General features: G+C 44.3%; 1 long non-coding RNA gene across 1 annotated transcript; it reads right to left on the reverse strand.

Annotated features, from left to right (window-relative positions):
• Positions 1-11,038: 11,038 nt before the first annotated feature.
• LOC144111524 (uncharacterized) lies at positions 11,039-85,126 on the reverse strand. The gene is made up of 3 exons (XR_013310074.1): positions 85,046-85,126; positions 17,024-17,114; positions 11,039-11,221 (listed from the first exon to the last, which is right to left on the reverse strand). It is a non-coding gene; the product is annotated as an uncharacterized LOC144111524 (long non-coding RNA).
• Positions 85,127-116,321: the final 31,195 nt, after the last annotated feature.

The raw sequence follows: 116,321 nt of genomic DNA on the forward strand, positions 1-116,321 counted from the left end.
GAGGTGTTCGTGCACACCCAGAAAATTGGATTCACGGGATCCAATGACGGAATAAATAGCTCAATAAATGAAAAAAGAAAAAACGATAGAAAATTAGACCAACTATCTATGACGTACTTAGCTTTGGCTGAAATGTACGGCTAGTCTCACTGTAGCACAGCGCAATACAACACGCAACTGACAACGAAGCCATGATGAGAAAGAACATCGACGAACAAAGTAGAATACTGATACGACTGGTGTTACCTGCTTCTATCATTGTTTAGAGCTATTGACATTATATAAAAGGAGACCCATGTTTAGCGTTCCCTTATGTGTTCAGTGTACGGCGTCCTGCTCTGTGCACTAGGGAGAGCTTTAGAATAGGACGACGTAGCCATGTGGATTGCGTATACTGCCCTCAGCTCCATTTCGGCGAACATGAATACGCTTAATTAAAATCCTGGCAAGTAACATTTCGTTTACACTTTTTTTACATCAGGCTAAAGAAACCAGCATGAAGATTATAAAGAGAAAGTATGCAGTGATATGTTCGAAGCTTTTAACTCTTTTTGTAACATAGCACCACCAACATGCTTTCTGTTTCGCGATTCCTGGCACTATATCTTTTTGGAAACCAAACAAATCCTACAAGCTGTCTAAATCCTGTGGAAATCAATATTTCAGGTGATTTATGGATGGAATTTGTTGTACGGGAAATCTTGAGAAAAAGCAAAGCTTGGTTCGACGTGAAACATATTGACTAGCGAATACACAGACAGGTACAAAGGTAAGAGTAAGAGACAGGACACATGCTTGACTTGCAACTGGATATTTTACTTGGAATACGGTACTTATACAATTTCCTCCTGCGCCACCAGTGCCACCTATCAGTTGCTGTCGCGTCAAGTGACGAGGAGGAAATTGAAGCTTGATGGAACAAAATGAACAAGGCACATGCACTCGGGAGCACCCCGAAGACATTTAGCAATATAAGATAACTCAGATCTAACTTGATAGGGTGCTTTAACTTTTGTTTAGCGGAGCTCGTGATAGAGTGATAAGGAAGCAAATATTTGGTGGTGAGGTGGGTAGCCTGCGCTTGAAGGGAGGACTCTTGTGCCCCAAAGACTATCTGGAGTTAGGGAGCCACGCTATTTCGCTGGGTATGGGTTAACGGCTGACGCTAACCCAACCACCCTAGGGATGTTTGCGTTCCGCGCATGCGCAGTGCTGCCCTGTTTATCGTCTGGTCGCAAAGACAAAGTAAACCCCTTCTAGAAGCCTTTTTTCGTAGTCGTCTCTATTCGTCTCTGTTCCTGTGAGCTACCGCTTAATAAATAGCTCCTTAAACGCACGGGCTAAGAACGGTGTATTACTTATCCGACTCAGATACTGTTTGAAATCACATAGTGAGTATTAATTTTTAGTGGTTTTGCAAAACGCCGTTCTCGACAGCCGCGTCCGCAGGGCACGGCTATCGAGCACATCAAGCATATCTATATAAAGCACAACTTCGATGTGCTCGAAATCTGACCACATTGCCCTTCAGCTTATTCATATATTGTAGGATTTGCTTTCTGAGCTTTCCTCCAAGGCGCTGCTGTTGAAAATTTTGGCATAATACGATAGAAGTTCCTGCATATCACAATGTGGTTGCCAAGTATGCACCTGAGAGTGGACAGGTTCTGTCACCTCTCGCGTATCTCTTTTTCTTGTGAGCTACAGCTTACCACTGAGTCCTTGGTCATTCGCTTTCAGGATCAACATACCAATGAAAAACAAAAGCCTTCTCTCGTGTCTTCCGATGCAGATTACGCTCAGCATTGCACAAAGACCTGAAGAAATGTGTACATTGGGTTGAAGGATGGTCATCCAAAAATACTCAAAACATCTGTATTTTGTTGATGGTACTTGCATCAATATAATTGAAGTTAGGGCCGAAAACTTTCAAAAATAAAGCATATTGACAGAGGATGTGCGTGCCTCACAACATTTTGACTGGAATTTTGGCCTAAAAACAAAAAAGCACTTTGGCGGGTAATTTACTAAGTCATCACTAATAGCGCAAAAGATGAAGCATTTGCTGCTCTGCGAGAGTTCCTACAAGAAAACAGGAACCCGTCACTGTACAGTTCAGGACATTGTCTACCCGATTGGAAACCAGACATGCAGAAGGGATTCTGCACGCCTTCTTTTAACATTTCTGCAGGACACGGATCTTGTTTCTAAATGCTGACAGCAGGAACGGACTATGGTCTACTGTGATTGAATGTATTCGTAGATGGTGTCTTCTGGAGTGGACTACGTTATACTGTGAGTGAATGTGTGTATGGAATGTGGCACTGCAATGGACTATGTTCTACTGTGACTGAATATGTGCATAGTGACTTCTGGAGAAGACTGTGATGTGGACTGTGTGGAGTGATTGTGTGCATAAATGGTGACTGCGGGAGAGAATGTTTGCTATTATAAGAGACTGTGCGCATAGCGGGTTAGATGCGGCAGGTTTTAGGACATTGTTAACATGGAAGGGACGCTACGGCGGAGCGATTTCCGGCAGGATCAGCAAGGCTAACCCCACCTCTAGCATTCATCACCTCAACTTCTCTCAACTAGAGCCATGATCTCGCTGCAGTAGAGCGTTAGAAAAGTGCACTATCGGACAAAGGCAGTCAATTGCCAATAATGATTATAATTACCATCATCAGCTGATTACGCCCACTGCTGGAACAAGGCTATCTCCCATATCTTTTGAATTAACTGGGTATTGTCTCAGCCCCGGTTTAATTATCCTCGCGGAATTGTTTAACTCATGCACCCATCTAAAATTTTACAGCCTCCTGCTTCACGTGCAGTCTCTTAGAATTCATTCCTCTACCATTATGGACCATCGGTGATCTTGCCTTCTCATTACATGCTCTGTACGAGGCGTTTTCTTCCTGTTGATTTCGACTAGGATGTCATTAACACGCGTTTATTGTCTCACAAGCTCTGCCATCTACCGGTCTCTTATCGTTACACCTATCGTTTTCTTTCAGCAGCTCGCTGCTTTAGCTTCAATTAAACCGCAATACCTAACAACCTTGTATCCCATGCACTAAAGCAGGTACTTAATTTTATAGTCAATGCTAGCGTTGGAGTGGATGCGGTTGCTATAAAATTGCCTTCGAAATTCCCCTCTACCCTTTACAGAGCAGCTGTGCCGAAGTTACATTTCTTTATTCAGCTACACACGACTCAAGCAGTCTAGACAAGTGTGTTCACAACAAAGCGTCCAAATTTCGAGAAGTTTTGAACTGATTTCAACAAAAGGAGATTCTCGGTTAAGTTTTATTGGCATATAGACGGGAAGATGGCCGATAGGATGCGCTATAAACAAAATGGTCTTTCCTGCTGGAATATGATTTGAATGGGCGAGATACCCGCTTGAGTCAATAACCACTGACCCTGACGGGTAAGGGAAAGCCGGGCAAGTTGTGAGTCACGATGGAGACTGATAAGAGAACGAAGAGGATGGAAGAGGCCTGTGGCAAAGAGCTTAGTGGTAGAGGTAGTGATCTCCCCGTTTACCTCTCCTATTCCCACCCCCGCTCCCAATCTTCGTATCCTTCCCCTCCCGGCCAACATGTCCCCCGTCCTGCACGCCGGACGTCGTCATGCGGCCGCACAGCACCATTCCCCTCTCTTTGATACCCAGGGTGTAGCTTACACGGATGCCTCCTTCGTGGCTCCTCGAGGTTCCTGCGGCTACGCCCTGTACCATCCACACCTCCCTTCTCCTGAAACCCACACCAGCGGGCCGTATCTACACCCTCCAGACGCATTGTCCCTCGAGGTCCTCGCCATTGCGCATGCCCTCCAGTCATTTGCCCTCCTTCCCTCTCTCCAAGAGTACACAGTCTATTCAGACTCACAAGCCGCTATACACCACATACAGAAACGCACCCTGACCCCTTCTCTCCAACAGGAGGTCGAGCGAGCGGTCTCCGCACTGCAGCCTTCCATCGTTTTCCTCCGCTGGGTCCCTGGGCATTCAGGGATTGATGGCAATGAGCTGGCCCATCAGCTCGCCCGCGACACACTTTTCCGGGCACCGTTGATCCCCTGGCCCAAGCCCTCGGAGGACGGTGGGAGGCTCACCCTTCGCCGCACCATAAAAGAGGTCTACCTTGAGCTCCGCCTCGACAAACGCCTTTACCCTCCTCCTCATCCATCACTCACGGTGCCGGAGTCTCGCCTTCTTCGGCACATTCAGATGAATGCAGTTATCACCCCGTCCCGCCTCTTCCTCTATCGCTATCGATCGGACCCTTCCTGTCCCAACTGCCCCTGCATCTATGCGGACCTGGCCCATTGCCTCTTCTATTGCCCGGCTGCTCAGCAGTCGGGTTCCTTCCCCCCAACCTTTCTATCCATCACCACCTGGCTCGACTGGCTTGGCGCTGAAGGGGAAGAAGAACAGCGGCTTCTGGTCGCCCAGGCGGTCGACATGCTCGGCCTATAAATTATGGTCGAATAAAAGTCTTTGCTACTACTACTACTATGATTTGATTGCGTATTACTATTTTGACTACAACTTCCAATCTGCACTCACTACACAAATTCTTTAAACGCCAGCACTGATTCTTGACCTTTGGTAAAAATCCGTCAGTCGGCAGTGTTTACTTTGAGCCATTTAGTTGGGCGGTTACCGCGCGCGAAATGTTTCAAAACTACGGAAGGGGACAAAACTGTTGTCCTTTTGTCTCTACTGTGGTCTAAATCAATCACCGGGCTTGTAGTACTGGCTGGAAGAGTAGTCTGAAGAATCTAATGAATGGTAAATCCACTGACCTGAAGACGTCTCACCAAGAGTGTATATATGACCCATTTGACACTATAAAACCGCTCCCTTTGATCCTGGAGTAAGATCTGGAGAAATATACAGGACTGTTATTTGCAAAGACCACGCCGCCTTGAACGTTTACGCTACCTGAATGTTACTGAGCTCTAAAAAGTGGCACTGAAAGTGTATTTCTATGCACAATGAGTTCTGTACATATTCTACTATGACAGTGACGCTTTAAACTGAGTTATGCTGGTTAATCAGAGAAGAGAGGGTTGTATATCAGATGTCATGGCCTGTTTTCTTTGTGGGATCTATAATTTAAGATGCTATTTGTATTTGCATATCAGATCAGTTATTTCATTAAATTTTTTCTGGGCAACACCTTGGACCAAGTACTTGATTTAAACTTTTCCTTTGTAAAGAAGAAGCACCTTCATGTCAAAGCCGAAAATGAACAAATGATTCTGCTGAATTGCTAACAACGTGTGCGTCCATGTTCGACCTGGCTGGCCTCTGATGGTTTTCACAGCTGCTCATATCAAAACAGCTTCATTCAAAAAACACCCGGTCATGCACGTTCTACTGCAATCATGGTATTTTTTTAGCTCATTCACAAGTACCTTATCTTGCTTCCTCCTTGCGTAAGCACTTGCTTCTGTATTTCGTTTGGTCTGCGTTGCTATCGATAGTATTCATGAAAATGTCTGTCATCCTTATGCTCTAAAAGGCAGTTATAAATTTACTGGTGAAGTGAAGGGCTATTTACAACATTATATTGCCATTATTGCACCGCAGGGAACCAGCTTATCATACTCTGTGCGAGTAGATGTCAAACTTTTCTTGTGCGCTACTTTATTAACCTGTTTTTGCTACAATTTTCTGTCAGCTCTCTAGGCAGTTTTCAAATAACAAACTATAATTTTAATGAATATTTTCGTATTTTCTTCTTTTCATTTGAGGAAAATTGAACCACTGAAATTCCACCACAGCTCACTGCAGGCAAACAGGGGCCTTCAAATCGTTTAAAAACAGTAAGTCAGCCTGCCATTAATGTAGCGCTCGGGCATTTAAGACAAACAGCTGGAGTTGTTGGCACGATCACTTCTTGAAATTCAATTTGCCACACGATATGAGGACGATAAAAGAAGATACAAGTGTCGACGGTCTAAAAATTTTGTTAGCAGTCATCACTCACGGGGTCCACTTCCTTCGTCCTTGTCTTGCGTGTCAAGCTGAACTTGATGCTTCCAAACATTTGTTTTCCCGTCAAACGACGCGCGTACTATAGATCACGTTTTTTTGTTTTCTTGAAAATTTAATCTGATTGCTTAGTTTTCCACTCAACAAGAAGGTGGCGCTAGTGCCCCACAGCGGGTTTTTACGTTGTGTAGTGCCGAAGGTTCTTGTGTAGGAATTTTGGCGGGCTTTTACGTTGCGTAGTCGGCCGGACGATGGGTCGGCAAGCTAGGAAAGTCAAGGTGGACGGGGACGGGGAGTTAGTGCAGTGCCAGGAGTGCGACCATTGGTTCTATTTAGACGAGACAAAGTTCAGGAGCTAAGCCGAGGCAGATGAGGCTAGCTTCGCGTGCAAGATATGTATGCGTTTTGAGGAGGCCGTTCAGATGTTGAAAGGGGAATGGGCAGCTACGATTAAGGAACCCAAAGGGGACCTGAAGGTGGAACGAGGGGAACGGATTAAGCTAGAAACTCAGGTCGCCGAGTCGCTTAAGAGGGAGGAGGCTAATGCCGACCTGCTGGAGCTAACTGTGGGCGAGCTGAAGGAGTAGCGGGAAAAGTGGGCCCAGCTAGAACAGGTATAAGCGCTCAGGTCGCGGCCGGCAGGGCAGCCCGGTTCGGAGCAGTGTCAGGTGGGGGACGAGGTTCGTCGATCCTACAGTGCTGTAGCACATCAGGATTTCAGTGGGTAAGAGAGAGAGGTAAAAACTCGCGAAAGTAGCGTATGGCAGCAGGAGAGACAGGTAGTGCGATCCGGAGGACAACAGTCGCAGTCAGGAAGCGAACGGTTAGAGCGGAGGAGGGTTCTGGCAGTCGGTGACTCGAACGTAGCAAGGGTTGAGGGAGGCGTTTTGACGACAGTGAAGGCGGACAGGCGGGTGCAGGTGGAGGCCCAGTCAGGGAAGTGCATGGTAGATGCAATGGCTAAAGCCCAGGAGGTGGTGGGGGGCAGCATGGATGGCGAACACCTTTTCGTTATCTATGCTGGTCTCAACGATGTGCTGATGGGGAGGAGCCAGAATCTCGAGAAGCGTAGGCTTAGAGAGGCCTCCAGAGTGTGCATGTGACCATATGCCCAATCCCAGAGGTCCAGAGCCAGGCTAGCGAAACGGATCGAAGGATCGTTGAGGCTAACCGTGTAATTAGGTTAATGAGTCGACGACTAAGATACGGGTTAATGGAAGTTAAAAGGGAAGTGTACGAGGTCAGGACCCACCCTTTTGCACAGGATAGCATTAACTACGGTGGTGCCACTGGCAAGAGGGTGGGTAGTAAGATAGATCGCGAGGCAAAAGCTTTTTTGGGGGGACCCAGAGCTCTGAGAGAATCAGTGTAGAGAAGGAAGAACCAAATTAAACGGACGATGGAACCATTGGAGAATAAATAGACACAAGCGTCAGGGGCAAGCTAATTCAGATATATGTTTCATTAACATGCAAGGTGGCAGGAATAGACTGAAATGGGAGGAAATAGAAGAACAGTTAAGCCAGGAGGAATTAATGGTATATGGTTTAGTGGAAACGCATCTTAGAGACATGGAGCAGCCACCCTGTATCGCAGAATACGCATGAGAATATTGCAATAAAACAGAGGGCAGTAGAAAGGGGGTGGAATTGGGGCATTCGTTCATAAAAGTAAGAATGTTCAAAAGATTAAACTGGGACGCAAGGAACATTTATGGCTAAAAGGAAAAGTGGCAGGGGAGCAAACACTCCTTGGCTTTGTATACCTATGGACAGGAGCTAATGGCAAAGAGGAAAACAGGAAAATGTTAGAATGTATTGCAAGCGACATTGATGAGCTAGGAGGATAGGTAAATATATTAGGCGACATGAACGCACATATAGAAGACCTGGATGGGTACACAGATTCGACAGAAAGCATGCTGCAGGACATGTGTGACAGGCATGATTTAATTTATGCAACAGTACCCAGAGGTGTGAAGGGATAACATGGCAGGCAGGGAGTCTGCATTCGACGATAGATTTTGCACTAATGTCACAGATGATGTATAATAGATTAGGGGAAAATGAGCATAGATGAACATGGTTCCAGAAGTCTAGGTAGTGACCACAAGCGTATCAAGTTGAGTTTCAGAAGGAAAACCAATGTTTGACTGAAGCGAGATGAACAATCAGAGGGGAATTTTTACTCAGAAAAGCAATTGGAAGCAGCAGCCAAACAAATTGAGAAAGTTTTTTTGAGGATAGTGAAACCGAATGGACTTATACCAAATTAACTCGATTACTGGAGCTAGAGCTAGCTAATGTGCGTGTAAAGCTAAAAGGGAAAAGACGCAAACCCATGAGTTGGTGGGATCAGGAAGTCAAGAGGGCGATAGAGAAACGTCAGGAAGCGCCCAGGAAACACAGATATTCTAAAAAGAGGGGGTAACTGCAAGCTGAAGCAGACAGGAAATGGGATACCTTCATAAAGTGTAGAAGGGAAGCATGATATTTTATTAATGAGAAAATTAGAAAAAAAAGGCGCCAATGGATGTCAAAAGTAAATAAAAAGGGTAGAAAAGCAGCTCAAAAATTCTGGAAGCATCTAAATGCAATCAGTAATGAAACTAGGCTAGAACAAAGGTTTATTGTTACAGATCAGGGTATACGACTAAAAGGGGATGAGGCGATAAAACACGTAGGAACAATGATGACAGAAAAATTTAAAGAAATGTTGGACATAGTTTATCGAAGGAGGATAGACCGGTTACTGCAACAGCTTCACTTGAGCAAAGAGAGTGGCAAAGGGCAGAGAAGAAGGTTCTTAGTGTCACATCAACAGGACCAGATTGTATTCCGATTATGTTAATAAAGAAGCTAGGACCAAAATCCAAGCAAACATTAATACAGGTAGTGAATTAAATGACAGTGGTTGAAAAAGACCCCGATGAATGGCGATTAAGTAGAATGAACATGATATATAAGGGAAAGGGGGACAAAGTTGACGTAAGTAACTACCGTCCCATAACGGTGACATCTCTGGTTTACAGGGTGGTGATGCAGATTATAAAAGACAGATTGCAGGCTTGGGTGGAGAACGAGAGGGTGGTAGCGGAGCTACAAAATGGGTTCCTGAAACAAAGGAGGTTGGAGGACAATCTGTTTTCATTTACGCAGTGTATCGAGATTGCTGAAAAGAAACAAGGGTCCTTTGGCTAGCATTTCTAGGTATTAAGGGATCCTACGACAACGTTATTCAAGAGTACCTGTGGGACATACTGGGCACATTGGATGTGGAACATGGAGTAATTAATCTTTTAATATATATATATATATATATATATATATATATATATATATAAAGGTACCAGATTGCTTATAAAATAGAAAAATATATCAGAGCCTCTAGAGATACACCGAGGGCTTAGGCAAGGATGTCCTCTGTCTCCTTTGTTGTTCATGTTGTACCTGCAAGGGTTGGAGACCAAGCTAGAGAGAAGCGGACTAGGCTTCACTTTTCTTTTTTCAAGCGCGGAGAATGGATTAAACAGTCATTACCGGGACTAATACACGCCGATGATATAGTGCTAATGGCTGACAACAAGGAAGATTTACAGAAGTTGACAGACATTTTGGTACAGAGGGATATAGATTAGGTTTCAATTTAGTAAGGAAAAATGTGCAGTCATGATATTTAATGTTGAGGTCGGCGAGCATAGAATACAGGGGTTCATGCTAGAAGTAGTGGATGAGTACAAGTATCTTGGAGTCTGGATAAATAACGGTGCTGATTATCTGACAGAGCATGAAAATAAGTAATGAATAAAGCTAGTAGGAATGCAGCTGTCAGGAAAATTAGGGCACTGGAATTACAACAGGTATGAAGTGGTAAGAGAGATCAGGAAAGGGGGGATGGTTCCTAGCCTGACTTTCGGTAATGCGGTCCTGTGCATGAGACCAGGTGTTCAAGCAAGATTAGAAATTAATCAAGGTGGCGTAAGGGGGTTAGATTTGGGAGCACATGGCAATACACCAAATCAGGGGGTGCAAGGTGATATGGGATGGGCGTCGTTCGAGAGCAGAGAAGCTAGCAGTAAGATAGCATTTGAGGAGCGATTGAGAAAAATGGGGGAAAATCAGTGGGCTAGGAAAGTTTTCAGATGCCTGTATATAAGAAATGTTGATAAGAAATGGAGAAAGCGAACTAGGAAATTGACAAGCAAATATTTCTACAGCAGTAAGGGGCAAGTCAGCAATTATTGGTTAAGAAAATGGTTAAAGAAACAGAGAGAGCTCTGTGGAAAACAGGGATGCTGACGAAATCAATCAATCAATCAATCAATCAATCAATCAATCAATCAATCAATCAATCAATCAATCAATCAATCAATCAATCCAGCCAGCCAGCCAGCCAGCCAGCCTTCTACCGGCAGGCCTTCTACGGCCCAGGTTACTCTTTCCGAGCGACCAATCATTAATTTAGCTGCCATTTGCCACGCTGGCCAGTTTGTTCAGTATGCGGTGCGCAGTTTGTGATGATGCTGCAAGGTCACGAGACATAGGTGGCCCACCTGCCTCCTAGGTAGCTCTCTGGCGACGACCTGCGGGCTCCATACACTAATTCTTTGCTCACAGCGCCGACACCGGATTTTCTGTTGAACGGAGCCTTTACCGCTGTCGCGTTAATATGATGGAGAGTACCGCCTACTGCGCCAGGTCATATCTAATGTGTGATGTATGCTCTGCTTCTTTGGCCTACCCGCGCCCCACCCTTGGGGTGTACGTGCTTTCAAGCCGGCCTAGTGACATCAAAGCTAGGTGCGCTTGCAAAGGAGATGAGTGACTGGCTCAGGCCTACCAGAGATCTTGTGCCGAACAGGATAAGAAAATGTGCTCCGCCATGTGTAGAGAATGACCGTATGCATATTAGGGAATTAACCCTTTGCGTTATCGCTCCTTACCCTCAAGGCAAAGCTAAGTGTCACTTCCAATTTTTTCTCCGGATGTGTACAAGCAATGTTCCAGCTTCAAGACAGTAAACAAGGTGTCTGTAGTCATCACTCCAAGTTTATTGACCTCCTTTAAATGGTCAAGGCCTGTGTCTTTTTGGCCATTACCCGTGCTGAACGGCAACGCAAGCAAGCCGTCCTTGTGGTGCTCCTGGTGGCCCCCTCGAAAAACACTCACAGCCCGGAGCACACGTCATTCCTTGTGTCGCTCCAGGATGGCACTGAATTGCAGGAAACACACAGAAGTTATAATACAGCTGAACTGTTATATGGTTATAAAAGAAGGGAAAGCTTACACCTAACACTTGGGTTGATCGATTAGGAGCCATGCAAAATGAAAAGTGTTTAAGACTTTCATTTTAACTATTAATACGGTGTTGTCGGGCATCTTTTGTTAAGACGAATGAGCGCGTTCCACTCATGAAGGCCATTTAAAGGGGCCATAAATTTGACCATTTCGTTCCAAGTGCGAACCGCGATAAAGTTAGTGATACGGCTACACGGAATTCTTAATTTTTTAGGCAATGCTGTAAACGACCCTGCCGAGACGGGTGCTGCCCAAAGAAGTTGCAGCAATGCATTCTTCGAGAACAATTCGAATATATGGTATCAGGAAAGCAACACGATCCACAACAAAGGACAGGAAAGAAAAATAGGGATTTAGGAACAGCGCAAAAAATTGAGCAAAATCTCCTGCCCTAAGTCCACCTAAGAGAACATTATCATGCAGTCGGGAGAAAATATTACACCGTAAAAAAAAACTTACTAATAAAGTGCCAAATAGACAATTTTTGACAAGCGGATCGCAGGAAAGTCGCAGAAATAACGCCATTAGTGTTCCAACGCGGCTGAGAAGCGAAGCAGTTGACCTTTTAGAGGTACCAAAATGATGGGGAAGAGAGGGGGGACGTTATTTATGTTCCGGCCATAAACTAAAAGGCTCCTTACTTGGCTCAGTTGCGGTCAAAAGAGCGCTTGAATAAGGAAATAGAGAATGCAGAGATAAAGAAATAAAACAAGCAATAAAAGAAAAACGGTAAGGTAATGTTTTTCCATTCATTTAATCTCTACTACATCATTCATCACACCTTCACCCATCATTGATGCCCTGGGACAATAAACTCCGCTTTAAAAAATGATAAGCACAACAATGAATCCGCGAAGTAAATTGTATGAATTTTCGAGGAGCCAGTGCAATACTAAGGTTCGTTTGACTCAAAAAAAGATTAGGTTGTAGTTTACTTGAGTAAAAGCATTTCCGTGAGCGCGACCTAAGCATATGACAGAGGCGCCTATCTATCATATTCCTCGGTAAAAGTAAACGGGAGCTTTTAAAAAGAAGCGTTTGACTGTTGTCTGAGAAACTTGTTTTCAAGAGCAAGGGCGTTACGATAATGTATGAGCAAACTAAAGTATCGCGCGTATAATGAAATTATTCCCTGTAGTACATCTGACAGAGCATAAAAAAAAAGCGATTGGTTCTTTAACATTCAGTATCAAAGAATTACGCTCCAAAGAGTCTCATGATATTGTAGTACATGAACCTTCCCCAAGAGAATATTCATGTTGCAGGACAGCAGAGGCAGAAAATAAAGGCATACTGAAAAGATTAAGTAAAAACTCTGACGTGTAGTATATAGCATAACAATCGCGAACATGATTTTCATTCACAAAAGATCGCCGGGTATTATTTTAATGTCTGTGTAGAGGCTTTTTTATTGTTTTGGGGATATTTTGTATGATATGAGGTAGAGGCCCCGTTATGATTATGTAATCATAAATTTGTTCATCAAAAAAGAAGAAAAGGCACAACTGAAAAGTTCTGACACAATGAGGAACTTTATCATAGTGCTGACAGAAGTAAATATGTGCACAGAAAGCCAATCTTCAAATCTTGCCCAGTAAAGAAGTACATGTCACGACTGATCACTAGGCATCTTCAGAGAGCAAAATATATTTTAGCTATAAAGAGCAGTTGAATTCGGAAAGTAAATGCTTGATAAAAACACGGCATCAACGCCAAACAGCTTCTAGAAAGCCTGAAAGATAGACAAATTGCAGTCTTAATGAAAACAAAAACAACATGAAAAACCTCAAGATACGTTGACAGAATTGAATGATTGATTCAGTTTATGAGGGTTTTACGTCTGAAAGCCACTCAGGTTATGAGGGACGCCGTTGTGAAGGGTTCCGGAAATATCGACCACCTGCGGGATTCTTTAACATGCACTGACATCGCACAATACACGAGCCTTTAGAATTTCTCCTCCATCGAGATCTTTCCGCCACGGCCGGGATCGAACCCGCGTCTTTAGCGTCAGAAGCCGGACGCCATGCCCCCAAGTCACTACGGCGCCTCGAAAATACTGGTTGGCGAAATGATTTGTGTTGTATTTGACCGATGCAGTCAGAGGCTGTATTGAAAAAAGGCAGATTTTCAATATTAGCGGGTTGATCAGAATAGGAAGACTGCTAAGGCATATGAAAGCAAGAAGATGTTTCTCTCCCGCTCGCGCGCTCGGACCACTTAGTGACCGCCACAGTTTTACGTCTCGTCTTCGAGGTTCTCCTTCGAATGGCTCGTAACATTTGGTAGATCAGTGCTGGGTAACGGTTCCTGACTACCGCACTCCGGACAGCTTCACAACGGACCTCCCACCTGTCCACCAGCTACCCAGCCGCCGTATCCGCGGAGAGTCGCCTGAATTTGGGCCCCTTCCCCCGCCTAAACGAACGACACAGCCTCGGCCACCAAGTCTAACTGACATGGCAACTGACACCGGGTCCCCGGCGCCGACCCAGCCTAGCCCGGTGAGCCCAACTGCCATGGCCACTGACCCCCGGCTCCTGGCGCCGATCCTTTGCCACCCACTTTTCACGGTGACGTTTTCGAAGACGCTGAGAATTGGCTGGAGACCTTCGAGCGGGTCACCCGCTACAACGGCTGGAGCCATGAGCGCAAGCTCCACAACGTATATTTACTCTGGAAGAATCTGCCCGGACGTGGTTTTAAAACCACGAGACTACCATTTCCACCTGGGAGACGTTTTGCCAGAAACTCCTGGCTACATTCCCCAACGCTGACCGCCGGTAGAAGGCTGAAGCTGCTCTGCACTCCCGAAACCAGCGCAGATTGAAAGCGTCCGCATGTACACCGAGGGCATGGCCCGTCTATTCAAGCGTGCCGATCCCAACATGACTGAGGAGAAGAAGCTTCGCCATCTGATGTGAGGGGTTAAGCAGGAGCTCCTCGCAGGCCTCGTACGCAGCCCACCCCGCACTGTAGCGGAATTTCTCACCGAGGCGACCGCCATGGAGACGACGCTCCAACAGGCCCGCCAGTACAATCGGGATATCAACAGCATTGTGCCCGAAACCTTTTTGTCATGCCTAGGCGGCAGTACAGACACATTGCGCGAACTGATTCGGTCAGGTAGCGCCTGGGCCCCTGGCAGCGCTGACAAGTCGTCAGGGACGAAGTGCGGCAGGTTGCGCAGGCGCCTCTTGTTCCCGAAGCGCCGCCTCAGTTCGATGCCCGACCCACATATGCATCCGTTGTAGGTCGCTCGGCTGGCTATGGTCCGGCTACTGCGACACCTGCCATGAGCAGCATTGGCACATGTCACGCAACCGCACCTGGCTCCGCTGTTCCCTCGACGTCTGCTGTCAGTAGCACCACCCCATATTATGCAACTGCCCCTGCTACAGCTCAGCCACGTCCTCGGAAGTCAGATCTGTGGCGTACACCGGACCGTAGGCCTCTTTGCTACCACTGTGGGGAGCCTGGTCTTTTCTACTGAGCCTGTCCGTACCGCCAAGTGGGTCTTCGCGGTTTCCGTCCTGACGCACCTTGTCCTCAGAACGGTGAAGGACCACCTGAGATTGCGGAGCATCTATGTGCGCGCCAGTACAGTGTTTACTCTGGAAGGCGTGAGTCTCGTTCGCCTTCGCCTTTCCGCTATCGTGCGTCCAGCCCCGGCCGCCAGAGTAGTTCCGCTGGCCGACGCTCGCCCAGTTCTCGTCGGGAAAACTAACACCTGCGACCTCTGCAGGCAAGGCCGCTGACATCGAGATGTGTCAAGATCCTGCATCGCGGAACGATCGAGCCGATGATACCTGGACGGAGAGAGGCAGCGACAGTACCCGATAATCTGCATCCAATTTGCGGGTGACAATTGATGGCATTCAGGTTACCGCGCTGCTCGATACCGGTGCTGATTATTCCGTTATGAGTCGTGCCTTTGCTGGAGACCTTAAAAAATTTCTGACACCGTGGACGACGACACCCATGTGCACCGCTGGTGGCCACTTAATTTTCCCTGTTGGCAAGTGCACGGCTAGGGTTGGAATTTGTGGTTTTACGTACGTTGGTGAATTTGTCGTGCTCTCTGAGTGTTCCAGAGACTTGATTCTGGGGATCGACTTTCTGCAGGCGAATGGTGCTGTGATTTACTTTACGGACGCACGCGTCACGTTCTCGACCAAACAGGCCGTGGACCGCTTTGACTCCCGACATCCTTGCAGCAACGCTCTGCGCATTGTCCAGAATGACGTCATGGTGCCGCCGCGGTGCAGTATCCTGGTGCTCGTGCGGAACGACCTATTCCACGACTACGAGGGCCTGGCAGATGGTCATACTGCACTGCTGCTTGAGCGGGGCCTTGTTGTTGCCCGAGGGCTCGTCCAACTACGTGACAGCCATACCAACGTCCTCCTGACCAACTTTTCCAACGAATATCAGCACCTCGTCAGAGGTACGGCTATTGCCTTCCTTCACGACGTTACTGAGGTCCCAAGTTTGTGCACCGTGAGAGGACCCACTCCAGAGAATGCTGGCCCACACCACGCTCTTCCGACGGTCAAAATAAATCCGGCCTTGCCATCTGTTCAGAAGGATCTTCTGTTGGACCTATTGGCAGACTTTGCGGACTGTTTCGCTACGTGTTCGAAGGTCGGCCGCACTCCACTCGCCAAGCACCGTATCATCACAGATGCGACTACGCGACCAGTCTGCCAGCGCCTCTACCGTGTTTCGCCGATAGAGCGAGAAGCCATTAAATATCATGTTGCCGAAATGCTTGCGGAAGATGTCATTCAGCCGTCCACCAGCCCATGGGCATCGCCTGTGGTTCTTGTAAAAAAAAAGGAAAACACTCTGCGTTTCTGCATTGACTATCTAAAACTTAATAACGTGACCAAAAAGGACGTTTATTTACTGCCCTGGATAGACGACGCGCTCGACCGATTGCGGGACGCCCGATACTTTTCTTCCTTATATCTTAAATGTGGGTACTGGCAGGTTGAATTGGACGAAAGAGACCGGGAGAAGACAGCTTTCGTGACGCCCGACGGCCTCTATGAGTTTAAGGTGCTCCCTTTTGGTCTTCACCCAGCACCTCCACCAAATGTTACGAGCAATTCGTAGGAGATACTCCGGAGAAGAGACGTAAAACTGTGGCGGTCCCTAAGTGGTCCGAGCGCGCGAGCGATGGAGAAACATCTTCTTTCTCCACGGATGCACGCGCTTTTTCTTCTTCTTCCACAGTGGCACGTATCAATATGCAATGCAGCTTGAGTACTCGCGAGAAATTGATGTCATGAAATTATTTTGAGGACAATTCCGACAATCTGTCAGAGAGCGTCAGGACACTAGGGCAACGCGTTGCAGTACTCCTACAGACCTACTGGGATATAAATGGGTTGTCTTTGTGTGCATGCAGCTGCCATAAAGTTGAGGCGTGGAATACGTCAGTAATTGGCTTTATATGTTACTTAAGAGATCAGAGAGAGACAGTGGTAAACAATAAGAATTGAAAGAGAGCAGGGATTAAACAGAAATGTTGAGCTAAAAAAACATAGGCACAATGTTCGAGGGACTCGGAAAGTAATACCTAAAGAAAGTATTGGCCACGCGGGGCCTGGAAGCGCACAAGAGTTGGGTATATGCGGCAACGCGATCATTTGTAAGGATTTAGCTGAGCCCACGAAAGCGTCGAACACTGGAAACTAAGAATTACACTTACTCGCTCTGGGCAGTGATTTTCTCGGTGATTCACAGGTAGACGGAAAGGGGGGCTACCGGGACGACCGGGAACACGAACAGGTCGTTGGCATCTGAAATTGGAAGTTTGTATTAAGGGCTTTGATGCAGCTAAATTTTCTTAAAATACGTTCAAGATACTATTTCAGTTTACTCCGAATTTTTGTCTCATTCAAAACGTTTCCGCCATTAACGGAACAGACTGCTTACTGCCCTTAAATTAGGAGATTTTAACCAGGTTACAATCTTTTCGCTTCCTTACACTGCAACTTACTTTAGACGGTAGCTTATAGAGCTTTTCGGCTCGCCAAGTTGCTGAACGCCTTAACACTTGTTCTGACAACACGTGCACCTGCGCCAGAGTACCGCGGCTAACTTTAGCAGGCACGGTGGCACACTCTGTTGATAGCTTACAGAACTTGTAGGCTCGCCAATTTTAAGCTTGCCGTAACTCTTACAATGGTGTGCCGGAGCCTAACGTAGGCCTCATGGAATCTCCGCGAACAAGTGGTGCAGACCAAATTGAAAGGACGAGTTGTGAAAGATCTCGATTAATTAATATACATTTCTTCGTGGAGCGCTTGTGACCGTATTAGGTCGTGTTCACCGAGCCTGATGACATCCTGGTGCTATCGACAAACCAGGTTGAGCGTTGCTGAGATATAGAATAGATTTATTTTTAAATCCATGGGAACGCTCTGATTACGTAAAATTGATATTGCTCTTAAATCGCTGCTTTCATAGGTTACATCAGTTGAAACAACAAAAACTAATAAATTGAACCCAAGGACAATGCAAGCAAGCATTTCCTTGATAACGCGTTTTTTTTCATACACATGTTTCGACGGATATGTGTATAGGAGTTTACTTTAGGAACTTGTGGTAGACTCGCTAGCAAGCGGCACCTTTTAGTCGTGCTACGGTTAACTTGCAACAGAAATTTCTTAATATTACACGGGGTCTGGGCATTGACATATAAGAACTGTGTAAAAAAAGCATATATTAACCCATCGTGTCATAGAAATACAAAAGTGAACAAAGGGAGACGAAAAAGATCGCGACAAAAGAACTCACCACAAAAAAAAAATAAGAAACAAACTTTTTATACTGTTGGGACCGCCACCCTGCCCGTAGTGGTGAGAACGTAAGATACAGGCAGCTCTAGTTGTTATATTTTATGGATCGATCTTTCCAGAAACTTGAGCATGCTTGCTGTTCTCCGAAATTTCTGACTGAAACACTGAGTCGACATCTTAATTTACATCATGGGTATCAACATTTTTCTACATCAAATTGAAACTATTTGTCTAGAGGGCACATGCAATGATAAATGCTACAGAGCTGCATGAAGCCATATTACAGTTCGAGCATGTTTCATTGCTTTTGCGAAGCGACATGATGTGCTCAGATTTACGTAAAATACTTTTAGCTTGGATTATAATTTAGAGCATCAATATGACTGCAGCGTTGGTGGCATGCATGCCATACACTGCATTTGAAATATCCAACTATGCTTTTATGCTGATAATCTCATAAACTCTAACAAATGAACTCTAAAAATTACTGGACGAGGTACCATCTTTCCTACAGCATCCTTCCAGAAAATTTGATCACGTATTGAGTCTTCGTGCGACCATTGCATCAATGATGGATATTTTAGAACCGTTTTAGTATTTATACTTCGATCCTAAAATTGTTTAGCAAACACATTTACGGTGGGAGTATGCGTTCTATATGAAATGATAAAGGTTGTTCTTACTCTGAAGCCACAATCAAAGCCATTAGAACAAAAACGAAGAGCAGTATAGACTTCATTTCGAGAGCTAAATTCTTCCACGAGGAATGAATTTGGACTCCGAGCTGGAACGTCTGCTCAGGGCGTTTACAACACTGAATTTATACCTGAAGAAGCTCGATTCATTAGACGTGGTGCGTTTCCGGTTATATTTGTTTATATTCTTGCGGCGCAACGGAATTATTACAGATTATAATTTCTTCCGGACAAACGTCACCAAGTGAACACACCAAGTAAATCTTACATATTCACTTTCATTCCTAATTATACGTCGTGCTTAGTTAATTTTCTTTTTCTGTTGGCTCTGTTCAAGTCGCGAACATCGATCAAGAATATCTAAGCAACCGGTCAGGAAAAAAACATTAACATAATTATTCACATCCCCAATTTACGTTTCAACTTTTTTTTTGTGAAAGCATACATTACTGTTTCGGATTTTGTACCTAGCCAACTCGACCTCTTGGGGGAGCTGACCTTTTGCATGAGTCTTTAGCAGTTTTTAACCAACTTAACCTGATTACGCTTCCTGCAGGTGTTCAGGAATGTGGATATACAAAAAGAGTTTGTATTAACAAATACCAATTTTTGAGGAACCAAATAAGACCCGATGAAGGCGGCAGAGACGAATGGTATGCTAGCATTCAAAACATTCCGGCGCGTGCTCTGGTCTTCGTTTAAGGCATGGGTCTAAACGTTTGTCTTCTCAACTCCGACGTTTCCTTATTTCATGCTGCTTCACGATCGGCGACGGTTGTACTGTTGGCAATTGCAAAGCGCGCTTGTTTATTTACCAAACAAAAATTACGTATAAAATGCATATCAGCATGTCGCAACCGATATGGCGACACTGCGCAAAGCTCTGGGGCTCAACGTTAGGATATAGTATTGAATAAAAACACGAGAATCTCAATCGACTGCTCAGCTATCTTGCCAAAACGTTGTGAAACATTTATCCCGGAGAGTGGACTTATGGTTCAGTGGGACGCTTCGCAATAAAGTCACTCAAGTGGTGTTCTCTTGCGCATTGACGTTTAAAAGCTGGTGAATTGGTTTTTGAGAAAATGAAATGGAGCAGTAAGTGTCTCCCATCTCGGTCGACACCAGAATCGCGGCGTCAAAGAAGGGAGGAAAGTGCGAGTAGAATTAAAAAGAAAAAAAGAGGTGTTTTATTGAAGGACGCTGTAAAATTGACGTGCAGTGACATTGCACAACGGACGGGCGCCTTTTTGCGTTTCGCCTCAAACGTTACGCTGCCGCAACGGCTGGATTCCAACCCTAGAAATCCGGATTAGTATACGAACGGCTAACCACAGAGCTATGGTGGTGAGTCACAAATTTGAGGCCAATTCATCCCTTCGTACCGCTTGAAATGCTAAATAACACCACGGTTGGGAATGAAATCTTCAAGGCACTTAAAGGTGCACTAAAGAGGAATCTGAACTTGTCTTTTTACCGCGGGAACTCTATCTACACGTTCCGGCCATTCTTTGAAACTGCGAATTATTGCCCTGTGCGGCCGATGGCCCTAATTAAATCTGATTTAACATCCCGGTTCCAGCCGTTTTTTAAAACTGGATTCGGTAGATAGGCGGAGTCAACCAACGCGTCAGCCATTCCCGTGGCGGCTTGCCCCTCCGCCATCGGGGGAGTGACACCGAAATCAAAGAGTCCGCTTGTTTTTATTTCCGTGGGCCTAATTTGCGGCTACATTGCCTGTTTATTCACTGAAACCTAAAAATCGAATAAAAGCGAAAGCGAGGCCGCCACTGGACTGGCTGAAAGACGCTCCACGCGTTGGTTGACTCCACCTACCTACTGCGTTGAGTTCAAAAAAAGGCGAGAGCCGGGGAGTTTATTTCGATTTAATTAGGGCAATGGGCCGCACAGTATCATAATTTGATGTTTCGAAGAATGCCTGGAACGTGTAGATAGAGTTCCCGCGCTAAAATGACGAGTTCAGATTCCTCTAGATTGCTCCTTCAAGTCTGTCTGTTGCAATGCCTCGTTGTTCACACACAGTGTGCCTTAAGTTCTATTAAAAGCGTTAAGCTCCTAAATATAGTGGCCTACCGGCAAATTTGTCTTAAGAATGCCATAATTTCATATTTCAGTGCTACCATTCTACTTTATATTGTGAGCTCTAAGCAAAACAGATAGAGTGAGGGCTGTGATTGCGAGCCTAGAACGCAGCACCATGGTCGTTAAGGAGAGAATCTCTGATATGCGACAGCGAAGTAACCGATGCTTTCCGATTGAAACACTTCGTCTGAAGGACAAGAGAGCATCTGCACTGTAAAAAGCGGTATGAATCATTTTTATTTTGTGAATATACTACACTAAAATATCCAGCCGACGAGGTCCTTTCAGCATCGTCCTCATCATCATCAAACTGTCTATGAAAACTACAGGGAAACGGGCTCTCCATATCTCTCAATTAACCCTTTCCCGTGTAAGCCGCGGCCACCTTATCCACACACACTTCTTAGCCTCATCCGCCCATCTAACTTACTGCCGCCCCCTGCTGTTCTTGCTTTCTCTTAGAACCCAGCCCGATACCCTTAGCGATCATCCGTTCTCGTGCCTTCGCATATATTCCTTCCCGAAGTCTAATTCTTTAACATTTCGTATAGGGTATCATTAACCCGTGTTTGTGCCCTCACCCACTCTGCTCTCTCTCTCTTTCTGAAATTTACATGTATCATTTTTGTTTCTCTAAAGCTGCCTTGCTTGTTCTCAATATAAGTAGAACCTTTTTGGTTAGCCTCCATGTTTCTGCCCCTTACGTGAGTACCGGTAAGATGCGGCTGTTGTACACATTTGTCTTGAGGTATATTGGTAAACAGCCCTTCATGATTTGAGAGAACCTGCCAAATGCGCTCCACCCCATTCTGATACTTCTAGTTACTTCACTCTAGTGATGCCGATATGTGGTCCCTACCTGCCCTAAGTTGTCGTATTCCCTTGCCACTTGCAGCTTCTGGCAAGCAGTTGTAAACGGCTGTTCCCATCCGAGGCCGTTGAGCATTTCTTTCGTTTTCTAGCAAATAATTTGTAGATCCCCCCGTTCGGCGCTACCTTTCTAAGTCACCGATTATGATTTTTAATTCACCTTGGGCAACTTAACTAGCAGGGTCAGGAGCGAATGGAATACTGCTAATGTGTTATCTATTAACTATTGTTTCTAACGATTACCAGACAAGGTAGTAAGATGAGCACCGGTAGTAACATGAACACTTTATCAATAGTGTAGGGTTCTCGTCTTGTAGTACGTCGTGTGGCGGCGCCAGAAACATTAGTCTAAGCTCACTCCACTCGAAGATAGACAGTTTTAATTATTAATAAGCGGTGAAGTGCGTACGTATTATTCGGCATCTATAGCATCTCTATACTGCTTCTCACAAGCTCATACCACTATAGTGCAAGCAAGAGCACCAGTTAACGGTTTCCAGTCTTGCTAAGTTGGCTCGGGATTTCGCGAGGAGAGTACGATTGTTTAATCCGGCGCTTCGCGGACGCTAGTTGCACGTAATGCTGAAAAGCCTGTGAGATAAAGCATAACGCCCAGCTCGTGGGCAGCTACGGTGCTGTTATGATGATGACAGTGCCCTTTAAGAAGTTATCTTTATTGCTCGGAGCTACCTCTGCATTTTGGCAAAGAGTAGTCCTACTTGATCTCATATTGGGCCGCCCTCAATTCAACACCCCCTATAATTTGCTAACAGCGTGTACTATTTTTTTAGCTTGTATTCGCTTTGCTACTCCAGCGAACGACTGCTTATATGTTCTTCATATATGCATTATTTCGATCAAATAACCAACCGTTTCCTGGAGTAGCAAAGTGAACGGGAGTAGTCACCTCGGAGTTCATTTTGAAACATTTACTGCTTGTTTAGGATATAAAAAATTTAAGACGTTTATTGTGTTCGAAAGCGAGGGTTGAAAAATGGGTTTCCTTACAAGGCAAAACAAAGGGGAAAATGATTATGGGAGTGCCTCAGACCGCAAGAAAACCAGTACTCTTGTCGAAACGTTAACTGGCTTACTGAGGCGGTCCCAGAACCTTTGTTCACTTATTTAGTGTTGGTAATAACAGCACTTAGAATTCTGATTGATGCTGCCTTCTTTATGGCTAATACCAATTTTCTTGCTGAGCGTGATGCTCGATCAGTATTGTATTTATTTTTTTTACTCTACCTGTCTTCTATGCCGTAGGCTAGTAGTACCAGACAAAACCTTAATCTAGTAAACAGCTTGGCGCTATTGGTAGGCAGCTGGGAATATGTTTAGAAGGCCGGTCAGACGCAGTGCGACCTATTCTTGCTCCTTTAAAAAAAATTCCTTCTCATGTTCTCAGAAAACTAAAACGCCCTCTTTTATTTTATGGTACCTTAGTAACAGAGATTAGTTTGGCCAGAAAATATAATGAAAGTGCCAGTAAGACAGATTTTGTTTTTCTTTTAGCGCTTCACAAGCAATCCTATATTCGTAGCCCATATATTAAAGAGCGGATTAATGCAGTCAACCTAAACAACTAAAAGCCGGGAAATATAATAAGTTATCTATTATCGAAAAATAATACGTTTGGAATATACTTCGGGATGTTTATAATGTATTTTAAACATTTTGTATTCATGAATACACTAAAAATATGCCGGAAATACGTTCCCAAAATTTTATGGTTAGTAAAAGAAATATATTCTTAAAATTTGCCAATGAGACGTCCCTCAAAACATGCTTCGAGCGCATTTGAAATACGTGAAAAATATCAATGCGCTTTTGGCATCTTGTCAATATAATAAAATTGTACTGTCGTAAATATGAAATTAATGCTTTCGAAGTATACCTCACTAAACGCATGTTTCAAGCACGCTTCAAATAAGTGAATAAATATGAATGCGGTTTTAGCATCTTGTCAATATACTAAATGTTATTTCCGTACATATGAAATTGAAGCATTCCAAGTACACGTCACTTAAAGCATGCTTCGAGCACGTTTCAAATATGGTAAAAAGTATGAATGGCGTTTTAGCATCTTGTCAATATAATAAAAGTGTATTTCCGTAAATATGAAATAATGCATTAGAAGTAGACGTCATTTGAAGCATGTTTCGAGCACATTTCAAATACGTGAAAAAAATATGAATGCGGTTTTAGCATCTTGTCAGTATATTAAAAGTGTACTTTCGTAAATATGAAATTAATGCATTCGAAGTGTACGTCAGTTAAAGCGTGTTTCGAGCACGTTTCAAACACATGAAAAAATATGTATGCGGTTTTAACATCTATACAATATATTAAAAGTAAACTCCCGTAAATATTAAATTAATTCGTCTAAAGTATACTTCAATTTTAACAAGCGGGTAGTCCTTTTAAACATATTTTAAGCACACGTTTAGCTGCCGTAGAACAGTCTAGTGCTCCTAATCGCTTTGCGGGAAATGGCTTTTGCAAGTTAGAAATGTATTGAAAGTGTACTTTCGCAAATACGCATTAATTCCTCGAAAATACACTTCAATTCTAACGAATTAGCTGTCCTCGTAAACGTATTTGCAGCGCACTTCAAGCTGCCGATGAATGGCTAGCGCTCGAAATCGCATTTCTAGGAATGACATGTTGGCAATGCATTTAAAGTGTACTTTCGAAAATGCGAAATTAATTCGTGCGTAGTATACTTAAACTCTAACAAATGGGTAGTCTGCGTCAGCATATTTGCATCACACTTCAAGCTGCCTTGGAACAACCTAATGCTCGAAATCACGCTTCCGGGAACAGTGAAAACTTTCCTTTTTCGGTCGCCCATTCGTTTAACTTCTAGCAGAAACGCAATCGCCACTTATTTAAATTAAGCGTGCACTGCGTGATAGCATTGTACCGGGAAGGGCGCCATGCGGGCCTCCGGGCCCGAGCATGCCAACGAAAAGGACCCCTATTGGCAGGGCCGACCGGCTCCCATAGAGGCTCATGTATTTGTTGGTTGACAGTTCGACTCCTGACCGATGCCTGACGCAAGTTACGACTAACAATTAGGTTCTAGATAGACCGCAGATTCGAACACGACCACCCCTACGCTTGTGCAACAATTTGGGCGCCCACAGTCTTTGCACGAAAAGCGCCTCACCGGGCAATATAATGTCTCCCCTCACAAGGGGTATATATAAGCCATGCCAAGGATTAGGCTTGTCGAAGGAGTTCGTGTTTGTTGGCGTCAATTTCCGTCGGCATTTCCTGCGTGGCGACATTTTTTCACGTTCAGGTCCCGTCACGTGACCTTCTATTGACACAAACTTCTGGTAGACAACGCGTTTTATCTGGGATTATCTCATGCTTATAAGCAGTTCAGTCATTACTTCTGCTGTTGACTCTTAACATTCACCCTCTCGGGGAATGTGTGGCGACAGGTTGATAGCAGGTGCATGTCATGTGTTAAGATTCCTGGTTTGCTTTGTTAAAATGAGGCGATTAACCTCCTGCTGCGTGCACGTACGGTTTTACGGACTATCGCGATTTTATGATCTGGGTTTTTGTGTTTTTTCGATTGTTACTTTTGGGGTCCATATAACTAAATCTTCTAAAAATAAAAGTTTGGTTCTTAGCGCTCGTGTCGTCTCGTGTTTCTTCCACTACGTCCTGTGTTTCGTGCTGCTTAAATGAATCCATTCCAACTCGCCCAGTTTTCTGTTCTTGTAAAATGAGGGTTGTGGAAGCAAGAGCTGCTGCTGCTTCTTCTTCTTCATCTTCTTCATCTTCTTGTTCTTCATCTTCTTCATCTTTTTCTTCATCTTCTTCATCTTCTTCATCTTCATCTTCATCGTCTTCTTGTTGTTGTTGTTGTTGTTCTTCTTCTTCTTCTTCTTCTTCATCTTCTTCATCATCTCCTTCAGTGAATGATAGGATGGAAAAGGAGAAGACACGGGCCTGTCTACTGGAGGGCTAGCCACGTCTACGGCCAGCGTGTCATACAAGAGGTGGGGGAGGGGAAAAGATTTATAGGAGTGGGTAGGTGCGCAGCCGCAGTGTAAATGCCAGTCGGCATATGCTGCCCTCTCAGGCAGCTCTCAGGCCCGGGGAACAAAAGCAAGAGCGAGTGTGAGGCTGGGCGAGACAGAAAATATACGGCAGCACGCTGAAAGTGAATGCAAATCAATGGCACACGACCTCTTGAAGTCGATTATCGTCGCAATGTTTCAGACATTCGGGAGCGCTTTTTGTTTCCCGTGCAGACTGCTAAATGAGTAAACACAAGGCATCTGAGCTTCAGCAGAATTCGCTACATTTCATCACATACAAATAATTGCTTTTTTAGCGCAGGCTACCAGAAATAGCTCTTCAATCAGCTGGAATTTGATGCCTGACCATTTTTTTTCTCAACGCGCTATAAATAACATGCCATGGTAAATAGGCTTATGGATATGGAGTCATATAGTATATCATTGCTAGGAGCCACTCAAGCAGCACGGGTTGTCTGCCTAATATTGCATATGTATTGGAAAAGACCGGACCTGCGAAAGACCAGAGTGAAACCAATAATTTACAATATTAGGCTGAGTACATGTACTTCCTGGGCAAAAAAATTGAGCAGTTAATGCGATCTATACGTGAGTCTCCACGCTACAGACCGGAATATGAGCGATGCCGGAGCGGTTTGTTGTTTAATTATATTATTGCTTTTTCCACAATAAAGCAGAGCTTTGAAAGCCACCTTTGCCAGCTTTGCACAAGAACGGGTTTTCGAAATGAACGGAAACAGCTAGTGATTTTGCAAAGGGTTCTAATCGAAGTGCCGTGTCACACGAACAATGAGTCACACGAACTACAATAGGCAGAGCAAAAAGCAGTTTTTTAAGAGTACAAAGAGTCAAAGAGCATGTTGGGGTGAAAAAACAATTAAAAATAAAAATTACCCTCTACATGACAACAGGTGTACCGAGCTTATGCCTAAGATAAGAAGACCAAAAAAAAACAATTGTTTCTGGCAGTGTTGTAAGCTCTTTGGCGTCATGCTTACTCATGGGCCTTGGGAAATAAATGCACGAGGAATACCACAAAATCAACATATTTTTTACTGCCACCTCATCGTTGCGAACGATGAGGACGAACAACCAGAACTTTTTTTCTTGCTCCGAACACATCAAACTCCAAACCAGCCTTACACACTTCGGTAAAATGATAGTTGCTTTCTCTTTAACCAGAGCCATCCTGCCTTATTCACGGACACCGCTATTAGTTCTGGTTTCTAGATAGGCGCCTTCACGCTTCAAGTAATTCCTTCGAGAATTGCAGAAATCATATTTTCTTGTCTCGGGGTTCCGGCCAAGTGGAATGAAGACGATTGGGTACTAACTATGTCAGGAACTCTAACCTGCACTAAGTGAGGATTCATTTAACCCACAGAAAGCCCAGCAAATAAAAAAATTGTCTAGGCTAGTTTTCAGTTTTTAACGTATTTTTGAAACCAACTGTGGAACTTCTAGCAATACTCATGCACCATCACTTCCAAAGGCTCTCCGGGGTTCACATACCTTCCACAATTTAAACGGGTTATGTAATGGTGGTCAAAGGCGCGCGTGTGTGGCCCGAACAATCTGACAAAGATTGAATGAGGTAAGTATTGTTGATTCATACACTTTGGGAGCTGCTGTTCAGTGGCGGCGTAATAGCGAGAGTCTATATGGGTTATTATGCGTCAAACAAGCCAGATATTGCATTCGACCATCTGCGACCTGTTTAAAAAAAATTAGAGGGACTCGTAAGCTCTGCCTTAAAGGTGTGAGGTGACAGCGTTAATTTTTATTTGTTACTCTCTTTGTAACTAACACCCCTTACATGTTACACTTATTCATTAGCAAACATCAGTAGGAATATTAGACCATGTGATAAACTAGAAGACACCCAAGACACCCCTTTTAACCAAGCATCACTAACTTGCCTATAGGCCTAGTGGTAGCGTGTTTGACTGGGATCCCAAGGGTCGTTGTTCGATTCCAGACTAATTCAGCTTATTTTCTGTTCAGACAAGCTCGTTTACTTTACATCCTGATTTGTCCTAAACAGCAGCAATAACCCAGCGGTTGGAGCATCCGCGTCGCATGCGGGAGGTGCGGAATTCTATCTCCAGTACCGCCGGATGCCCACTGTGGATACAATGGTTACAAACATTCCCCTGCCTGGTCTTCGATTTGTTTAGGGTGAACTGCTTGAGAAACGGGTCTTGGACCCCACCTTCAGTAGAAGCGAAACCTTGTCAAAATTCATGATCACAATAATTTTTCATAATTATATTTCAGTCCTGTATGGCCCTATAGTCGCATTAACTCGAGTGCAACCATTGTCATTCCAAAGCTCCACGTGTGACATCGTAACCATCTCGACCAATTCTGAATTAATTTGACAGCGCTAGCGGCTCTTGCTCCGATTGTCCGCTATAACACTGTCGCGTTAAAAATCATTATCTATCATGTGAATGTGGCAAACTCTCTTTAGGTGGCTCTCGGCGCAAAACATTTTCCGCTCTACAAGCCTTGCAAAGCCGAAGTGAGACCTATTCAACTTCGTATACCGACGGTCCATCTTCTTGACCTCATGCAACGTTGACTGGATTTCCACAGTCGGCTTCTCATTCTCGCAGCGCCACAACTAGTCGCAAATTACGCCAGTCTCATCCTTTCATTTGTTGATCATATAAAAAAACTGCCCCGAAATATGCTCGCTATATGTTGTCCCAACACGCTAAGTGAGGAGGTCATTTACATCGTGCAGCGCCAATGTGTATATTGTATGTCTGCATGTGTTGTGGGCGTGGGAGTTTTTTCTTTACTAAATAGGCAGTACCTCATAAGGCGAGCACTGCGGCAGCGCCACGCCCATCTTAGTCCCAAGAGTCTGACGTTTTGAGCCCATGGTAACTCCACTGGGATTCAAGGAGAATCCTACTTCCCTTGGTATGTGGAAGTTCCCGCTACTTCCAATACATATAAACGACACCATGTAGAAAAGTAAAGCCCTCTGCTCTATAGTGGAAAATATCCAAACATAGTTAATAATAACTGGCTCTTCAGAAAAATCATAAATAAATATTCCACATCTTGTGCTCTTATCAGCGCAGTGCGCAGTTTCTTGAAACATGTTACATTCTAGTGGGCATTCTCTCGGATGCCTGCAATTTGCTCCTATTGATCTCAATACGTCTCGTAGTCGCCTGCTTTCTTAATCGAAACGCATTCTTTCCAATGGCATGGTGCGCCAAATTTGCCAAGTAAGCTCAATTCGGCTTGTCGGCGGTGTTGGCCATAAAGAGTATTTACGGCCTCACTATGGGTAAAAAATTTCAAAAATTAATTTTGGCATTTGGCTCCTTTGCAATGCGTGAACTTGATCAGACACAAGGTTCGAGCTTATTGCACACATCAGGATTGTGAAAAAAAAACAGATGCTCAAAGAAATGAAGCTGCACGACTTGATGGCGACTCCAGGAAAAAACAGGTTCACTGACCCAGTGTGTCGGTGGATGGAATGCGAGAAAGTTGCGCTCCCTAGAATGCTATCTATGTGCATTGAGCATTCAATAATTAATTTCTTTATTTGTAACGTGCCTGTGCTTTGAAGACGAAGCAAAATTGCCAATTTTTCTGCTCGTTCCTCCTTCATGCGTAAAATCAAGATGTTAATATGTATTGTTTTTTAATTACAACCACATTGATAGCGTCGCATTCGTTAAATTTGGGTTCAAAGTTGGCACAGTAAAAATAAATGGCAGGGCGTCTTTAGCCACTCTTACCTCGAGTTCAGGGTCCTTTTAAATTGCGCCCAAAGTCAACCCTGAGCAGCTCATACGTCATAGCAACCTGATGCGCATGTAAGTAGGCAGCTCAACGGCCAAGTGCACTGCACCTAAAACCTCCCAACCCGAGGTGGCACCTGCTAATACGATGTGTATCCCTCCAACCTCATGGCCGCGAATCTTGTTTTAGACACTGCTATAATTGCATATAAAAAACAAATAACTCTTGTGTGTGATGGTAAAGGCGGTCTGAGCATAGTTTTGGCGGCAATTTTTTTTTCTGTGGCCGCAATCTTAGTCTCGCCGTTGAGAGGAAAACGAAGTGCAGCAATAGAATTTTTAAATAATTGAAGTATTTGCATGTTACGATGAAAATGCCAACAGAATTGAATAAAATTCTCCCTGAACATATAAGGAAGCGATAAATTTTGTTCGTTTTTGCTTGAAGAAATAATTTACAGCTCAATAAAAGAGTGACAAATTCAAAATATTTAGCGCAGTTCTTCCCACACCGATTACTAGAGCTGGAAGGTGGCGTTTTAGGCTCATAGCCATCCTCAGGGATCTTCAAGTGGCAGCCATGCACCTTCTGTCTGTCGATTCCTCTACTTTCGCCTGGCGAGTGGTGTTTCGGTCTGCTACAACGTGCTAACACGCCACCTGTCACACGCCACATGCTAACCTGCTAACATTCCACACGCCACCTGTCACCTCACTTGCTAACACGCCACCTGTCAGGCAGCGTGTTATGCCGACAACGACGCGGAACGGGCATCAAAGAGCTGCGCTCCTAAATTCCAGAAAGAGCATATCTGCATGATTTCAAACCTTTTTCAGAAAAATATATATTCAGACACTAATCCACACGGCATTTTCATTACATTAGTTAATAAATTACAAAGAGAAGAAAAATATTGCAGGCCTAACTCACGTAATCGCTACCCGAAATATAAATATAAGCGTTGATGAAACTGGTTTTTGGCGCGTATTTAGCCCTACATAGCTTACTGAGGCTTTCCTTGTGAAAGTGTACAATACGATGCGCCGTATATAGCTATAGTATAAATTTATTTAAATAAGTTTGGGGAAAACAGGTTTTTCTAAAGCAACAGAATTTGTGTGTGCGTGTGTGCGTGTGTGCGTGTGCGTGTGCGTGTGTGTGTGTGTGTGTGTGTGTGTGTGTGTGTGTGTGTGTGTGTGTGTGTGTGTGTGTGTGTGTGTGTGTGTGTGTGTGTGTGTGTGTGTGTGTGTGTGTGTGTGTGTGTGTGTGTGTGTGTGTGTGTGTGCGTGTGTGCGCGCGCGCGCGCGCGTACCGCGCCACCCATTTTTACCGCCCTCTCTCTTCCACCCACCAGAAGCTCAGACAGAAGCGAAATAATCTAGGAACCGCGAAATCAGATGCAATAAGGCAAGCAATGTAAGAGAGATCTGCGGCGAATACTAGAGCTTGTACATAACGCATACCATCGAATCGTGGATTGTACATTTTCCCTGATTAATTTGTGTCGATGCCCGAAGGCTGCGACATTTTTCATATAGTTTTCCTTCCTTATATAGACAGGAAGGGATGGCTTCCGTCGTAGATTTTCTTAAAGTGGTTCGGAATATCGCATCAAGAATTGTAAAGATAGTCGAAAGTTTGCACGAACCGCCGCGGTGGCTCAGTGGTTATGGCGCTGGGCCGCGCGGCTGCTGACCAGAAAGACGCGGGTTCGATCCCGGCCACGACGGTCGAATTTCGATGGAGGCTAAATTCTAGAGGCCCGTGTACTGTGCAGTGCCAGTGCACGTTAAAGAACTCCGGGTGGTCGAAATTTCCAGAGCCCTCCACTACGGCGTCCCTCATAGCCTGAGTCGATTTGGGACGTTAAACCCCGAAAACCGAAACCGAAAGATTACACTGAGCTTCATGTGTCGGAGCCACCAACAATTAAAGAAAAATATACTTTTGCTACATTATTTATTGCAGTCTCCGCAAGCACGTTATTTTCGCTCATAGATTTTCGTTTCCTTCCTTCCGAGCCTGAAAAATGTATTCGAGTGCATTATGCAGCGACCTTTGTGCGCAATGTCAAAAAGGCTGTGTTTATATTTTTGAGCAATTTCTTTTTTTCCGCATCCACTTTAGCAAGCCATATGGCAGCCAAGGACCATGTAAGGCGCGGAATTGTGTTTTTACGTTTGAGCTCATTAGTCAATTCTTGAGCGATTTTTCAATAGGATCTAAGTGTCAGTGTGGAGATTCACAATGTATCGTGAACTTTCAGAACTTGGGAATAGAAATTTCTGGTGTTCAGCAGATTCTTCGTGAAGATAGCAAGCTTTCGTTCATTAGTACACACACAACAGGAAACAGCAAAGTGTACTGTAACAGTCTCTTCAAAAGTAGCCATTTGCGAAGTTTAAGATAAGTTAAAAAATAAATAACCAATAAGAGCACCTGTGATCTAAAAAGATCATACAATTCGGAGTGTCGTCAGTACCTCTCCTCCAAAACAGAATAAGCTGTTAACAGAATAAGCTTGCATACTTAAGACAGTCGACGTCATCGTTATCTAAAATGTTATTTTAATCTCAGAATGTGATGCCTCATTCTTTAACCTGGATACTGCGCCACACATTGTGCTCAGTTGATTGCAAATGGATGGAAAAACTTTATTTTCGTCAGAGAGCATGTGTGGACGATTCCGTGTCAGATGGCCATCAACCCATGGCTGACGGCGACCTGGGTGGCCCACTCCACTGCCCTGGTCTGGACGACCGGGTCTGAGCTGGCCAACACGGCCTCCCACTGCTCGAGGGAAGGATCACGCATAATGTCCGCCGGTGGCGGTGCTAAGCTACAGCTCCATAATATGTGGTCATAGGTTGCCAATTCGTGACACCATTTGCACTCCGGCTGAAGGTCCGGGTAGATTTTGCTCAATACGTATGGGTTGAAGAAACATCTAGTCTGCGATCGTCGCCAGACGCATTCCTGCGCCTTCACCAATTGCTTGTCCGGGGGTGGGTAAATCCTCCGCTCAAGTCTGAAATGATTAGTAATGTCATGAAAGGATACCAGCCCATCTCTTGTGGACCTTCCCGGGACGTCCAGCTCACCTACTCGGCTGACGAAACCTCGAGCATTCATGTGAGCCGTCTCGTTCCCAGGGTTCCCAGAGTGTGCAGGTACCCAGACAATTTCCGTCTCCGTAATCCCTCGCTCCGTGGCCCGATTCAGCAACCGCGCCGCTGTGACAGATATTCTGCCCCTCGCCAAATTTCGGATGGCTGTTTTTGAATCGCTGAAGATCAGGTCAGCATTACTACTAGTCATAGCTAGTGCTATCGCCGCTTCCTCAGCAGTTTCTGGGGAGCGGGTTTTGACTGATCCAGAGGCGATCAAGCGTCCTCGCCCGTCCACCACCGCAATTGCAAATGCATCCTTGTCCTTATACTCGGCGACATCTACATAGACTGCCCCGTTGTACTTCCCGTACTTAGCATGTAAAGCTTTGGCTCTTGCCTTCCTGCGGTCCTCATGATGTATTGGATGCATGTTCTTGGGCAAAGGTTTTATGTACAAGCCCTTGTGCATTTCCCGCCTCATCTGAATTTTTGTGTCACCGGCTGGAACGTCAACTCCAATGCCGATCCTTTCCAATATGTCCCTTTCTGCTTTTGTTTTTGAAAGCCTACCGAGCTGCATCACCAAGTGCGCCTCCCGTAGTTCTTCTAGGGTGTTGTGCACCCCTAATCCCAGCAGCCTTTCGGTAGACGCATTTTGACGCAAACCAAGGGCCGCTTTATACGCCTGCCTAATCATAGCCTCCACCTTTCCTTTTTCCGCCGCGTCCAACTTCAAATAAGGCGTCGCATACACTATTCTACTGAGCACAAATGCCTGCACTAGCTTACACAAGTCTTTTTCCTTAACACCTCTCTTACGATTGGCGATTCTCCTGATTAGCCGCACGGTAGCATTGACCGTATTTTTAAGCCTTTGCAAGGACTCGCTATTCTTCCTGTTAGTCTGCAGATACATACCCAGGATCCTGATCGTTTGGACCTCAGCGACCGGTACTCCCCCCACTTTAACCTCTAAAGGTGGTGGCGGCGTATAGTGCCTCGCATGTATCCCTCTTGGTTTATCCCTCAGAACAAAAAGCTCGGACTTGGGCTGAGAGCACGAGAGTCCTGCTTCCCCTGCTAGCTCCTCCACAATATCCACCGCCTGTTGTAGAGTTTCTTCCAACTGTGCGTCACTGCCTCTTGTTACCCATAGAGTAATGTCATCCGCATAAAATGTATGTTTAAGTCCCGATATTCCTTGCAGCCTGGGTGGTATCTTGATCAAGGCGAGATTAAATAGGAAGGGCGATAATACCGACCCTTGCGGTGTACCCCTGTCCCCCAATGTGAAGGGATCCGAGTTCATTTCTCCGACTACAATCTCCGCAGTCCTACCCTCCAGAAACGATCTGATGTACCGGAAGGTTCTACCCCCCGGTCCTATGTCTGATAGGTTCCTCAATATTGCCTCATGGGTAACATTGTCAAAGGCCTTAGTGAGGTCGAGCCCCAAGATAGCCTTGGTGCCCGTGCCGTACCCAGGATCAACCACGTCTTTTTGAGCTGTAACATGACGTCCTGCGTCGATAAATTAGCCCTGAAGCCAATCATTGTTTCAGGTATCAACTCATTGTCCTCTACAAAACCCTGAAGCCTGTTCAAGACCACATGCTCCATCAATTTGGCCAAGCACGACGTTAGCGAGATGGGACGCAGATTCTCAATGCAGAGCTTCTTCCCTGGTTGAGGAATAAATGTAATCCTAGCATGTTTCCACTCTGGCGGAATCTCCCCGGCCGCCCAATATTTATTCATCAAATTCGTGAGTGCCCCACTGACTTGAAATCCAGGTTCCGCAGCATTTTATTAGTAACCCCGTCCGGACCCGCTGCTGACGTGGTACGAAGCTGGCCCATTGAAAACTCCACTTCCGCCACCGTAAAGTCTGCATCCAATTCAAGGTTTTCCTCTCCCGAGTAATCCGGCAAGCAACCGCACGCCTCTCTGTTTATGTAACGACTTCGGAGTTCATGTATGAATTCCCCAATCGTGCCTTGATACCGACGCACTAGCCTAGCCATTTGCCCCTTTTGCGCAGATTTGGTTGCGGCCGGGTCTAAAAGGTGCCTCAACAACTGCCATGTTTTTTTGCATCCGAATTGCCCATTCATCCGGTCACAAATCTGCCCCCACTGTTGACACTGCAACTCCAATGTGTAGGCTTCGATTTGTCGTTCTAGCTTGGCCATTTTCCTACGGAGGACACCATTATGCCTTTGTTTCCTCCACCTCCGCAGGAGACTCGCATGTGCTTCCCACATGTGTAACAATCTAGAGTCAGCCGTAAAGCCCTCCCCCTCCGTCGGAACCTCTTCTGTGGTACTCTTCACGGCCTGCTTGAGCGTGTCAATCCAGGCTCCTAAGTCCTCGATTTCCCCGTTCACTATGTCATTCCTGTATTGCCGAAACCGGTCCCAGTCCGTCACTCGAGTTCCTTTCACCGTGTCTTTGTGCTTAGCAGCACTAAATATCGTGGAAAGGATATAGTGATCACTTCCCAGTGGCTGTCCCGTGTTTACCCACTGTGCATCCCTGATACCATTCACAAATGTGAGGTCTGGAGAGGTGTCTATGCTTACGCTGTTGCCTATCCTGGTATGATCTAGCGGGTTGTTTAAGATCGTCCATCGCAGGTCCTGGGCAACCTGCCAAAGCTTATTTCCCTTCGGGCTGGCTCGGATGTAGCCCCACTTCGGATGAGGCGCATTGAAATCTCCCACCACGACGAGTTGAGACCTAGCCGCTAGCCGTTGCGTCTTTATCAGAAGGTCTGGCAGGCCCACCCCCTTATCTTTTGGAGAAGAGTATACATTAAGAACAAATAGACTCTTATCGTCCTTTCTTTTGGGCAAAATCTCCAGCAGGACGTAGTCCTCCCTGCTGCTATCTATGGTATGCTGAATCACTGTGGAGTTGCGATGGACTAACACGGCCGTGAAGACGCTCAATACGCCCCCTCGATCAATCTCTGGTGGTGTAAATGTCTTAAATCCAGGTAATTTCACCGAGCCGCTAGCCTCCTGCAAAGCTATAATGTCCGGCTTACTATCCAGATTTTGTATGTGCAACTGCAGGTTCCCCCGCTTGCGACGGAAGCCCCTGCAGTTTCACTGCCAAACCTCAATTTGCTGGCGAGGGGCCATGGTGAAGCCCAAGGTTCACTAACATCGGTTCTTGGCCGACTACGGGAGGCAATCTAACCTCTAGCATAGCATTTAGCTGTTTAAACACGTCCATTACCTGGGTCTGGAAACCCCGCATGTCATTGGTGTAGGCGTCAAGACGCTCCTCAATGTTGCCTAGTCTAGCTTCTATCCTGTCGACCCGGCGATCCAGCCTGTCCTGTCTTTCTTCCAGTTTTCCTACTCTCTCCGCAAGGGTAAGCATGTCTCTCTTAAGACAAGTGACTGTAAATACTGGCTGCGGCGTGTCCGCCGCCGAAGTTTCTGCTACTCTCTTTGCACGAGCTCCCTCATCTGCCGGAGGTGGCCTTTTGACCGTCCCCCGATTCTCCACTTCCTCCACTTCCATAGCTGTGTTATCGTCCACGCGAGAAGCGTTCGCCTGCGCCGCTTGCTGTGGGGCTTGGGCCAACGGCGTCTGTACCCTGTCTACTCTGCCGGTTTTAAGCGCGCGTTCCATCTCTGCTATCCTAGCTTCCATCTTTTTGATAGTTTCGGCTTGCTGCAGCACCTGCCTTTGTAGCTCCTTCTCTCAAGCAGTCTCATTTTGGGAGCCCGCGTTGGGCCAGCTCACCTTTTTCCTCGTGGCACTTGGGCTTCTTCTATGACCGGAACCTTGCCCTCCTCCTTTGCCAGGCTCGGGTCCGGGCAGTGGCGGGAAGGAAGCTGACCGGTCCCTGCTCTTGCTGTCGCCTCTCGCACCGCTAGATGACCGCTTCCTGGGCCTCGAACGCCGCTCCTCCTTGCCCGTTTGGCTCTTGTCCTCGTTGCTCTGCTGCAGACCCGTCGGCTGCTGACGGGCTAGGCGAAACTTGCAGTTCCGACTTCCCGTGCTGTGCGCCCCATAACACACGATGCAGTCCGGCGTGCAGGTCAGCGACTCTCCCTCCGGTTGTGCAGGATGTTCTTTCCCGCAGCGGCGACACAAATTAGTCTTCGGACGATAGCAAACGTCCGCCCGATGTCCCACTCGTCTGCAGTTATAGCAGGTCTCGACTAACTCTCTATATGGGATCACAACGTACAGACAGTTCCAATAGATGACTTGCCGGGGAACGCGCTTCCCCCCGAACGTGATCTGAATCGCCTTTGACTTGCCCAAAGGTCTGGCATCCAAAATTTCCATGTCTTCATTCCTCTTCAAGAATCCTGCGCGAATTTCTGCCAGTGGGCATCCGTTGTACGCATAGTTGATTGCAAAAATATGAGACCGAAAACAATATTATTTTTTCCTATGTGAATAAACGTATTGGTCTCTGCTCAGTGCTGAGTGTACTCGCATCGTCTCACCCACTTGGTGAGTAATTGGGGTGTTCGTTTTTCTGACACTCCTAGCAGACTCTCTAGATAATTACTTACCTGCGATCCTGATGGCCTGGGCACAGTGTTGCTCGCTTTCAGCTTGAAAGCTAATGGCGCAGAAAGTGCTCACTTACGTTGTTTTTCAACGGGATGGGCGAAAAGGTTGAGGACATTTAAAGCAGCGCAATGCTCAAATTTAATTTTCACTCATATCAGGAGCGGACAGCAGTCTTTCATAGAAGGTGCAAATAGTAGATATGGCTTGGAATATTCTTAATTCCCTGTGAAAAGAACCAACACATCAACAATGTTTAGTAGGGCTGCAAAAGGACAACCACTTCTTCGTTCTTGAACTTAGTATTAAGAATGGAGTCGCTAGCGTGAAACAAGAAAGTGGTTCATTATGTTAAAACATTTTGAAAACCGCAATGCCCTTTGTTAATGAGGGTACAGGTGCGTTACAGCAGAATAACTGGAGTCATGTAAAGGAGGCGGTCGTTTTAAAGCAATAGTCGTCCACATATCTTGAACGTCATACTTAGTGTGCTTAGAACTATATAGCATGCGATCAAACTGGAAATATAAACGTAACGATGCGCCGAAAACTAATTAATTTGAACACACAAGACGATCCAAAGTACAAGCGGAAAGTACACTCCAGGAGCACTAAGCTAGTTATGATGGCGCGCACTAGAAAACTTTCTTCCCGGCTGCATACACATAGCTTAAAGGCTTCACCGTTTTCAAGTCACTCTGTTTTCTTTTTTTTGTACAAAAATTCTTTCTGTTCAGTTTTAACTAATCTCCTAGCGAAAATAATACTTTTGGAATATACTGAGGGATAATTATAATGTATTTTAAACACATTTTGTATTTATGAATGCACTAAAATTATGCCGGAAATAGGCCCTTAAATTTTATGTTTGGTATTCCAAATATATTCTTAAAATTTTACAGAAACACGTCGCTTAAAGCATGCTTCGAGCATATTTCAAATACACGAATAAATATGAATGCGGTATCAGCATCTTGTTAATGTATTAAATGTGTACTTTCGTAAATATCAAATTAAATCATTCGAAGTATACGTCACTTAAACCATGCTTCGAGCACGTTTCCACCTTGTGCAAAAAATATGAATGCGGTTCTATCAACTTTTCAATACACTAAAACTGTACTTTCGTAAATTTGAAGTTAATTCGTCTGACGTATTCGTCACTTGATGCATCTTTCGAGCACGTTTCAAACACGTGAAAAAAATATGTATGCGGTTTTAGCATGTTTTAAATGTTCTAAAAGTGTGCTTTTGTAATTATGAAACGAATTCGTCTGAAGTATACTCCGATTTTAATGAACAGGCAGTTCTCTTAATCATATTTGAAGCACACTTCTAGCTGCCGTATAACAATGTAGTACTCGAAATCACGATTCGGGAAATGACCTTTGCATGTTGGCTATGTATTGAAAGTGTACTTTCGCAAATACGACATTCATTCGTCCAAAGTATACTTCAATTCTAACGAATGAGCTGTCTGCGTAAACGTATTTTCAGCACACTTCAAGCTTCCGTTGAGCAGTTAGTGCTCGAAATCGCGTTTCGGGAAATGACATGTTGGCAGTGCATTTAAACTATACTTTCGTAAATACGAAATTAATTCGCGCATAGTCTACTTCAATTCTAACAAATGGGTAGCCCACGTCAGAATATTTGCAGCGCACTTCAAGCAATTATGGAACTATTTAGTTCTCGAAATCACCTTTCCGGAAAAAGTGAAAACGTCCCATTTCTGTCACCCATTGCTTTATGTTAACTTCTAGCATAAAGGCAGTCACCACCTATTTAAATTACGTTTGGACAGCGTGATAGCATTACACCGGCAATGATGTCATGCGCGCCTCCGGGACCAAACACACCAGCGAAAAAGACCCCGACTGGCTAGGCCGACTGGCTCCCATAGACGCCCATGTATTTGTTGGTTGGTAGTTCGACTCCTGACCGATTCTTGACGCAAGTTATGACTAACAATTCGGTTCTATAGACCGAAAATTCGAACGTGACCACTCCGACGCTTGTGTGACAATTTGGGGCCCCACAGTCTTCGCGCAAAAAGCGCCTCACCGGGCAAGATAATATATCTCCTCTCGTGGGGTATATATAAGCCAAGCATCACACTTGTCGGAGCAGTCCCTGTTTGCTGATGTCACTTTCTGTCGGCATTTCCTTGTGCTGCGACATCATTCCCGTTAGGGCCCCGTAACGTGACCTTCCATTGTCATAGACTTCTTGATGACAACGCATTTGATCTGGGATTGTCTGTCTCCTGATGCTTATAGTCAGTTCAGTCATGAGTTTTGATGTTGACAACATTGATCAGTATTATCCGGTGAATCCGACTAGCAAACCTTTTTTTAAGCCGAGCCGAAGTTAATATTTCTAATGTGTTAATTGTATATCTTTAGAGTATTTTTAATGTAATGTACTGTTAATAATGTATATTTTTAGTATATTTGATTGTATAATAAATATTCTAAGCAGACAGAAAATGTATTTTTGATACATTTCTAAGAATGTTTTTAATATTACTCCTAGCATATTTAGAAAGCATTCGTATTGCAATTTGAGCATAGGGACATAAAATTGCGAAATCATGAAGAAATTAAGAAATGTGTTCGGCATGCATTTTTTTCAGATCCCTTTTTCGCTAAGGAATATCAGTGCAAAATGAACAATGAACAAGTTTAAGTTGAAGACAGGGTGAGCGCTGACCCTTTGCTAAGATTTTACTCTTCATCAGTTCTGTAGCTTTCTAGTCATTTTTTCGCTTCTGGATTTCTGGAAGAGAAAGCGCAGATAACGGTTCTAAACTTCTACTTTCAGTATACATGCGGTTCAGTATTACGTTGTTTATGCCCAGTGTGACACCAGATGAGTTATCTTGTAGAAAACAAACTCTTTCCTGGCGATGCTTTTCGCTTATCTCCGTTGTGGTTTTTCGTCTGCAGTTGACCTTCAACGAAAAAGAACTCTAGGAAACCATGCCATAGCGGTTGCGCTCAGATTACACCATTGCTGTTAATCGGGCTCGTGTAGGCATGACAGAACATCGGACAACTAGGCCAGAAAGTTCAGCTGCTAGCGTCACGACCTTACAAACATCGCACCTTACCATCTTCACCGAATGTATTTCCCAACAAGTACCCTTGCGCTGGTGAAGATCTTAAAATATGCTCTTTTCTGAGTATCCGAACACTTCGAATAGTATGTTCCTACAAGGCGGAAGTAGTTGAAGCAAGGCAAATTCTTATATGTCGATGGATTTCAACCACTCCACGAGTCTTAAGATCGAAGAAAACGCTTCACAAATTTGGCTGAGCATTGCTCGGAGGAGAGCGTATAAAAGCGAAAAGAATAAGAGAAGTAGGAGAATGTACAGAGTTAAGTTGCTAGGCAAAATGTACCTGTGCCTTTGTCGTAGTTAATGTTGCTGGGATTTCATAAGACAATTAATTAAGCCAAAATCTTTGATGTCAGTATAATGCACTGGCGATTCTATTCGGTCACTGTAGCTTCTATATTATGCTCTAGCAGGTACTAATACCCCTCAGATAAAGTTAATAATTCACGTCGAGAATCCTTCTCTTGTATTGCGGGAACTAGGTGCCATACACGCAAACCTATTTTTTGTATGCCCTACAGGTGATGTATAAAGCGCAAACCTGCTCGTTAGTCGCAAGGAAGTCGCTGTTAAAATTTTACTCGTGCTAAACATTAGCGTGGAGCTTGGCGGAAAAACCACTACTCATGGCTAAAGAAGATAATTTTGCTGTGGAGAAGGGCAAAAACAGGATTGTGTGAGTGCAAACTACGTGATCACCGGCTATATAAAGAATGCAGAAAGACGTTTCTTTATTTTGAAGACAAAGATCCGGTAGCACAATACAGCGATGTTTGTGCCGCTGTGCGGCGCGCTTCGAAACTACACCTGCGCACAAGCATTGTCTGCTACTCATAGCTTGCAATGATTAATGTCCTCTTTCTGACTTCGACACGCAGTTTGTGTTTCAAGTGTTGCACATGTTCTGCGTTCGTTGCAATGGCTGCATTTTGTAATCTTTGAAATACAACGAATGCGTTTTGCTGTCTTTCCAAGGATGAAAGCAAAGATAGCAAACCATATATTTTTTTTAAATTGTGTACTTTATTACTAAAAAAATATTCTTCGCCTGGTACGCCCAGGTAGTTTAATCCAAGGTAAAGTATGTTTTTGTTTATGGAGGTTGAAGAATTCTGTGAAAAAACTGTCTAATCAACCCACCAGTATTTTGGCCCGCACACAGCGGAATTAATGTTTAAAGATCTTCAATGTTTTCTCTATTTTCATGTTGTGATTTAAATACGCTATCAACATCCTCAGCTTCTGTGTTCCGGTTTGTTCTAAACTGAAGTGTCAGCTAGAATATACTACGCTGTCTCAAAATCCGTGGCGCTGTCATCTAAATTCTGAAGAAAGGCTCTTGTCGAGAAAATACACCTATGATGACGTACACAGCATTCTTGGAGCTCTTTATTCACCCCAATCAAATTCGCATTTGTGAAGAAACTTCACCCTCTCGTACTATGCGTAGGCAGTGTTCAATGTCATGGCAAGGTGGCATCATATATGCCGCTAAATAAAATTCTCCAATGAATAAAAAGTTGCCACATGTCTCTCCTCGTCCAATGATGGCATTCATTGCTTAAGGCTCCTATCATGCGCCAACGCTGCCAGATCCTGCCTCTGGTCATCTCGCTAGCAGACTCCCCTTTTTAGTTTTGTTTTGTTTTCCGAATAGAGGAATGCTCTTACTCGTTGCTTCGTTCCAAATTGGCACTAGGACTCAGTGTACATAAGTTTACTGGTTATGCATCTATGAATGCACCATTTTCTCATGTGTGCCACCATACCACAGAGGGAGAGCAGTTTAGTGTTTCCACCGGTCATGACAGCCCTGCTGGTTTGTTCGGCCGGTTGCAGCTGGGATTGGCCGAGCAGGACCAGTTGCTAGTTACGTTTTGTAATTTTTTTGTGAGAGCGGCGACATCAGTATTGTATTCCTTTCAGACTGCCTTTTCAAAGCTGATAGAAGGTGAAGGTCAGAGCCATTGAAATTTTAATTTTAAAATCGGTAGCATAGTCATCTGGAAGGACACCTGAAAGATTATTTGAATAGCATGTGCATCTAAAAGAAATGCTGCAAAGCCAAATCGTCTTCTTGCAGACATAGATACTTCGTAGTCGAAGGTAGCCCCCTTCAATTAAATACAGAAAGTGCTAATCTCTCACCAGATTTTTTCAACTCTCAAGATATATTTCACTTTCAAATATGCTCTCAAGATATCTTTCAGATATCGTCCAGATAGTTTGAGATTATATTTATCTTTGCAGATACTTGGGAAATATACAGACCTCGTAACTGAACACTTAATTCGTCCATTTATAATTTACAACGATGACAACCATATCTTTTCGAGGATAAGTCCAAAAAATAAGAATACATTCAAAACGTTGTTAAGTGGCTACGTCCTGGAGTGATCGAATAAAATAAGAACGTAGCATTCACCCCGACTACCCGCAATAAATTTGTGCATACAGCCTTGAAAAGTAACGGAAAAATCTTTGCTGCTGCTGAACGCGGTCAAGATTTTCGAAATTTTGGAGTCAACATACACAGCGAGATATCACAAAAAAAAATTATCTTGCTGTTTACCACTGCTAAGGCAGAAATTTACAAAAGAAGAGTTTTTTGCAGATGGACACCACCACCGCGTACATGAAAGCGCGATTGAGGTGTCCACTGACAAAGGGAGTCACTTTTGCGCGTCTTGAACTTTCTGATCATTATTGTCAATTTCCCCAATGTACGCCAGCGCCTAGTACTCCAGTTCCGCGTTTCTGCAGCAATGTTGTCAACGCCGACGCGTATTGCTCTAGTGCAGCGTTTCTCGCACAGTGTTATCCACGCCGACGCATGGAGCGCACACCTCCACGTCACAACCACCACATAGCTCAAAGCGCAAATATTAGGTTTATTGTAGCATTACTTTATAGAGAAGACCATCTGGAGTGCACGACGCGAGGCAGTGTTGCAGTTTAACACGTGGCGTGATCGGCTGCGGCGATAACACAGTGCTCTCGTTCAGTGGCTAGAGAAGCGGATCTGTTCGTACCGTTGCGGGTTTCACTCCCAGTCAAGGCAATATTCATTTTACTTATTTATGGTTTGCCTTATGTCGACATCAAGGCAATGCTTCGCAGAAACCGGCGAGCAGGTTCGTCCTCGTGAAGTAGTGCTTTCGAACTATAAACCGCCGCTAGAACATGGCGGCTGCTTCTCCCAGTAAGAGTAGCCTAACATAAACAAAAACTGCCTATTAATGACGCAGCAAGTACCTTTTTCATTCAAGGGGTACTAAATATTTCCTTGAAGTTTAAAGAAGCGGTACTGAACCGCAGTATACTTCAAAACAGCACTCTTATATCGAAATTCGACACTATGGGACAATGGAAAACATCACCCAATGTGACACTGCCTCTCCTGCGAAAGGTTTATATGCACTCTACAAACAGCGGCTCAGTGGTCGAACGTTAGCGTTGTGTGAGGATGATGGTAGCTTCAATTGTTATTATGGCACCATGCAAACGAGGAGGCGACACGGAGATATACGGATGTGTTTCGTTCTGAGGCCAAGTTGCAGCTGGGCTGTTAAGGGTTCTGAGTATTTAAATCTTGTATTTCCTGCTTTAAAAGGATACCGTCCAGCCTGAACCACAGCTGTCACATGTTTTGGTCTCTGGTGCTGCTATTGATAGTAGATAATTGGGAAAAAAATGATGACGCAAGTAGCTAGCCGCAGCACTCTTTCAATATCCTGCACTGTGTTCTTCACGAATTGAACTCATGAGTATCCGATATCAAAATAGATATCACGAGAGATATCGAAATGCCGCTTTCAAAAGCAGGTGTGAAATGCGTTCTGTTCTCCGTGCTATTGCGATCGACACGGTGTTATTTGACGTGATGCGTCTCTTGTGACCAGTATAGTGTTAAGTCTGATTTAACCTAATGCCAGGGGCCCAAAGGCTGAACACAGCAAAATATCGTCGTTGCTGTTGAAGTTTTTGGGTGTAACTACTAAAGCAATTGTGCCGGCCCGCTTGGCCAGGCGCTTGTGCTATTTCGTGAAGAATATGTCCGTTGCACAGATGTTGACTTCAGCCGAGGAGCTCAAGCGCGGGAATATCGTAATATCAGCGATAGCCGTAAAGCCTCGGTGGCTTCGATTCTGTATGCTGCACGCCAGGCTGCTGAAGCTTAAGCAAAATTATTACAAAAATTTTGCCGTGCAGCTCCCCTCTTTAGGAACCTGTTATCGCAGATCCGCTTTTGGAAAGTGTATCAGAACTGGCTTACTCTGATGTGACGGTGTCATTAATATAGCATCGTGACCTAGTACATCACCCTTGTTTTCAAATACAGCGTGTTAAATGTAAGATATTTTGCAATTTAAAAAAAAAAATTTCAGTTAGAAGAGTGCCTTTTCACAGCGTAGCATTGTCAGTGGTGTAGCGCATCTGAATACAGCTAAGACGTGCTAACTAGCAGGCTGCACCGTTAATTATTATTGAGTAATTAACTTTTTAAATGTAACTTTTAGTCTATTTATTTATTAGGAGCCGTGCAGCCCACCGTGGGTGACTTCGATATCTGTTTTTAGCAGCTCAAAACACAGTAACCCTCGCAGCTGTGGCTCCACAATTTTCGACTGTTTTCATCAGTTACGTGCGCTGGAGCAGTTTCTTTGCCTGCAGGCTTTTTGAAAGCGCATGTTATTTTGGCGACATATAGCCAACATTTGTTAAGCAGTAGCGCCAAGGGTAGCTGCGTTGTCAAAGTTCTGAAAACATATGGTATTAGGATAGGCTATACACCTCTCAACAAATAAACTGACTAACGGCAATAGTTAGAAAGTTAACTTGTCGATTTGGTTAACCAGCCCACTCGCTAGCACGTCTTAGCTGTACTGTTTTGCTTTACACTGCCGACAGTGCTGCGAAAAGTGCTCTTCTCACCCAGAAAGCCCATTTTCAAATATTGCAGAATATCTGAGGAGAAACACACGGTAGACTTCCTAGTGAAAAAAATTCAGGGGGCACTTTGTCGACCTAAAGTGCGGTGAGGCGAAAGCATTTAGCGCGGTGTTGCTGCTTGTGCCCCTGATGTGCCATTGAGCTGGTAATTAAGTACACAATGTTTTGTGAATCTTAAATTCTGTAGATACTGGAGGGCATTTGGGAGGCAACTATCTGATTCGACCCTTTTCTGCGAAAATTCGCTAGTGTCCTAGACAAGAAGAATTACGGAAAAATGCTTGTTAGAATCCCATCGTGCACAAACATTTTTTTCTTATCTAGTTGAAGAGTGTCACGGACGAACGGAGGGACATCGCGAGTATGAGTCATTAAAGGCTATCGCCATAATAAACGATGTTCGTCACAAGCAACCGGCCTGCTTGCAGTGTTTTGGGCACTCTGTCGAGGAAATTGTATGGTCAAGTCCGGCAAGTTCATCGACACTTTCTAGACAAAGTGGGTGCGGAGGAGCAGGTTGATAAATTACTTGGACCAATCATATCGTTCACACTTGAAAGAGATCTCTCTGCGGGTTCTCGCAACGTTTTCCAACTTTCTATCAATGCGTCATCCACTCCACTACTTGTACGCGGAAGCGTTGTGGAAATTTGACGTCCACTGTTTATTTTTTATTCTTGGCTTCGTAGAGCAGCAGTTTTAGCTGAAAATAATGCAACACTTGGACATAAATGCAAAGGACGGCGTTCGCAATTTCAAGGTCGAGGCATTGAGGGCCTCAGTGAGAGCGGCGCATGATGATTGCGTTTTTCTTCGTACGTGAGAATAACGAATATGTACTGCTGTTGATAGTAGTATGCACTAAACAATGTAAGCAAAGTTTGTTTCTAGCGAACCATAAAAATGGCTCTGTTGGCTGAAGCACATACCATCATAATATTATGACGCTTTGACGTGTTAACCATATTGAGAGCAGAGCGAGGAGTTAAATCACGAGATAAATATCAGTGCCATTTTGTCGGTTTCGTTTGGTTTATGGGGCTTTAACGTCCCAAAGCGACTCAGGCTATGAGAGACATCGTAGCGAAGGGCTCCAGGAATTTTGACAACCTGCTGGTATATCTGTGAATAGGTAATTCTGAATCGTTGTTTTCAAATAAAAAGTCCATGAATTTTTGTCAGTACTTTAACGTATATTATTATTTGCACACCGGGCTTGCTTTGAAGGGTTCGTAATTTTTAAACTGCTGATAATATACAGTTTCACTGGAATCAGTGGACGCCTTCTTCAGTCAGGACTGTGGGTTCCTTTCTTCAGTGTCCCCAGAAAGCTCCTCAGTAAAAATATTCCTGATAAATTGTCGCCATTGTGCCTTTTCGCGCTGACTTCCTGTTTGTCCTCTTATCCAACTCACAGCCTCATAGCAAATTAAATACATTTTTTCAACGTGTGTAAGTTTTTGATAAGTCGCTTTGTACACCTCAGCGGAAAAATATCGGGAAAGCCTTCTGCACGGAACAAAACCTTTAGCGTCCACGAGTTTATTGCCTTACAAATTACAGCAGATCTAATGCTCCTCTAAACGTCTCTGCCCAGAGATGAATAGCGTAGGTTCTAGAAACTAAGGCTCTATATATCTCTTTTATGTCAAAATTTCTATATTGTGAAATACGCTCTGTTGGATTCGAAAGTTTTTTTTCTTTTGTTCCTTTCTTCTCAAAATCTGTGCTACTTCCTGTCTAAGGTCACAATTTTGGTGCATTTAGCTAAGCGTTCAGGGTCTTCAATTCTGAAGCAACAGCTGTCATTTCACTGCGGAAAACTACATGCCATACTGCACCGAGAGTGAGCACCGAGAGTCTCTAGGTCCGGTTAGAAACAGTTCCCCCAATTTGTTCGTATTGAGGTTTCACTCAGAGACTGTTAAATATATTGGCGCTCTTGAGTTCAGGCGCACGGTGGAAGTACTGGTCTGGTTCCGATTTTCTGTTGAGCTCTATTTTTTAGGTTAGTTGCAGTTTCGATTCGAGCCCCAGCGAATGTGCCTGCTGGGTATAGAAACAGCTGCTATATGTTTTCTATTCCTTTGAAGCTTACACAAACACATAGGTCTCTTAAAGCAATATGTGGACTGGTTATTAACGACATTGAAGATTTTAGTCCAGTTTCGAAAATTCGTACCAAGTAAATCTATAGTCGATTTTTCTCTGAGAATAGCTTAGGCAACTATTTCATTTTGAGCACCCCTCTCAACTTTATTCTTTGTCCGCTCACAATTTACATGAAATGTTTAGGTGCCAAGTGTGCAAGCGTAATAAACTTGTAAGCACCTATTAAGAATTTGTGAAAGATAGGGTTAGCGAAAACTGAAATATACAAATCGAAAAATAAATAATGCTAACCTACGATGTGAAATCTCTATGCACCATTACGAAATATGTACAATTAGCCAAGTAATTCAAGACGCTCTGACGAGTACGAGAAGCATAAGCCTTAAACAGTTTTCCAGCACGCCATGCTGCTGACATGAATGCTCGAATATTGTGTTCGACAAAGCGCAGCTTCAGGAAGCGCCATAGCTACCTTCAGGGTGCAGTAACTCTTTTTTTGCACAGTGCCCTTGCCTCAGCTTTTGCAAACAAACTCAACGCTTGCATGATTTAACGAGTACGTGACTGCTTTAAATAATATCCTCACATACTTTCCATGAGTACTACGCATTTTTGTACGAAACGGTTAAGTGTTGCGTGCTTCGAGGCTACTGAACACAGCCCATAAACATATACCTTATTCTAGGCTATAGAATATTATCCATAATTCTAAGTAACCATGAGCCTTTTCGAAAGCTGCTGCAAGGTCACGTAGAAACAATGTATTTGGTATCATCTTCCGTTATAGTAATCAATTCAGGGGTGTTTTTAACCTGAAGCACCAGAGGAACCAAGAAAGCTGCTAGACTGTCAATAATCTTTACATCTGCATGGCCTTTTCATCTGCTATATTAATCCAAATAAATTCATGAGGTCAACATATGGACTACTGTGACAACCGCATTAGCCTTTTATTTAAGGCTCAATGCTGCAGTTTTAACACTTTTTCAATGCCAGTTTTGCTTTCAAAAACCTATCATACCAATGCTGTGTTGGCAACATGTCTGGAAACATAATATATGTTCTTTCATTCAGTGCAGTAAAATTTGAACCGAGACTTACAACGATCATCTGCAGGCAAACTCAATGCATAGACTTCTCCCGCAATGAAGAGCAAAAGGTTGGGCGTCTGCATCATTCTTGCAGTTTAAGACCATTGCAATATCAACCGAATTCGAAGTTGTTAGTATTTATAAGTGCCACATAAATTGCGTGAGCAATCAATGAATTTCTTGAAAATTTGGTACCACCGCTTCATTTGTGTCTTCACTAGCGTTTAACCGGCATGATGGGAAAGAGCCATTGGTGTCAGTAGAATTAACGAGCTCTTGATGATTTTATAAGCCATCCTGTCCGTTTCATGAATACGCCTTCTCATTGCGCATATGTGGTGTCCAAAATGCGGTGAAGAGCACAATTCTTGGTAACCGCTGCTTTCCGAAAGAGAGTGAAAAGCGCGTTTAGAACCTGAGAAGCGACGAAGCACCAGTCTTTCGAAATGTAAAAAGACATATGGTGCAGAAACTGCTGTCAGTCAATATATTTCGAGGTTTAAAAAAATAATCTCCAAGCATGATAAAATCACCAGTTGCAGGAGCAGCTGTCCAAAAACACCTAAATTATGAAGCGGCAAAAAAATCTATTTTAGTTTTGTAGTAAGTGGGGCCAAATTTGACAAAATTATATAGCTTTTAAGGCAGGATATAACACTGCAATTTAATTTAGGGTAGCTGTTGCAGTTTCTGTAATTTTAATATACATCCTCGTAAAGTCATCACCTCAGCGTAAAACAATTGACAACAAAGTACGCGATTGTTTCATCTGAGCACGTTAGAGAAACGCTTTTCTGTGCAGTTAATCTTTTAGTTCTTTCTTTAGGCGCCCTGTAGTCATAAAGATAAACGTTAAAATCCAGCATGTGTGTAAAACATTAAAGAATCTCCTACAAAAATATCCTTACTAAACGATATTTTGCTTTAGTACCTTTCTGATTGGCAGAACACTACAAACGTTAGCGCAGAGCTCACGTGGACCCACTTCATTATGCAGGGGAGGGCTTGAAAGAGTATGTCAATACGGGATTTAAAATACGTACCAAAAGAACTCAGAGCAACAACCCAGGCGAGATAATACAGCAGTGCATACCACTGAACTGGAGGAAAGCGCATATCAGTGAAGAGAGAGGTGAATGACCAATGAAGGCAATCGCTATGCAGTTCAAAGAAATATCGTTCGATGCAGCCAAATTTCGTTCTTCATGACTTCTGCAGTAAATAGAATGTTTCTTCCTTTGCTGTAGTTCAAGTTTTGACGAAGTTGGCACCCGTCTGCTGTGGTTTCTTGTGTCGTCATGGTCGTTGCATTCGCCGGTCACAAATGACGCATCCAAATCCACTTCGTCTGAGCAGGATATTTCATACACCCAAGTTTTTAGAAGCCTATCTTATTTTTCAAAGCCCAACAGCCAAAGAAATATGGCAGTTTCATTCACTCACGTGTAGAAGAAAATTTAAATTTAGGAACACATTATATAAGAGCTGTGCAAATACAACAAAAACACAATAGCATAAGTGCATTCGTGGTCGCTGTCACTTAGTTTTCTGCTCAAAAACAAGCGTCTATACAGCTGAAGCAAAAACTTGCTGACGTCATTGCCCCCATATATTCTGAGAATCACAAATTTTCTACTTACAGAATACGAAGCACAAGAAACGGGGTACTGTATAAGTGAGCGATTTCGATGGGAGCTCATGTTATCGCCTTATTTCATGGTCAAGAGTGATAGCGCCCCATTGTTCCATTCGCAGAGAGACGACTGGGGCGCAGGAATCAAGAGACTGGAATGCGGCAGTGTGCATTGTTTTTGCCCCCACGTCAAAACTCGTCGCGTCTGTTTGCGTTTTTTGCGCTTAATAATATCTGAGAGTTGACGAAAATTGAAGCACAAGTTCATTTTCAAACATTCTCCGGGTAGCTGTAAACCTTTTGCGGCATTCTATCATGGACAGTATTATTGTGCTGAGGTTCGCTGTTTGCCTCTCATCCAATTTATTCGAATATCAGGATAAATAGAAGAAGTTCTATTTGGCATGGCTGATTAAGAACGCTCTGTACAGAAGGGCAAGGCTACGTTTTTGAAACAGTCATCTTTATCTGTGGTTCCCTGTAAAAGTGAGTGGGACTGGCTTGCACCATTTATCTATTACTTTTTTTAATATCAGATTGCTTGGAACCAGCGGTCACGCTTTCCACTTCTTTTCTTTCATGTTTTTGCTCTTATGCTGGCACCGGCGCAATGAATGTTTTCGATTGACAAGGGCAGGGATTCGGCCCTTCAGGATCGACAACGGGCAGAAGACGCTGTAGGTTATTTCACTCGACTGAAAATAGAGAAAATATACTCGGAGACATAATTATAAAATATACAAGACGCGCGTTCAACGTAATAGCTGCGTCCTGCGAAGCAATAGTTCGTTATCTATATTAGTTGAACACGAACAATTGTATATGTTTATGGTATGGGTATAAACAACGACATTTGCATGGAAGCATAAGACAATGCAGTGTTACTAGCTTTCAATGTGCCCGCGTCGAAGTATTGTCAATTAAGCGTGAGATGCTGGAGAGCTGTCTTTGTGTGTGAAGTGGCCAAATGTTTGGGCTACCTCTTTCACCCGCCTCCTTCAAATCATTCAATCATGTCTTATATTATCCACTGCATGCTTTGCCTTACGAGCCTTATATACTTTTGCCACTTTATATCTGACTTTACTCTAACTGCGCACAATGGTCAGTTCCAGCGACATAGGTCCACACTTAATGAAAATGAAATTAGTATCTAGTATGTTTAATAAAACTGCAGATGTGTAAAGCTCGCTCCTATGCGCCCATTTGAAAATTTTGTGCAACAAAAGACAATTTACATGGGTTATTAAAAAGATAATAAACGCCGCTTTGCCGCGCCACACGCATTACTTTTCTTATACCGTGGATGTGAGCTGCATAATTATCGACCAGGCTATTTTCTGCGCACGGAATTTTATCACCAGCTACGTTCACAAGACGGCTTATGGTTGAAATCGGTGATAGAGGGCGCGTCAGGGTTCGACCGAGCTATTTGGTGGAATGACATGTTTACGGACATCCGTGTCTGCAGCCTTCCTTGAACGCCAAGAAAAGCTTCATTTCAATGCCAACACCTGGAGCATAAGAAGCAGAAAATGGCCTTATTCTGCACAAAAATACATCTGGCGTTAGTAATTGTATCATATCCAGACTTCTTTAAATATGATGTATAGTATTAAAACTACTGGACTATGGCGAACTTTAAAAGGATTGTGAGCCCTGCAACGTGAGACGAGATAACGGCTTCGTTTATGGTTTGAGTGCGCTTGTTATATATATATATATATATATATATATATATATATATATATATATATATATATATATATATATATATATATATATATATATATATATATATATATCTGCACGTTTCCACATGCACCATATCAAACAATAGAAAGTCCAGTCCCGGTTCTATATACTGCCGCAGGTAATAAGTGATTGCAGATCTGACATCCATCACGAACAGTTTTATTTTTCACCCAAAAAGGCTTCAAATATGCGACTTTTCTTCGACTTTCGACTTATTAAAAAAGCCAAATTTTCTCTAGCCACAGCGCCAAGGGTGGCCGCTTTTTCTAAATTGTAGAAATTGTTATGGCTATTACTAACGACCGACTTCAAATCTCTAATTAGAACTAGGCGCCTAACTCTAGTAATTAAACAACTAATTATTAAAAATTATTTAACCAGCTTGCGGCTTTAGATGAATGACCGCTTTTCTGGTGTTCTTCAACAGCGGTAATATGCTGGAAAAGTCACATTTTTACCTCAAAAAACGCAGTTTTGAGAATTAAACTCTTCCCTGGAACACCTGACATATTGTGTTGTGTTGTGTTGTGTTGTGTTTTATGGCACATAGGCAACTGAGGCCATCATGCGCCAAGAACAAGGTATAGGAAAAGTCTTTTGTTGAATATTATAGAAATGCAAGAATCATCCTAGCTCTAGCAGCCCTCAAACATTAATATTACCCAGTGAACACATACACAAATTTTATAAATGTCTACAAGTAAAAGCTTTAAAGAGGGCCGGGTAACCTCAGTAGCCTTCCTTGGCTGCGGAAGGACTTCGAGGCTCCCAACCAATCAAAATAAAAGCCTCAGCTTTCTTCTCAGGCATGAGAAATTGGCTGAGGTGTACTAAAATTCAAACAAACCAGTGGGTAAAAAATTTAGTCTTTTGAGATATCCCGTTTCGTTAAGAAAGGTAAAAACACATGATATATTAACAATTGCATCATCCCCTAAAAGCAGTCCGGGATGAAAAGGAATGCATTTATTATAAAATTCAGTAAAATACGTTTTCTTAGTTCTTCTAGTTCCACACAAGAGAATAAAATGTGGTTAACCGTGAGTTCATCTCCACATTCTTGGAAAACAGGTTTGTCTTGTTTTGTTAGTAGGAAGTTGTGTGTAAGGTGCGTGTGGCCTATTCGGAGACGGCATAAGATCACTTCCTTGAAACGTTCTTGGTGCACACACGACTTAAATTCACCTAAAATTGGTTTTACCAAGTGTAGTTTATTTTTGACCTCATTGTTCTAAGCCGACTGCCATTTTTTTCTTAGTTTACTTGCTAGTAATTTCATGCAATCATTAAACAGCATATTTACTTTAATTATTTCCTTGCCACGAGCTTTACCAGCACACACATCTGCTCTCTCATTGCCTTTTATTCCCACATGACTCGGGACACAGCACAGTTTTATATTTTGTCCTTGAGCTGTGGCAGTTACTATGTTGTGTATGATGTCACCAAGCAGAGGGGAACTTGCATTTTTAGAATGGAGAGCTCTAAGTACACTTAAGGAGTCTGTGCAAATAATAGCATTTTTGAGGTTCTCGTTTAGTATTTTTTCTATGGTCATCCATACTGCGTAGCACTCCGCGGTGAAGATGGAGGAACACTGTGGTAGTCTGACTATTTGCTCCGAATTTTCTCGCACCACTGCGCTTCCTACGCAACAATCTGTTTTTGATCCATCAGTATAAAATTATGTAAAACTACTGTATTTTTCTTCAAGGGCACGGAATTCTTGTAATATATGTTGCTGTGGAGTTCGCCTTTTACGGAAATGTGCAAGAGTGAGGTCACAGATTACAGGAAAATTCAACCATGGAGGCAGTGGACCACGTCTTTGAGCAACGCCAGGTAATGCATCCATTACGCCGAGGTTTTTGCACATATCTTCAAAACGCAGGAGAAGTGGCCATATAGCTAATGGTTTGTTCTTAAACAGTGTTCTAGATGGGCACTTTGTGACTATTTGGTGACAGATATGTTTAGGTAGTGAACGGATTTTTAAAACATACGAGCAAGTGAGCATGGTTCTTTTCTCTGTAAGCGATGGCTCGTTGGCTTCCACATAAAGACTGTTTATCGGTGACGTCCTGTATGCCCCGCGGAAAGACGCAAGCCTAAATTGTGTACTTGGTCTAGCCGTTTAAGGTACGATTGCCTCGCTGATCCACAAACTATGCATCCGTAATCTAATGTAGAACGTACTACAGAGCGATGAGTCCGTAAAAGACAAGTCCTATCGGAACCCCAATGTTTTCGTGAAAGTACTTTTAGTATATTCAGAGTTTTAGAAGCTTTATTTTTGAGTATGTTTATGTGTGGTAGGAATGTGAGCTTTTTGTCATAAGTCATTCCTAGAAATTTGTGCTCATTTTTAATTGATAGTGCGACTTCATTTAATTACAGGGAGGGATCAGTGTGCAGTCCTCCTCTAAGCGAAAAAAGAACAGCTACTGACTTTTGCGTAGAAAACTTGAAACCGTTTTTGTCTGCCCATTTTGTTAGTTTATTTACTGTCATCTGTACTTGCCTCTCACACGATGTAACGCTAGAGGATGGGCAAGCAATCTGGAGATGTCGACGTAGACAGAATACATGATAGACTTTGGGATTATTTTGCTAGGGAATTCATTTTTACTATAAAAAAGCGTGGTGCTTAAAATGCACCCTTGAGGCACGCCGTTCTTTTGAATGAAATTCTTAGAAAGAGTGGCACCCAGGCGTACTTGAAATGAACGGTTGGTCAAGAAGTCATTCAAGCATTTTAGCATTCTGCCGCGGATTCCGAGGTCTCCAAGGTCCCGGAGTATACCAAACCTCCATGTGGTGTCATAGGCTTTCACTAAATCGAAAAGGCCGCAAGGCAGTGTTGCTTGTGTATAAATGCTTCTCGGACTGTGTTCTCTAGGCGGACTAGATGGTCGGTTGTAGAGCACGCATTTTTAAACCCACACTGATGGATGTCAAGAAGATCACGGGATTTAATATAAACATTAATCTAATGTTAAGGATGCTTTCGAAAGATTTGGCAAGTACGCCTGTTAGGGCTATAGGTCTGTAATTACCAGGGGAGGTAGGTACTTTTCCCGGCTTCAACAACGGTAGAATAATGGCTTTTTTTCATGCCTCTGGAATCTCTCCTGATAACCATATCTTGTCAAAAAAATTCAGAACCGAGTCTACAGCATGTTCGGACATGTGGGCAAGCATTTCGTATTAATGGACTTCATCTGGTCCTGGTGCAGTCTGTTTACCCGAAGAAAGTACACTGTTAATTTTTTGTAGTGTAAATGGGCTATTATATGCTTCGTGAGCACTGCCCTTTATCGGCAGTCTTTCTTTTTCGGCTGTGTTTTTATATTTTAAAAATGATTCTTTATAGTTAGAGGAACTAGATAAGTGGAAAAATGTTCGCCTAATATGTCTGCTTGTTCTTTTATATTTGTCTGTAAACCTTACATATTGTTTTTCCACGAAACACAAATAACTGCAACTTATGAACGGAATAAAGCGGTATCATACAGAGGCGTAGCTTGAAGAAAGGCGAATATTAGCTGGTGCACTGCTTCCACCATAATGAATTTAAGGATTTCGTGGTATGCTACCTTGCTCGAGGCGCACAATTAGTTTTACTCTGCACCCAAATTATACCCTTGGCCAAAAGCTCTCGGGTCAAAGAGTCTACTTCTGACCCACAGTGTGGAGCGCTTGCTGCAAGCTTAGTGTTTAAATTGCATTATAGCTGGTGCAAATTTTCTTTTCGCTTAAGATAATTGCGCAGCTTCACGACGACGTTGAATGGTTCACTACACGGCTGCAAAGCTGACCCGATTCCATGATGACATCTGACTCGAATTCAATAAGATTGGCGCCTTAAAAATGTCCATTGTACCTCCCCTCAGCAGCGCCTGAGAAGCACCCAAGACAAGCAAGAACAGATATCTTTAATTCTTTATGGGCCTAACTAAAGGCGCCTAGTTCTATTATGAGGCATAGTTCAATGCAGGCATGACAGTAAAATAACGGTAGAATTATGATAAATACGCCGGCAAAAAGGCTTAAATTTTTCAATGGCGCCTTCGATTTCTTCGAAGCATGAACGAGTGTTCTTCGACATTTCAGAAAAATACCTTGTGTGCACGAGCGAGGCATGCCGAGAACGACGTAAGGTGGTGCTTTTCTTTTTTTTAGGCTTCTTTGCTTGAAATAGAACCTCGATAAATATTTTAGCAAACATTTCTATGTAAGTATGAATAGTCGAGTTCTTTTTAAAGAAATTTAAGTACGTTTACTCGTTCCTGTAATCCAGTGTTGTCAACACAGGTCCTGCGTTTGCAACCATTTATTGTGCCCAGCGCCATTTGCAGAGACCAAATCCTTTCCGAGCTACGAAATCGCATCCAATGGAATTCTAATGTAGCAGCCTAAATATGCATCACCCAATTCTCTTGCGTAGGCCTCACGCGATTTTCTACAAAATATGTGCGTCAGTTTCAATAAGCAGATTTCTCAAGAGGCAATAACAAGAACCCAATGTGCATAGTTTTATTTCATTAGGCAAAAACCACGCTGCAGTACCGAGCCCTTTGATGCATGCAATTTTTTGTGTGCATGCGTGCCAAGCGTTGCCAACTAATTAAGTGGCAAGCAAGTGCTGTGCATTGAAGGTCTACCAAAATCCTTACAAAAGTGAGACAGATTAAAGTACACAACGTCGTCACTGAGTGCTTACAACATAAATTGGTTGATCGTCACTCTGCTATAGGATACGGCTGTGTACAAGCTCCAAAGAGCACTTTACATATCTGCCTTTCGGAACACACTGGCTTGTTTTCAGTGGCCATAGAAAAACCTGCGTCCATGAAATAGAGCTTAAATTTTATTTCAAACAAAGTCATAACGCGGTGTTATCAATATGAGTTGTAGAGCGCGTAGGATGTATTTAAAGTTTTTGACACTCATTTCATGATATATTCTTGAAAAGATAGAGACGAGACAAAAAACTTTCGTGAACAGTAGTGCTATGAACGAGAGCTTTAGAACACACCAAGAAAGGAGCAAAATGGAGCACGTTTGAAATAGGTCAGAGCCATAGGAAGAGGTGTTTTTTTCAACAATCTTGCCCATGGCCGCCATTCTGACAAAATCAGGTAGAGGTCGGGAAGCATAGAACCAACCACATGCATTGCTTAGCGTCGAAGCCCCGGCCGCCGCTAGCCACTTGCCACCCTACCGATGTCGGTTCAAGCTGGACCGTGTTAGCGTGACTGTTCTCTGCTGATTCGTTACACAGCTGCTCACAGGTTCTTATCCAATACGCATGTAGCAGCGAAAACGCTTCTCAGGAGCTTTTTTGCATGAAAAAAGCATCATGTGCGGGTTTCTCCCACGATGCGCGTGACGTCTTCTGTAATGGACTATGTAACACCAAGTAGACTAATAGAGACTAATCGCACAGTACTAAATGAGTTGAGAACAACATAAAAACTGACAATATACGGTCAGAGGAGTCATTCTGGCACATTGCAGGTTGCTTCACTTTTTACAGTTGAATTATTTGGGAAAAAAATTACGAAATTTATTAAGATGCATATTTACTTCTAACCGGCTGGACGAAAAAGCGTAACGTTGAAAGAAAGCGTAATGTGTTGCATACTTGAATGAATATTTTCAGATCAGATAAGTAGCATTTATATGTTGCTTTCAACACCAAGACTAAATTTGTTCTGCATCCATATAAACACCTAACATATTTTCCCACTGTTAAAGAAATATTATTTCATAGCTTCAACCCGATTTCGAATAACCTACAGCTAAAGAAGATCCCCGGACAAAGCGAGCTGGACTTGTTGACTGAAGAAAGGACCACAATCCGCCAACTGCAAAAGAATTTTAGGAGGGCAAGTTTGCTATTCTTGTAACACTGAACATTTAAAAAACAAAAAAATCTTCATGAATAACTTTCTTGATGAAACCTAAAGCATGTTTTATTCATTGTGTAATGACTACAATTACGGACTGATGGCAGTGTCTATTTTTGATTCCCTGAAACTGCATTATTGTTCAAACACTACGAATTGCACGAACTTTAATATTACAGCTGTTGTGGGAGAAAAAAGCCTTACTGGAGAATTTTCCAGGCCCTGATTTGTGGCACACGATTATTGACATACCTGGTTTTCTGGCAAAATTGTGAGCAACGGTTAAACATAATGAGTTGTTCTTAGAGCTTTCAACAGACATCCCTATACACCATCAATACAATTAGCTTCTTCGCAAACACTAGCGTTGGCAGAACCGAAAGTTTGTCATTGCGCAGGTTTTCAGTAAAACTATTTTGTTTTCTACATGCATGGCCGAAAATCTTGCTTTACTTCGAAACGTCTTCGCTTGTCTCAACTCCTACATATTCTATCCAAGACCCATAATATTTTCTTATCATGAAATTTATACTAAACGACGAGTGTGAAGGCGATAAGGTACATCTCTCCACTAAAACACAATGCGAAATTCAAGCCGGTTGTTGAAATTGCAGTCAAGCTCGTCTTCTTTATGACCTACAAATGTCCTCTCGGGCTCATGAGCAGACGAGGGTAGAGAAGTGAGCACTCGTTATGACATAATTGTAAGGGGAACGCATAGTCATAATGTTGCTGCCTTCCTTTATCAATTTGTGGCATTGATCAATGTGAAATTAGTAGTTTAAATCTCTTATGGCTTAAAGGTTACCTGATCCAAAACTGGAAACAAAAGCAGTCCCATGCCAGCAATAGGATCCTAATTCGTGCCCTCCTTTGTCAGGTGCGGTTACTTCCAACCAAGTATCCCATTCTAAAATCTTTTACTTTCGGGTATATTTATTTATGTTGTGTGTAACCCAACATTGAGAGATCTTACCAATGATATTGTAGTTTATAGTAGCGGAAAGAGAGCGTCTTGTATCACATATCACGCAGAACGCTTTCAAAACGGTTAAGGTGGTTTTTTTTGTACAAACTGTTGAACAGAAAAGTTATAGGATAAGCTTCAGCGGCAAATAATGAAATACCTGTCCGAGTGCAATCTGGACACAATAAACGGCGCCTAAATTTTAAAGCTGGAAACTTTGAAATATGGCTCATTTGAAAGAGCATCCGTTTATGAAGAATATCAGAGGGTTTGATTGTGTTTATTGCGCTGCTATGTTAACACAGCGCACTATGTAGCTTCTATTATCACGAACAATGTTTAACTCTGTCTTTAAGAACTGACTGAGTTCGACGATCAGAGCAGGCAGCGAGGAGAGCGGTAGGCGTACTGGCATCGACACTCATGCAGTGTTTTTTGAGCAGCGTGACAGGCGTAAAACGAGTCAACAGCAATAAGGCATGCGGTGGCAGGTATATCATTTGTACGAAGCCGTAGCCAGTGTTTGGTGGAAAAATCAAAATGAAAGGATGGCGGTACCATTACGCTTTGACAGCAATCGCGCAGAAACATATACACCTAAGGTTTCATAAGGCCACACTTCCACGCCTGAGTACACATTCTAGCTGCAACTGTGAAGCTTTTTAGGCTTCTCAGGCGGCTTGACATCGGGCTCCATGATCGTGGCAAAAGAATAATTCACTAATAATTCATGAATTATTACGGAATAGAGATACAAAGAGGCAGGCTTATCCTGACATCCAACAAACCAAGCGCTCAGTCTTCTCGCAAACTTTTGCTTCCGAATGAGCTCTCATGCTCAGCCGTTCAATAAACGAACACATCGACAATCAACTGCAGCCTAACTAGCACGCTAGCAGGCTCCTTATGCTATAAAGTGGACTTGCAGGTCACATTTCACGTGCGCAACATTGCTCCGCCATGCTCTGAAGCAACAAGATCAGCAACACCTTCGTTCCCTGACCTCAGTGATCGAAATTGTATTATAGTTTGGTTTATGGGGGGAGCTACTCAGACTATGAAGGACGCCGTAGTGGAGGGCTCCAGATAATTTCGACCACTGGGGTTCTTTAACGTGCACTGACAACGCACAGTACACGGGCCTCTAGAAATTCTCCTCGACAGAAATTCGGCCGCCGCGTCTTTCGGGCCAACAGCCTAGCGCCCATAACCATTGAGCCACCGTGGAGGCTTGAAATTATATTATGATCTGTTTCAGCTCAAAAAGCGAAATCCTAAATTCGCTATTCGTTCTTGGAAGGCCATACTGAATTGGTATTAAACACGCATTTTTTATGCTGTTCGGTATCCTTCGGAGTAGCTTCCAATGGGCTTGAAGTAATGGGACTGGCAAAATCTATGGGTTCTGACCCAGTTTTTCTACTCAAGATGTTTTTTAAGTATCTGTTGCAATCCATGACTTCAAAGGTATATTTATCAACGCGAGAGTGAGGCGCGTGATACAAAAAAACGCTTCATGCTAGCTTTTTTTCTTTCCAGATCCTACTTTTAGATTTGTTGAACCAAGAATTTCTCAAAGTGAACATTACCTGGACTGAAGACGACTTCATAGAAGTGAAAAGCTTGGAATTCTACAAGAACATCAATGTCCTTCTGGAGACTGCAGATCCGTAAAGCACAAAAAGCTATTTCACTGCATGATTCATACGCAACCACGTTCTTCCACTTGCCGGCCATGCTTGCATTCGTGTATTACAATAATGTTAGGTGTAGGCGCAAAATAGAATTGAAGCATTGGTCCTATGCAGGGCACAGAATAATTAATCGTAAAACTAACTTTACCATTCATTCTTCAATAATTCTCACAGCTTGCCTCTAGAACTAGCGGTAAAGAGGTCATCCGGCAGTTTGTTAAGAGTAGCCGAAGCATAGGCGTAACGCCTGGCCGCACCACGCGTCGTGTTTTGAACGAGGAACAATGGAACGGTTATGTTTTCTAAGTTGTCTCGTCGGATAGTTTCCTTTTTAAATGTACTGAACAGTAGTGCTTAAGAACAATGTACCAATGAATAAGGATAAGGATAAGAATAAGGAATAAGGGTAACAATAATAATAATATTAAACACGTGTATTTTCCACGAAACATGTTTACATTTTGCACCAAGCATGTTTACAGGTCTGACCAAACCATAAAGCCTTGTACGGCAGTCCCCGGCAGTCGGTGAAAGACGAACGTATTGTACAACAGGCATGAAAAAACAAGCAAGCAGAATAATCTTAATACCAAAAGTAATAAAAACCAAAGAAACAGTTTGTTACTGAAACGAGAGTTTTTAAGATACGCTTTGATTGTGACAGCGGAGAAACTGAAAAGATAGAATAAGGCAGAAATTTAATTTTTTTTTGCGCATATGTTTTGGGCTCGACTTAAAACCACTTTATGGCTCGCGCTCTATGTGCCTGACAGCCATCAGTTTCTTAGACTTGCGAACTTTGGACACAGCTTAATAAGGAACAGCTGAAAAAAATAACAAATGATAACTCAAAAAGCCATTATCCAGAAAAAAACTTCGCTGGTAGTGCTACGAAAAGCAACCTTTTCGATAACCGGCATTAACAGCAAAGAGCAGTCAATAAGACGCAGAAGTTTCTCCAGCATTTCGGCACACCTAAGCGGTCATTTAAAGCAGACATATCTGCCGTGCGTTAATTACCATCGCAGTACGATCCCTAATCAAGCAATTTAGATACACAAGCGTTATATGTCCAAAAACATTATTATGCAGTAATCACAAACTCAAGGAACAAAAGATAAAAAGCATGTTCAAGTGCATGTCTTATATAATGACCACCATTGCGAAAAAGTGATATAAGTCGCATAACGACATCTATTGCAGGGAATAACACAGAAAACAGCATCCCGCGCTCTGATATCAGCGAATGTATACAAATGTATACGAGAAATTTTTGACGCGTCATTTCTTGTCTAGAAGACTGATCACTAGTATGTTTTTGAATTATCTTTTTAGTTCAAGGCCATTCTAGTTTTTTTTACAGGTTGAAGACACTGCTACAAGAATAAGAGATGCATTCTGTGAAATACTTGTGAATAATACGTGGATTGACAATAGCACAAGGGCAGTACCGATCCACAAGGTACAAAAGTTCGCTTTCCTTTTTAACTCAACAGCAAGTTGAGCGTCTGCCTCATGATCATCCGTACTCCCGTCAGATATCTGTTTGTTCTATTCTGCGCACGGGTCCGCAGTTTTTACCTAAACTTCAAAAGTCGTCAGATTTTTTTTATTGAATCGTTTTTTTTTAGGAAGCAAATCTATTGTATTCTTGTTCTCCTCAACTACTTCAGAAGCATTGCATTAAGCGTGCCGTCAAACACGATGAACCGCATTGCTGCCTATATTGCAGTCAATACTTAAAATTTGAAGTTAAAATGCTTAATTAGAACTTCACTTTTAGGCCTAGCATCTCTTTCAGGAATTATTTCGGGCTGTTGTTTCCAAAATTTGTGTTCTCTGTGATAATTTAGAGCATTGCTTAGCAATGCTCTTTGTTAGTCGGAATTAACGACAACCAAAATACGACAAAGTGAACGCTGAATCATATATTTTAAGCAAGGGCGAGCCGGGAGGAATTTCGCGGCCATGAGCACTAAAGGATGCATTAAGATAATGTTGTCAAGAGTGAATTTTCATCCATTGTTCAATCAAAACGTAGTTTTGAAAGGAAAGCGTGCGAACGCAAAATCGAGTGCTATGAACTATGAAATAGAGAGTGACAGCGAACATTATACTCATACCAAGGAAGCAACACACAAAACGAGGATGAAAAACTTTTCATATTATTTTATTGCGCAAGAACACATATCTGCATAGGAGCAGCATGTAGAAGCGGAAAGGGATGGGGTGCAGTGATTTTTGCGCAAGCGTGAGAGATCAGATGCAGTCACGTGAGAGGGGGAAAAATAAGAAACTCATAAAATGAAGGAGGTGCGGCAGCGCACCTGCAGGCCCAAAATTAGTGAATACGATATAAATCCCCTAATGTGCTTAAACATTTCTCAAAAGTGCAATGCACTCAGGTTGGAAAATTGTAAACCTATAGTAGGTGTCCTAATTTTGTTTTATAAAAGCGCAAACTAGAAAACAAAATAAACAAGAAAAACAGGCAGCAGAATTCAGGCATTAGACAGACATCAGCTGTGTTTCGCATAAACACTTTGCTTGAGCAATCTTTTTTCTTTCATATATATGTCTTCTATTATCTTTCAAGCGCTGCGCTCAAGGGTTTCGACTACATACCGTAACTGTCACGGCGTTTTTGTTTTTTTTTGCCTGACAAATAGTGGTAGTTTTTTTAATCTCTGTAAAACCAAAATACAGCCACTATATTTTTTGTTGTCACGCACCACGTGGCACAAAACCTAGAGCAGTAAGCGCTGTCCTGAATTCTTGGTATTGCTGTGCAAACCAATCAGAAGCATAGACTGATTATGCCGAGGAATAAGTCAACTACGAATTTGTCGCGATCGTATATACCGGGCGTTCCACCAAACATTCGCCGGAGTTTTTAAGAATAGGCTTTTTAAATAACAGTTCAGTAAAGTAGAAAGTTGGACCAGTTGGTAACGATCCATCTGAAAACAGCCCACAAAAACACGACAAACACAGGCACAACATGACAGGAACAGCACTCTTGTCTGTCCTGTTGTGTATTTCATGTTTTTTGTGCGCTGTATTTAGATAGATTTTTTAATTACAACAGCGCTTTTTTGGCATAGCGGTGCTTGAATACAGCTCAGACATGCTAACTAGCTGGGTGGTAATTAATCTTTTGCAGTTGTTTTCAACTATTGCTGTTACTCTCCTCATTTAATCAGAGTCATGTAGCCCACTGAAAGTATTTTCTATATCAGTACCATTTATATCTATTTCGAAAAATTACGTGCAGTAGAGGGGTTGCTTGCAAGCTTCTAGAAACCACTCGTATTTTGGTGGGAAGGAGCCAGAATTAGTTGACACAGAGCGCTGAAGGTGAATTCGCTTTAACATTGAAAACAGTTACAATTATTACTTACGGTCAGGCATACATTTCTAAATAAATAAGGAGACTAATAGTAATAGCTACTATGTGCAATACTCAATACTGGTTATCCTGCCTATTGGTTTGCCCGCCTTAGGTGCATTCTGACCCGCTGTACCACTGATAATGCTTTGCCGAACAGACTGCTCTTGGAACTCAAAAAGTCTATTTTTGAAAATTCCACGTCTTCAGGTGAAACACGCAATATCTACTAGCCCATTCGAATCAAGTATCGAAATTAACGCAAAGGTGGTGGAACCAGCGAAACTGACGCAGGACAAGAACAAGTTGGCACACACACCATACCGTTGTCTATCGCCATTAAGTTTGCGAGATAACTGGTGTCATGCTGTAATTGCAGCAAACAGCCGAACGGTTTTATGCTAAAAGCCAGCAGCAAGAAATTCACAGATGCAACTTTCACGGCACGCTACTTCTCAAGTATTAATGCCATATACAGAAAACGAGCATTTTATGACAATGATGAAGAAATGATTACTCTTACAAACGCATCATTGTTTAGCAACAACAGTAAAGAGCATGGAGTCGCTAAGGTTCTTTTTTTTTCGTGCAAATAAAGTTACGTTCCCGCTTTTCGTGTTCCTAAAGATCTTAATAGCTCGTGTAATTTGGACCAGGGGCTCTAGAGCGAGCTGTATGAGGTAAAAATAAAAGAGAAAGCAGGGACCCTACTTCAAAAACAAAAGTATTTTGCGCTGGGACATCAAACGCCTTACTGTTAGGATGTATGGAGGATCGTCTTAACCGTGCACATTTTGTTCTTTGTTACAGTTGGACAACAAGACAATCGGTATTGGCAATCCGGAATGGCTTCTCAATGTGACGTTTCTCGAACGCCTGTACATCGATGTGAGTCTATTTTTTTTATTCTAATAGAAATGATCGTATTTCCCTTTCTCACGATCAATGCTCTTTGTTCCAGGTGCCAAGACTGGTCTCCAGCAGTGCTTTTGTAGAAATCTGGCACCAAGTAACACAGAGCCACTGCAAAAGGCAGTTGCGGAAGCTTCGAGAGCCGTATGGTTCGTACGACGTGTAAGTATCTTACAAAATTCAGAATAAATGCATGTAATAATGCCTCCAAGAGAGAATGCACATAATGGCTGTTGTTTAGGGGCCATGACGCGTTTAGGAGAACATGTCGCTATTGATAACCTAACGATAACAGCGACAACATAACCGAACGAACTGGATGTAGAGTGAGCATTATGTATTAAAAGCTATAACTCCCAATCTGTTACATTACAGCGTAGCGTAGCATAAGGGAAGCATCTGCCAACGGCTTAATCGCAACGCGTTTGGCGCGCTTGTCTCAAGCTTCATGCAACCAACATATTACAACTGAAAGAAAGCACTACCGACGTAATAATTTGATTGCGGTTACATTCGGTGAGCTACTGTCCGCCTTCTTAAATCAGACGAGCCAAAGTTATTTACCTATCCGTTTGTTTAAAATTACAATGCTGCAAAAGTAAAAATAGAGTCATAATTTTAGAAGTTTTGATATTCGGTGTAGTCAGCAAAGCAAATATCAAAGCAGGAGAATAAGGTTTAGAAATTATTGTTTTGTTAGGCGGCAAATAACATCAAAACTGAAGACCTAGCTATCAAATAAAGGTTTCTACCACTAGGTTTCTTGAATGAAAAAATCATTATTTAACACAAATCTCTAGATACTTTAGTTAGAGCCGAAGTTCAGTCGAACTTAATGGTTTTTATTTCTTACATCAACATAGAACAGAAAAACCTTTCGCGAAGTTCTCACAAACTTTTGTTGTATTTTTTCAAAGCACAGGTGGTATGACAGCGTCGCAGTTGCCAACGCATTTTACGTGCCGGTTGACAATAAAGTTGGTTAGTTCGCAGCTTTTCTCAACCAATAACATTTACTCTCTGGTCTTGAATACTACGTGCAAAAAAAAATGGAGTTTTCGGAAACTGTATATAAAATAATAGGAGGTAACACCACTTCGAACCGTATAATATCAAGAAAAATCGCACAAACTCTTACATGAGGTTGGAAGATTGCGGATAACGATTATAAGCGTGTATCATAAGGGTCCATTTTTTACTGAATACATCTGTCTTTTGAAGCGCCCTTTTCAATATGTGAAACGGAAGTCCCAGTTAGGTTCTGGAAATGCTTCAATCTATATTTGTTTACGTCTCGACATAACAAGCAATCGCTTAATATGGCACCACTCTGAACGGTGCGGCTTCCTAAGGACCGGTTTTCACGCTCAGCATCTTCAATAACGTTGGAGCATCGCTCACGTTACACTGCTATGCGGACGGCCACGGATTGCTGCTGCATGCTTTCGTGCGGCTTTTTTCGAAGCAGAATTTTTAGCTCCTGCGTTGCTCTCGATGTTTTGTACAAATATTTCTGAAGAATACATCAGTGGTAGCCACTTAACGACACTGAAAGCTAAATCTCTCTTCAGACCTTCCGTGACCCTTACTAGCTGACCGGTCGGTATTCACATGCAGGTGCACCATCCCGAGGCCAGAATACCAGCATGATTTATAATTTGGTTTCAAAGTAATGCGCCCTCGTGTTTCTTATTTCCAGCGATTGGCTTAAGGAACAGAAACAAAAAAGTTCATCGCTGCTTTGAACTAAAGCGATTGGGAGCAGACATTACTAGAGAATTAGGAAAGAACAGTAGATTCGTAAGGCAGCCAACTCAGTCTGGTCGTTTTATTTCGAAAAGTTCCCGTCCGCCTTCACTGAGTTTTTTCTGGTAGAGTCGCAGATAGTTCCAAGGCTGCCTTGAGAACCTTCAGCTTGTGGTGCGGCTCATGTAGGCAGCGCTCATTGCCTATCACCAGAATAATTCAATGACGTCTGTTAGTGTTAGGAAATTTCTGCATATTCTTATACCTAGAGGCAACAAGCGACGAGTTTAAGGCCGTTGTTGGCTATTTCTCGAAGCATTTCGCAAAACCCGATATGCACGATAACAATGAGAGACAGCTTGTGTTCAGTCACGATCGATGCCCAATAGTCAGAAGCATCTTACTCTAGCTTTGAAGCCTTTCTTTGAATCGGATTTCGAAAGGCTTGCTTTTTTCACAGTACAAGGTTGTTCTCTTCGGGAACCTAGAGCACTGAACTTTGTTATTACCAGGTATATGCACTAGGATACTCTAGCGATGAGATGAAGAAAGACTTACAATATTAGAAAGAACATTTTATAGCGTAAATTCGTGGCCCAAAATTATTACCCTGCATGAAGTTGCCAGGTGGTTCAGTAAGGAAGTATTAATAAAAGAAAGACTAGCCATGCCTGAAGACATGCACTTCCAGACAGGGTAAAACATCAAGATGTTTAATGGTTAGGTTACCTCTTGAGACTCTGAATTTATCTTATACAAGTCACCAACGCTCATTTAAATAGATACAGAGTAAACATTGCAGATGAGTAAAATTTGCGCAGTAAGCCTTGAATTCTCATCGCTTGCGCTAATATTTTTTTAAGAAGCCCAGGAAGGGAAAGAGAACATTAATTTTTTAAATATATGGATGTTTATGCAATAACAACTTATTGTTCAAAAGTAGACCTTCAGTTAGATATCTATTCAATCGAGCTTTCTGTCAGTTTTGTGTATATAGTTCATCACTAATATGTGTGCATGTCTCTGTGTGAAAGAAAATCTGTGTTGTCTTAAATAACACATGAACTGTCTGTAGACGTGCCTCGTTGGAGTAATAGTCTCTGAGCTTTAATTAGTTTTAATTTTCTGGGATTTTTGAGAACAGCTCCTCAGTAGCTGCGACCGAGCACAAACAGTGCTTAAGCACGTCTGGTTCAGTCCGTAGCGTGAAAAAATATTGGAGACGGTCAATACATATAATAAAAAAGAACGCTAAAAAAAGCGCACAAATGCCCTCTATTCCTTATGCAATTGAAATTTTTATAGGTAAGGTGTCACCACCACAAAAGTGAATCGGTAGCTTTAAGTGTCCAAAAACTGCGTTAGTGTGTGTCTGCCTCCCTTTCGTCCGTGTTCTTGTTGCGCAGTTCGTCTTTTTTGCATTATGATCAACCAACTAGCCCGACAAGTCCTGTTGACTACGGCAGCGTAGTAAAAAATCTATGGAGGCGGCGGATTTTTGCTGTTTTCGCACTTTGTTGGCCTCCTTGAATATACGTCGGGCCGACAAAATACTCACGGAAAAGGTGCCAGCGTGCCAGCTGACAGCGGCCGCGATTTATAGAATAAATAAATCATAACTATCGCAGCAACTGCAATAGAGCATCAGCCTTCCTTTGGAAGTGTTGTCCGCTCCAAGTCAAGTTTCTGGCTCTGCTCAGCTGCGGTGCACGCTATAGTGAATTGGCTATCGCCCGAGTTTTTGTTTCGTTTAGTTCAATGTTGGTGATTCAGCGCTGCTGTGCTTGCAAAGAACGCTTTGCGATGGAGCGGGAATATAAGCTAACGTAAGATGAGAGCGGGATTTCAGCCCCTGGCGTCCAAATATCGTTAACTCCCCCCCTCCTGGTAAGATAGCGTCGCTGGTATGGTTGAAGTATGCATGGACAAGCATTTCCCCTGGAGGCTTTTATTGTCAATGCACACTATTTTTTGGCTGTTTTAACTCGGTACTTTCGTAAATGTCGTCCAGCGTGTTAGTCTTTCTCGCGCAAGAAAACAAATAATGCAGTGCCGCCAACTATTTGTATTTTGATATTCTACATCATTAGAGCGGCCGTAACAAGCACAAACCTAGCTGTATTTGCAATGCGAGAAGCATCCTCGCCAACGGTGGGCGTGAGAATAACGACCATTGTGAGAAACTGCGAAGTTTTCTTCACTGTAACGGGGCACTGTTGACAAGAAATCAAACTGCAAAACTAAACACAATGCCATCTTTCGGGTAGTGCCAAAAAATAGCGCTCCGCCCATCTCCAACTTATCACAGCATAGTGCCAGTTATCATAAGGAGCCTCTGGCTCGCATTGAGCAGGTATGCATCGGGGCACCTCAGATTTTACATTTTTGTTTGCCTTTCAGAGCACTTTTTCGACAATGCGTGGTGCATAATAAGCCTCACATTCACATTCCATATTTGACTGTTTGGTAATAAAATTTGGTTATAAAATCGCAGTTGTTATCTATACGTTTTGTCTGAACACACTACCATTCCTTTTGGATCGCTGTGAACGTTTCAAAGCTTTAGCACGTGTGGGGAGCCAAGGGCACCTAAGCAAACCCCAGGGGCTCTTATCGATCGGAGACGTCGGCATTAAAAGGAACAGAAGGTTGTGAGGAGAGAAAAGTAGCCTTTATATGCTGCCGTAGCCTCAGCAAGTGATCGTGAACATGACCGCGTAATTTCCGTCAGTGTTCATCAGGTGCAAGTTCAGACACAAATTTCCTGATAGAAACCATTTCTAACCCTCGCGGCGCATAATAATGAATTGCCGTTAGCTGTACGCCTGCACGCTGCTTGCTTTGCCGTTAGCACAACTTATATATTATGCTCCCAAATTATTTTGCAGAGGCTCCTTCGGGTCGCCTTCAAGCTCCTTTTTTTTCGAAAATGGACTCCCTCGGTAAGCTTTGAAACTGCAGGATGTCCTGCGCGAGACTCCCGAAGAGCAGTTATAGACTAACGACTTATAATTAATCAGCCTTTTATTTTAAAGGGAAGTAATTATTCATAGAACATATACATAACATTCTTGTATCGTTCAAAATGTACTAAATTTTTTAAAGTGAGCTGCGAGTCCTCGGAACTGAAAATTAACTTCAAAATTGTTATAGCGCTATCTACAGAAATTTATTCACTATGCATTTGAACATACAATTATATGAATTTTTAGCATGTTCGGACCAATATACTACAGTGTGCATCAGGCTGAAGATCATTTATTTCTGATATAAGCGCAAAGCCGTACTTTTCACCGACGTCTTAATAAAACGTGAACAGAAAGATCACAAGCCAGCCCCGACTCTCAGGGAAGTTAGTTTTTCTTGTAATTTGGTGCGGGGCTCAGCACCTACAGGGTTGTTTTATGCGCTCCATCAAATGTTTTTAGGGAGCTAAGGTACAGCGAAATAGTCACCGCTGCTTTAAGTCGCAGTTACCTACAAGTTTTCTCGACCCTGCGCAACGTTCGCTGTTTATGGGGAACTGTGTCGGAAACGTTCGGAAAATTTTTTCAGTGCTATAAACGCAACAATAGGCTCTCATTTTCGCTTATAAAGGTTTACGCCATATGTTAGCAACTGCTCACTACAACACTGCTGAAGAACTACAACATTTCCAACCATACAGTGTTTCATTTCGCTGCAAATCGAGTTTTAAGTTACTGGATATCTAGTCTGCAGTTTAAAATATTGCTGGCGAAAGTCGCGTTTCCAGCTTCCTAAAAAGGTCCTAAATGTCTCTGTTGAGCTGATAGACTTGATAGCAAGAACATTTGCGCTAATTTGAACTCCTATTGCTGGCTGTAGATGGTTCGCTGGCCGCCTACTTTCGATTTCCTGAGCTGTCGTATTAAAAGAAATCACTGGAATAATGACCTGACCTTCAAGTGAAATTGATGCGAAAACAGTTTAACTGACCTTTTCACCTTTCCTCTCTCAGTAAACTATATAAACTAAATGAAAAGTCGTGATTTTGACAGTTCCTTGGTGCCAATCACAAAACTATGTAAATTTAAACTGTTTCCTTTATTCCAGCTCCATCAATTTCGGGGCTACTGCGGCCACTATTGGGCATGAAATCGCCCATGCTTTCGACTCCCTAGGTGAATATACAGTGAATTATGATCTTTTTAGATCAAGTTCTCACACAGTTTTTGAAGTGATGTGTGCTCGAACACACACACAAAAAAATGCATATCTTATCTGCTGTACAGTTGAGGAGCGGTAAAAGTAACGATGTATTTCTTGATTAAAAGATGCTCATAGCAAACTATGTGAACATGCATGTTCCGCCATTAGCGGGAGATGAATAAAAGCTGTAACGGAAATCGGACTGAAAGATTGCTCTCCCGTGAAGAAAAATTTCTGATTATTGCCACAGGTCATTACAGAATAAAGAACACAGAATCACCGTGTGGTCACTTTGGAGGTATAAAAATACTTGCAATGTTAAATCTTCACGAAACGTTTAGAATTTTTATGTAGTTTCGTAAATAGACCCACTACATAGTGGTAAGACCTAAGTTTCGATTCGATGCAATCATGGGGTCCCAGTCATGCTTGAACTGACCGAAAGACCCAATTCGGCCTCAAGTTTGCTTCCTCAATGCTGCAGGGTCATCTATGCATCCCTTCTGTATGGAGGAAATTTCGCAAAGTTTAAGACCACATGACTGCTGCATTTATACTTGAACAAAGCTTGTCACTATTGTCCATCGACATTATTTCTGCACCTATTGACATCCTTGAATAGTAAACCTGTTATACCCATTTGCCCTTCACTCATCACCAGCCAAAATAGCTGATACCCGAGTCCTTCCTCAAAACCATGTTTAAAAGCAGACACCATTTTAAAGAGATCTGTAGCCCATTTACATAATATGATCGCAAAGAAAAGGCATCATCTCCCATATATATACTATATGAAAGACATATTATAGGTATACTAACGTTTCCACCGGTCACCAGTTTTCATCAGGGCATGAGAACCTTCTAATCCTATGTCCTCTCTGTCTGAGTACTTCGGCCATGAATATGTACCAAGTGTTTCAAGGAAGCTGATCAGTAGTTAAAAAAGGTTCTTGAGGTAAAGAGAAGATTCTTCGGCATAGTCATACAAGTGTTGGCGGCACAAAAACAGGCGAATCATGTTAACTAGGAAAGGGGTTAACGAAATTTTAATATAGAACTTTCTATCTAGTACAGATACGCACCTGGTTGCGATTACATGTTTGTAGCCGGCCGTTAGTTACAGCTATATCAGTTGTTATAATTCAGAACACGCGATAACCCTCACTGCTGTAGCTAAATTAGTTTTTGCTACATCCTGCAGGGCAGCCCCTGCAGTGCACGTCACTAGTCCAAATAGCCGAATGTTTAAAGCCACCGCGCCGAGGGTAATCACTTTTTCGAAATTCTAAAAGCTGACATGGCTCTTACGAACGGCCGGCTAAAAATTTTTAAATGCATTGAGGTGGCTATATTTAATAATTAAAAGAACTAAATATTGGGATTTAGTTAATCACTTCACTAGTTAACATGAGCCGTCGCGTTGCATCGGTGCTTATGGTGCTGAGCTGCTGACCCGAAAGACACGGGTTTGATCCCGGCCGCGGTGGTCAAATTTCGGTGGAGGCGAAATTATAGAGCCCCATGTACTGCGGGATTTCAGGGCAGGTTAAAGAGCCCTAGGTGGTGGAAATTGCCGGAACCCTTCTTTGCGGCGTCCCTCATAGCCTGAATTGTTTTGGGACGTTAGATCCCTATAAACTTTGAACCAAAAGTTAACATGATTCGCCTGCTGGCTGATGTCCGCCAAACAGCCACCACTATCACGCAAAAGGGTCGTTTTTACCTGAAAAACCCATATTTAAGAATTTATGATCTTGTTCTTTATTATATATATATATAAATATATATATATATATATATATATATATATATATATATATATATATATATATATATATATTGCCATCACGATAATCAGCCGGACAAAGGGCGAATGCCTCTGGCTTATCTACTTCAAACAAATGCCATATCACCATTTATATTGGAGAACAAAATTCTTCACCAGAATTGGTGGCGCGACTCTTAACCGCCCTCAACTGGTCTCACTAGGCTAGGACGCAGTATTTTTTTTTTTAGAATTCGGTAATATCTAAGTGCTATGCTCCCAATATTTGCGTGTGTCTTCGCGTGGAATAGATTTCTTCGAGCATAGTTGCTAACACAGGTGAAAACAGGTAAGAAAACTGAAAGAACGAATATGTAAACGCTTCGGGTTCGAAAAGCGGCTTCATTCAGAAAAATTGCTGCATTCTGGCGAAGGCTTGTGCCGTTTCCGAAGCACTAATATTATAGTTATTGTGTTGTCTTGCTAATTTATATATATATATATATATATATATATATATATATATATATATATATATATATATATGTGCGTGTGTGCGTGCGCGTGTGTGTGTGTGTGTGTGTGTGTGTGTGTGTGTGTGTGTGTGTGTGTGTGTGTGTGTGTGTGTGTGTGTGTGTGTGTGTGTGTGTGTGCGCGTGTGTGTGTGTGTGTGTGTGTGTGTGTGTGTGTGTGTGTGTGTGTGTGTGTGTGTGTGTGTGTGTGTGTGTGTGTGTGTGTGTGTGTGTGTGTGTGTGTGTGTGTGTGTGTGTGTGAAGGAAGCAAACAGTCACCGAAACCATGGTGCACAGGGGAATGTTTCTATTGTTCTCTTTTTTTTCTTCGATTAATCTTAAGCTTAAAGAAAATGACTTATAAGGAAGCAGAAAAAACAACCATGCCGCCGGTGGGATCCGAACCCACAACATCCGAATATCGCGTCCGGTGCTCTACCAACTGGACTATGGCGACGGCTGTCCAATCTGCTGCTTTCGTGGGTATTTATGTTTATTGCGTGCAAGCGAACCTTGAGAGGGTTCACCAGCGCCACCCTCGTCCATAGCGGCGTACGTAGCACGTCCTGTATTACCGCGAATGTGACGCAGAACGTCATCTAACGACGAGGGCGAATACTCTGCGAGAGCCCTCTTATGCTACCTATGGCATCAAGAGTGCCAGAACCGAGACCCTCTTTAAAGTATCAGCAGACAAGGGAAATGAAATGAAGGGCTCGTCTGAGAAACATATGAAAGAAGCCAACTGTTATATATATATATATATATATATATATATATATATATATATATATATATATATATATATATATATATATATATATATATATATATATATATATATATATATATATATATATATATATATATATATATGACAGCTTTATGCAACACATGTCCAACAATAATTTTTTTTTTGCCCAGGAGAGTGTCACCATTCACCAATTCAAGAAGAAAATGAACAATGTTTTGAACACACTCATGTAACATTTTGTTGTATATACCTGCTGCATTTCACTGTTATTCGTCCTGTTCTGTGAAAATGTGTTTTTCTTTTCTACACCCCTTAATATCGTTCACTGTTGATGACTTCTTTAATATTATTTTCTGCCTGACCAGTGCTTGTGTAATTGCTTATGTGTAATTCCTGTCTCGCTATGTTTAATGTACCACTGTTCTCACTGATATGTTACTCTGCACCATCTGCATCGACGTGTAATGCGGGTGTTAGGCCTCGTCAGGAGACATCTTAGTCTCCTTTAGCGTCTCCCCGCGGACACCAAGTATTGTTGTTCGAAATAAATAAATGAATAAATAAATAAATAAATAAATAAATAAATAAATAAAGTTACGTGCGTGCGTGTGCGCGCATGTGTGTGTGTGCGCGTGTAAAGCGAGCCCATGAGCGAGGAAAACAACAAATTTTATATGCGAGATACATTTCTTTATCTAGATAAAAATATAGCTATTTAAAACGCTGTAAACGCACAAGGTGAAATGCTTCTGCCATTTTATTAGAAGATCAAGTCTCTTGGACTCATTGCGAAAAAGCATTTAATGAAAGAATTTTTTTATGTGATTCAAGGTGTTACAGTAAGGGCAGACGGCGAAAGGGAAGAGCTGATAAGCAATCTCAGGCGACGGATGTTTGGTAACAAGGCAAAGTACTTCGTGCACCAGTACGGCAGCATTTCTCCCACCCGTATACCGGTGACAATATCACTGTCTTAGTAACGTAAAGTATGTGGGATTTGAACACAAAAAGAAAGAATATGAAATGCAACATATAGACGCTACGTCGCGGAAGCACAATGAGTGCATTAGGTTTTTCTCTAGAATGCTCCAAGCCGCATGTGTTAAAGAGCAACTTTTGTGTGATATCGACTGTTCGTAAGGTCGAAGAGGTATTTATGAATAGTTTCATGGTAGTGGTATTATCGTGCGGGTTTAATTAAAGGAATGGAAACATGAGTATGGGGGGCGCAGTTTTGGGGTCGGAAAAATTAGGCTTCCTGCCGTTTTTTTGCGCGAGCTGACATAGCGACACAGTCCGGCATTTCAGAGCGATACCTCTAGTAGATGGAAAAGTTGATATCCGTGTCGGTACAATCCTTGACCTTGAATGACTTTGATAAGACAGCATAGCAACAAGATCATAGCTCAATAGAGTAAATTGCAGGGCTGGTCGGTTCATAATGCACAGATGTTGGAACCAGTGAAACTGACCCAGGACAAGACAGAGGCACGCGCAAAACAGGTGGTGTTGCGTGTGTGCCTCTTTGTCTTGTCCTGCGTCAGTTTCGCTGGTTCCACGACCTCAGCAACAGAGTCACTTAACGTGAAACTAGGCATAACAGGGGCTATACCACGGTCACCACGTCCTCCATCGTAGTCATGATGTTTGACTTTGACGCTTAATTTCTTACTTTTGACTTTGTATGCGCTTCCAGTCAGTGAAGACCTCGCTGTTATGACTACTATTTCACGTCAATGATGACTCACGTTAGTGGATTTACATGAAGGCGTGTCCCAATCACTTTTGCTTCAGTTGTAACCCGGCATGAAGAGCGAGCCTCGACCAGCAACGTATCTCAAGAATGGCTGTGGCTGCGTCGCAATGTTATCGTTGCTCCTTGGTATGCAACCACCTCGGGCCACCTCGGCTGGTATTGAACACTTGACCTCGCGATCGGCAGCCAAATGGCAAAGCAACAGGGTCATCACAGCGGGCACTATTCCTGTCTCTTAATTCTCAATATATAGTTTATATCGATTGCTACTCAAACTGGAGTTTATCAATATGCCACCTTGCCTTTCTTTTGAACACACCGATATCGAGCAGTAAGCCTCATATACAGTTAATTTTAAGATTACGGTGAAACAGTTGTAATCTGGTTCTATAATTTTCTTTTACGCTAGCGTTGCCTAACCACTGTTATTATCGTTTTCGTCGCAGGAAATGACGCACCCAAAGCGTCAAAGAGCATTCATATGCCAACATAGCTGCCACCTAAAGAGATAATTCTTACATTTATGTGATTCTTACAGAAAGTAATAGGAGGGATGCTTCAAATTTCCGATAATCATGAGAAGAACGCATTGTCTCATAGTACGTATTCATCCTTGCCTCTGTTCAGACCTTGGTGACTGCTAGTAGGTGTAAACATAAATTGTCCTGGAGGTAGTGTTAGAACATTCTAGAATGGTTCTTCAAAGCCTGACCGCAGCCGGATTCGGTCATGTTCAGGCCTTTTGCGATGCTGGACGCGTCATCATATTTCTCCGCTTCTAATGTTCAAGAAGGGCAGCGCTTTGTCTGTCAAGCTAGTTTTGAGCCTTCTGTAGCCACTGCAGTCCGTTGCTTCTCTTCTAGCTGGACGCCTATCTCGGGGTTTTTCGCCACCTTTTGTACGCGAGGTTTCACTGCGTCAACCCACTTGTTTTGAGCTCGATAGTGCGGTGAGCGCGCCTTAGTTTCCGGCACTTCTTTTGCCTTAGCGATATATCTGCCCTTATTTGCCGGCTTTTTACTTCATATGTGGCGCCATAAATAGACGACAAGGGCACCTCCATATCTCATGACATATAATTGGATTCATTCCACGACAATGACTGTAAAAGTATTTCCACCCAGGATTATGAAGAAATGAAAGCACTCATACAGCAACATTGAAAAATTCCTTCCTTCCGAAGACAATTCAGGTGTGGAACTGTCCACCAGCTAGCAAAAATTAGAAGGCCTTTAATAACATTTCTAAATGCTTCAAACGTTTTTGTCTATATTCCGTTTCCTACTTTATTTTGTAGCTTGTTCAACGGCTTTTTTTTTTCGTGTTTGCACCCCGCTAGCCGTGCGCGGCAATTATTGTTTTTTTTTGTTTTCTAGTCTTGGCCTGATGATATGTACGAGAAGAAACATACTATATTTTCTGCACAAAAACATACACAGCATTAAAAAATATGCTATCTGAGAACCTCTTCATACGTGTCATGTTGTGGGAAAGCGACGTGGCAACCGCATAATTTATACACCCTGTAGACGCATTTGTTTCAAAATATCATTTTTGAATAACTGAACTGTTCGTTTCGACAGTCAGAACTGAACAATAGAAAGCGATACGAGGACTATATTCTTAGAATTCCTCAGAAGGGATCTCGGCTTTTGCGCTTTCCATCGACTGATAAAATTAAAAATTTGATTGCTCTAGAAACAAATGTTAAGCGAGAGACACCCGTGCTTTCAATGTAAGATAGTACATAATTTCTGCTGTTATTTAAACAAAAAAAACACGGCTTTGCTCATTGTAGAGCCATAGGATTCAAGGCTTAGCAGGCACTGCTGGTGGCTGTCCGGAATTCTTTATCCCGTTTCTGCCAGTCTTTATTCTCATAGTTTGTAAAGCAATGCCTGCTGTATTTCCATGTGTTTTGTACATATATTACTAACTCTGATTTTTCATATCAGCCGCTGTATCTTGCATCCGCATCATGATGTTGGAAGTACTCAGGAACAAAAAGACAACATAAGGTTGTTTGCTCTCTATCAAGTGTTAAATATCAAAGAAAACATATAGTGGCAGACACTTACGCGGTGAACGAGTAGTTCGTAAGGATGGCGAAACTAAGTTAGGCCCAAAACTTGGTCAAGGCACGTATTTCATTTATTTTTTACATAGGACAGCTGCATTTTGAGCTAGAGCAGGAATAGGAGGTGCACATACACATGCAAGGTAAACATATATTACAGTAAAGCAAGCAAAAAAAGATGAAACGCCGAATTTTGCTTTCAATTCTGTAACAATAGTGAAATGCTTGATTATGATCACAATCGAAGCAGTTGTGTGGAATATTTTCCTTTAGCAGAACATGAAATCAAATAAAAATTTCGAGGAAGCTCGTCCCCACGTTAGTACTTTGTTGTGTCGTCACTTTTCTTTTCTTACCTATTTTTCGCCCAAATATAGTCGATTTAATGCAGAATGAACCAACTCGCCCGAACGAAAGTACTTTAGAGTGTAGCTTCTGACACAGTTTCATGTCTGGGAAAGTTTCCGCGTTTTGTTTTCCAGAAATCGCAGTTAAAAACACTTCACGCTTGGAAATTTCAAGGTATTTTATTGAAAAATCTATCTATTGGTGGTGACAGCAGGCACACCTCTATAATCTCGGTCAGTCAGCTTTTAGTCCCAAGAGCTTCCTGCCCCAACCGTTCCAAAAAACAGACATCATGTGAGTTTCATCCCGGAAGCAGAAAAAAATCATACTAGCTATATCATTCGAGAAAAGATGCTTCTGGTTGCAGTGAGTTATGTCGTTAGGCATAATCGAAGCAGCTCACTAATCAGATGCACCCCTGCTCCGCCACTCAATACACTAGGAGAAAACCAACTAAAATATAAACTGACAGTATATATACGCTCAATATTTCAGTTACAGTGACTTCACTGAGAAAGGCTAACGTACTACTGGCGATTAAAGTTTCTGGGCAGAGTCCCCAGCATTGGCAGCCTCCCACCATCCCACCATGCGCTGTAACACAAAGGTTATACCTCTCTGCAGCTCTTTGCCGCGAGCGGCGAACATCGCATATCATGCTAGCTTCCAACCACACCAATATACAGAAGACTTTTACGAGGTCGAGTGTATTCTATTCTCATATTCCTCAAATATGTCGCCGTAACAGACTGCCAGTTATTTTCTTCACGCGTCACAAACTATGGCCAAGTTAACTGGTTTCTCTTCGTCTTATTCTTGGTGAAAGAAAGAATTGTGGTGCTAACAATGTTAAGGTAACAAGAGGGCAGATCCGCTTTGTATAACCTCAATATTTTTTCGCACGTCTGCATTATTATTACAATGAATTACAGTGGCATGCGTATGCTCGCACACGGGACAGTTCAGACAATAACTCACTCGTCAGTGTCTTTGTGAAATTGTTATCGAACAGATATCAACTTACACCAAAGGCAATGCCTTGAGCTTCCTTTACCACAAATAGCAAAAGGGTGGCTAGGCTATCAGCGCGTTTCTGACTGAGTCTGACATAACACGGCTCAAACCTGAGGCACGTCGTTCGGAGAATATTTTTCTGAGCGTATTCTGTAAAATGAGTGATACATCTCCTTCTATCCTAACATGAGAGCAACTAAGAAACTGTGGCTGTAGCCTCTTCGCTTAGTTGTACGTTAAAAATAGGCGTTTGGTGTGAGACTCATAGTGTTTGTAAGTATCTCAATGCTTAAACATACGGCGTTGTGGCTGAGTAGTTAAAGCGGTCAGCGCTGAGCTTGACCACGTCTGTTCAAAGCGGCCTCGGTGGCAGCGTATGCACGGAGGCGAAATGCACGACACCTGTGTACAGCAGGCCTCGGAAGCGGGAAGAGTGGGTGAGGACACAAACGCGTGTTAATTACCACCTAGTCGAAATCACGAAGAAGAAATGGGCTTGGGCAGGGCATTTACTGCGGAGGAAAAATAACCGCTGGTCCCTAAGGGTAACGGAGTGCATTCCAAGAGAAGGAAAGCGTAGCAGGGGGTTGCAGAAGATTAGGTGGGCGGGTGAGATTAAGAAGTTTGCGGGGATACGGTGGTCACAGCTGGCAAAAGACAGGGTTAAGGATAGACATGGGAGAGACCTTTGCCCTGCAGTGGGTGTAGTCAGGATGAAGAAGAAGAAGAAGATGATGATGATGATGATGATGTATACAGCATGATGTTATTTCATTTTAGAGAAACGCGGTTCAGTTAGCCGACATTATTCTCGGGCCCATACCACGGCGCACCTAATGGACCGCGTGTTGATTTTGACGTTAAGCTCTATATACCTTTACAATAGCACGCACAGTTACTGCGAAACCTCTGCGGCATAGAAATATTTGGCACGACAAAATGAAGCCCTCGGCTCTGTAATTCCACAGCATGTTCCGACGATGCTTCAAACTATGTATATATTCCGAATTTTAGAATTTGCGGTGCTTTGTTGTAAACTAAATGAACTTCCGGATGTCACCTGGATATAGGAGTTGTTTCAGGGAAGCCAGCCACTAATTGCAAAAAATACGAGCTAAGGGGACACTTTTTGAGGCATAGTAATGCCAGTGGTGACATATGTTAAACAACACGCAAATCATGTTTAGTAAACTGATTTCCTAACTGCTTCTAGTTAACTTTTCAAATATTAACCCTAGGCATCTTATTTTAGAAATTCGAAGACAGGTAACCGCCGCCAAAGTGGCTCAACTAATATGGCCGATTTCTGGCGCCATTCTTAAACCGCGCGCGCTTGCGGGAGGGCGCAAAACGACGGAAATCAAATCGCGACACTCCGTGACGCAAGTACCACGCGACAATCTAAGCCCCGCCCGTCCTGCAGCTCAGTCCGCTCCTCGTCACTTCGATGCTGAAGCGCTGGGTGGGCAGAGAATGCAGGTCATATGTACGTCACGGAGTCTCGCGATTCGCTTGACGCTCTAAACCCTCCCACGAGCGCGCGGTTTTTGAATGGTCATCGCCTTTTAAAAATTCTAAGAACTGATATGGCTATTAGTGAAGCGCTGCAAGCTACAAATCTCTAACTACAATCTGGTGCCTATCGATAACAGCGAAAAAGTTAATGATTACAATTTTGTTAATCACTTTACTAGTTATTATGACTCGCGGGTGTTTTGACGGCCGTCAACATTTGTATTTTTATGGTGCAAAAAGCGCCTCTTCGCTAAAGAGCGTAGTTTTAAAATTTAGTGGCCTACTTCCCTGAAGCAACTGGGGAATATTAGCAAGTGTTAGTTGTCTTTTTAATTCAGATGAGTCTTTTTCATTTTTGTTTTATATGTACCCGCCTGTTTGAAGGGATTCGGCCCACTCAAAATAAACGGCACCTAAACGCTAAACGAAAACATCGCAGACAACGTCGGCCTACGAGCAGCTTTCAGTGTAATTAGACCTGAGAAACCCGGCTGATTTCACTGACACTTCTCCAGCGCGTTTATAATCCACTGATGTACAGCACCTTATAGTTCTCTCAAATCCTACGCTGTGTTTACACACCGAGTTAAACCTAATTACGACATGTATAAAGACGTCACAAAACAAGCCAATTACTGATGTCTCCGTTCAAAAGGCAAAGGCGTAGTGGGACGCCGAGCTATCATGATTCCATTATTTCGCATTGATGTCACGGTATCAGAGCATGTGGATCAGACTAGTATCTGAATAGTGAAGGGTGATTCTGAATCTGATTACTTTTACAAAAACAGGTAATATAAAGTTATTAACGAACTCACTGCATGCGAGGTCTTTTGGTTTCAATTTGAAACCACAGCGAATATTAAATTTTGACATTTTAAAGTGGCGTAACTAAATTATTAAGAAAATATAGTGACATGTTTCTTGTAGGCTTACATAAAGCTGCTCGAGGAAGACTGAGAAAACCGATACTCGCCTGGAAGGATTAGAGTGCCTATAAGAAGGCTGCTGTTTTTTTATTGCCAAAGCTATGGTATGTAACTTCTGCTTCAATAACTGTTTCGGAAGTGAACTATTTCTGCAGAAAAAATGACAAAAAATAAGATCACAACATGTGATTTGAACAACCACAGGAATCATGCCGTGTTTTCAACCACATTAGAGCGCTGATGCTGCTTTTCGGCGGCACACACAGCCCACCGAGATACAGGTATTTCTGAAATTTTACTGATACTACGAGTGCTACGCACGATGCCCCGAGTTTGGCAAAAATAGCAAGCTCCTCAAGCTGTGGCGACTCCATCAGGTGAATGACCTAACGGCATCAAGACAAAATTTTCTCTCGGAACAAGTTCAGTTTCATTCATTCTTCTAAATCCATTGTGGGTTTATCACCTCTTGGCTGTCATCTAATGTGCTACGCATGCAGCCGACAAAGTACGAGTCACGTGAGTGCACTCGGTGCGTTATTTTATTTGTTTATCGTTTCACCGAGTTAATTACCGGTGCAGGTAAGTACAGGACACAATGTTTAACCTGGATTTTCATTAAGGACTTTATGATACATGGTAAGTTTTTTATATTGCGCAAGATGCGCACTGAGTGCGCATCGTTCCCTGGTGCTGCGAGGGAACGATGCGGTCCGGTCTATAGGTGTGATGGCATTAAATTAACCAAATTATTTCGCGGAGCATAGAGGCTCTTGTCACGTGGCATGGTAGACGGAGCGTAGAATTTGAATTGAGGGGGCATCTGCAGTTTAGTTTTGCGCAGGAATGCGTGAAGAACTGTGAGGAGCGCCTCGGGCGGCGGCGAAGGAGTGGTGAAAAGTTGTTTGTTTCTGCCTCATTGCAGCTTCTTTTGCTTTAGCAAAGGCTACACTCAATAGCGGTATCTTAACAACAGAGAACACTTTTGCACCATGCATTGATACCAAATAAATATATGGATGGAAAACCGATGATCCAGCACAGTGAAGTAGGCATGCATGTGTCCATTTCACCGTATGGATTCAAATTGTCGCACTACGCTCGTTAGGCTCTGATCATCCGGCTTACTGTTTTTCTCCGCTTCTTTGCCTTTCACTGGAAAGTATAGAATTTTAGATCTCGCGCATTTGAATAGTGAAGGAAAGCACGATTACTTAACTTTTTACTACAGCTTGTCTAGTACCCATTTTGTAATGTGCGATTGACAATAGTTAAACCTGAGAGCTGCCTCACTTCTGGTAATGTTTGATAAGATCAGTTTCAACGGTGGCCTACGTCTCAACATTACACAAACCAAGGACGCGTACGAGGGGGCATCCAAATGTTTTAAATGAAAATAAAGAACTCATACAGATATAGATCGTTTTTTGAGCATAATAAGGTTCATTACCATGCATAGTTGCACAAATATCAAACCTTTATCTAAAACAATTTGCTTTCCACAAGCTGTAGAAGACATTAACCTGTATGATGCACAAAACTGAAGCCCTAGTGTTATAAATTGCCTCCAATAGAAGGGCGAAAACGCACACGAAATCGACGACAAAATGAAAGCTCTCTATGGGGATGAAAGTCCATCATATGAGACGGCTGTGAAGGGAAGAGGAGCTTTCAAAGTGGTCACATGTCTCTGACAGACGAGCCACTACTAGGTAGACCCTTAATCAAGGGTGATCGTGGTGAAGAAAGTGGAGGCCATTGTCCTCGACGACGGATTACCAACCATGGAAAGAGTGAAGTCGGAGACTGGACTAAGTTACGGAACTGCGTAGAAGTTTATTCATGAGGAACCGTACAAGAATGAGGTGTCTGCACGCTCGGTGCCTCGCTTGTGGACACCTCTTCAAAAGCTATTTCACCACGATGTTTTCCAGAAGAATTTGACGTTGTTGGAGCGGAATGAAGACTTTTTTTCTGCTCCCCCTAATCCACTTTATTCGCATGATCTTGCGACAAGTGACTTTTTTTCTTTGCCGAGATAAAGAGACCAATTTGTGGTTGTCAGTTTGCCGACAGAGAGGATATCATTTTCGAAGTGTAATGGTGGTTTTTGAGCAAAGCGGAGAACCTGTGCAAAGAGGGCTTGAAATAGATGAACAAATGCCGGCTAAAATGTGTGACTGCAGAAAGAGTACTTGGAGAAATTCGACCTCTGGAAGTAACTATTGTTTTTTTTCTCATCGTGATCATTAAAACTTTTGGGTACCCCTCGCACATTGACAGAACATTTGAGCAATATATCTCTAGTTAAATCATATAAACACGGGTCCTGGCGGTTTTCCAAACGCGTACACTTTGAAGTATTTGCTTAGACCGCCTATTTTTTTCACAATAGCACTTTGCCTTAACATACAGCTTAATTAAAAACTAATGGACTCGCACAGCACACTGTGCAAGCGGAGCTACTCTAAAGAAACCAGACTTTAATTTATGCTATACACAGAATTCCTTCAGAATTAGTCTTTTTCTTCATAAACATAAACTACCGAAAGCCTTAATTAGCGGTGAATAGCGTACGCTTTTTTATTTCCAAGCGTTTGATCGTTGCGATAAATAGGGTTGCTTTCATTCTGTGTACCAGCATCTCTAAAATACTTAAATGATTGAAAATACCCGGTCGCTCCTCCGGTCGCAGTTTACCCGTTGGACGCAACAAAATCTCGTTCAGTTCTTGAACACTTGGTAAGAGCCCTTATTTCAATGTGTGTGCCGCCAGCACATCCCATGATGTCAATGATATTGCTGAGAAAAGGAAAGGTTCCTAAATATAAGCAGTGTTGACCGCAGCCTTCGAATCAACGACCCTCACTTCTGCACAGAGCGTCGGAGTCGTCCCTTATGCTGCGAGTGAGAGTGGTCTGTTGACGTCCAATGTATCGGTCTGAGCCGGCGAATTCTTGTAAAATTCAGCTCCTATAGCATCTGAGGGCACAGCGCTACTAGAATGGGAGTGATTGAGGATCGCCACGCAGCCTCTGCAGATGTGGGCTGTCGCCTAGCTCGTCGCGACGCTAGCATATCTGCCTTTTCGAAAGCCGAAAATGACGCTGGAAGATTTCGTCGCTTTTCCCAATAAAGTGCTATATTCGGCCATATGGCATTTGCCGGCACTCGATGCAGTGGCCCAAGCCACTGCTGCTGCTGCGCAACCGGTACAGTGCGCAGCTGAGTTCGGAGCCTTTCACCACTCAGGAGTATGGCTCCATTTCGCCTATCGATCAAAACTATAATTGCACACCCCTGACGTGGCGTGTAATTCTTGTGCGCGTACACGGGTTAAGCCAAATGTGCCTGTCGGATACAAAACAGCCGCGCTGAAAGGCACCCGTAATTATGACGGTCGAAATGTAACAGATACAACGGATCTAACTGCTGATGAAAATATGAATTACTGTCGAAAAAACATTACGCGTTGAATCTTTCTGCTTTCTCATCTCGGACATGGTTGCATAAAACAACTGGCCGACGATTACGGTACTCTCTAATGAGACACTTCAGCGGAGCATGGTGTCGCGATATATTGAAGCAAATATTCAAGTACAAATTTTCTGGAAGCGATGGAAGCATTTAGAAAGGGAGTAGGCGCCACAGCTCACGTCAAGCTTCGCCTCTCTTCCCGACTTCTCGAGAGGGCTCGAACGATCTTGAACCGTCTGTCGGCGAGCACTGCTTCGCGATGGTCGCGGGGAGAGGAGCACCAGGGCTTTGAGTATTGGAATGCGATTGCGGGAGCGTGCGCCTTTCAGGAAGGAAGGAAGGAATGAAGGCCTCAGACGTTGCTGGCACATACCCACTACGGGGGAGTGGCCAAGACACAGGCGGTTAATTGCTGGAAACAGGAAAGTTTTGAGAGGAAAAGGAGTTGTAATAGGATGTAGCCTGATAGATTGGAAGACGGAAGGACAGGGGTCCTGTTAGCTTGGAGATCGAAGACGGGACAATGGCTTAATGTGCATAATAGTATACAATGCCTGTAAAGTTGCAATGTCGTAGTGTACATGTTCCTTAAGAGTCTTTTACTCCTTTTCCTTCGGTGCGCGCCCAGCGTTAGCGGCCTTACAATGGTCATATTGACACGAGGATTGGAAGTAGAAGAGGAAAGAGATCGCAGCCTCTAGAAGTAGCCGACGCTGAAGTGTAGGTCCGTTTTCTCTGGTGCCCTCGTTCAGCCGCTGCAGTTCCTTTTCAGTGTAACAACTGTTACACATCTGGTGGAGCAGTGCGGGGTACGTTTCCCGACCTGCGTACGCCTACGAGATAAAGACGGCACTCACACCGGTCCATCAGCGCCCAAGCCGCCGCCTCCGCGGTGAGACACCTGAGTTCGGGCCTCTTGACAACCCGACGAGGAAGACGCAGCCTCGACCGACGGTCCCACCGGAAATGGCCACAGACAGTAGGTTCCCGGCGCCCATTCTCTACCACACGCCGCGAACACCGCCATCTTTTCACGGCGACGTGTACGAAGATGCGGAAGACTGGCTGCACACCTTCGAGCGGGTCGCCCGCTACAACGGTTGGAGCGACGACCGTAAGCTCCATAATGTGTATTTTGCGCTCGAGGACTCTGCTAGGACATGGTACGAGAGCCACGAGAGCAACCTGTCCGCCTGGGAGACATTTCGCAAAAATCTCATAGCGACATTCCCCAATGAAGACCGCGGGGAGAAAGCTGAAGCTGCGCTTCGCTCCCGTAACCAGCGGACTAACGAAAGCGTCCGCATGTATGTAGAGGACATGACGCGCCTCTTCAAGCGTGCTGACCCATCCATGGCGGAGGAGACGAAGCTTCGCCACCTCATGCGCGGGGTCAAGCAGGAACTTTTCGCCGGTCTTGTGCGCAGTCCACCGCGTACTGTTGCCGAATTCCTCACGGAAGCGACTACCATGGAGACGACGCTCCTGCAACGAGCCCGGCAATACAATCGGGATGTAAGCACGCTTGGGCCCGCTGTTTCTTCGATGCCGCTAGGGAGTGATGCGGCCGTTTTACGGGACCTAATCAGGTCGATCGTCAGGGAGGAATTACAAGCCCTCCAGCTGCCTCCCAGCGCGCCGTCTGTTACATCGCTGTCTGAAGTCGTCCGGGACGAGGTGCGCCTAGCAGCACAGCAGCAACAACTGCCTGAGATCCCAAAACAGACTGAGGTCAGACCAACCTATGCATCTGTCCTCTGCCGGGCCCCAACGCCAGGCTACGACGTGAATACCGCGACTCACGCAGCGCAACAGTCTGGTCTTTCCCGTGTGCCTGCTCGACCAGCTTATCAGCGGCCACGGAAGTGTGAAGTGTGGCGTGCACCGGACCGGCGGCCCCTTTGCTACCACTGTGGTGAGGCGGGATATCTTTACAGGGCCTGCCCGTACCGCCGAGTGGGTCTACGTGGTTTCGCGCCCGACGACCCTTGCCCCCGGAATGGCGAACGACCATTCGAAATTGAAGCTCATCTGTCGGCCCGTCAGAGGCCTGGGACATACGGTCGCTACGATCCTAGGTCGTCATCTCCGCTGCGTTACCGTTCCCCAAGCCCTCGCCGAGACGCCGGCTACCCTGAGCGGCGTTCTCCCAGTCCACGCCCGGAAAACTAATTCCAGCGGTCTCCGGAGGCAAAACTGTCGGGAAAACTGAAGATCCTCCGCCGCCGATATACCGATACGCTGATTCCTCACCGGGGAAGGGTAGCGACAGCACCCGACGCGCTACTTCAGATTTGCGTGTGACGATTTACGGAACTGACACCATCGCTTTACTTGATACTGGGGCTGACTATTCCGTGATGAGCCACACCCTCGCCCAGGAATTGAGCAAAGTTTTGACACCATGGTTGGGCCCTAGCATTCGCACGGCTGGAGGTCACCTCATTAGCCCGGCCGGAAGGTGCACAGCCCGAGTCGGCATCCGCGGTTTCGTCTTCGTGGGTGAATTCGTCGTGTTGAGCGAGTGTTCGAGAGATTTGATCCTGGGCCTCGACTTTCTACAGGCAAACGGTGCTGTGATCGATCTACACGAGGCGCGAGTCACATTTTCGACGAAGCAAGCCGTGGCGCACAGTAACACAGAAGGCCCAGGAGTCAACGCTCTGCGTATAGTCGAAGACGACGTAATGCTGCCACCACGGTCCAGTGTGCTGGTGTTAGTGAGAAACGACTCGTTTCACGACTACGAAGGTATTGCGGACAGTCACCCTTCGCTGTTGCTCGAGAAGGGTGTGGCTATCGTGCTCGGTCGTGTTGAACTTGATGACGGCTGTGCGACAGTGTTTCTGACGAATTTCACGAACGAAATTCAGCACCTCGCCAAGGGAACGGCCGTCGCCTTCCTCGACGACGTGGATAGGTTGCCGAATCTGTGCCCCGTACAGGTGAATCTTCACGACGATGCCGCACCAAGTAACGCCCTTCAGAAGGTTAAAATCAACCCGGAGTTGTCACCTCATCAGAAGAACCTTCTGTCGTCGCTGCTACTTGATTTTAAAGATTGCTTCGCGGCGAGCTCCAAGGTCGGACGTACGCCGGTAGCCAAGCATCGCATTGTCACCAATTCGGCCACGCCACCAGTTTGTCAGCGTCCATACCGCGTTTCGCCTAAAGAGTGCGAAGCTATTAGGACGCAAGTCGATGAAATGCTTGCAGACGACGTTATACAGCCGTCAACAAGTCCGTGGGCGTCGCCGGTGGACCTGGTGAAAAAGAAAGACAACACGTTGCGATTCTGTGTTGATTACAGGTAACTGAATAATGTTACCAAAAAGGACGTATACCCACTCCCGAGGATCGATGATGCCCTCGACTGACTCCGGGACGCCAGGTTCTTCTCTTCCTTAGATCTGAAAAGCGGATATTGGCAGATCGAGGTGGACGAGCGAGACCACGAGAAAACGGCTTTCGTGACACCCGACGGTCTGTGCGAATTTAAGGTGCTCCCGTTTGGACTTTGCTCCGCTCCGGCCACATTTCAACGCATGATGGACACTGTTTTAGCTGGTTTGAAGTGGCAGACGTGCCTTGTGTACCTGGACGACGTGGTCATCTTTTCGTCTAGCTTCGAACAACACTTGCAGCGATTGCGCATTGTCCTTCAAGCTCTTCAGTCTGCACAACTAACGATCAAGCCAGAGAAATGCCATTTCGCCTTCTAGAAGCTCCGTTTCTTAGGACATGTTGTCAGCGCACAAGGTGTTCTTCCAGACCGCGACTGGACTTCCGCCGTCTCCAGTTTCCCACGCCCAACCGACAAGAAGGCCCTCCGACGTTTTTTGGGCCTCTGCTCGTATTACCGCCGCTTTGTTAAAGATTTTTCTCGTCTAGCTGAGCCATTGACTGCCTTGACTCGAGATGACACACCCTTCGTATGGGGAAGTGCCCAAGACGCAGCCTTCGAGGAACTCCGCTGCCGCCTTCAAAGTCCACCAATACTAGCTCATTTTGACGAGAATGCAGAGACTGATGTCCACACTGACGCCAGGAATGTCGGCCTCGGAGCGATCCTCGTACAGTGGCAGGACGGCGCAGAGCGAGTAATCGCCTACGCGAGCCGCACACTTTCTCGATCGGAACGGAACTATTCGACGACCGAAAAAGAGTGCCTTGCCCTCATCTGGGCTCTGAGTAAGTTTCGACCTTACATCTACGGCCGACCGTTTCGTGTTGTCAGCGATCATCACTCGCTATGCTGGCTGGCCAGCATTCAAGACCCTTCTGGCCGGTTGGCCAGATGGAGCCTCTGTTTACAGGTGTACGACGTTACGGTCGTCTATAAATCGGGTCGGCAGCACCAGGACGCGGACTATTTATCACGAGCGCCCGTGGAACCGGCTACGCAAGGCATCCCCGAAGGTTGCCCTGTTATTTGTGCCATTAGCATCTCCCGTATGGCGCAGCTTCAACGAGCAGATTCTGAGTTGGCGCCACTCGTTAAGTATCTGGAGGGTTTGAATTCTAATGTACCTCGTGTGTTTCACCGTGGACTACAGACCTTCATTCTGCGGCGTGGAGTTCTCTACAAGCGCAACTTTGACAGCAACAAAGAGACGTTTCTACATGTTGTGCCATCCCAGTTACGCTCCGAAATCTTAAGCGCGTGTCATGATGAACCATCCGCCGGCCACTTGGGGGTTAGTCGCACACTGGCAAAGATTCGGCTTAAGTATTACTGGCCCAATTTACTCCCATCCGTGCGTAGATACGTAACAAAGTGCCGGGATTGCCAACAGCGCAAATCTCCTCCTCTGAAGCCAGCCGGCCTTCTGGAGCCCATAGCACCACCAAAGACCCCTTTTCAGCAAATTGGGATAGACCTCCCCGGCCCTTTTCCGAAGTCGACCAGAGGAAACGGGTGGATTGCGGTCGCGACAGATTATTTGACCCGATACGCTGAGACCACGTCACTTGCAAACGGTACTGATGCTGAAGTCGCCGACTTCATCGTCCACAACATCGTCCTGCGTCATGGCGCTCCTGCAGCTATCATTGCTGACCGTGGAGCTGCATTTACGGTCCGCTTCACTCAGGCTGTACTCAAGCTCACGCACACCAGCCATAGACGTACAACAGCCTACCACCCGCAGACAAATGGCTTGGTAGAACGCCTCAACAGGACCTTGACCGATATGCTTTCCATGTATATTGATATCGAGCACAAGACATGGGACGAAATTCTCCCATACGCAACATTCGCGTATAATACCGCGCCGCAAGAGACGACGCAGTTCACTCCGTTCGAATTAGTCTTCGGTCGACAGGTTACCACCCCCCTCGATGCTATGCTACCCGTGGACCCCCCTGACAGCGAGAGTGAACTTGTCGACGTCGCCACCTATGTTCAGCGCGCGGAAGAAGCACGGCAACTGGCCAGACACCGCATTAACCGTCAGCAGCACATCGATGCTGTCCGCTACAACCTTGGACGCCGCTACGTTACCTACCACCCAGGCGACTATGTGTGGGTTTGGACGCCCGTTCGTCGTCGCGGCTGTCCGAAAAGTTACAGCGTCGCTACTTCGGCCCTTACCTTGTTGTCCGCCGCCTCAGCGACGTAACGTACGAAGTTGCACCAGCCTCGCCAGCTCGTTCATCGCACAACGGCAAGCGCAGCGACGTTGTGCATGTGGTGCGAATGAAGCCGTACTACGAGCGACCCCCCGAGTGACTTTCCGGCTGCATGTAGTCATATTCCGTGATGTCAGACTCGTGGTGTACCTCTTGAACACTTTTTCTTCCCGCTATTCGGTCTGACGGTAACACCGCATCGGGGCGATGCTCCTGAAGAGGGGGCAGTGACACGAGGATTGGAAGTAGAAGAGGAAAAGAGATCGCAGCCTCTAGAAGTAGACGACGCTGAAGTGTAGGTCCGTTTTGTCTGGTGCCCTCGTTCAGCCGCTGCAGTTCTTTTTCAGTGTAACAACTGTTACAATATAAGTAGATGGCTCATACTGAGAACAAAACGCTGTGAGTGGCTTGGAGGACACATTTCGTGCCGCACATTTCACACCTCAGCCTCCGTGAACTAAATGTGCCATACTCTCTCACTAATCGGGAGATAGCAGGAAGAAGTGCGCAGGTGAATCATGAGCGCGTTCCACAGCAGTCGTAGTAGACGGACCTCCGCTCATGCTGAGCTGTTTCAAATTATTTCGCCGATGGTTGAACAACAGAGCACCATAAAGCGCACTACTCTGGTGCCATCTCTGAGCGAGCGGCGCAACTCTATGCGTCCACGAGGCGCGCACGTGTTCGTGTTCATGTTCTGCGCTGGGTTCGAATCGTAAGCCCAGCCCTCTAACTAGTCAGCCACCTCGAAGGGCGCTCGCTACTGATCCGGACTTCCCGGGTCCGAACCCGACCGCGGTTGCTGCGTTTTGATGCGGGCGAAACGCTAAGGCGCTCGTGTGCTGTGTGATGTCAGTGCACGTTAAAGATCCCCAGGTGGTCGAAATTATTCAGGAGCCCTCCATTACTGCACCTCTTTCTTCCTTTCTTCTTCCACTCCCTCCTTCATCCCTTCCCTTACCGCGCGGTTCAAGTGTCCGCCTAGATGTGTGGCCGATACCGCGCCATTTCCTTACCCTAAAAAACCAATTTTCAATTTTCCATTTACGCCGATGCCAACATCAACGGACGCCGCTCAACCCACTGAAGGACGCTTAAGATCTCCAATCTAAAACACTATGACCAGCATTGTAACTACCTAGAAAACCGCAAAATGTTGTCGTCATGTCATGACAGCTCCTTGCTAGGCGTTAGCCTTCGGATGACGGCAATTACAAGAGATGCTATAAAGACTTAAACGTTCTCAAACAGTGGCGTAACAGAGAGCCTCGACATGGCCGTCAAAGATTAACGGCGACAAAGCTGCCGTGGCCCAGCAATATTGCAATCTTAGAGCAAAATAAAGTTTTTTACAGCCGAGCCGCCAGGGTGGCTCAATGGTTATGGCGCTCGGCTTCTGACCCGAAAGACAAGGGTTCGATCGCGGCCGCAGCGGTCGAATTCGATGGAGGCGAAATTCTAGAAGCCTATGTATTGGGCGATGTCAATGTACGTTAAAGTACCTCAGATGGCCGAAATTTCCGAAGTCCTTCACTACGGCGTCCCTGATAGGCTGAATCGCTTTGTGACTGTAAACCACATATATCATAAACCAAATCAGTCACTCTAGCTATTGAAAGAACCGAAAAGGCTTTCCATGTGAAAATGATGCATCATGTGTGGACTGTTTGCCTTCCCCCATGGGCAGAGAGATAATGTCTGAAATAGGACATACTCCTTTGAATCGAGCGAAAAAGGCATGAAAAACGGGGTTCCAGCGAGTGCGCAGATATATAGAGAACAATTCATAATATTACGATATAGAATATTGTGTCGATAATATAAAGCGGCGCTGGCGCTTTGCATTATGCCGTCTGGTGTGTATGAAACGTGGACGCGGCTCGCTAATGGTGTGCTTGTATTCAAACACGTGTCTTTAGTAGGTTGGTTAGTTGGCCTCAAATAAAGCTGGCACATACCCACTACGGGGGAGTGGCCAAGACACTGGCGCTTAATTGCGGAAAAAAGGAACGTTTTGACGAGAAAAGGAGTAGCAATAGTATATACGCTGACAGATTAGAAGACGCAAAGACAGCGGTTCTGTTAACTTGGAGATCGAAGACGGGACAACGGCTTAATGTGCATAATCGTATACAACGCTAGTGATGTTTTAATTTCGTACTGACTGTGAGCGGGATGGAAAAAAAATAGGATGGGAGCCGATGCGTTTCTTGAAGGAAATTTAGCACAGCAGAGCGCACACTCCTGTCGCTTCGTCCGAGCTTGCAAAGAAGCGCCAATGGAAAAAAAAAAACCGCAGAGGGCACAGGCATACCCAACTGGTGAAACGAAATTTGCAATATGCGCCTCCACAAATAAGAAAAGCGGCGGCAGAACAGCAGGAACTGATCTGCTGTCTCAGGCTCCGCACAAAAAAGGCACAGTAGAGAAACCGCCAGTCCAGATTTGTGTCACAGTAGAAATTTAGCAGAGGAACCCGGCAACGCATTGTATGCTCCTCTCTTTGCCTTTGCCTTTACCTCAGTAAATATGACCCCTTGTTGTTGTTGTTGTCCTCATACTATGGCACATAAATATAGCAACTGCTCTTTTAGATCGTTCCGCTTCATCTTCGTTCCCTGCTTTCCGCCGAGGAAAGTATGGGAAAACCTGAGCGACCGCAGAACGCAAGGTATCCTGCATAGCAGTCCAACTTCAATAACGAACGTTAGCACTGTGTGCATGATTTTTGTAGCCTTTGTCTGCGCGTAATTATTCATTTCCAGTTATATTTAGGCGAAGATTTTCTTTTATTAGCTCACGGTAACAAAAGAGGCAGTTAGTACTGGGGCAGCACAATTTTTGATTTCGTTGTGTTGCACCCAGCGAATTTCAGTTGCAATGCAAACGAAGTTTCTCGTGTAACTACTTCATTCCTGTGACAGTGCTTTTCATCACATCGTGCCTATTTTTGATACATTCCTGCCTACAGTATTTAAGCTTTTCGAATATCTCAAGTGAAAATAAATTTCCGTCCTGGCCATTTTAGTATTATAGGTAAGCGCGAGCATATTGACAAAAATCGCTCTTCTCAAAACATTCGTTTGCTATTCAATACTTCCGATGCTTTTTAAACGTATTCAGTGCTGCTGAAATCGAATGTGCCTGCTCCTTTTGGGCAGTGTTTCTAAGAAATTAATGGCTTGCCGATCGCTGTATTCATCAGCCATTACCTTAGCTGTACATTCAAAGGTGCAATCCGGATATTCTCTTTTTTATTTTCTTGCCTTTGCTCTCTTAGGATCAACAACTCAATGAAAAATTTGGAAGCTTTCGGAGCTGCGTTGCACTGTTCTAAATCTTCAGCGATGAACGTGAAGAACAGTGAAAGATGTGTTTTATGGGGAATTTCCTGTCAAAATACTAGAAGGGGCCGTGAGGAAGGATACCGACGCTGCGAGCATGTGATTTATAAAATCAAGAAAAAAATCTACAGAGAAATAAAGAGGTCCTTCATCGTATGATCCAGCTGTAATTCTTGTATTGCGATTCTGGTAACTCTACATGACAACATGAGGATTCTCAGAGTGAAAACACTCTGGGACTGAGTGGGCATGTCAGTTACTATAGCGACTATTGGGATGCTTGTTTTTTTGTGTCTTAATAGGACTGGGGTGTCACTGGTGCTGAGATGACAGGTATTGAGAAATAGAACGGCAACTGGGCCACCGCGGTGGCTCAGTGGTTACGGCGTTCGGCTGCTGGCCCGAAAGACGCGGGTTCGATCCCAGCCGCGGTGGTCGAATTTGGGTGGAGGCAAAATTCTAAAGGCCCGTGTGCTGGGCAATGTCAGTGTGCGTTAGAGACCCCAGCCGGTCGAAATTTCAGGAAACCTTCACTACGGCGTTCCTCATAGCCTTAGTCGCTTTGGGATGATAAACCCATATAAAGGAAACCATAAAGCAAAGAACCGTAACTACCTTTGTTTTATATGGATATTGTGCGTACAAGTTTTAGGTACGCCCATCTGGGGTCTGTCGTGACCACTTCAAAAAAGCGCGTTTTATATGCTTCCTAGGCCAACAATATTGCCTTCAGATAGAAATTTCGCTTAGCTCCATTCCTAGCTCAATCTGGCAAAACATTAGTCCACTAAACATTCATTAGGTTCTGTTCAGAACATAATCGTTGAGTTTGCCTAAGCTAACACAAAGATGAAGGAGCATTCCAGCTGCAGCTATAATACTGTGCTTGGTATCTGCGAAACGCAATGAGGAAGAGAGCATTTGTTTTGCTGTTAAAATGTTTGCCATCGCACCGTCACTTCATACGTCCTCTTCTAGTACGCCTTACGGTACTCGCCTAAAAGATGATGATTGCGGATTTTTATGGCACAAGGACATCTCCGTGCAAACAGCGCGGTCCCAATGCTGTCCTATTGACTTTGGGCAATGTAATGTGCCGTGTGTTCACAGCAGCAGTCAGTTTGAAGTTAAGACGAGCATTTTTAAATTGACACAATATCGATACTCAAGTGCGTCCTGGGCTTCAGAATGGTAGCTTGAGGTTGGTAGCAAACACAACAGAAGCTTGAACGGCACTGCAGCGGTGGCCAAGCGGTTGAGCATCCGCCTCGCATGCGGGAGGTGCGGTGTTGGATCCTATGTGCCATCGTGTAGCCACCAGTGATAGAGTGGTCACAAACTTTCTCCTGGCCTGGTGCTCGGCTTATATGGAGTGAAATAATTAGAGAATTTGTCTTTGACCCCCCCCTTGAGCAGTCGAAAACACATTGTGCCAATGGCGCTCTTCGGCCACAGATGCCCTTGCGCCATAAAAATCCATAACCACCCTCAGAAGCTTGAACGAGGTCCGTTAAGGTTCACACTAAACCGAAATTAGGCTATATGAGAGAAAAAAGGGGTAACTTGTCCTCTAGCGAACACTGCTTTTGGTGCAGGGTATGCTGCAGATTTCGATAATTAATTACATGGAATGCTTACTCCTAGCAGCGGACGCATAATGCCATCGCACAGCACATTGACCTGATGCAGTAGCGATGAGAGCAGGCTTTTAAAAGCGGGATTCTATGTCTACACGCTAGCAAACAGAGGAGATTGAAACCACGTTTAAAACTTTCGAAACTGCTTGAACTTAGCGTGTTCGGAAGTGGAAATTTGTTTTTGTTGCTAACCGTAAGTATGCCGCTTTTTTAAAGAAGAAAATTTGTCGCAGGGCTTGGCCAGGATACCTTCAGATTGAAACAAGTGTGCTAGGAATGCGTACTTCATCTGTACTACCATATAGGCGCATTTGTGTTCAGAGTGTAGACAATTCCAGCTGGCTCTTTGGTTGTTGCCCGGAAAACATATAAATCGTTTTTAACGTAAACTGATATAACCAACGGCGTGCCGCGCTGATGAGACCGTTCATTTCATTTTCCTTTTTGCGCTATCCTCTCAGTATTAACGACCGCGAGAACAGCTACATCCCAAACGTAACCACCGTCGTTCCTTGACTACGTTGAATACTGTTCCGAGAATGTAAATAGCCTTGATGCTTACCCTTTCATCCCACATCACAATTACAATAAAGCTATATGCAGGTCGGATTGAAGGAAAAAATACTATTTCATCTCGTCATGAAAATAAGAAGAAAAAAAACAATTTTCAAACCACAGCGTAGGCTAAACTGGCATACACTGCATAGTACTGCAACGCTCAGTCGTTGCATTCAATAGGACATAAACGTTCCGTCAACGAGCCCCTCTTTACTTGTGCATTATACTTGTGCTGTGCTCGCATTCTACTGCAAAGCCAGAAACGCTACTCCGAGCATAAATGCTCCTTCAAGAACAAAAAACCATGGCGAATAAGCTAGCCGATAGAGTACATGGTTGGAATTGAGCAAAGCCGAGCACTTCAGCGAATTTTCAGACATACTGCTCTAAAAATTCCAGACAGCCTGCGAAAAGGTAAGCACAACAACTGGTGCGAGTGAATGACACTATGAAGCGCTCAACGCTCTGTGGCGTGGTGTCTGCTTTCTTTTCAGACTTTTTCGATGCTCATACCCGCGAACCTTGAAGCTTAATACGACGGCTCAAGATACACCAAAATGACTTCACGAACGGCCATTCTACATTAATTACTTTGCCTGAGAAGATGGCATCAATATTACCCATGATTTAATGGGAGGAAAATCTATCATAGGCACACAGAAAACTTATTCGTTCTAGAATCGTTTCACATCACAAACAAGCACCATAATTGCGAAGGGTTCGCCGTCTCTAGTTGAGAAATTTCATTCGCACAAAAGTACACACCGTTTAGTCTAGCGCTAGATTAGGAGAAGAGACCAGAAGAGAAGCGAAGATGCAATGGTTTATTTTATTCCTGCTACATTTACAACTGCACGTTGAATGAGGCGATAGCGGTATAGCCGACATAGGGCGAAGACTCCGGAGTTACAACGAAATTCCTCCTTTGTTTACCGGGCCTACCGTGGCTGATACAGACAACCCACAACAATCATTGAGTACAACAGTGATGACATCACTACTACCCTACAATGACGTGACGACATCCCACCGTACTGCCTCTCAGGAAAGCAAAAAAATTGGGGTGAAAAATATTTTCCGCCAGCACTGCCTCAGTGTTCGGCTTAAGAATGTTAGCTACGGGGCTTCAAGTTTTTACATCGGTGTGCTAAGCAGACGAAGAGAAGACCAAATCAAAAGTGGTTCCCCGCTGCGTACAATGCACAATCTCGAAAAAAATATCTTCTGAGACACAAGCAGCCACATATACCGTATGGATTTTGCACAACTATTGCGATTTACAGGCACCTTCGCTATATAAGGTCTATTTCCTCGTTATATCAGGTAATGCCTGTTTAAACGTGTTCATCACCACTCGAGTAATCGTTTGAGACCATTCGAAACCCCGTGGGAGAAACCGTTCGGCCGAAATGGCCGTCTGAAGGTTCTCGGAATGCACGGTTTCATGGCCAGCACAGCAGCATGCCAGCAGGCTTCCACTGCTCCGACTTCCCTGCGTTTCCGATCCCTCTCTACGCCACAGGTAGTGTCTCCACCAACTGTGCCCACAAGATCAGGCACCTGTTTCATCACTCCTGCCTCCTGTCTTTTCCCCACCCCACGCCTTCTCACCGGCTGCCACGCCTTCGTATTCCACCACTCCCACTGTTGACGAGCCGCACGACCCGCCTACTACTGATTCGAACCCCTGTGCCGAAGCACAGGTACCTATACCGTCTCTCTCACCACTCGGTGAACATTTTCACACTGCCCTTCAGCCGACCTCGCATATAGACTTAGTGGCGGCGAGAGCCCTGTCTTCTCGTCCGCCTTGCGCCGTCGGTTCCCTTCCACCGGAACCGAATGTCCCGGCCTTCGAAGACGGTGCGGCTTCAGCAGCAATCAGAATCATCTGTGCTTGACGCAACGACCACGCTGCCCGCAGTCACCACTACTAGCCCCCGCCTGGTCTGTTCGACAGTATCTGAAGCATTCATTGCAGTGCCCCCGTTTGGACCACATCTTCCAGATCGCTGTCTTCCAGACACAGATCCCATTCCGTGGCCGATTCACTACAGCCTGCATTCTCAGCACTATTGTCGCACCGGCATGTCACCTGTATACAGCACCCTTTCAGATGCCCTTGGTAGCCGCTGTGGCTCTTCTGCCCATTGCCACTCACACTCGGACACCCGGCGTCAAGTGCGTTCGCCTTCGCCCTCACCGCCTCTTCCTCGGCCACCACGATTCTGCCTTGGCCGACCGCCCGAAGCCTCAGGCCTTCACCGGCAACTCCAACCGGCCTCGTTTTCGCTATGCCATCGGACTTTATCTGACGTCCCCATTCCACCCTGCATACCGCCTCGCTGTCTCACTACCATATCGCTCGTCTCCCTCATGACTTCCTCGCTAGAGGGGGGCCCTGTAGCGTGCAGCGTTGTGCCCGGCTCCAGACGAAGACGACAGGTTGATCATAATTCGACGGCTACGCAATTGGATCTCGGCGTGGCGACGGCTCTGCTCTCTCCTGGCTGAACGAATCCTCTTAATAAGTCTGTGGACACCAGACACCTTCAGCTTGTGTCTGGGATGCTCCTTCCACAGATTGAACTCGCAGAATAATAGACCAGAAAGAAGCACAACTGCAACACATAATACAGACAAAACAATGCGCAGTCCGAGAATTCTAACATAAACTACAGAAAGTGATGAAACGTATTCGCGGTAAATAATAAATCAGAAAAAATTACAATAAATTAACAATACATTTTAAAAGGACATAGATCACATCTCGGGCACTAGAATTGGAAATAAAATTGTTCGCTTTATGAGGGTTTGACGTTCCAAAGTGACCCAGGCTGTGAGGAACGCCGTAGGGAAGGTTTCCGAAAATCTCGTCCACCTGGGATTTTTAATGTTCACTGACATACCACAGTACACGGGCCTCTAGGATTTCGCCTCCATCGAAATGCGAACGCCACGGCAGGGATCCAACTCTCCTCTTTCGGGTCAGCAGCCGAGCACCGTAACTACTGAGCCTTTGCGGCGGCTGGACATGAATTTATTTCCCAGTCAATCAATGAATGTGCAACGCATTGTATCTAGCATTTAACCAAATATTGAAAATTTTGAGTGCTGTCTGTAAGACCAGTGGGAATCTGATTTTTCAGCGCTTTTCGTGCTTGTTTTTGTCGATCCTGTTTGCTTGAACTTTCTCAGCGGAATAATATTTTCCATGCTGCACGAATGCATCTCTAGCGGAGGCACTGCTCGACTACAATGACACGTCAGCATGCCTCCGTCAGTCGGCAAATTCTTCCGGCTGAAGTTAGCAATTTAAACACGCACGCAAGCTTTTTAGCATATTTCCACGGTATATACTCAGTTGTCCCAATCAATGTGAGTCTTGTTCGCGTTCATTTGGGTAGAAATGCAACCAAGAAATAAAAAAAACGACTGAAATGAGCATCAAAAAATTCCTAAGCATCTGTAGTCGAGAAAAGCGGGATAGAAAATTTTAACGCTTCACGGAATGGAATGCATATATCAGACGCTGAATAAAAGGTTGGGAGCGCTAGTCATGCGACGTGAAGCTTGTGCTTGCTGCGCTCAGGAGACTTTCGCAAGCCGTAAAGAAATGTCATCACGCCATACATCACTCCAATAAGTCGAAGCGAACTCGGCTGTGAGTTTGACAATTTCGCCGTACGGAGCAACGAACGTCTGACTCACGACGCCCGTGATTACACCAATGCTAAATATTCTCTCATGTTCCAAATGTCGTGAAATTTTTGCTCCGTCTTAATGTCATGAAGATTTTGAAAACTTCGATCGAGGCCAGTAGCCTCGATGGCACAGAATAAATACAGTAGATGTGTGCCTGGCGCTGAAATCGCAATCCACGCAAGATGGCTCGTGTATTATATTCATGCAGGGCATGCTGTGGCATATTAGCTTTGCTGTAACTACGTTTTCAACCTTATTTGGGAAGTATTCTGCCTTCATCATGAGCAAGTGACAACTACTGCGGTAGTCATCTTAGGTAAAACTGCAATTGGACGAAGATGGTTTCTAATACTTTGCTTGGTTTGTGTAACTTCTCAATTGTACGAACAACGGGCGCAAAAACCGCACATAAAGATAGGGCCCAGTCCGTCAGTATGTGTGGTTTTTGCGTCCGGTGTTCTTCGCACCCACGAGTAACGCACATTAGATGTCAAAGTGTTCTTAGTCGACCACACTGAGAATATTTTAAGCAAACCTGGATGCGAGGTTAGCACGCAACATTAGTTAGAATGGGCAAGAAAAATAAAGAAAAACAAAAGTGCCCATCCTGGTTACCACACAACAAACACCACAATGGTAACAGTCATCTGCTGTGAGAATACTCTGGTGTATGTCTCAGTATAAAACGTAGGGACAATACATATGCTTTTGTTAAGTCTGTTGTTACCCTCCGTGACTGTTTTTTTTCTGTAAACTTCCGAGAAAGGAAGCTTTGTGTACATTTTTGGGGCTGAAGTTTGTTGAAATGTTTTGCCGTAGATACTCTAGTCGATGTGTAGAAAGTGATTCATAGATATGAAGTTTCTTGAATTCTCAGACTAGTTTCCAATCGGTCGTAATGGCGCGGTGCTTACAGCGGGAGCGAAATTTAGTTTTACAGGTTTTTGTAAAATTTACGCAAAGGGGTATGTCAATCCACCTCTGCACATAAGGTATGCTGCCGAGGGGACGGAAAATGAGAAATTAATTGTCGGCGTCGTGCACCTAGTTAATTAAAATGGAATAATGAATGTTTGACTCACTGCTGTTATCAGCCATGTTTATAGTGGAAACTTACAGGCGGTTGTATTCCTACATAGTTTCAGTTTTGTTAAATTTCTCAAGACACGTGTTTTTCAGCAGTGCAGGGCACAAGGAACGAGACAAGTGCACAGACACGGCGCTGAGCGCCATGTCTGTGCACTTGTCTCGTCCTTTGTCTCCGGCGATGCTGAAAAACAATGTCACACCAACTTGCCCAAGCTTCCAAAGACACGTTTTCTCCGTGATGATCACTGTCAAATTCTTAGCTCGATCCTCGTAAATGCGCATGCAAGGTGGTGCCAATGGGCGCAAAACTGCTCCCAGTGTGAGAAGACGTTTCGTCCGCTAACGGCGTAAGGCGACCGGCTAAGCTGAAAACTCTATTTCACTTTCGGCTATCATAATGGAAGAAGCGCCTGACGTAAATGCTGCGTCATGCAGGGGAGGCGTTCCGCGTACTCTGATGGCTAAATGTGGAATTTCACGAAATCAGTGGTATTTAAGGGCGAATATCCCGGACCAGCCGCCTGGACTATCCTGGACCAGTTCTATAGGAACTCCACCAAAAGGAGCACTCTATAAATTTGACCGCCCCTGTGTTATCAGTATATAAGCATTCAAGATATCCGAAGCGGCTAAAAGTTGAATATTTAAGTTTTTATTTTACTTACTGGGTCTCTATTGACGTTGTGTATTGAACTTGTGACGTTGGTTCCGTGCTGTCGTGACCTTACTTGGATCACCGAAGCAAGCCTACTGCGTTCCTTGCAAGCGTGGAGGTGGCAGCCGATGGACAGAGGGCGCTGATAATAATAATAATAATAATAATAATAATAATAATAATAATAATAATAATAATAATAATAATAATAATAATAATAATAATAATAATTGGTTTTAGGGGAAAAGAAATGGCGCAGTATCTGTCCCATATATCATTTGACACCTGAACCAAGCCGTAAGGGAAGAGATAAAGCAGGGAGTCAAAGAAGAAAGAAAGAAAGAGGTGCCGTAGTGGAGGTCTCCGGATTAATTTCGACCGCCTGGGAATATTTAACGTGCACTGACACCGCACAGAACAGGGGCGCCTTGTTCGAACCCGGGTGCTCCGACTACGCAGACGAGCGTCTTAGCCACTGAGCCACCGCGCCGGGTGGCCTATAGCTACAGTGCCGAATTTCTGCCACATCTTTGTCAATGCCAAAGCAGGCAGCGGACATCAGTCACTAACGCCACGTACATTAAAGCGCGACTGAGGTATCCACTGTCCCAGGGTGCCAGTTAGGCGCTTTTCCTTTGCTTTCGAAGCTCCCACTGAAAACTGGTTTTTAAGGAAAGAAAATGGCGCAGTAATTTTGTCATAAATGTGGGCGGATAACGAAACCACGCAGCAAGGAAAGAGAGGAAAGTGGGAGTGAAAGGAAAAAAGAGAGAAAGAGATGGCACAGTGGAGGGTTCTGTAATAATTTCAACCACTTGGGGATCTTTAACGTGCACTGACATCACACAGCACTCGGGCCTCTAGAATTTTGCCTCTATCGAAATTCGACCACTGCGGCCCGGATCGAACCCACGTCTTTTTTGTCAGTAGCCGAGTGCCATAACCACTGAGCCAACGCGGTGGCCCCTCTTCATCGGTTTCGTCACAGGTGCGGCTCGGCGATGTCATGTGGTTCTCCTCTGTTCAAGGCCATATGAAACACACGCCAACAAGCTACGGAAGAGAGCAGTAAAGCTTTCTATTCAAAACTGAAAAGACCCGCCGCGATGTCTTAGCGTTTACGGCCCTCGTCTACTGATCCGAAGTACTCGTCTGGGAACCCGACCGCGGCGGCCGCGTTTAGATGGAGGCGAAACGCAAAGGCGCCCGTGTGCTGTGCGATGGCAGTGCATGTTAAAGATCCCCAGGTGGTCGAAATTATTCCGGAGCCGTCCACTACGGCACCTCTCTTCCTTTCTTCTTTCAATCTCTCCTTTATCCCTTCCCTTACGGCGGTATTCAGGCGTGCGCCGATATATGAGACAGATACTGCGCTATGTCCTTTCCCCTCAAAAAAGTTTCCATTTTTTTTCAAATTTCAGATCGTGCCTTAAAAATTTTACATAGATGTGAGTACCAGGGTTTCCCAACCCGGCGCACCATCATCTGGGCATCAGCACAAGTGGAGATAGAAGGAAATAAGGCATCGGACGCTACTGCACGCGCTCTTAGCTACCCGGCATCGCCTCTTCCGATTCCTGGTCCGGCTCCTGATTTCAATCCGGCTATTATTTTTCGGGAGACCTCTCTCCTGTATCAAGCCGCTCACGGCCGATAGCCACCCCCCTGTAAAGGCCTCAAGAAGGCGGAGGAGTGCTGGCCTCATCATCTCTGCACCACCACGGTAATGTGCCCGGCAGTGCTTAAACAATTCAATTAGGCCTTTTCGGGCGACTGTCCACACAGCGGGGAAGTGTTTGCGGATACGTATCACATGGTGTGGGCATGCCCTGCCAATCCTGCTTTCCCACACCACCCGAGAGGACTGGGAGGCTGCCCTGCTCGGCTGGTCAAATCTCCAGGACCAACGAGCCCTGGTGACAAGAGCCTGGGTCGTCACGGAAGCTCCAGATGTCCCGGACTAGGGCTCCCTCCTAATGACTGTGAGGACAAGGCCTTTCAGGCCATGGTCCAAGCAATACCTCTTTTGTAAATAGTGCAAATAAACGTTTTGCATCATCCCCATCACCACATAGCCAAGCTTTACCAAGCTAAACTTTCTAGCTTTCGCTTTGGTTACTAATGTTTACACGGGTTCAGCCTTTGCCTAAATTTTTTTTCTTAATTCCTTCTGTCCTCCCTCTATCCCTCTCTTGCGGCCCAGTTCGAGTGTCCACCGAGATATATCTTTTTGGAAGTAAAAAATAATTGTTAATTGTTTTTAATATTCTGCAAGCGACACTTTGGCTGTAAAACGTCAACATAGTGCAGCCCTCTACATTAATGTGAACCGCCTGCATTTATTTAGTGACCGCTCATAACAGCGCATCGGCGCGTGTTTGGTGCCGCCTGCATAATAAGCCCTGCTGTCAAGACGCCGACTGAGCTCAGCTCTTGCTGCTAATTAGCCGACTGTGCTAACGCAGAAACGGAGGCCGCCACAGGCACATGAAATAGAAACGCTTGGGCTCAGAATACTCGCTCTGCAAACACATTTTTCCAGGAACACTAGCGTATCTATTTTATTGTACCAGCTGCGGAGATATTGTGACCTATACGTCAAGCTAGAAAGTTGATGAAGGCTTTCGCACCCACATAAAAGTAGACTGCGGTGGCTGTAAAAATGTAGAGGCTGCTCGCACCAGCAACATCGCAAAAATACACAATAGTTCATACGTGCTTGGCAACTAAGCCAAGCGAAACCATCATTTTTTCTTCATTGTTTTCTTGAAGGCATAAGGAAACATCTGCCTTGGAATTTATGAGGCATATTGCGTTATGCGGATAGCACATGAGAATGGTTCTCAGAAACTTCAGATCAATGTCGCAGGAATACGAACATTGTTTCAGAGTCATCTCTATTCCGACGCCATGCTTCATATCACCGCAGCGACGAGGCTCATATATAAACAACTCCATCGCTGACTCTGACTCGGTGATTATGGTAAAGGGCTGCTTTCAGTAACTCCTACCGCCATTGGGCACATTCCACGGGTACTTGGCGTAAGTATTGAATGCTTTTCGTCCATCTAGGGGATTCATTTCTGTTTCGTGGTTTTAGCACGGACACTAGCTGTATACCCCTTTTCTTTAGCTATCTACACAAAGCATACCATCATTTTACACAGCATTGCCCTTGTGCAATATTTTATTGAGGATCCCTTCATGCTGTTTGGTTTTTCTGTCAGGGAGGACTTTTTCGCGTTAATTCAAGGAATTCGGTAGATAGTGGAAATGGCCGGCCACCATTTATATATGTTATATAGGCTTTGCCATTATATATATATATATATATATATATATATATATATATATATATATATATATATATATATATATTTATATATAGGCCGTGTTATATAGGCTGTACTGAAGCGGGGGATTGAATTATGGTAAATGAATTCCAGAGAAATGGCATTAAAGCAATACTATTACGACCCATTGTATGTTTACCTTTACCATCGACTCTTGCCTCCTTTCTTGGTCGCCATATTTATTTTCTTTTGCTTCTTCGTACAGCTTATGATTGGCGTTTTCTTATATTTGTCAGTTCATTATTTTCCGCATAAAAAAGATGTAGCAGAGCGCCAGTTTCCACCAAACATGTACACTTGATTTCCTGTCCGCTCAAGCAGAGTAATGGATTTTTACTGCTTCATGACCTAGATACAAACAAATCAGAATGGTTTGTGAAACACGTTTAGAATCGAATTGAAAGCTGAGCAGCTTGAAGTATTCTTTGCGCACTTCCCTTTATCTAATCAATCGCATTATTATTACCCAGCTTACTGCACATAGCCATTTATCTATAATCATCTGACTCCCTCTTTGTCACTACTTGGTTCCGTAACTCAGTTATTGCATCTCTGTGCTGCTGTAGCCAGTTCAATTCACTAGATCCTGGATGTACCGAACTTGAAAAAAAATTGTGCAACATCCCAAACTGCTTCAAATGCTGCGGGGAGAAGACGTGACAGTAGGAGATGTGTAGACATAGCACCAAACCACGCCTCACTGACATACTCGTGAGGGTTCCGATATTCATAGCCCCAAGTCGTTTTCGCCCATTCGACTTAAACTCAATCGCCAGGCTCCGCTACCGAAATTGCCCACCCTTGAACTGAAAGTTATTTTCCCACCCAACAGAGGCCTAGACCTTCACAAGCACAACGGGGGCTTCCTCCTCTTCATTCTGTGTGCAATATGGAAACGCCCCGTGGAAGCGGTACGCCAACACCACATTATCCGTATACATACCCGCAACAACTCGTTCACCGTCAGTACGCCCTCGAATGAGCGCGCGGCACGCTATACGTGCAGATCTCATCCCTACTCGCCGGAGACGCCACGTACCCGGTGAAAGCCTACACAGCCCAACCCGAAAACGCCATCTATGGCGCAAAAAGCCATGACCAGAAGGCAGAAGAGATCGTGTACGACCTCGAGACCTACAACAAGAGTGATTCCTGCATCATTTCTGACGCGAGGCAAATTGGCAAGATGAAGATGATCCTCGTCACTATCGGCAACACCGAAAAGGTCCCCAAGCCACTCAAATTCTACTGGGCCATCTACAACTGCTACCCTTTCCTGACGAAAGCCGAAGCGTGCTTCAACTGCCGGAAACCTGGACATCGGAGCGAAGTGAGTACGGGTCCTCGAGAAAATCTCTGCCACAGGTACGGAGAGACTTACCACCGGCCTACCCACCACATACGAGGTCAACTGCATCCTGTGCGATGGGTCGCACTTTAGGGGTTTCAAGGAATGCAAGGTTCACTTCAAACTTCCGGGCAACAAGAAACCAGGCGTCACCGCCAACTTTACAAACGAAGAAACGCGGGGGAAGCAGTCGCCGACCGACCGATTGTCACGCAGCCTGCAACGGTCAAAATCTAGAGGACGCGCTAGCTCTCGCTCCAGAACCAAGGCCGGAACGAGGAAAAGCTCTATCTCACCGAAAGGAACAAGCAGCAGATCACTGTCTTTTCCAGCCTTGAGCAGCCAAGGCCAAGGCGCATACGAACAACAGGTGAGCTTGGGCCCGCGATGTCTCTCCTTTGTCCGGGAGAATACACCAACTAAAGACACAGCTAGAAAAGTAGAACAAAAAAATTCAACAACAAAGCCAAAAAATCGAAACCCTTAGCAAACAGATTCAACTGCTAATGCAAAAATCAGCCCACCAAGCTCCCTACACAAGGCCTCCCATGAAACGCAAGGCCAAAGAACCGAACACTGCGACAACCGATAGCGCCATGTCCCTCGAGTCAATCTTTAGGGCTATTAATATTCTCGGACAAAAGATACAATACATGACCAAGAAAACCAAAAGAGCAGGCGCTCCTTCTGGTGGTTTTCCTCCCGGCTCTCCAGAATCTCCTATGTATAGTGCAACACCTTCTTGTAGGGCGTTCGTCTGCGTGAGCAGCTCCACATAAGCCGCAGAGGAGCTTTTGTTATGCTGCTGCTCCTTGAGCAAGTGCTGGAGCGCCTGCTCAAAGGGCGCCAGCCACTCCGAGTGGCCCAGCCCGCTATCCACCCTGTCCATGGACTGCAAAGGTCCAGCAACTCACATTCCTTCTGCTCATGATAGCCGGCAGCCGATGCTCCACGCTCTGCATCTCCCGGGTGGGGCTCGCTCTCAGTGCCTCCAGGTCCTTGGTCAGCACCTTGGCTTGGGCTTTGGCTTTGTATTCGTACGCCCCCATGGCCTCTACCACCTCAAAGTTCTTGGTTCGCAGGTCGTTCTTGGCCCACTGGTTTTCCGGCTCACAGCGCAGTTCCTCAAAAGCAGCCTCGTAATCCTGAGCAAGCCGCTGCTCCGCTGCCTCAGCCGTGGCCTCCGCGTTCTTTCGCGACAGCTCGCTCACCTCGCTGCTGTGGGTCGGGAACTGCTTCGGCCAGGCGGATGCGCAGCTCTTCGGTCAGGTGGGCCAACTCCTGAACGCTCTGCTCCAGGACGTCCAGGCGGCGCTGATGCTCCGCGCGCTCTGCCTCAAGCTCCAGCTGATGCACCTTGCTCAGCTCCTTCCCTTTGCCCTCGGAGGCGTTTCGCTGGGAGGCCAGGTTTTGGGGCCTCCTGGTTGAGCCGTTGGCACAACTTCACACATGCCACCTAGAAGGGTTATGCCTGCTCCTGAGCCTGGGTGAAGTGGGCCGCTGCCTCCTGTCGCTCCAGCTGCAGGGTCTCCCTTTGGAAGCGCTCCAGCTCCCTCTCGCGCAAACGAACCGGGTCGCACACTGAGGCCAACGCCTGCTGCAGCTCCGACTCCAGCTTCTGCACCCGCGGCTGCAGCTTCCGAGGGTCATCGCGCAGCCACGGGAACTGCGCCGTCTGCTCTTCCGTCAGCTTCTGCTGGGCCTGGATTTTCTTCTGCTGCTGCACCTTCGTCAGTTGCTGCTACAGCTCCTGCCTCAACTCCTTCACCTTGGTGGCATGCGAGAGGTTATGCTGGCGCTCGGGCTCACAGTCCCGCTACCGCTAAACCAGCTGCCGCCGATGGTGGGCAGATGGGTCGGGGCCCCACTGACGCAACCTGCAGGCGTCGCTTGCCGGCCAAACCGAGCTCTTGACGGCGGGCCCGCAGGCGGTGGCACTGCGCTCGGGTGTGACCTGAGGCACAGTAGTGGTCGGCCAGAACGCCCGCCAGAACAATATAGGAGCCCAGCTGCTCGGGAGGCACGTTCTGCATCAGTTCTGTGCCGTGGCTTCTCAGTTTGGCGAAGGGAATCCTGGCATTCATTTGTTCATTCCAACCTCTCACCGCCGTAATGTAGCTGAATTCGGTAAGCATCCCAAGAAACACTGCCATCAAACGTGGGTAAATCCACATTTCTCAACGAATACTGCGGCGAGGACGTACCCGCGCCGAGAACATCATTAGCGATTGCAAGCGCAGGCCCAAAGGTAGCAGAGTCGGAGATATCGGCAGCGGTGATGCCCGAAGGCACCTGACCTACTGTGTTAAGGTCGGCTGGCACTAGGCGACGGACGTTGCGCCGGAAAGCTTCCACCTCCCCAGCTGGAGCAGCTAGTGGGGCCTCCCACGCGTCCAGCCGTTCTAGACTAAATCCAGGAGGCGCTGAGCACCGGCGTCCAGCTTCTGGGAAGGACGGAGCCCGTCCGAGCGCCTAGGCCTATGGACGCCGGCCGCTGCGTCGGCGGTGCCTTCGGCTAGTGGTAGACTCCGGTCGTCCGCCTCGTCGGGTGCCTGGCTCTGGGAGCGGGTGTGCAGCATCATCCCACCACTGTCATCAGGTGTGTTACGAGAAGGGATAGGACAGGAAGACACGACCTCAGAGCGCTCCGGCCAACCGCCGACCAACTGTTAATTTATTCCACGTTCTCATATTCACGCCCTCACACCGCGCTTCCTTGGTGTTGTTGTTGAAGAGGGTAAACTGGAGCCAAGGTAATGGTTGCGCCGTTGGTGATATATCAGAATAATTAAAGAGGGAAAACGACGACCGAACTGCATAGAAGGTCAGAAAATTTAATACATGAAAACTCCTAAAACATCTTTTAAATTCAGACGATTTGCATACAGTTAGCAAGAGAATCTGCCGGCAGCTGTTTTGTATGTTACTTCTTCGTTCTCTTTTGCTGTTGCAGTATATATATCATCTTCCTTTGCCGTGACTGGTTGAGTATATAGGAATCCTGTGACGTTGACCTTTAAGCAGGGTTCTATCAATAAGTGATTTAGTCTTGAAGGCAGGATTTCAAAAGTCGGAGACAAACTGTTTGCTTATAGAAAAGTTCAAAGGAAGGAACACGAAGGAATTAAAGAGTTTGCTTCAAGGGGAAGTGAATGTTCATAGGCGGTATTTTGGAACATACTTTTTACAACAGCATCTCCACGATCATGCCACCTTTGAGAACAGTGCGCAAACACAATGATGTCGTGCCTTAAAACGCTGAATGCAAGTACATGCCGAATTCTTTTTCTACTGACAAAGCAAGGAAAGATTCAACTCTAAACAATAACTGTGGAGTGCTACGTAATTTGCTACAAACTCATCCCATGCGCCTGTGACACGGGAGATCACTTGAAGAATAAACCTACGAATATTTTGTACAATGAACGCTTTCAACTGGAGAACAGGGCAATGTTTCTCATTTTGGCTGTGTTAGGAAATATATTCACTTAATACATTTCTCTACAATCTGTTTCTAAAACAGACTAATTTAATGTCCGCTTGGTCAGCCAAAACCGTTAAAGAGTCAGCTTATTGTAATAAAGATATTTTCTTGTCGCAAAGCAACAGTCTTTTTGTAGAAAATTTGCTTTGTAATTACAATCATACCTTTGACGTACTGACAAAACATCGCCTTTATTATTGCTGACGTGAAGTTATTTATAAATACGATTAAAAGCAATGGTGATAAAATGGACGCTTGAGGTACCCAGCCTTTAAAATCTGACGGCAGCTAATGGTTGTGATGTTATCAGGGGCGACAACTTGAGATATTTTGTGAATAACTTTTCAAAAGGTCGTGAAATGCTCCCGTAAATCTAAGCAGGTATAGTATTTACACTAATATTTCGTTGTTAACAATGACAGACGCCTTGGTGATATCTAAAAACAGGCAGCAGGCAACAGATTTTGATCAAAAGACGCTTACATGGCCTTCATGGCCTTCAGACGTTTCATGGCCTTCAGTGAAACGAAACTTCCAGTCACACAGAGTAGAATTATTTTTTCAGAAATGGTGTCTTGCACTCTGGTACAAATTCTCCAAATTTTTTCTAAACTATTGGCAAAACAGATAAGGGTCTATAATTCTCAAGGTTGCCTCTCTTGCCACCTTTGTGCATAGGTCTCACAATCATCGTTTTCACCACACTCCGTACTGCAGCGGTCCCCAAGAATCCGTAAAGGATAAGAAGAAGGATATTCTCAAGAAATTCATAATTTCTATGAAGCAGAGACACTGCATTTCCGTCAAGATCACGTGGCTCGTTCCGTTTTAAGCGTAACATTATGTGCCCCTGGTCGACTGGGGAGATATTCGGCAAAAAGGCGGAAGCATATAATACGCGTGTCCCGCAATATCTGTCTTCTGGAAAGGATGCAATGGACTGAGATACGCGTGCAAAGTGTTTAAGACTTGAGCTGTTTTCTGAGGATTACATGAAAGGTTTCAAGGTAGTAGTACAGTCATAGTATCGACAAACTGTAATGATCGGCCAAAAGTTGCAAAATGACACCTGAAGAACGATTGTAGTTTGAAGCACATATGTCTATGTCATCAAGACCACACATAACTAATGTACCGCCCAGCTTTTGCCCGCGAGACGGTGTATTGACAGCATTTTGTATATTATAAGCAGAAAGCACTGCTAGATAATCTGCCACCCTATAGATGCACGTAAGTTGTGCGGACACCACCCCGAAGCCACAGGCGGGCTTGTAGGCCGACAACCGGCAGCACCAGCAATTTGTGTACAACTAAAGATAATTCAAGCATGGTACGATACACAGCAAAACTTTCATAAATAAGAGACAATACATAAGAAGATCAACTCTTGATCCGAACATTTCCAAGGACCTTAAAGCAGCATGTAGCTCTCTGCGATTACGACCCACGAATAGTTCACCGGAGAATTCATTAAATATAGACGGAACATAATGACATCATGTAGCTTTCCTAAATTTAGTTCGCACCAAGAGAAACTGACGACGGGTCTGCCTTAGAGGAACAAGTTTTTCATTTAACACTCAACATTCATCCCTCCAAAGTATTTAAAGCAAAAATCTCTTTAAATAACGGGTCAAATGAAAGCTTTCCGGGTTACAGAAAGTGGCAACAGTAACTGGAGAAAATTCAAATGAACGCGCTCTTGCGAAAGCTTTGCACACAAACTGTACTTAAGGCAAAAAACCTATTAGGGAACAGTAGCTTTTCAAAGTGTCTTTTCTTTCGTGTTCCAATACCATTTCAAACAAACGAAAGCTGGTTTTCTTTTCATGTTACAATATACAAGAATCACGCTTTCACAGCAATGGTGTCGAAGATATAGAAAGTGAGACGACCTTAAAAAATTGCAGTTATTTCTTTCTTGATGTTCTATTAGCGGTTGCTTCGTCTCACATACATCTGCACCCGTATATTTAAATATATATTTACTTTCAGGACATTCTTGCCAGACGGCAAACTCACCATCAATTTTCAAGAATTCTCTGACCTTTGAAATGGCAGTTTTCTGTTCAAATAATGTCATGAACGCTCTGTTTTCAAGTACAGATGTAAGTGTGTTGACGTCTGTGGCTAAGACATGGGTACTGTCATTCAAACGCTGCAAGGGTACTAAATTATCTCTCTAAAAACGCGTCTCACTGCTCGCCATAACTATAAAGTAGCTGCTGAATTTATAAGTGAATAAATTTATTATTTTATATGCGCACTTATTGCACAAAGGCTGTGCTGCAAAACAGCGCGAAAATAAAAAAGTGCTCTAGAACACAAATAACTTAGATAGCAGTGGTTCATTTCCTCGCCGACTGCCTTTTCCACACGGGGCCGAGCTTGTGCAAACCGTGGTAACAAAGCACCCAGTGATAGAAGCCGTAACACACAATGTGGCCGCTCAGTGAAACATGCGTGAGATAGTGAAATATGTGAAGTCAATGTTATCACAAAATTCTCATATTCACGATAATTTTCTGATGTCGTTCATGAAGCAATTTAAGTGGAAGCAAAAACATTTTATTGACTGACAACGTTAAACAGTTCTCTAAATGAAGTACAGCGGGAACCCTTCCTAAACACAGCAGTGTTGTAGAAGTTAGCTGTGCGAATGTAATTTTAAATGCGAATGCGAACCGACCATATTTATAATGAGCAAAAGCGTCTTCAGCAACAGCGGTTTGCCTCTCACTGAGCGCGGGACCGATGATCGATGATTTCATTATTTAACTTTGGCGATTGCCGCTGCATATTCTCCTAGACTGTTCTGAAAAAGAATTCTGATCAATCATATACATTTGATGAGAAAGAGAAGTGAAGTGAGCTCAGACTCCCGGCCCTGACTTTGCAAAACATAGAAGAATAATCGGCTGCTCACTGACGTTCCAGAACTGGTGACTCTTACAGACTAGAAATATTCTTTAATATAAAACCCTCCTGAGCGAAGCGGGGCTCACGCTTATACTAACGCCGACAGACGATTTCCTTCGAGTGGCAGCAAACCATTTCAAATTTGAAATAGTCGGTCGTTCGCACTCGCTTCTCCACTAAAGACATGACCTGCTTGGTTCCCCACTAGCGCCACGTCGCCGCTTTCAGAGGAGTGTTGGGCAAGTACGTACTTCCTTCAAGTAAACAAGAGAAGTACTCAAGCTTGAACACAGTATACTAAATGAACACAGTACACTATGGACACAGTATACTATATTAGCAAAGGCCGGTGTTCTACCGGTGTTCCTCAGGGCTCAGTTTTAGGACCCTTATTATTCAATATTTACGTCAATGACGTGACCTATCTTCATTTAAGCTCTCAGATTTTTTTTATATGCAGATGGCACTGCTCTCGTGATACCAAGTGAAACTTATGAAGAAGCATGCAGCAGGATGCAACGGGATGTTCATTTTTTGATAGAATGGTTCAACGCTAATCAGATTTATACTAATATCTCAAAAACCTGCCTTCTTTGTTTTCATAGTTCATACAAACAACTTAAAATATGCTCTAATATATATCTTCATGATAAGAATTGTTCATACTGTTCATGCCCACCTTTGGAACTTAAATCGAGCTTCAAGTATCTTGGCATGACATTTGATGAAGCTCTGTCATGGAATTTTCATATTCAAGAGCTAGCCAAACGTTTGCGTCTGGTGTGTGTTTATATGTATGCCCTACGATCTATTTGCGATGTGTCGGTTCGAAAAATGGTTTATAAAGGGTTAGGAGAATCCACATTGCGATATGGAATAACAATTTACGGAACCGCATCATTATATAAACTAAACATACTAAGCCGCATACTGTACAAAATTGCATCTAATCTCGCCTACGGAACTCGCTGTCATGATAAAGCAGTTATAGCTAGTATGGAACATTTTGAGATGCTACCTGTACACAAGCAATTTATTTTTGACATATTGCGAAAAAATTTCTTCCACAGCGTCTTTAAAATCGACAACATCAAAGTACGGCCTCTCCGTCAGTCGGAAAAATACGTCATACCACGAATTTACACTAATTATGGAAAAAAAAACCCGCAGTCATTATGTTCCTTATTACTTCAATAAGATACAAACCGCACCGAGCATTAATTAACTAAAACAAATTAACAAGTTTCTTCGGTCGTGGTTGAATAGTAATATTGAGTGTCAAATTTTTGATCTATTTTTTTCCATGTTCTCAGCGTTGTCATTTCATGCATGAAAGTGATAATTGTGGAATGCTTTCTTGCACTCCACGTTTCTTGTACATGTGTTCGCCTTGCAATTTCTGTGTCTGTCTGGTTCGAGCTCTTTTGTGTGTTTTTTGTGTTTCTATTTTATTGCATCGCGGAAGCAATTTGTGAGTCTATGTCTTGTTCGAGCTCTATTTTTGTGTTTCTTTTTTTTTATTTCACTGAATCATGTACTTCACACCCCGGCTGCCCAGCCACGCACACAAACGATAACGCTTACGCGGGCTGGAGCATGTACTTGTGAATGGATGTGAATAAAATATATATTATTATTATTATCACACTGTTCCTCATACAGTGATTTTTATTGAAGGTGTTCAAGGGCGGGGCAACTACCAAACTCTATTGTAGGCCTCAAAGTAAGCGTCAGTTTATTGTTGATAAAAACACGCATGTTTTTGCATGCATAGCGGCCTGCAGCTGCTCAGGGGCGTGAAGATGAAGTTTACACCATAATGGCACTTAAACCTCGATTAACCTGCAATTAAATGCGATTAACTCCAACGTTCAATCTTCCTTTGTTTTATCTGCACTGTTCCAGGCTATCAGCACCCACAGGTAGGCGCTCGGAAGCATGTACTGACGGCAATGAGCTAGTAGTTTACCCATATAGTTTCATTGTTTTACTTCCTCGAGTATATGCGAGTACTCTGTACATCATGGCAATATTATTAAGGCAACACAAATGTTAATTAGAAGTGCGCGCTGTCGCACTACTTCAGGATTGGTCGAGAGGGTTCTGACGTCGCACTTTCAGCTTTGGAGTGCGAATTAACGTTTAAAAATTCTCGTAAAATTGTGCTTATGAAGTCGTACCCTGGCTGAGAGGTAATTTTAATGTACAAAGATGTCAAGCAAGGTAACTCAGTGGAAAAGAAAATTGGAGTAATTGGAGTAAATTCTATGCACATGAGCAATGTCCGAACCACGAAGAAAACATTCGCAAATCAACACAATGCATAATACGACACACCTAAACAACCAAGCGCGAGAAATTACGCGACGCAGGTCATATCGCTATTACATCATGATATAACACACCTAAGCAGCGACGCACTAGAAACAAGGTAATGAAGAACACAAGACTGTGGTTGCCACTCTTGTTAAGACTAAGTCTGAGCATACAATTACTTTAGATGAGCAATCATTCTGCTTATGTGGTCTCTTGTAGAAACAATAAATTCACAATGTCGGTCCATCATGAGCATTTTCCATGGGCTGAGTAGTCCAACAGAAAAAAAAACATGTCTAAAGGTTCACTAAACAATGGCAGTGCAGTGAGATACCGCACAGAATCTGGGCCCCTGACGCAAGTTCGTGAGAATTCTGACCATCCTTCAATGATCTAACCAGCCCAAATTTCATCGTTTCTCGTAAAACTTCTTCAAGGTACACCTTGTGTATCTTCTGGATTATGACGTGGTAAACTGTTCCTACTGTTGTACGCCAACGAAAGAGTGTAATTGGAAGGAGGCACTAAACAAAAAATCAAATAGCACATATTCTTTATTGCTGTTACGTCATCGCCTTGAGGCGCGGCTTAAGTGCCCCACCATTTTCTTAGATATGTTTTTCTTTTGAGCTATCACAGTGACAACTTAAAAGATACCATTACGCAAAATCTCAGTGTCGCCGTGTGACAGCAAAGGAGTGAAGCCTCTACCCTCCACAGCACCACAGGCATGCACCCTTCTGAAGACCAGCAGTTAGCCGATGCCTTGGCAGAGCACTAAAGACACCACACCCACTTGTCGCAAGCCTTCGCCAAAAAGTGTTCCAAGAGAGATGACCATACACTCTCACAAATTCTCCTGCTATATATTGCAGACCATGATCATGAGGGGCATCATGAGAAGGAAATAACTAGAAGGTTGAGAATGGGGTGGAGCGCATATGGCAGGTTCTCTCAGATCATGAGTAGCAGTTTACCAATATCCCTCAAGAGAAAAGTGTACAACAGCTGTATCCTACCGGTGCTCACCTACGGGGCAGAAACGTGGAGGCTAAAGAAAGGGGTGAAGCTTAAATTAAGAACCACGCAGAGAGCCATGGAAAGAAAAATGATAGGTGTAACGTTAGGAGACCGGAAGCGGGAAGATTGGGTGAGGGAACAAATGCGGCCTAATGATATCCTAGTCGAAATCAAGAGGAAGAAATGACCTTGGGCAGGACATGTGGTGCGAAGGCAAGATAACTGCTGGTCTTTAAGGGTAACGGAGTTGATTGCCAGAGAAAACAAACGTAGCAGGGGCCGGCAGAAGATTAGGTGGGCGGATGAGATTAGGAAGCTTGCAGGCATAGGGTGGGCGCAGCTGGGAAAAGACAGGGTTATTTGGAGTAGATGCCTTTGCCCTGCAGTGGGTGTAGT

The sequence above is a fragment of the Amblyomma americanum genome, chromosome 11 (assembly GCF_052857255.1).
Source record: "Amblyomma americanum isolate KBUSLIRL-KWMA chromosome 11, ASM5285725v1, whole genome shotgun sequence".
In the NCBI taxonomy this organism is placed as follows: Eukaryota; Metazoa; Arthropoda; class Arachnida; order Ixodida; family Ixodidae; genus Amblyomma; species Amblyomma americanum.